The sequence below is a fragment of the Trichoplusia ni genome, chromosome 13 (assembly GCF_003590095.1).
Source record: "Trichoplusia ni isolate ovarian cell line Hi5 chromosome 13, tn1, whole genome shotgun sequence".
NCBI classification, from domain to species: domain Eukaryota; kingdom Metazoa; phylum Arthropoda; class Insecta; order Lepidoptera; family Noctuidae; genus Trichoplusia; species Trichoplusia ni.
This window is the reverse complement of record NC_039490.1, coordinates 4435059-4579237: the sequence shown is the minus strand read 5'-3', so window position 1 is coordinate 4579237 and position 144179 is coordinate 4435059. Positions and strand designations below refer to the sequence as shown.

The following is a 144179-nucleotide window of genomic DNA, read 5'->3' as shown; positions in this document are numbered from 1 at the left end:
AAATCTACGTAGTCACATAAACCCGTTTTTCTCCACCTACATCCTTCCATATTGTTTTATAAGACCAATCCCTTTATCAAATAACTCAGTTTACAAGCGTCGGGTTACGCGTTTTATTTTTGGAGACAATTTATTTAGTGTCCTGGCAATAACTTTTTGGCGGTCAGAAAGACATATATTTTTGTTGAAATATTATATTTCCCACAGTGTTGGGTTTACAAATGTACGACCAAATGTTGGATAAAGGAAAGCACACACGCGGGTAAAGTTACTCATTAAATTTTTAACCTGAATTAGTTTGTTTAATTATATCAGGTATGCCATACCGAACTTGAAAATCGGCATTTAGCACGTTTGATTCTAAATAAATGCTTACACAGCATCAGACTAAGCTAGTTTGAAGGGGCACTCAAATGAGCAGTTGCCCATTCAATCAGTGCCTGACTGAAGAAAAATAAAACAATAGAAAGAAAGGTCTTATTTCAATCAATCACGTTTTTGTAATGATATTTTTCTTGTTTATCGCGAACCCGCTGCATTACCTCATGATTAAGGACTCCGGTTGTGTCCGAAACTAGTCGGACAATCCCGATAAATGCGCGTGAGTAAACCGTCGGATTTAATAATGAATCTGTCTCACGATAGTTACTATAATAATATAATGTATTCGCAGTTCGATACTGAAGACTTTAAACCTCAATCTTTCTGTACAAATGAAATGATTCTAACGAAACGATCGTTGAACTATTTAGCAACAGCTTAGAGGTTGTCAAAGCTAACAAAAAGGAAAACTTTTGTAGTCTTTTCTCTCGTGTACACCCAGAACTATATTTCATCCGAGTCAAGAACAATAGGCGAGTTGTCTCCGGTCCTGAAGGTTGTTGAACTGCCCTATTATTTCGTACCAACAGCCTGATTTAAGGGGCACAGATGAAAACTGAAATTATACCAATATTGCTTTACTTTTTGATATATCGTTAGCGAAAGGTCAACGAACTATGTGGGTAATATAAATGTTATATCGAGTAAAAAGCTGCAATGTAAGGTAGATTAGATTTTTTATTGATTGATTGAAAAAAAGGTGAATAATTTCGTAAATAATTCCCAAATTGAAAACAAAAGCTTTTCTTCAATTTGTTTTATCCAAGTTATGTTATTTTTGCCGTAGTTAATAATTCTCCGAAATCAAATAAAATTAGTATATTTGGCTCTCGGAAACTGGCTGCGCTAGTTAACTGATGCCCTATGAGTTTCTCTTAATAAATAGTCCTTGGCCTATTTTGTCAAGGCAATATACCTATATTTTCGAACGTCGCAAATTCAATTACTTCAAAAATATATTATGGCGATATGAAAAGGGCGTGAAGCAACAAAATGTGCTTCTTAAATGCATTAGACGTGTATTGAAGAGACAGAAATCAATCATTTTATTTGTTATTCCATGATTTGTAACTTTTCATTGTGAAGGCAATTTCTTATTCTTAAAGAAAAGCAGATTGATAAAAGGAATAATGCTAGATTTTAAAGTGACAGTGGGTATAAAGTATGATAATAAAACAACTTAACTGAGACCCACCGTATCTATGAGAACGAGTAATAGAAAATTATTGACTAGACACGGGTGATTCTTAGGAAAAAAATAACTCAAGAACGTGATTAATTATTATAATCCAGCTTAAATATACGTCCTACTGCTGAGTACAGTTCTTTTCCGTATAGAGAAGGTTTTGAGCGTAAATCATCATTCTCACCAAATGGTTAAGGTAACTGTAGTAGTCCTTATATGATTTAACTAAGTTTGAAAATTCCGGTTCTGCTTTTCTAGAAGGGGACATAAGATTGAATAGAAATTCGGCCTTTTTTCAGGTGCGTCAAATGAACAACAACACACAACATATTTTCTAGATTTAAGGTTCAGGCTGGGTTCAGTAAGTCAGTCGATTACCTCATCCTGAAGTTTTGTTATTGGTATTATAATATTTTTGGTTAAAAGTTTTAATTAAAACGGGAACTGGACTCAAAGTATTTTACTTCCACGTATTTTCTTCTCTGATTAAAACTGTTTTAAATAAGGTCAAATCTCAAGGTTTTCAGCCTCCAATTTAGTTTTTAAGGTTTCATTAAGTTCTTGGGTATTTCCTTATAAGTATAACTTTGATTAATTATTTAAAAATGTGGCAGTGTCTTCTATTTAAATAAATCAAAGTCGCATTTTGAATCAATTAAGAAATAATCACAAAACGTATATTTTAAGATTCAACCCCTGTTGCTGTTTGAACTGAGCTAGTATTTGAGTGATTCCTGTGAAGCAAAGGCATATTGGAATTGGCGTTTTGTATAATGTAACCGTAAAAGATAATATATCAAGTCCATTTTGTTACTAAATATTACAACAGCAACTCATTGAATTTTACCGTACATATTTTTGTAACTTAATTACACCTAAATCTTACAGGACATTGTCTTTGTACAAATGTCTCCATGTTACTCAAATCATGACGAGGGTTTCGCTAGTAATATACTCATTTACATACATCCATCGCTCACTTTTGTGACAATCAGCAATTTTATGACGTCAAATGTCAGAATAATGTTCGGAGATCAAATGAATTGTGACGTAATGATATGTCGTTTGTACCTTTGTATGGAGATGTCGTGACTAACAAGAGACTAATGAGAGATAGCTTTTGCTAGATGTTTGGGTTACATTCTCAACTGTGTATACATTGAAATGTTTTAGGGTGTTTCTTGCGGTTGCGCTCTATAAGGCTTTGAGCGTCGTCTGTCTTCCAGATCTTGCTTTAAAAGGTCTTCTATCCTGTAAATGTAAGTATTACTAAATAGTAATTAAATTAAATCAATAGATAGTAGTTAAATTAATAGATTTGCCGATATGCCGCTAGATAGCCGAGTGGTTTAGGACACCACGTCACACTGTACGTGCGCGACGTATCGCGAGTTCGATCCCCGGTTAGAAGCATAAATTGTTTGATCCCTGAATCCTTTGTTCTGAGAATGTCATTCACGTACATTTGAAGTGATCAAATAGTGTTCGTTGTAGCATCGTCTAGGCTCGCAGTACATTTAAATTATTTGCATCCCTCTAGAGTCTGTTCTGTTTTATTTCACCTTGTTAGATTGAGATACATGATGTAAAAAACCCTTTTTATCCCTTTCACTGAGAATATTCATGTTATTTGTCTTCATAAGTAAGTTTTGCTCAGATTGAGGTTAATCTACCAGTTTATATGTCCCAGTAGTCTTTATGTATTCTACTTATCACAGTACTTGTGTACTTATTATGAGTACGCGATCTCCTAAGGCGGGATCTTATGCAAAAAGGAGGTCAGAATGATAGATGAGTAGTGGAAAATGTAAGTTCTAGTTTGTCTCCAATAGGGAACAGAGAAGCAATCATGTGATTACCTAAGGGCGAAGGAAGATCATAAACGTTTCCTGCAAAGTTGTTAATTAAATAAAAAATAAATAGGTATGCTTAAGGTGGATCAAGGGAAATATTATTTTTGGGTCTAAGGAACTGGATACTGGACTTTAGACTTTAAGACAAATATCTGACAATTTTCAATATTAAATCCTTTAGTCAGTCTTCAGTCAAACACGACCCTCTTTCTACAACAATCGGGTAAAAACAACAAAATAACCCCAGTTACATTGATACCGAGTTGCATCGATCGCTGCGAACTGGTTTCAACGTTTCAATGTTATCGTCGAATAATATCGAAACTGCCTGTAAAAACCAATGGCTCGTGGAACGAAATTCAATACTTTGTGTACACAAGAATACATCTGTTGGTGCTTTGGAAACTGCGCCGAATATACCGATGCGCGTTTTAATGTTAATTGTAGGCCAATGGTGTATAGACAAACGGTATTTCAATTAAAAGTTGTATTGATTATTTTAACTGTAGATCTGTCATATAAGTCCGTAGTAGCTCGCGGTATTGAGGGTTCAGTGCAAATAAGCTAAAGAAAACAAATAATTTTATTGGAAAAAAATTTGAAGGCACTGTACTCACATATTAATTTGTCACGCAAGAAATTTATGAACGTAACATTACCAGCGGCAATAAGGGCAGAAGAAAAAATAATCTGTGAAAAATTCCGTCTGCCTGCCCTGCCTGTTAGTTATCACGGTTCAGCCTGGAAACGATCGGTTGGATAGACAGCGGTGCCTTAGTAATAGGACTGCCTTTGGGTTTGGATCTCTAAAAACTTATACATTCGCGTCTTTATAAAAGTGAAAGAATCTTCCAGCAAAAATGAACGTAATTTTTTTATTGCAAAAATGTATGTCAAGAAACAAACAAACTATGTATTAAAATAAACAAAAAAATACAGTGTTTGTGTTGTTTAGTGTAGCTTTATGATACTAATTTGCGTGAAAACTACATAACTTTTGTTTTCCAATCCAAAATGAAACTGAATCGCAACTGAAAAAAACTAGTTTAATAACAGCTGAATTGTTAAAACATCTTGTTAAATGATTCTTTTATATAAAGATAATAACAGTTGGGAGTTTTTCTTTTCTTTTCTGGGGCGCGCCAACTGAATGAGAGAAAATGGACAGATGGTCGGTGAGGTGCGAACAAACACTGAAAGGCATGGAGACTCCGTTATGTAAAGTTAAATTGAGTGGAAATATTATTAGGTATTCAGGTATTTCGATTGGATACGGTCGCAAAGTGAAGGAGTGATCTATTACATTTATTATAGTCAGTTTTTAAGCTGTTCAGATACATCGGATCTAGAGCAGAGGCTTAAACTCAGACACCAGGTTGTAGGTATATTAACCGAAAAATCAGAAGAAGTTACATTTTGAAATACAATTAGAAAGGGTAAGTAGTAATATTTATTTGAAACTGTCCGTAAGTGATTTAAGACAACGAAGATACTATATTATTGAGGGATAACAGTTTCTGTCAAGACTTAAACTAAAATAAAATGTAATTTAATTAATAAAGATATTTAGATTGAAATTGGTATGAAGCGGAAACCGGCCTAGGACAAAATTCCAGTAAAGGCGTTTTAAACAGGTCGAAATGTTAAGTCATTTCAGACGGGTACATTTCCTTAAAAACATATCTATACAAAAAAATATTAGCCTGCCGCCTCCACTGCCTTCCTGTCCATTGTCAATTGCTATTGGAAACATTAAAACGAGAGTAGTCTTCCTTCCAGGTGACAACACAATGGCTGTCACCAAGTCACCGGAGTTGCGATATGATTTAAAAGACTGGCAACACTCACTCCCCTTCCTCTTTGGGAAGCCTTGTTTAATATTAAATTATGAAATATGACCTTTAAACTGTGCATGTGTTGGCATTTCATATTTCTGTATGAAGTTTTATCAACAGACTAGATGTTGCCCGCGACTTCGTCCGCGTGGTTAGAAGATACTAGTTAGGAATTTTTGAACGGAAGCCCTCGAAGATGAATAATTTTCCCTGTTTTTTCCACATTTTCCATTGTATCTTCGCTACTATTAGTCGCAGTGTGATGGTATATAGCCTAAAACCTTCCTCGGTGAATGGTCTATACAGCACAATAAGGATTTTCCAATTTGAACCAGTAGTTCCTGAGATTAGCGCGTTCAAACAAACAAACAAACTCTTCACCTTTATATATTAGTATAGAAGTATAGATTCTGTGTCAATCAATTTGTGTGATGAGTAGGTACGATCATTTGTACTGTGTCTGGGTGTAATTTATCTATAATGTGTATGTATATGTAAGTATGTCTATCAGTTACTATCCAGAAATGAAATGTAAGGTATGCTTAGTTTGTGACTAGATGGCGTTGATTATATGTTGTGGAATATTAAGTTAAAGAATAGGATTATATGACATTAATCAATCAATTTAATCAGTCGTAGTCTTCTGCCAGACATAATCTGACCCAAGTTGCACCACTACACACGATTCTCCGCCATCCGACAATCTAGTATTTACTAAATACCTCAAAACAATACTAAAACTATACTATCATTAATTATAGGTAGTAACATACATATACAAGTATGGCTCAGATAAAAAGGGAGGTAAAGTTTCCTACATGATATTGCAGTTTTCAGGTTTTAATTCTTTCAGAGCTTTTATATAAAGGATAAAGTTAAGTTGAAAAGCTCCAAAAAATGGAAAATGGAAAATGCAAATAAGTGGCGTTATTCGTACTTGACTTAAATACCATTTTATACTTTAATTGTGAAAACGTAAAAATATTTGTTTCACAACAGATTATGCAATAAATTACAATTATTTTCTCGTGAGCATCGAATCGATTTAAGACTCATTTCGAATTCATGTTTGTATGGGAAAGTAATTTTCACTTTCTAAAAACGGTGCATCAAAACATCGTGACGAAACCGGCACACCTGAGAATTTTTCATGGATGTATGTAAACTCATGTCAGAGGCCTACGGGCGCAGGCGGTTTAAAACTCTGATACCCTGTTGTACATCAACCATAAGATAAGAGACAGAAACACATTTAGGTATTTTTAACACGTTGACTGACATTAATTTAAAAATGGATTTTCATTTTCTTTCCATTAAGGAACTTAATCCTTGTAACGCGAGGGTGTTCATAAACATTTAAATCACACTCACAAAGACACCCAGATTTAGAACAAGCGTTTGTGAATCACACAAATGCTTGCACGCCCCGACAACCCCCGATACATCGGCATGGTGACCATTACCACGCGATTATCCGTGCTATCAAATTGGTTCCCATAATTTATTATTTGATTGCTACATAGGGAACCTTAGTACGAAGTTTCTACAAAATTAAACTATATACTTACGTTGCAATTATTCTCGTATTAACGCAAACACGTGTGTATTTTCACAGAGATAATTTATCGTTGGCTATCATTTTCTAACATGTATCATTTACACACATCATTAAACAGCTGTTCATTTATGTTCAATAAAAGCTTTTCATTTTAAGAAAATATAGCACCTTTATTTGGAAATTTAAAAGCAGACAATTTTCTGTTTTGATATCGTATAATGATCTAATTAGGAATATTATAATGTTCTTTTTATATTTATTATTTTATAAACAAAATATCAGTACAGTCAACAGCCAAAGATGATCAAGAATCAATAATATTTATTTGTTAAACATAGGTACATTAAATGCTGGTGTTGAAAATACATAAGGAGCGCTATGTTTTGCCATGAAGGCGTACAAATATAACAATTAAGTAAAGATTTATACATTTTTAGGTACTATTTAAACCATACAAATGAATTTGAAACATACAATAAAAATAAAATTAAGAGAAAATAAAAGAATACAATAATAATTAAAATGAATCGTTTAGGATCAAAATCAGAAATGCAATACTAATTAACGGAGTTCGAATCATATTTTTTATCTGTTGTACAAGGCTCGCGTCTAAGTACCTAAATGTAGTGTAGGACGTTCTCAGGCACGGTGGAGTGATGACCAACGCAAGATGGCTGACAGGAGCTGGAAGCGAGCAGCTGAAGATAGATCTCGATGCGTGCATTTGGGAAGCGTTATGTCCACCATTGGACGAATATAGGCTGATGATGATGATGATAATGGTGCTGTAAATGTAGCTGCCACTTCGGTTCCCATACTTTTGAATCAGTTCAATACATCTCACTGCCGTTTGGAGATTTCAGAATTCCAATATTTAATCTTTGACAATAGGTTGTACATGGTTACCTTTCAACAACCAGCTTTTTTAATAATTCTTCTAGCTGCGTGATCTATAAAAAAAAGTATCGTATAAAAAGTATTTTTTTACGATACTTATTACTTATACGATAAGAAAAGAAGATGAATAATGAAGAAAGTTCACATAAACTATGTACATTAAAACAACAAAAATAAGACTATATTTAGAAAGATCTTAACTAACCTCATAATGTATTTATCTATAATTTAGTAAGTCATTACTATCCGCTCTATATTAACCTTCTATTCGCTTATAACGTCAATATAATATCCTTGTAATCCGGGTGTTGGGGTATAAAACCGGTGTCAAGGACCGGAACCCGGGCAATGGCGGTTTATTTTACCATCTTATCTTTGTTCGTACAATATATAGAACAATTATTCCCTAAAGGCTTCGACGGCACAGTCTAATAAGGACGCTGAACTTGTATCACTTAGGTAAAACTAAAGGATCTTTAGAAAGGTATCTTATGGTAGTCTTTCTTAGCGAAACTATTATCGCTAGGTTAAAGAAAACCTGGTAAAATCTATACCTAGATTGTTTTCTGTCGTGTTTTGCTGGGACCGACACTACCTTTTAAAGTGATATTCTGACAGGTGTAGAAGAAAGACCCCTGTGTAGTACGCTCTCTTGCCTCCACTCAACACTCTACTTGTGCAATAATGTTTAACAGTATGAAGCTTTGTATTAAAAAATAGATTTAAAACATCTAAATGTCAATCCATTTAAATTTAATCAAAATCCGCCCAGCCGTTGTTATAATTGTAAATTGCACTGTCATCGGTTTGACGGTAGGCTTCAAGCATTTGAATGATCCTCGATTGCTTGTCCTGAGTCTGGGTGTCTCTATGCATGTGACTTGAACGTTTGTGAACACCCCGCAAAGCAATTATTAAATTCCTTAAACGGAGCGTATTAAAAAAAAAAAAATTATGGCTTTCGTTACTTTGCTGCTTCAAACATAAATATATATATAATATAAATATATATTATAATAATAACTATACATTATCGTCCACAATCGGTCACTTATAATACCATAACCGCTCTGACCCGTAATGTACGTTAAATGGATGATATTACACACCGTCTATTGTTTCTCGAGATAAATGCATCACATTCATACCTTAACTAGTGTAAAGAATATCACGAATATTTCTGCATAAATATGACGTCCATTTTAGTTTGTCTAAAGTTGTTAGATAAAGCTAATGTTTTGAGCATAGCTTGAATGTATCCGTATGAATGTTTTAAGTATTTTGTTACGGAGCTTTCGAAATTTCGGGGTTTTCTGTAATGCTTTACACTTGTACACGTGTGTTGTACGTTTGTTTTATACAAGTAAGTATTATTAGAAAACGAATTTTATCATAAGGTTCCCTTGAAATAAACATTAACGTTTGTGAGTCTCAAGAACATGCACATTTTAAACATATTCTGTAATTAAAGAAAATTTAATTAAGGATTTTCTTAGTTCCTTCACTGTTTGTCAGAGATGTCTTTAGCACCATGAAACTGAGAAACTTAAACTTCGTAATGAAACCTAGATTCTAAATATTGGACTCTAATCGCTAATTTGCAGTTAGCTAGCGCAGTGATCTTCTCTACCACTGAAAAGAAACGAGCATTAGAAGAGTCTAAATATAATATTATTTTGATTGTGAAAGCGTCCAGGACAATACATGGCATATCACCAGGCCAGTCACCTTCTCTTCCACACACCCATCAATATTAAATGAAGACGTGGCAGTAGGCCTCTGTACCCAGAGGGACATTAATAGACCGGTTTATACGAATTGCAGTCAATATTTGCATATCACTTCCACTGAGTACCAGTTTTGTCTGGCCTGTAAAAACATATTAGCAGAATGACCACTTGACCTCAAGATATAATAAAATCGAAGCGTGTAATAAAAGTAATGTTATTATGAGAGCCAAGTTCTAGTTATTGGTTAATAATGAAGTTATTCCAGCTAAGCCGAGGATTATTCACCGCTGAAGGTCGACCAATGGCGTCTATATTAAACCTTATTGATCTGAAGAGCCTATAAAGGTGCATTTTAACGAAGCAAGTTATGTAGGGCGGTGAGGTTCTAGGAGAGTAAATAGGAGATCAGATTTATTTATTTATTAATGACAAGGATTTGGGATATCGTTATTCATTTACATGAAAAAAAAATAAACAATGGAACAATGATAAAGTTACTAGCTGAGGTAGCAAACGTTGTTTTGCTGCATTAAATGTTTCTAGGGAATAGTTAAAAAAGGCTGGAGCATTCCTCAACATTTGGGGGAAACAAAAGTTTTTATTTCAAGTGGGCCGTATTCAAGGCAGTTTTATTTAGAGTATCTTATAGGTACACGGTTCCAAAATGTCTTTCGTATGGAGAAGAACCAGCAAGAAACTCCAAATATAGATCCAACTCCACTCTTATAAATAAAAAGTGTGTACACGGTACATCTTAAACATTATTACTTACGTATCAAGAACAGCTTAAAACGGAAAAATAGTGAAAATTAAATAAAAAAAAACATGGAAAGGAAAGTAAATATTTCTGTGGTTTACACTCTTGATAAGTCATTTACATACAGTAAAAGTTGTACACATGCAGTCATATTCAAATCCCTAACAGGAATGTCAAGTCACTGAGGGACTGAAAATCTTACTACAAATAGAAATTATATTTGCCTTATCCTTGAAACCAATCTTTATATGAAAACTCATTTGACAGTTTGATAAATGAGGCGGTATATCTAGAGATATTATTTTTAAAATTGATTTATTTTCCTGAGATCCTTTTCCAAAAGGCTTACATTCAGATTAAGAGCCAGGCACGGCTAATTGTAAATAACTTACTGCCGAACCTTTATCAACCTTTCTTTTGAGTTTCTTAACCCCATTCGTAGTTCGTACCATTCATATTTGTTTATTAGATTTCGAAGAAATACGGACGCTGTGATAATGTTAGAAAAGCAATCAAGGGCTGAAAACGATAATGATAAAAATAAATTTATTTACTTTGAACACGAGCAAAAACCTTACGATGATTAGGCGATTGTATTCAAAACTTTTGAGAATGTAAATCTACAGATAGCCACAGAAATATCAGAAATAAATCTTCTATTAAAGATATAATTGTTTAAGACTAGCTCTTGCTACATTAGCGTTCATTTAAAATCATAACCTTCCTTTAACGCAGTCGTATTACGGTATGTGCTAGTCAAGCATTTGAAGCATGAAAAGATGACAAACATTCATCGTCTCATTTTTTTCCTTCATCTATACTCTATACTAATATATAAAGATGAAGAGTTTTTTTGTTTGAACGCGCTAATCTCAGGAACTATTGGTTCAAATTGAAAAAATTTTTTTTGTGTTGAATAGACCATTCATCGAGGAAGTTTTCAGGCTATATACCATCACGCTGCGACTAATGGTAGCGAAGATACAATGGAAAACGTGGAAAAAACAGGGCAGATAAAATCATAACTTATATCTTCTACCCAAGCGGACGAAGTCGCGGGCAACAGCTAGTAATTAATATGATGACAGAGCGATGCGAAAAAATAATTTCTTCAGAAATTTTTAGATATATAAGGAAAATTATCTATCAATCAATCTACGTCTGAATTCAACATAATCAAATACTTCTTAATAGTTCTCTCAAGTTGATTTATCAGTGGTCAAGTGCAGTCGCGTGAAATAAATAGTCTGTCGAAGTTAATGGGAGAATTTAAGTGTCATCCGATCAGTTGAACAACCTCGAATAAATCTCAATACACTTCATTAAAGATAATTGTAAATGACGAGATTAAATAAGTTAGTTCGGTATTGTCGATTTAATTTGTTCTCAGTTTTAACATAGCCCCTGACGCAAAAATGATGGAGTATTAAGTATAAGTTTGTCTTGTCTGTGTGTCTGGAATCGAACCTCTCGAACGGATGACCAGGTGTTGATATTATTTTTGTTTGAAAGCAGATTTAATCGCAGGAATTGCTTAGATAATGTTGGTTCGGTCTAAAATGGCCATCGCAACAAAATGGCGGTTTACTTATTTTTTTATTTTAAAGGGCTCATGCTAATGGTAGCACAGTTAGATTTAAAAGCTAGGGTGGGTAGAAATGAGAATTTAGCTTATAAATATAGTTTCGAGATTTAGATTGTCAAGAAAAGGAATTAGAGACCTCTAAAGTTATATACAACATAACCTGACTATAAAGCCCACTGCACGGCTCAAGCTTATATTACACACTTAGGTATATTACATACACCTTTATTAAATAATAAACTGATACCAAAAATTACATTTGTTTAACTTAAAAACTAGATATAACTGCAACATTTTGTGATAGTGATTCAACAAACAAAATAAATATTCTCCCCATGTCGAAACCATTAATTCTTGAGCAACAAACGTGACTCCAATTAGCCGAACACCTTTAGTTAAATAAATAGACAGAAAAACGATTTAAAACTTGGTGAGTTTCATCACTTGATGCTCAATACCAAAACGACAATTTATAAATTGATTTTTTAACACAGTAAATGAGCGTGTTCATTTAATTGAGATTAAAATTTAATATTGATAACAAGAACTAAAATATATACTACGTACAAACAAACGTTGTAGTACATGTAGGGTGTAGGAGTCAATGTCAAAATTTATATTCGCTTTTCAATAATGCATAAATTCAGAATATGATTTTCCTGAGAACATTGCTTTTAATGTTGCATTTTCCGTAAGCTAAAATTAGACTTATAACTTTTAATAAATTTTACGAGTTTTTTGTATCTATATCCTTTTCATCCTTGGTTAAAAAATACCAATATATTTACCTATATTTATCTCCTCCTTCCTGAAGGCAGCTAAAAAGCTACAAAATAATACCACGGCTTTAAAAGTGTCACTGAAAATAAGCTTACTTAACTTTTTAATTCAAATTTCAATATTGTCTGTTTAATTTGACCCCTGTCAGGCAAGTTTGTCTGTTTTGAGATTAATTCTTATCCTTTACCTTTATAAACGGGGTAACGAAACCGGTCAAGTGCGAGACGGGCTCGCGTAACCGAGCATTCCGTAAAAGTAGGCAAAAATAAATTAAAAAAAAAAGTATTTAACTGGTCATTCCTCATTTAACGCCGCACCAAGCATTGGAAGAGCTCATCGCTAATTTAACTACATAAGTGGATCGATCACAGGTTAAGATTGACGCACGATTGACGCGGTTAGTCCCTAGGTGGGTGACCATCTTTGGCACGTCGAAGACACCTTAAATTCGTCAGATACATTTGCTTGTATCCGATTTTATATTTTGCAGCTATAACCGAATGCCATTACCTATGTTTATATTCAAAATGTTATGTATACGTTTTATACGAGTGAAAAGTGGCAAGAATTCAAAGTGAACGCATGTTAAGTTAAATTAATAAAATATGAAATGTCTTGAATGTGAACTTTTACGATTTCGTCTTGAAATTGCTATTTTTATTGCCTTTACGATTAAATTACTTGGTATTTTGTATAAAATTTTAAATGAAAATAAATTACCGTTTATTGCCACGTAAATAAATAAATTTAGGTTTTATTTGTAACCTGCAAGTGTCAAAAAAATTAGTGTGGGCAGATTTCATTATTTAATTTATCACCGAATACTTATTATTCATATAACATTAAAAAATGTAATTTAGGTACTCTAAGAAAAATCACCTTTCGAAGTTATTGACTTCTTATCTTACAACAGTTTATAAGCTTGGTGAAAATCCAATACATATACAGGTCTAAAAAGGTTCCGTTCTTAACTTTTGAGTACCCGAAGCGTAGTGATTTTTTTATTTATCTAAAACAGATCTCTTCCTCTCTCCTACCATAAAGCTGTGCCTTACAGGGTCCATATTGATCATTGTACCTAAAATTAACACCTAGTAACACCTTTTTTTTTTTTTCCGTTGTGAAACGCTAATATCTTTAACCCACGTCGAGGGCACGGCGTGGGGATATGTCGGACTTCCACCGACTAAAAACACCCCGGGCCCCTTCTACTGCTTTAGCCAGAGTCACGGGATCGCTCGCGCATACTCTGCGCGACTCTGGCTGGCTCCAGTCCTTTGGACTCCTTCTCAAGGTATGGATGTAAAAAGCCCACCCCTCACTCCTCATAAAAACGGGTGCGCAGGACGACGCGCCCGTCTCCTTCTTGGCCTGCTGGCTGATCGAGTGTCGGGGTGCCCTCCCTGCCACCCGCAGGCCCGACACCTAGTAACACCTGTAACTACATTATGGAAGCAATACAGTATTGAGTATTTTATCAATCACAATTAGAATGCTAAGGAACAGCTTCAAAGACGAGAGGTCTATAGTTAAATACGACTACGTTTATAAATGCAAACGATTCCTAATACCTTGCCAAACATATTTAGCCTTAACCTTTTATTTCGGAATCAAATCAAACATATTTTATCTGAGTTTTGGAAATGTCAAATACAAGGACCCCATTGACATTTGTCATTACAAGTGAATATAACGTTTCATTATATTACATTACAATTTCGTTTCTAAATGTTATAAGTCGTATGTCTGTTATGTTAGGGTTGCCACCCACTTCAGTGTAACGTGTGGGGCGCTTCGCTTTAAGGATTATGCAAAAATAATCCTGTATTGGAATATCGTGTATAACTTTGAAATCCTTTATATACTCCAATACGGACGATCAAGTAACGTCAAATATTGACACGATTTAAATGTTTCGTTATTTTATTTATGGTGCTTTGTTTGTAATCAATTGAATTGTTGTGTGTTGATCAACGATTTGGCAATAGGATATTAGATTTCATTACTTTTGGCAAGGTAGAAAATGTCTCCCTATAAACGTAAAATTAAAGCTTTGTGTTTAAAATCATCTATTATTCACCTTCGTCTATTTCACGACGTCTGTCTCTTTTGCGTACAAGGTCAATGTTGACGCATAAATCATCTTTAAACAACTGCCAAATAAAACTTTTTAATTAACCAGGGGAAACTCCCAAAAGTGTCGAGCAAAGGTTTTTGTTTCCTTTTTTTTTTGTGTCAACTTAACTTTAAACTCAAGTTAATTTAAATTGAGCTCCATTGATATTCATCAAAAGGCGGGCGTCACTTCAGTTCGCGCGCACCTTTTGTTTCAAGGGCGGGAGTCGCTGCTAATTAAAATTGAATTATTTCAACACAAATGTTGATTTTTAGTGTGGTTTCAACAAACTGCTTTCTGCACACCGAAAGGGTAAATTTTATTTAATTAGTCTACAAATAGTTGTACCTGTGTATGAGCATGTAGTAATAGGATGGACGCCAAGGGTAAGAGACAGAAGAAAATGGCTTAAACAAAGAAAGGACTTTGTCCAGCTGGAGGTTGTTGAAGGCTGATGATGATAAGTATGTGTTTATGTAATGTTCAAGGAATTCAGGTCAAATGTCACGATTTTTGCAGGTTAACAGTATTAAAAATATTTTAAAATGCCAAAACAAACGTATCCAATCACGCTTTTAGATAACATTTTCTATCGTAGTAGACCAGGAGAGGGTATGAAAATTCATCAACAGGGACCTAAATAAAAATAGGAAATATTTAAAACAATACAATATCGTCATAAAACCATTTTTTACATAAAAATTGTACACAAAATATCGTACTAATTTAACGAGTTGGTGCCAATTTCTCTACCGCATCAGTTTGCTCTGTATAATTGTTTGGGCCACGTGTGACTTAATTAAATTGTTGTTTGGCCACAAATATCGGGTGACAACGCCAACTATGCGCCACAAATTGCTTATAAACAAATCAAATTCCGATAACAGTTTTTAAGGTACGTTTCTGTGCGTTGCGACCGATCGCGAACTTTCCTTATCTGTCACCTGCGGTTTTATACGAACGACGCGGTGATCACTACTAAGTGATTATAATCAGTACATAATATTGCTCATCCGTGTTCGCCAACACAGGCACAGTCTCTGTTCCTGCATTCTTATAGCCCGATGGGACGGCGTCCAATATGATTGGAAGGAGATCAGGAGTAAGAGTCATATTTTGACGTGCTGATGACGAAAGCTGTGATATTTATATCTAAAACTCATACAACATTAAAAAAGTCGGCATGCCTTGGGATCGAACTCGAGACCTTTGACTTGAAAGTGCTGCGGTATCAGCTTCAATCTCCATACAGCAAAAGTATGGGTATGCCGATTATATTAGCTGTCGTGACGCACGGAAAGGTACCTTTAATGAGAATTTTCGTCGATACTAATTAAAATTTTCAATTAAGTATTCGTTTAAGTGATATTACCGTGAAACGTGAAACTTCAGTAATGAATAAAACAAACGGCCGAAAGATACTCTGTTTGTTTGGCTACCGGCAAAGTGTAGACTTAATTATTACCTTTTCCATAATTAAGATTATAGAGAGATGGGCATTGACCGTTTGGCTATGCCGACTTGGACTACCAAGTCGGCATAACTTGTTCTGAAGACAGAGCAGGGGTAGGTGAATTAGCTGTTATATTAGACAAGCTGCGATGATTGCTCTGAAACAACTGATCTAATTATGAAGACTCATCGACCAATAGAAATCCGCATCACAAGATATCTCTCATGAAGCTTCTTTTTACCTTACCCAATAAAGGTATTATTGGGTGATTTGCAAAGTTAGTTCCACGCTCTTCATTGTTACTCAACCGATTGTTTATTGTTAAATTTATTTGTACGGAACACTCAGGGACGCTTGTCTGAATCATTTTTAACCGGTTATTCCCATATATAGGTATATTCGAATGTAAAAACAGGAGACTTTTACTCAGCCGAAGTATTTTCAGATGGAAAAAAATTAAGAACAAATTCATCAATGTCTTTTTGTAATTAATAAGAAAATTCAGTTTTTACTTTCTACCTACCTAAATAACGAAAGGTCACTTGTCTACACTGGTCTAAAACGGTAATCTGTGGTGACAACATTCACCTTAAGACATATTCTCTGAAATACAAGTACCTTTAATTAACGTGACTACCTATTACCATAAGACTACCACTATTAAATGCATGGACGCTCAAAGAGACTGCCGAGATCAAACCTATGTTTACTTAGGTATACCATGTAGAGTCAGCAACAAAATGCACTTACATGAAACTGCAAGAAAGGTAAAATTATATATTCTTTGTTGTTATTACCAATGAATACTTGATAGTTATTTTTGACAAAGAAACAGTGATGATTTAAATTTTTAAATTCCATTCACGTGCCTCTTATAATCAACATCGTCTTAGCCTTTTACAAACTATGTTGGGCTCGGATTTCAGACCAACCGGTTGAAGGAAGTTTTACGAGGAGCATCTGACCTCATCATCTCAGTTGTAACATGATACTCCTTAGATTGATTGTTAAAAGTTCTCGCTTATATTTACCCGTAACGTCTGTCAAAGATGTATGAATAACAGCCGGCCATTTTGACGTGCCTTCCAAAGCACGATCGAGGAACTCGTTATGACATAGATGGCCGCTTATACTCTGACCGATCGTATCATCATCTGTCTTTGATCAACTTGTTTATTTGTAGCTTCGTTCCTTAAAATGCATTTTTCTGAAGTTTCTTAAATAACTTTTATAAGACAGCAACCCCCATTGACTAAAAACTGAATAAGATACACAAACAAAATGCCATTTTATAGTAAAATTTATTTCCATCTTTTTAAAAATCTGGATTTTCACAAGATTTTGTTGCTGTCTTTACTTATGTGGTGGGTTTATCAGAAACATAGGCGACCTTATCTTTACCTGTACCTCAGTGCATATCAAGTTTAATTAAGGCGTAATGTATCTCAGAATAATATTTTGAGTGCACTTTGAAAGTAAGTTATTAAAGGTCGGAGTACATTGTGGGTATACAAAGGTAATGTAAATTAGAATAGTGGGTTTATTATCTAGAATTTTGTATTCGACCGTGTGTAACCAGGCTGTATCTCATGAACTATTGTAGCGAGACAGATGCAATAAAAGCAAAGATTCTTCACCAACGGTCGTCACGGTCCAAATTGTAGGTGGGTAAAAAAAATATTGAAAGAGGACGATTAAAAGTTTATATGTCTCCATACTGATATACCTTAATCATATTTATACGCAAAACTTTCACTTGACAATTTTTTTACTTTACAATTTTCTACAATTCGTCACTGTCATACAAATAAGTCTATATATATCCTGACCGATTTCGGCCACAGCGACTTGGATCTACGCCTAATTTTGAGAGCTTCGCTGGTGTGCTCTCCAGTGAATGACAAAGCCAATTTTAGCAGTAAATGTCCGTCCACATTTGCTGCAAGTCAGCACTCCTCCGATGTAGGTATATTGGATGGCCGGGGGTGGTCGGGCCTTCAGCTCTTCTCTTCGCCGGTTTTCAAAATCCCATACCTTGTCCCTAATAGCCATGGCGTTCTTAATGCCAGAGGCATTCTGTACCAGTCTCTTTTTTGCGCAGCCTTTGGCCATGAATCCCGTAGGTGAAGGTTTATAGTATTTCTTCATTTTTCTGGTGTGTACCATGGCCTGTTGGTCTTGTGGTTAGTGGCCCTGACTGCTATACCGGAGGTCGTGGGTTCGATTCCCGCCCAGGAAAAATGTTGTGTGATGAGCACGATCATTTGTTCTGGTGTCTGTGTGTAATTTACCTATAATATGTATGTATTTAGAAATATATAAGTAAGTTTATCAGTTGTCTGGTTACCATAACACAAGCTCTGCTTAGCTTGGGATCAGATAACCGTGTGTGAGTTGTCCCAGGATATATTATTATTATTATATTATTGAAAGTGAAACAGGGATTCACATCACAGAGACACTAGAAAAGTCATAAACGACTCGTCGTAAACACATAAAACCCTTACATAAAACTCCACTAGGCGGTACTATTAGTGGCGTCCGCCGGTCTCGACTAAGCCCAACCCTAGCGCACTTCCGCGCTACTTAAGCTCAAGCACAATGTTATAAAACTTAAGTGACTGGTTGACTTAGTTCACTAACTTGAGTGGATTACTTAGCATGATTTACATTTTAATAATGTTTCTATCGGAAGTTTACTTTGTTTACATCCTAAACAAAGGTTCTACTGTACTTTGATTTTTTTTCTCACGCTTTTATTCTTGTTTCCAGACAAAAATCTCGATTTTCTATTAGAATTATTGTTTAGATCTGGTTAGGTTTTTTTATATGTCTTTGATATGTTAGATAGATAGCTAGCTGGTATATATTGATATAATAACGAGGTTTTGCAAAACAATGGGCTTGACAATGGGCAGGACCGTAGACCGCTACAAATTGCAAAAAAAGCATTCATTACAAATACTACTTAAGCACCTAATTATTTGCAAATAATATGTTTCACTTTATCAATATAAAAAACAACAAAATGTTTTCATAAATAAAATTCGTTGCATTAGCGTTGCCCACGCTACGTAGACCGTAGCGCTACGGCGTAGCTGCGTAGTTCGTAGCTTTGAGATGCTTTCTGTCTGAAATAGTTTTTAAAGTAGACTGGTTCATGTTGACTCGTGTAATTGATTCTATTGCACCATTATTTACATTTGTCTGTAAACAAACCGAGTAATTTTAAGGCTTTTTTTACTTTAGCCTCGGTCTTTGATCAAAGGAAAAATTAAGAAAAAACTGTAGCTTTCATATTTCGAGTATTTTTATGTATACAAAAGAAGAGTTTCTATTAAATGCTATTTTAATCGTTTTCAGAAATGTTGGACTGCAAAACGATTTAAAGTTTTGTTTTGGTTTTTAGTAATAAAACATAGAACCAAGATACGAGAATGCGACCAAAACAAAAGTACAGGCTGTAAAATTAATTTATAAGTTCAACCAAACTGAAATAAATTTTCACGTACACAAATTAATTAAATAATACTGTTATATGATTAGAAACACAAGTCAAGTTAATTAATTATTTTTCAGCTATTTTGTGTACATTCGTTTCTTCTATAAGAGCCACTCAAATTAAAGAACGTCCATTATATTGTATTAAGATGTAAGCCTTTGACTAATGTGTCATATAAAGCTAAATTTATTCATATTAAATTACACTTATCTTTTGCCTTAAATTAATTTCCAGTATCTTATAACATAGTTATGTTTCTATTATAACTACTACTTATATATAACTCACCCATCATAGTTAGAAAAACTCACAGATCATAATAAAATCACACAATTATCTTTTACACAAACACACATATAAATTAAAATAAATAGATAATACTAAGTTCAACAAAAATATTTCGTATTTAAATTGTTTATATAAAAATAGGAGCAATAATTTATTACATGTACATAAGTGTTAGTGTAGAGACCATGAGAAATAAATTATTTACATTATTGAGTGTATCAACAAACAAAATCACAAGGACCTTCTAATACTAGGCAAACTCACACAGTTGCTTTTAAGAACTAATCTGTTAAGATCAAGGTTGTCAACGTGTCAAAAAATTATATTATACTTCTGGCCAATCACCATTCGTATTTAACTACCAATATCTACTTTGCCCACATACGAAAGTAGTAAAAAATACTGTTTTCTATACAAAAACCTTTTAATAAAAGCCTATTGATATTACACATCACATACGATTGTGACATTCTGTGATCTTTCCAGGAACAATATCCTGTGTAGAGCCTTTGCGTTTGTAACTTCCTCCCTTTTCCCGTTTTCCTTAACCAATGATCATAAGAACCACATTTACTATACACGGTGATTTTTTAGTCGTCTTACAAAAGTAGCCCAGTTCATGTATCCAATGACTAGAACACGTTCATGATAAAAAAAAAGGTATTTATGAGATTTGAATAAATTCAAAATGCAATTTTTATTCAATATTATGATGCAATTCGTAGTTTTTTACAAACACAGCTCTATTGCGAGCGCGGTCCGAGCTTTGTAACAAAGGTGAAGGGCGCGGGCGGCGGGGTTTTTACCAGTTTTGAGAGTATATTTCAGATTTCTCTTGTTTAATTTTTTTTTTAATATTCGCGGCCAGGGGTATTTTACGTCGGATACATGAACTGGGCTACTTTTGTAAGACGACTAAAAAATCACCGTTATTGCCATCCTCGAGTGGTTTTGAAACTTGAATTTGCAAGCAGTTCACAATCTTTAAGTATAAGTTGGAAATTAAGTAATTTTTTACTAAAATGATCCCATGAAAGACGCTTGGTATTATGTGAATTGGGCATGCAAGAAACTTTTCCAATACTCATACAGAAAGCTGAGTTTGTTTTTTACTAAAATGACTCACACTTAAAAAGGCGCCGTATTAAGTGAATTGGACGTGCAATAAACTCTTCTAATACTCTCAAAAATAGATGGAAGTTAGAATAGTCAAATGAAATATGGCTTTCGTTATCTTTTTATTTCTGTATCAAATTATAATGCTCAATCAATTTTATACATAATATCGTTTTCATCAAATCGTTAAGCAGTCACATTAGGATCTAAGTTTCGCATTTTCACGTTAGACGATCTGATAATGATCTTCTATGCATAAAACGACTAGCTACTTTTATGTTTATAAAACCGTGTATTTTGATACCCAAGAATATAATCTCTTTGCACAATAAGTCCATTATAATGCAAGCCAATGAAAGTTCAAGCTACTTTAGACAATATCCTCTGCACGTGTGTGTCACACATATACACAAACACACATACATACGACTTTTCATGTGTTTGATATTGCCTGAAGGTCTTAACAAGTATTACAAACGTATTTTAATTAGTTTGAAATAGCTACCTTATTTCAACAGAATAAGGTTGCGTTTTTATTAACAGTTTTGATGAATAATGTCTCAAATGCTTCCTGTAGGTTTAAGCCTTAAGATGCAACCAGAAACAATCCCTTTCACATTAATAAGGCAATAACCAGCTTAAAATTTGTCTTCAACAATTTTAATTGAATTTTCATTTTCATTAAATTAATTGATAAATCAATTTAATTGAATAAGGTTTTTTTCAGTTTATTTTAAAGTGTCGTGTTCAAATACAGGACAAATTGTAAATTAAACTTTTGGGTCCCCGATAATTGCTTTAAATTAGTTGTTAATTGGGATGTGAAAAACGGACAGTAATTAACATATATGAGGATTTAAAGTTTAGGTGATTAACAATTCAATTGAGAGTGAAAAAAGTCAGGATAAAAAGGGTTTTAATCGGTGCTCCCAGAGCAGAGGGGTTGAGATGACTACGCCAAACGTACTTAGCACGACGTGTCGTGGATTCGATCCATGTAGGACAAGCGTTTGTGTGATACATGCATTCTTGTCTTGACCATGGGTATCTTTGTGCATGTGACTTGAATGTCTGTGAACAGCGACACAAGGATTCAATTCCTTAATCCCGCATTTCTATAAAATAAGGAAAGGCTTATTGTTGTTGATCAAAGATGATGGTCGAGGATGATAAAGGTCCTTTCTAAAATGATGATGATATGCGTTAGAAGCTAATTTCAGGATGAGTTTTTCTATCGCCAAGCCTTTGGCAAATCTAGTTTCGAATGTCAGTCGAGACAAACAGCTTAAGATAACCTTATACATTTGCAATTATCATTTCATTCTTCGATTTAAAAATACATTTTGGTGAACTTAATAGCCATTAACAGAAAAACAAATTAAACTGGCTTTTATGCCTTAAATACATAGACTATCGGGACAAACTATAGCATAATAACCGTTTACTCCATAGCCATTGTATCGACGTGTTGCAAAACGTAACTTTTTATTGGATGACACCATTAGCCAGGGGTCACTCCTGGTCAACGTTTTCCAATATCATGAGACTAAAAGTCACCAGTATAACTTGAACTCTGAAAATCTGATGTCGCAATTTGAAAAACCTTTTAATGTTTTTGTTTCTTACAACATTTTATTAAATCAGTGGCTTTTCGAAAAATATTTATTGAATGCAAGTAAGCTTCTTCAATTTGTCATTTCTTTTCATCAATTATATACATCATCTACTTCAGTTGTTAAGATTTTGCTGTACCCGATAGGGTCCATAATGGTTATGTATTATTATATTTTTAAGACCATCATGGACATTATGGAACACAATGAATCATTGAGTATTGAGACTAGTTATGTCAAATTAATTGGCCAGTCATTTTGACGGCAAAATAGTGTGTAAGCTTCTCCATAGTACCGTTACAAGAAAGAAAAAACAAATAAAATTATCCACGTGCCACTAAGATCGTTCGTCTCGACATCAGATCAAAATCGTGTCACTGAACAATTACCTATTACTGAGGTTATTAACTGGGATAAACGGAGTATACGATAAACTGAAAATCCACCTAAGTAAGCTTGAGACCCCATTTTTTTTTCAGCCGTTACATTCCCACTGCAGGGCAAAGGCCACCCTTAGATTCTTCCACTCTGTCCGGTCTATTGCTTTTGCCGTCCACTCTTTGTGGTACATAAGATTTGTAACCCCATTTTAATGATAAAATATTGTAAGTATTTACTTATTCTTTTTATCACTGTATACTCATAATTCCAAAGTAACAGTTAAATTTTTACACATGATTTTATTCTAAAAATGCAAGAAAGAGCAAAGGAAAAACAAATAGATCGAGTTAACTTGACGATACATTATCGATACATTATACATTTTTCGTCTAAAATTTAAAGCAGGCCAACATTGACAATTTGATTTTGACATGATTCAGATAATAAAATGAGAAATGAGATGAAACTGACTAAAAAGTTTATTTCTATAAGACTAAATAATATATCGAAATATCATCAAACACGTATTTATTCCCCACTAACCTACTCAGCACAAAAAGTATCGATTAATTGTAACAAAACACTACAAGTACTACAAACAATTTAATTCAAGACACCTTCAAATGACAAAGCTTTTCAAATTCTTTCTGAATCATTCGTATTTGCTCTGATGTTACCGCCCACAACACAATTCCTATCACTTAAAGACTAATAAAGGAAAACACTCAACTACCAGCTCCACTCCAGCAAGACAAAGGTCAAACAGACCCTCAAAAGGTTTGTATTTCTAATAAATTGAAGGAGCCAATTGCCTGACAAATGGCGTTTTGTTCTTAATCACATTTTCTATTAGAATCGTCTTTTGTTACCGTGGATTGATGTTTGTCTGGCAGTGAAATTGATGTGAACGTTGCATTTATTTAACTATGTTTTTGTTGATTAAAGAATAATTGTTATTTTTATGTCGAATCACCAATTGGTTGTAAAAATGTGGTGATTTTCGCTTAATCCTTTTCTACATCAGGACAACCCTTTGCCTTTAGGGGGACATATTATGTATTAGTGCAGTACCATACTAATTTTTCAAGAAGTTTGGGACATGATAGTGTAGTACTACAGCAGAAAGTCAGTTTATTTTTATTCTAAGAAAGAAACGATTTTTTTAATGTATCCTGGCGCTGCGAAAATTATAACATAACACATTCATTCCAAGTTATAATCTATCTCCGTGCCAAATTTCACCAAAATCAGTTCGCTAATTTTTGCGTCAAAACGTAACAAACATCTATACATATTTATAATCTTTTGTGTTTATAATTTGAATATTAATAAAGCACAATCAAGAAGTATCATAAAATATTAAAGTTAACTTAAATATTAACAACGTTAACATTTAAAACTTGAAAGAGGTTATAAGTATCATTTCAGTGCATTGCCCTAAACCCTCAACCTACGTTTTGCTCAAATAAGACGTAATTATTAATACCTTATTAACTTGAACTCGTAGAGTAATGGTTGGCTTGTCTCAATAACGAACACAGATTTATGCTAATTTAGATCACAAAGTTTAAAACTTTAAAGTTCATGACTATTTTCTGACTGCCTTAATTTAATTAATCTAAGATTCAAATTGCAAGTTAAAGTTTAACTTTGCATTTTTATTTTTAAGTTAAGAATAAAATGTTTAAATACTATTGTTAGGAAAATTGCCATAAAGTTAAATGACATTTCTGTAAGCTTGATTGGTTAACTAGCTCAAAAGTACAAAAATTGTATTTATTTCCATGTGGCTAAGACATCTCTCTTCTGCACATTTAAGGTAATCAATAAGACTTCGGATAGTGAAGCAAGCTGGAGATTAATGTGCTCTCCTTTCGAAAAACCTGTTATTTTACAAGTTATTTCTCTCTCTAAGACAGTCTTTGTCCTATCTAAAAAACATTTTTGCCGATAAATTAATGAAATTTATACAAATTAAATACCTCTCAGATGTATTGGATCAGCTTGCGATTACAAGAGGACTTACAATATTGTTCAACAAGACATAAATTACAAAACAAAAGTGGAAACAAATTAAAAATAAGACCAAAGGTATTAAATTCAAATTACTCACATCTGTAATTAAATAACCAATCAGAAATCACTTAATTTGTAAGCCTATTGCCAATATTTACATAAACATTTTCACTTGAACAGCAGAAAATAAATTTAGATAAAAACAATTGCTTCAGCAATTATTCATTTTGTTAGGGCACTGTAAATATTAAAGCGTACGAAATTAATTTTTTGGCCATCAGATATCCAATAAAACATGGAAAATTAATAACGTGAAAACAGCCCACGGTTTGAATTGAGTTTGGCTGCCTGTTACATGTCTGTATGCATTGGAATAACTATGAATTTAGAATGTTGAAAGTCTCGACTGGTTTTTTGTTAACATTTGGTTTAAAAGAGCTGAATCGTCATCATAAGCATTTTAGATTATGAATAATAATTCGATGAACAGTCGCACGTTGAACTCTACTTATGAATCATGATTAATCACTCCGGTGGAGTTCGAAACTAGTCTGGCACACTCGATAAATACGCTGAAGTAAACCGACGTGGTTCGACTTGCGATCCCGCCGCGTCTGCTCATGATTAAGGACTCCGGTTGGGTCCGAAACTAGTCGGGCTAACCCGATAAATACGCGTGAGTAAACCGTTACATCATTTAATATCGAATGATGTGTAAATAAAGATTTATCTATACTAATATATAAAGCTGAAGAGTTTGTTTGTTTGTTTGAACGCACTAATCTCAGGAACTACTGGTCCAAATAGAAAAATTATGTTTGTGTTGAATAGACCATTCATCGAGGAAGGCTTTAGGCTATAAACCATCACGCTGCGACTAATATGAGCGAAGATACAATGGAAAATGTGAAAAAAGCAGGGCAGGTATAAATCATAACTTATATCTACTACCCACGGGAACGAAGTCGCGGGCAGCAGCTAGTTTTAGATAAAATGATATCATAATTTCCAATTGTATTTAATTCATCATATTTGGAAACGACTTCAGTCACAGAAATTCATGAGGAAATAACTAAGCTCACATTAACAAAATTTACGGGTAGTCGCGTAAAAAAGTCATGACTACACAAGCGCTACCTACCATTTTACATCACAAACATTTAGTTGCGAGACCAAAGTAAGACAAATGGGAACAACGGGACAGGCTGACTTAAGTCCGTCGGGAAGAAGATGGCCGAGAGATCAGGGTCGCGTCTAGCAACTACATCTTACTTGTAACAACTGTACAACGTGTATTGAGCTATCAAACGTGTGTATGTGTCTGGGTAAAGTGTACCTTGGTAATGTTGAAATAGGGTTTTTTGTTGGGAAATTATTTATCTAGTAATATGGTCGACAGTGTTTAACAATTTATGGCAGTCTTGAGTAATTATTTTTAATAAAATTAAAATGATAACCGGTTAAGACGAGTGAGGCTTAAAAGCGCGACTCGTTAAGGTGTCGTGAATATATAAAAAAAAAACTCATTTTAAAAAGGAAACGTCATAAAAACCCATGACTATTGCCTGATCTTGATTTTGATTAAAACAGCAACAGAAATACAAAATCTATGCAAATTTCAACGATCAACAATACAATAACAATAGCTACGTTGGTTTATGAGATATATCTTGGTGATAGACGGATGAACGGCCTGACGAACGGACAGCGGACGCTTGGCAATACAATTCCGTTTTTACCCTTTATCTACAGAACCCTTAATAAAAACAATTGGAAAGGATTCAAGCTTTATTATTAGAAATAGTTGTAATGCTAATACAAACGGATATTATTATACAATACATTTGGACAGGATATTTGCAAATATGTATTTGACAGACTAATAATATTAAATAAATACCCAATTAATAAAGTCTATCTTGTGAATAATTATTATGGGCATAAAAAGACAAAATCTCATTAGTCCCTCAGTTAGATAATTGAAAAGTTCTCATACTTTTCACGTATTTTTTACTTTTTCAGAAAAACTAGAATTGACAAAGATAGACTGCTTTAAAGTTTAGGAGAGGGGGCTTGTGACGTTACGATATGGTAAAATTTATACTCAATCGTGACGTCACGCGTAAGTTTCATTCACTGTAATTTGATCAATTTAAATGACAAATTGAAAAAAAACAGTATCCATTATTATTCAAAAAACTAAAAGACGGACATTGCAAAAAAAAAATTCACTATCCCTATTCATAATCCAATTTATACATCGGTTTACTTGTAATAAATGTGAACTAAAACCTCAAATATGATAGTTTCTATGAAAACTAATTAGCAATTAATTATGAAAAATGATTTAAGTATCACAAATGTTTTCGCTTTATAGAATTTAAGTTTGTCTTGTATTAAGACATTTTTAATTGCTTCGTGATTGAAAATGACGACGTCTGTTATCAAACACAAAGAAAGTAAAATTATTACAGCGGTTTATTTGTGATAGTACAAGATCGTGCAAATATATAGAGCGAGGTTAGCAGTTATTTATGTGTAAACATGGAACATATTCCCGAAAATTATTTATTTTGGCGTATTCATTTTGTTCGCAACGTCTGTCGTAGCCGTCACTCAGCGTCTGTTGAGACACAACGGAAATTAAATCGTTAACATTTGATAGGTGATAACAATCCCTTACATTTTCAACGTAAACGAAAATTTTCATTACTCAAACACAATCATCAAGTGCTACGAATGTTGCTACGCATTCGTAGCAAATTGCGTAGCGCGCACTTTCTATTGCTACGAACACACGTATAAAGCTACGTATTCAATAATTGTGCTAAGTCAAACAAAAGCATTTCTGTTGACGTGTGCCTTAATTCGTAGTTTTCGTAGTAACGATGATAAAACGTGAAAGTATATAGTAATCATTATTACTATGTATACAATGCCAGTCCAATTCCTGGCATTTACCAATAAAATTAGTTTCGACAATACCGAATAACAACGACATTATATCGAAAACAATAGTCGAATAAGCCACGTGTAAATAAAACTGACATTGCCCTTGAAACAGCGTAACGTCGTAATAAGTATCGACACAGTCAAGTACAATCGAATCGAAGTTGCGGAGCGCAACTCTAGCTGGCTGGCGGCGAGCGGCGGCTGCACGCAGGTGTTGCTTGTGCCTTGTTTCCGAGCACATTCGCGCCCAGACCGCCGGACGCGATGGGCGTTCCCCACGTCGGTACGACCGTGTCTCCCGCCGAGCGAGCGCTCGAGCGACCGCGACGACCCCACCTGTTGATCGTCGACGATTCCAGGGAAGCACGGGCTGTCGAAGGTTAGTGCGTATTTTTTTTAATACTTTTTTTTGGTGATTTTTTTCGGTATTTTTGGGAAGTATTTCGTAATTAACAAAAGTGTTTTTAAAGCTTTTTTCGGCAATAATAATGATTGTTTTTACGAGCGTTTATTTATTTTTTAATACGATAAAAACGAAAGTGAACGCGTGTGTTTTTTAAATATAAAAAAAGCGATGAAAATATTTTTTGCACCCATAATTAAGTAAATCTACAAAATTTTAGTTAAAACATAATAAAAATAAATCATAAAAACATTCACACCTATTACAGTAGTAGTAACAAAATACAAATTAAAACTAATGACACACTTGAAAAAACTCGACATATTATCATACTTAATAAATGATTGCACAAACAGTTATCACCGGATTCTGCTATCTATAACGTGTTGTGTAGGTTTATCCGCACGATCCCAGCCACATTACTCGGTTATTTGATAAAAACTCAGTGAACTTACTGTGGCTTATTACATTACTTTATGAGGTAGTAAACATAACGTGTTATAAATTATTTTTTGTGATACATTTTTCTCGTTGGATTTGAAGGTCAGTTTTTTCTTCTTTTTATTTATTTTAAGTGTCCTCTGTCACTTAGGATTTTTTTATTGATTCTGTCTGGTTTCAGAGTCGTTTACAGTGTATTTTACGAATAATAATATCAACTTTATTAATTTGGTCTAGTGAATTTATTTCGAAAAGATTTACAATAGAAATAAGTATATTCTGTGTTTATTTTATGAGAAATCTCAATCATCTTTCCGGGATTTATAGAAGTGCTTGATATTGATAGTCAGTTAATTTGCTGAAGAAAATCACATTTGAATTACTTTTGTAAATTATTTGATTATCGTGTTTGTAAAGTTAATCTTGATACTAAATATTTAAGACCCTGTAATAAAGTAGGTACATATATTATATCTATTCTACTAGAATATTTACGGTAAAAACCAAGTAGCAACATACTTTAATATTACAATTTATGAAGATGTAATTCTTCAGTTTAAAATACAAAAGCCTTTTAAAGTCCAAAGTCCATCGCCATCTTTTATTCTCGTAACAAAAGTAAAAGTAATTAGAATGGCGACTTTCATATCCATTCTCTAGAGACGTCCAACCGAACGCGGCCATATTAAAACTCTATTGTCCATGATTCGGAATTTAATTTTCGAATTCGTCATTTGTTTTCGAGCAAAGAGATTGCAGTTTTATTGTCTCTGATAGGATTTAATTATGGTTTAAATGTTTGAATTGGTTTTGTGTCTTTAAAAAAAATCATTTTGCTATGGAATTCCTAATAGAGTAAATTGGTAACAGAAGTTTGTCAGGTCAATATATTATGATTCTTGTCACTTTTTGTTTTCAGGTTTGGTACATAATTAATATTTTTATTTAAATACGAGAAAGAGGTGTAACTTTGTTTTTTTTGCTAGTTTAAGAAATTATTTTGTGTAATGTGATAAAGTGGTGAAAATATTAATTTGATTTATTTCGTTCGAGTTATTCATGTATATTTTCATAAAGCGATAAAATGTGAACCATTTTGAAAAAAAACTTAATATTTCTCTTGGCAAGGCTGACGTATGCCAAAATAAAAATATAATAGAAATAATTCGTCTCTAATAAAAGTGCTAGAGAATATAATATCGAATGAACTTATGAAACGGTATCGAATCTCTGTTTTCAATTAGATTTAAAACGTCGTTACGATATAGCGGTATTAAAACAATGCCAGCTACTTTATTTAAAATGAAAATGACTTTTATTCTTTCATTAAAAATATTTTATTAGTTGGTTTCAATGTATTAAGATTTTTGTTTTTACTTAAACATGATTTACCTATTGTCAATACTTCAATCAAAGGCTTGAAATATTATGAACTTTTGTACTGACTAGCGGATCGGAGACTTAGACTTGCTTTTGAAGAAATTAAATTTTTTTAAGTGCTGCGAAGGATCAAAATTAAATACTATAATTTCAAGTGCCGTGTTAAGGTTACCTATCATCGGACAAGACGTGGCACGTGTAGCTTGTTTTTTAAACTAAGTTTGACTAAGTTTTTCTGTTACTGCAATACTTTTGCAATGCTTTTTATATTGATGTCAACAGAAACTTCTACCAATTAGTGTTCAGTTTTATAAACTGAGAAAACATTGAAGCATCCTTTTTAATGGAACTCCTTTGAGCTAGAATTGAAGTCAGTACAGTCAGCAACAAAAAAATACCGTATCAGATTTAATAGTGCTAGTACTTTTCTTTCTTTTTTTTTTACTTTCAACTATGGAAGGTGTTCAGATGTATAACAGACGCTTATGAGTTGTGTACGCGTAACATACGATGACGTGACGTGACGTGACTTTGACTTGTCAGTTCAATACACTGTAGTGAGTCGTCAGCAAAATCTTAAGGAATCTCAATTGAATTAAGAAATGCATTTTTCTCAATAATTGTCTTTATTTTAAGAGACTGCGACCCCTGAGTTTGTTTAGACATTTCTTCTCAGGGTAGTCAGATAGGATATGTCGACTCCAGCGTTCTCAAAAAAGACATGTAAAAATGATGACATATTCTTCTTGCAGAAAAAAATAAAATTTTATTATATTTTTATTTTAAACTTACACCACCGTGTACTTTAATTAAATTTTATAAACAAAAGAAAATGTTGAACTCAAATACCATTTAGCTTAGAATACGCATATCAGATTGTAACTCTTTTACATATTGCTAGACATTCAGATTTAAACATATTAACCGAAATAATGATTACGGCATAATAATTTCAAATTAACCGCAAGTATTTTTCTTTACTGACAGTATACTAGTATAATTATAAAAAAATAATTTTTTTTTTCACATAATTTAGTCTAACTGTACCTAACCAAATTATATAAAGTCGAAAAAAGACTCTTCTTTTTTGTTGTTAGTTAAAACTCTTGAAGATAAAATTTTATTCATTACTAATTATAATAATGCGGTGTATATTCGTATTTCATATAAAGCATTTCATCACCGTATTCCCGTTTTACTACGTATATGTATTAAAAGTAAGTTCAATAGAGTTTTCTTGATATAAATAGAGAATAGAGAATTCATTAGTTGAATTGTGTGAAGCACTTAAAGTGATGAGGTTAGATTCCTCTTAATGTTTCTAAAACCTTCGTTAATGTTTTTTTGAATCATGCATTTGTCTTTCATTACTCTGTAGCTATATAAGTTTTATAGTCATGTGTATTAAGAAAATATCAAAGGAGCTTATGGCTAAGCTACAACTACATAAGTTGATCTATTACAGGTTAAGCTACGCTTGTTACGGTCGGTCCGAAAATGGGTACTTTATGTGATAATTTCTCCGTGTATAAGGAAAATTCACAATTATATTTTAGAAACTAATTGTACTGAATAGCTTGAAAGTGCTGACTACCAGTCTAACTAAGGTGTAGTGTTGCCCAGGTAACTGGGTTTAGGAGGTAAAACACTGGATCTTAGCTGAATCCGGTTAGACGTCGACCCAAATATAGTTGGTTATAGGCTAGGATGATGATAATGGTTGTGAAAACGTGACAGCACATTACAAGACTAAGAGCGACGTCTCTTTCCCACAATTTCAACAATATTAGGAGGTCATTTTAAAGTATCATTATCACAGGTGTGGAAGAGAGATGCTGCTCTACACCGTGTATTACGCTGTTCTCTTCCACAACCATAACTATACTTCGACACGTGTTGGTAGATCCCCAGGTCATAACAAAACGAAACGAAACAATTTCAAACGTATTGATTTACAGCAGTTCTTTGTAAATACATCTTTGAAGTGCTTTAGTAAGCTCTACTTTCTCGGAATATAAAACGTTTTTACTTAAGTTTAGTGCATTTATATTGTGTTTTCTATTGTATTCTGGATTCTTAGAATTTTGTCCTTGTAAGTGCGTTTAAAAGGAGTTTTAACATTTAAAATGCTATTACCTTATTTCATAAAATTTGAAGTTAATGTCTGAAGTGGACGATAAAACTATCTTCAAATAAATAAAAAATATTTTTCGGGTTACCTGCTTCAATTGTGAAAAATACCTATGTGTGTGTCTCTCTCACCTGCCACCTATCATTTTATTATTAAAATTTAAGTCTGTCACAAATTAAATGTTCCTTTTGCTACAATAACAACAAATACAAAAAATAGAGATTAAACATCGGGCTATGAGTTATGAAACAGAGAAAAAACCTATGTTGGCGCTCACGCTTGTTCACTATAATATGCCTACTAGCCGCTGTGTCTGAAAATCGGTTAGGAAATACTTGAAGACCAAAATTTCGTATTAAAGGCTTTTCGGACATGTTGCTCGAAGTTTATTCGGTAATTTATTCTTACAATCGCATTCAGTTTTATTTGCAGTGTATTGTGTAAAAGCAACTGGTTGCTCGTTTGATAACACTGTTTCTAAACTCAGGGCTGTAAAACGGCTGTAAACTGGTTTCGTACTTGAATCGAATCAACAGTTTGGTGAGGCATTGTATTGAACTGAATGTTTAATTTTAAGTTATTTCTTTTAGTTGGTCGATGACCTTATGCATTGAGTTTTAGTTGGTGCGGGTAAAATAATTTTATTTGCACTAAGCTTGGAAGTTTGAAAAACAGCAAACAATTTAGATTTGAAGGTTGAGAGAGAATTTATTCAAGTATCGTTATGCTGACTAGGTATAGGAGAAATGACGACAAATCTATGTTAATATAATGAGCTGCAACAAGCTGAAGAGTTTCTTTGTTTGAGCGCGCTTATCTCAGGAACCAAGAGTCCGATCTGAAAAAATCTTTCAGCGTTCGATAGCCCATTTATTGAGGAGGGTTGAAAATATATAACATCAAGCTATGATCAATAGGAAAAGAGCAGTAAATGAATAAAATCTAGATTTTATAAATCGTGAAATCACAAAGAACTCACATTCAATTCTTGACCTTTCGGACAAGAATCCTTCGCTCCACAGTGAGTCAGTAAACTAATATTATTATTTGTAACATTATCTAGCTTTTTAATACTAAACCGTCTGAAACATGTAATAACAACGTCCTGTCGGGCATTGAATGTGAAATGTCAATGTTTTTAATCAAAATTAATATCTTTTCACTGGAAAGATAAGGCTGTATCGTTTAATAATATTGTACAGAAAAATATTTTCGTTTGAAAACAACTTTTTTAAATGATAATAGATGGTTTTTATATCTAGATATGCTATAAGGTTATATTTCGATGAATACGTATAGAAAAAATTAACAAATGAAAGTAATTGAATATACACGGTGATTTTTTAGTCGTCTTACAAAAGTAGCCCAGTTCATGTATCCGACGTAAAATACCCCTAGGCGCGATTATTACTTTTTTATCATCAACTAAGATAATAAGTACGAAGAAACATTAAACAAGAGAAATCTAAAATATACTCTTAAAAATGATAAAAACGCCGCCGCTCGCGCCCCTCACCATTGTTACAAGGCTGGGACTGCGCTCGCAACAGAGCTGTGTTTCTAAAAAACTACGAATTGCATCATAATATTGAATAAAAATTGGATTTTAAATTTATTCAAATCTCATAAATACCTATTTTATTATCATGAACGTGTTCTAGTCATTGGATACATGCACTGGGCTTCTTTTGTAAGACGACTAAAAAATCACGGTGTATTTTAGTTAGTAATGTGATAAGGTATGAAGAAAATTTGTTTCTTGGACTTTTTCCACCCCTTATTCGTATCGTTGACGAGCCTTAGCGCGGCACTTTGACCGCGTGGTTTTGAAGATCTATACCAGACCAAATAAAACTATGTTAGTTTGAATTTTGTGTTTTAAGTAAATATAACCAACTATACTCATTGTGGCTTTAAGTATGAAAAGGCCTATAGCTACGTTAAGAAGTATTATAACTACAATTGTTTAAGCGTAACAGTGCAGTAAATACATTTTTGACATCTGTAATAATATTGCTTTAATCGGTGTTGGTTTAATCGTGCAGATTTCGTTTAAAACAACCCATTTGGTTCTAATGCACCCAGCCTATAATTATCCCACAGCTGCGCAAAATCCTCTTCTTCTGTAGAGGAGAAAGAAGATTTGATCACCAAACTTGCTCATCTGTACAACTTAGTAATTCTGCGCCATAAAAGTACTGCCTTACGCCAATCAAGTCACTCAATTAAGGTTACGTAATAATTTACGTTACGAACCTTATTCTAACGTTATTTACCATATTCATTACGTTCTGTGATGTTTTAAAAGCCTTGTATAATTTTAATATCAAAATGTAAACTTCGTGGAAAATGAATATCTAATGTATGTATGTGTGTTGTTGTTTTGGTTACAGAAAAAAAACTCTTCAAAATTAAGGATTGTTTCGTAGTTTCAAAATTGTTATTTAATATTAAAATATAGTTAGAAGTTTTCACAAAGGTTTTCATTTTCATCTATTTGTAATTTGTAACATCGTTACAGAAACCCTAATCGATGAAACGAAAACAGTGATAGAAATAAAGATAAAAAATTATATCCAGAAAAAAAGATTTCTACATAATAAAAGTGACAGCTATTTCACGTTAGATTAAAAAAACAATCAGCAAAATTAGTTCATCTAGCCCAAGGTTCTAAATTAACAAAAGTTAAAAGATACCGATGAATTGAAAAAAAATATTTTTGAAGTCAGTTGATAACTTACAAGAAGGAATCACCTCCCTGCTTCCAAGCAATCAAAGTAAAAAAAATCTGAAGATGTGGAAGAGGGAGAGAGAGAAAGAGAGACGCCGTATTACACTGTGTAATACGTTGCCTCGGTTTCACAATTTAGCCTTCCTTTAGGAGACAGTCGCAGGGCCCCAGAGTGGCGTCCTTGAAAACGCGGGTATTTCGTATCCGGGTAACATTGGCCGGGTTATGTCTCAAGGACAGGTAACAGCGGTACAGTCAGCAACAGAAACGGAAACAAAAACAGAACGTGCAACAACTAGATTTAAAAGTACCAGTTTTTAGGGACATGTAAACATGGATTTTCAGTAGTTTTAAACGGGACTTAAATTGTAAAGCCTAATTTGTTACTTAATAACACTTTATTGAATTTGATTGTTTTAATTAATTTCTGCTGCTAACCGTACAGACTGGTGTAAACCGGATCATGATAGATGAGCCCTTTGCTTGAATAATTTATTGGTTTCAGTCGCTTACGAGTTCCTGATGACATCATAATTGATTTCGGATAATTTATATTTCATTTTGTTTATTTATTTGCGTTAATAAGTGACTTAGCGTTCTGTTAATGTTTTATCTGATGTTTTTGTTTAGAAGAGTAAGTATAATTTTAATTTTCGTTTAATTTTATCCTTTGGTATGGAGACTAATCGTTCAAAAGAAGTCAGTTATCAATTAAATTTATGACCGTTAAATGGAAAGTTTAACCTTGATTTTAGCGCTTTGTTTTCTAAAAGGCAACATTAATATCTCAGCTGTGTTTTTTTGTTACTGTAGGACTATCATGATGAATGTGATATACGTATATAGCCGCGTGAAAGACAGACGAACAGATTGACGTTCGAATAGATGATAGAGCCTTAGTATTATAGTTCCATTTTAACACTTGGTATACGGAACCTAAAAGATATCCCATAAATATCTAATCGTTCATAAAAAAGAAGGTTGTATAACCAAAGAGGAACCAAGAAGAATAAATAGCGCTCTTGATAATAATTTCCCTTTCTAATACAACTACCAGAGTTTTACAATCGTACTGGGATCTGAGGATATTGACAATATAAGCATAACGTTTTTCCGTAAAACATTCTCTAGGAAAAATATCGGAAATTATTATATGACAGAAATATGTATTGGTTTTCATGTACCACGAAATACTTTAGCTACATAAAAACATGCTCCCGTATTGTATATATAATAATGTTTTATTTGTTTAAGTGGGATAAAATTGTTAGTTTTAAATTTTTAATTATTATTTATTATTGTGTAGCATCTATCCTCTGTGACGCGAGTCTGACTCTCACGTGTCTAATTAAAGAAAATCAGAAGACAAAGACGCGATTTAAAAATAAAGTAAGGATCTGTTAAAACGAGGTTTATAGTCTAGTCTCTAATAAATTTGGGGCACAACATTAGAGACAACCTATAAAACTAACGACCTTCCAATGTCATAGTTAAACACAATCTTGTACTAAATCAAATAATAAACAAAGTCACGAGTTACTCATAAAAAACTATCTCGCTACCAACCTCGATATTTACAACTTCTTTACTACGTTACGCACACTCACACACACAAACACACGGCCATCTCATCTTATCTAATAGACACATGTTACGCACACAGACAAACGCAGACAGTTATCAATATTTCACACATGTAAACAAGCGCTCCCCGAAAGGTGGGTGTGGCTGGTACAGTCGCCAACGCAATGTTTGACTTCGCCTACTCATACTTGATTCTAAAAATAGTACGAAGCTTTTGAAGTTAATAGTACTTACTGTGTCTTTGTGCTAAGGATTTTAAAGAGAATTTTTCTTTTTCCTTTTGTGTGTTCCTTTGTTCTCAACCATCGTTGTTGCTCACTGTACTTAAGTGAGCTTGGAGCGTGTAACGTACATTATTTTCTTTCGTAATTAAATTTATTGAATACTAGCTGTTGCCCGCGACTTCGTCCGCGTGGTTATAAGATATGTTATAATTTATACCTGCCTTCTATCTATCTATCTGCCTTCTATCTATCTTGTAGGATTCAGTCAGCGTTTGCAATGTAAGCGCAAAAAATGTGTTTTTTTACGACCTCACATTAGAAACCTCAAAAATTGTAGCCTATGTGCTATTCTGATGTATAAGCTATATTGTGGTAAACTTTCATTCAAATCCATTCAGTAGTTTTTAAGTGAAAGAGTAAGAAACATCCATACATCCATACTTACAAACTTTCGCCTTTACATAGAACCAATAGAACACTTAATCCTACTACTATTAGTAGGATTAAGCGTTCTATTGGTTTTAGGAGAATTTCTAGTCTACTGTTTTATACACGCTTAATAATGAAATGTTTTTTTTTTGTGAATTACGTTAAAATCTCTATGCCAAGAATATAGATACTTGTTAAAGAAGCTTTAGTAGTATAAATAATAATACCTGTCTAATAGTACCTGATTTAACTATTTAGAAAGAGACAAAAAATAGATGATATGCTTTTAGGTGTTTGTTTGGAAACAATTATATTTATTTCTATAAATCAAAAATAAAGCTTAATTACGTATTAAAACACTTCTCAGATGTATTCTGCACATATATTTCTAGATAAAATAAAATCGTAATGTAATGTAAAACAGTAATATGCAGAAATAAAAGCAAACCCTTTTACAGTATTAAATGAAACAAAGCTATTATGAAAAGCTTTGCATGATTTTCTTTTTTCCATTTAATTAGATGAAAGTATCTCGGTGAACCTCTAAGGACTAGATTCCTTTTTGAAATAATTTTATAATACGAAAAAGTTACTTACGACAGCAATGGACGAATATTCAGTAATACCGTATTTTGTAATTGGTACGTGAAGTAGATTTCCAAAAAATATTGATCGCGTATTTTTGATTTTATCAAAAATATCCTACATATACTTTGAACTATATTATAATCGGACTGGTACTTCCCTGAACCCGGATAGACTGGAAGCCGAGCCCAACATAGTTGGGAAAAAGGCTAGGCCGATGATGATATGATCCTGAAGTTTGTATGTATGGATGTTCGTTCCTCTTTCACGCGAAAACCACTGAACGGATTTAGTAAAAACTTAGTACACAGATAGTTTATAACTAGTATTAACACATAGGGTAGTTTTATCCAGATTTTCTGATCCCTGAGATCTTCTGTAGTGGGTGGGCCCGCGGGCAACAGCTAGTATTAAAATATGAATATAATAAAACTGATCAACCGTATATCAATGACAAATAGTTAAGTAATTGAAATTGTACAATTAACTACACCGATATTCCTATTAAAATAAAGTTGTCAGGGGTTGTAAACGATTAGAAACCTATTAGCAATGACAGAACATGAATGATACGTTTCGTTCAACAATTGAAGTCACATTGATAGTTTGAAAATGATAGATTACCTTGACATTATTTGAATGACAAATAAATTATGTTTGTCATGAAATTGAACAGAACTGGAGTATGGGCCGTTGTAACTTGGTACCTCGGGAAAGAGATGCATAATATCACCGTCTCTGTCTCATACAACGTGCCTGTATACTTCTGTCCCACTTATATACACACTTATACTGTTTCATGTGCAGCATCTGTGGATGAAAATTAACTATCATATTGCTTTGAATGAAAAGGGTATCGACAGGTTTATTTTCTAGCAGAACTCTCAAAATTGTATTTTTTGCTAAGCAGTCTAATAAGTCTTCAGATACATTTCCAAAAACATTAAAATATATAAAATAGAAAAACTATTTCAAATACCAAAACAAAACGAGACTCTATAAATAAGAAATACCTTCATTCGAAAATACTTTCAAGGTCCACATGGTATTGGCGATGCGTCAGGAAGCAGCAAGGTCGGAGGCTGCGCGAGACCCGGTCGTGACCTACACCCGGGTCAAGTACACCCGGGTTGGTGGGTGACGTAGGAGCGCGCGCAACGTGCGCACAATACGCGGCAACTGAATGAATTGTTAAGTGATACGTTTGTATCCGGATGGGGTACTTTATATCCGGGTGAAATTCTGCCGGTACTTCTGTTCTGGAATGACGTTTTAAAATGATTGAAAAAAGGCGCACAATCAATAAAACTTTATTTTATCCGGGTGGGGTAAGTTTAAAACAATACTTTAAATCAATTACTTCGATTTTTTATCCTATTTGTGCAGTAAATAGAATTTTATAAATATTTTAGTTTATAGAGCAATATAATTTTAAAATCACCAAGAACCCCTATAAAAATGGCCATGAAAATAAAAACTTCACATCATTATATCTCAGGTACATTGTTAACAAACTCTCAGTTTACAGTCAGATTTAAGTTTTAAAACGACTTTAACTACCGTTAAACACTCTATAAGTTGAAAAACTCATATAAAAGCAACTTTAAATCATGATATAAAATTACGTGGAACTATGGAAGCACCTTGAGAGCGCAGAGCAGTAAAAAATTAAAAAGTTTAAGATTAATTTTATTCTGCAGTACTTCCCTCATTTCCATGCCCGGGTATAATCCGGATCCCGGGTATGATCTAAACTTTTGTATGTTACATTGCAGGTAGTGTTTATGCTGTGAACTAGGTATGCTCCGCGGTTTTTCTCGTCTCATTTCCTAGGGTCTAAACAATTTTACATTGAAATTAATTCGATGGTCGAATATAAATCGTCAAATGTATAAATCACATTTCCTTTCGACAAGTGACGTGACATTGAATTGACAGATTGATTTACTAAATTTAGCTTGTCATAATTTACCAATCTACTTGTAACTTTCAATCTACCTATTCATGAGGTACAGTCTGGTGATAGACAGACGGATAGAGCTCCAATTAATCCCTTTAGATAGCCACCTTGCAAATCAATTTTAAATACGAAATTTAGTTTCTATACTCATATAAGCACTTCAGCTATTCACATTGTGTTTCTTAAACAAATTTGGAAAGAATAGCATAGACAACATTAAAAGTCAATGCCGGTGTATTTTCCCAAAGAAAGTTTGGCGTCTCGAAGAAATATTGTAATGCGAATTTCTTGTGAAGTAACAAAATTAAGTTGCTAATGGAAGCTTCGTTTTAACGACGCCATAAAATACTTGGATTTTTTTGTTTATTCTCTTGATTTTTCTAATTAGGTAAGCAATTTGAAGTGATGAAGAGATACTTTTTTTAAGAGAATGATTTGGTCTTTTATAATCAAATTAGTGTTTAGTGATCGTAATACTAGGTCTTTGTTTAAAAACTACATAACAAGATTTTTAATAAGATTATTTTCTCAATCTGAGATTTAAGCAAAAAAAAAACATGAAAAGTGTAATTATTTCTAATTTTTGTATATTTTTCGTATTTCAAATAGCTCTTTTACTCACGGGACCAAAAAAAAACTACATTGCTAAAAAGAGTTTTTTTACGCAAGTGTAATTTAAATTACATTGATAGTATTCTGTTTTCAATTTGTTTTCATTCTCCGAGCGCTGATGCTATTGAATCGATGCAATGTTCTGGGCCTGTAGACAATTTACATTACTAACGCTGATGAATATCAGAGTTTCACTTCAATACAAAGTCACGTCACTTGTCAAAAAAAAAATTGTCTCTCATACATTTTACTGAAGGTTTTTTAATTATGCAGTTTAACTGTGTCTGAGACAGCTGAAGTGTCAAATCTACATCTCGTTAAGTCAAAATAGAATGTCTTGTTATTATCTATTCTACCATAAGAAAGACTGGCCAGGCAATCTGAACCTGGATTTTATCACTTTTGAGCCAGACAATTATGAGCTTAATAAACATTCTTACAAACTTCCATTTTATTGATTATTATTTAAAACATTTACTGCGACATAATATTAATTCCCACAGTTACATGTAATTGCACTTAATTCAGACATGTTTTGTCCATCTGTACCTATTTGATACATTACAGTATAATAACAAGAATTAAGGCTGAGCACAGACTTGCCGACGTGGATTAATGATGTGTACCTGGTTTACCTCAAAAGTTTTATTAATGAACACTCAGCTTTATTCGCAAGTATTGCAAGCGATGATTATGAATAATTAATGTTTGAGTTACTTGTAAAATGGATTTTGAAAACTCGTTTATCACCTTCTAGACGCGTTACAGGGATTTAGACATCATTTTGAAATTTTAAATTATAATATGTAAGAAACAAAAAATGAACTTTATATTCAAGATATAAGATTAAGACTGATAGATGATAATGATAAAGATAAAGATAAAGATAAAGATAATTTTATTTGTCAAACATGTGTTTACATACAAATTAAGCATGCAAGATGTTGATACAAAAATTAAGCACGTACATGTTTTGCCTATTAAGGCATACAAATTTTTGAAAAGTTTAACACAAGATTATGAAATTAAGATTATTAAGATAGATACAATTTTTATTTTTTATAATAAATCAAATAATAATAATAATAACAATATTTAAATAAGTCAATGAAATAATAAAGTCTAAGTAGTACAAATGTCATATAATGTCAGTCAAGAAGTCGTTTATATCATAGTAACACTTGTCTGTTAATAAATTTCGCATCTTTTTTTTTAACAAATTTGTATTTAAATCTCTGTAAGCCTGTGGTATTTTATTATAAATAATGGGGGCCATACAGAAGATGCTTTAAGCCTCTAGTTTCCGTAGTAAATCGCTATGGTTGACGTAATCGAACGCCTGCGTCATATCACAGAAAATAGCGCTCACCGGAATTCTCTTGTCCATGTTCATCATTACCCTATGTAAGAACTCATAAATGGCCATGTTAATTGTCCTATTCTCTCTAAATCCCTTTTGTTCATCACATAATATATGTTTTTTTTCAATGTATCGATATAGTTCTATATAAATATATTTTTCAAAAATTTTAGATATAATAGGTATGAGAGAGATTGGTCTATAGTTAGCCATGTGTTCTTTACTATTTTTTTTGAATAATGGTTTGATTACGGATACTTTTAAAGCATCCGGATATACACCTGAAGAGATACATAAATTTATAATGTAGCTTAAGTGACCAGAAATCAGCTCTGAAACATACTTGATTATCTTTGTAGAAATTCCATCATACCCTACACTATTTGTACTTTTCAATGATTTAATTATTTTTTGAATGTCCATTGGTATACTAGGTGCAACAAATATTGAGTCTTTACGATTTAAAATACGTGGTTTCGTATTACTATCTGAACTTAGAATGGGTTGAACTTTATCGACAAAAAAATTGTTAAATGAATTGGCTATGTCTACGGGGTTATTAATTATTTTATTATCTACATTGATACTGTTAATAAATTCTTTAGGTAAATTAGGTTTTGAATCATTTATTATCCTCCACGTTGTTTTTGATGTATTTGACGAGGTTTTAATAGAATAATTGTTCTGTGCTCGTCGTGTTAACTTCATAATTTTTTTAAGTCTTTTTGTGTAGTTTATAAAGGTAGTCTTATTCGCCAAATTTGGTTCCAATCTGTAACGCCACAGTAACTTGCGTTTCTTTTTACTGCATAATTTAACGCCTTTGGAAATCCATTTAGGTTTTTTAATTACATTTATCGTTGTCAATTTAAAAGGAAAACAAAGATTATAGAAAAGTTTAAAAATGTCAATAAAAATATTATATGCATTATTTGGATCATCTGTCTCATATATATCTGAAAATGTCAATTTTTTTAAGCATTCCTTAAATTTAATCATGTTGTCAGTACTGTAATCTCGTCGTTTTATGCTCCAATATTTTAAAATACATGTTTTTTTCACAGGGCATTTCAATATTTGAGCTGTATGATCAGATAGTGCAAACTCAAAAATTTCAGTTTTACATTTAGCGTTAAAATTATGTGCAAAATTATCTATACAACTTTCGCTCCGCAGCCTAGTGGGCTGTTTTATAGCTAATTTAAGATTGAAATTTAATAACAGACATTGAAATTCTACAGTGACATTATTTTTCTTTAGTATGTCAATATTAAAATCACCTGCTACCACAATATGCTTATACTTTTTCCTACATAAATTATGCAGTATTTTTTCTAATGTTTCATAAAATACATTTAGATTATTCAGTTTTGGTACCCTGTATACACATAAAACAATTATATTATATTGGGTAAGTTCTACACCACAACATTCTACAACACCAGTTTCAGATAATGCTGCTATTTGAGGTACCTCTTGCCACTGATGTCCATTTCTAATTAAAATACAAGCTCCACCTCGTTTACTAGCTATTCTACAAAAAAATGACGCTAAACAGTAATTAGGGATTATAAGGTGATTTTCATAACCAGACATCATGAAATGTTCAGTGATACATAAAACGTCAACATTAATTGACTTATCTGACAATTCGGTTAAGCAGACATTTAAAGCATCGGTCTTATTTAAAAGTCCCGCAATGTTCTGATGCATCACGTATAAATAATTATTAACGAAAAAACTGCTTTTCGGGTTCTAGTACATGCGTGGGTTCATGAGTCGTCAATGTTATCAAGTTCTTATTTATATTCCCAGTATTGAAATACTCTATGTCCTTAATAAAAGAAAGCAGACTCATAAAGATGGTACGCAAACCAAAATTATTTAACTGCCCGGAGTGCCTATAGAATGTATTGTAGTCATAAGATAAATTTGCGTTAGAATCTAAAACAAACACATGTTTGATTTTTATATTTGGGATTGTTGCTAATGAATGAAAGCAGAACCCTTTTTTAGATAAAATCTTTTTTTTTATCGTATCTTATGTCGGGAGAGACAGAAACCGCCTCAAAAATTGTTAGCTTTTCCCGTTTGTTTTACTCGACCGCTTTTCGCAAGTTTTAATTTATAATCTGTATTACATTTTACATTGGTCTTATTCATTTATTTATTCATAGCACAATGAAAAAAGGTATCAAAATAACATGGAGGATATTGATTTAATTTTTGCCACATTTTTAGAATGTCATGTTATGTGAGGACCATTTCAGGCAAAGGAAATTAACCATAAAATATCTATTTTTCTTTCCAATGAACATACATTTTAAACAGAAGACTGTAAGGTTGAATTTTGCTTGCACTCATTTTATTTTCAATGGAATAATAAATGCTTTAAACTTTATTACATGGTAAAAAATACGACTCTCTTTTAAGTGATGGTGTGTTTTCCTTGAGATTTTATTTCACAAATATTTTCGCCTTATTTGTCTATAAATGTTAAAAATCAGTATCGTATTGACGTTATTATTCTGAAAGTACTAAGTTCTACTGAAAGTAAGATTATGCAGGTGTGCAAGAGAGATGCCGCTCTATTCGTTGTAGTGCGCTGTCACCCTTCCGCAATGGTACGTATTTTTGGACGTGTGACCCCAGAAATGTACATCATTTGTTTTCTTTGCTCGATTGTTTAGCGAAATAGATTCTTTAAGAAAATTACGGAGTCCCGTTGCCGAGCATTATTATGTTTATTGAATCATCTAAACTAGTACCTACTGAATTTAATTTAAATATATCATGAATTCATTACGTCACCAGTCATTAATTACGAAAATCATTACCAAGACTTGAGTACTTCGTAAGCATTAATTAACCTAATAAAACCATCCAAACAAGTGATATAATTTACTCAAGACGCTTGGAGCTCGATGGATATTTTACTCTTTGGTAAATATGGCTTTTTATCCTTGAAAAAAGGAACAATGGCATTGACAAGTATCCGAGTATCAGGTCAAGATCGCGCCCGGGCCGACCCGCTTTCGGTCATGATCAAATACCGCGGACACACCCCTTTATGACAGCTCTCAGCAATTACAGGGGTTACGAACCTTTTTTAAATGGCGTCGACTAATTGTGGGTGTGGCTTTTAATTTGTGTTTAGGTTGTCTTGTCAAATGTTATTGGAATTGGAATGTTCGTGACGTTTATGTAATTTTGATTGTATTGTTCAACAGGTTGTAAAAATATATATTTCTTAACTCGAACGAATATATTCTTTGTCAATGATTAACTAATATTCACCTAGCATTTTTCAAGCCATAAATTTAAACTATAAAGTAAAAAAAATGGAAGTTTGTACCGAGTACATGAAAACTGACTTATAAGAGGCGTAATAGTTAGCATATAACAGATATACAGTATAAAAGATATCTATTGCCATTGACAATATCCGCAGTAGGTCACGATCACGCTTCAGCCAAGTGACCCGGTTACCGGTCATGATCAACTTTACTCTAGGGACTGTTGAAGCCAATGTTAACATGCATGGCAAAACCTCTATTCATTATTTGTCTGACAACGTAAACGTTAAAATGTTTACCATCCCTGTTTACATTGGTAAGTGAGGAATTTAAAAAAGAAATTAAGTTGTTATATGTCAAAGTTCTAAATATTGCCTACTTTGTTTCCTTTATGAGAAATCGAAACAAAAAAAGGTTTTATTTCTCTAACCCACTGTGTTCCACTGCTAGGCAAAGGTCTCCCCCAAATCCTTCTACGAGTCTTTATTCTGGGCCGCATGGAGCCAGCCCACCTGTAATTATTTTCATGTTTTTATAAATGCCTCCCTCATGCTTCTTGTTTTGACTCTCCACTAGTGGTTATATATTTATTAACTTACGCTGTACGAACACAGGCCTAAAAATGGTCTGATATTAAATTAAGTTGAATGAGCTACTCAAAAACACACATTTTCAACGAAATTGGTGTTGTCGGTGACATGGTCCTTTTAGGTCAAGATCAGGCCCGGGAAGAGCTGACCCAGTTTTCGGTCATGATCAACATTCGCCCGGCTGCAGAGTGGGGTGATGAGTGTTACCCGGGTGGGGTGACCGGCGGGTGATGATCGCTACCTGAGCCGGGTGGGGGGAAAGATAAAGCTTTTGTATTATGTATCCGGTATGAAGGTTACGGTAATCGAGGATATTAATCATCCTGTGTTTTTGTAAAAGACGTTTTCCGGTTTGTTGTACTTAGGTAATTTACGTGAAAGAAAACGTTGGTTCTTTTAGTACATTATAGTAGATTGCACAGTATTTTTTTTCCATTATATCAGGTGGATATACCACAAAAAAAATGGTATATGAAAAGCCTTCACAGGCTTTTCATTATTTACTTTTCATCTTAAATATCATTAACTTACTCGTTATCAAAAAACTTGAAATATTCGTTCACATAAAAGCTCTCGCGTATTATTTAATACATAAAGGAATGAAGAAAAATTTCAGGTATCTTGGAAACATATAACGTCCCGCCTAAATACTCTTTTTCAAACATAATTTTGTCACGCTTACCTCGAACATCGCATACGTGAACTTCATACCCACCCTGTAATATAACCTCAAACAAAACATGGTTGTTGTTGTCAGAGTGAGACAGCGCTCTACAATTTGTATAGCTGTCCTTCTCTCATAGCTGCATAGAGCTGTGACAGCTTTACTTCAAGACCTCATAGTATGCAGGCAGGTAATGGTAAATATTTTGCCAAAGTCTCGCACGTGATACAATTACTAAACGAAGTTATAATCTGTATGTTGCTAATCCGACCACGTCTTTTCTATTAAGACTCGTTTTTGTTTTTGTTTTAGCTACACTAAGCCCTGAATACGCAGACTTAACTTTGAGACGGTCTTGTAAACGTTCATATACATAGAAGTGAGAGAGAGCAAGAGACTTAGGGGTTTCTTGGTATTTAGGTACTTTTGAACTCAGATATAGAATCTAGTCTTTAAAAAAATAACACACAATCATTCAAGTCACATGCACAAGGACACCCAGCATTCGTTTATCACGAACTGGTGACCTTTAACACAAGTATATGTGTGTTTGTACACAACACAGATACACACAATGCGTGTAGTTGGAACACTGGTAGTATGCACAAACCCCATAGCTTTACCCATGTGATTTTTTGAGAATAATAATATACAAGTAGGTTATGATAAAATCACTACTCTTGAATCATCGGGAAGAACAAATAAACAAAAACAAATGAACAAACATGAGTAATTTAAGATCGAAACTCCGTCAATTGCCAATAAAATCCCTCCATCGGTTGCGGTCACTGACCAAAAGGTCTAACATAAAAAGCTACGTTGTATCTAACCTTTTAAACACAACCCCGGTAGGATATCTCTTTCATTTTACGCGAAGCCTAAAATGCTCACAAAACACCTCATTAAGTAAGTAAACAAAAAAGCATCCCACGCGGCGTCGGCCCGCAACCCTCCGACGTTCGTTTCAACAGGTTGAGTTTGAAACGCGTCGCGTGACTGTTATATGAAAGATTTATAAAGTTCGTTTTACGAGCCAACGCCTTCACAAGGTCATGTCAGATGGAACCCCAGTCACGGTTGTGTGGAGACTATTTTTAGTTTGCGTTTATGGGGTAGTTAAAATGTAGTTTATAATAAATGTCTACTTGTTTTTATTTCATTTCTTTGCTGCGTTTTTTTGACTGAAGGATAAGGACTGATACAGCCTCATTTACTTTTGCATTTCATGTTCATTGTTATTCCCTAACGTCTCCTGATAAGGATAACAAACCTTAATAAAAACCTACAATGCATACGCTAAAGAACTGCTTAAAAAACTCTTAGTAACACAAAATATATGTACATACATTGATATATCAAACTCAACAAACACGGTAATATGAGCGCCAAAATATAATAAAAAAACACTTACATAATTTCGACGTTCTAACAAGGTCACTCCCCTCGTCACCCCTGTGACGTCACAGTGCGTGCATTCAAGAGGAAAATGGAATTGGTAATAAAGTCGTATATCTTCAGAATGTTGGCTTTTAGTTATTGTGTAGGAATGTGCTGATACGTAGATTTAATTTTATCTATTCGTTTTGAAGCTGGTATGTTACTACGACTAGTTCAGTATTTGTAGCTGACTTAAATTTCGTTCGAAAAAACATTTGAAGTAATCATAATAATATTCCACAATGTCAGTCAACGCCATCTAGTCATGGCAGGAGAGCAGGCAGTCAGGGCCACTAACCACTACACTAAGAGTCAGTCATAATCACTATTCGTTTTCTTTTCTAATTCCTGTTCTATAAAATAATCTAAAAGATAAATATTCAGCCAGTAGGTCAACTACCTCTTGAAGTACGTCGGTTGCATTGCTGCTAGCCACACTGTCTTGGTTTCGGAACTGGAGTACCGCAACTTTATGGGGTGGTACCAGGTCCCCAAAAACTGAAAAGTAAAACCGTTAGTCTAACTTTTTTTGAGGAACAAGCAACTCTGGCTTGACATACATAAACCCATCTCTGTTTTACGAGATAATATGTAATTTATGTGCTAATGCAGAATAATATTCTAGTATACGCGTTTGTGTCTCCAAATGAAAGTTATTCATGCGTATAAGCCCAGCTTTGACGAGTTCTTACACGAGTAAGGATTTGTTTTTTCGTGTAGATAATACGAAAAATTCAAATTTGATAATCCTGTAATTTCACAAAAGATAAAGAAGTCTGTACGATGGATTTTGAAAAGGCAGGTTTTAAATATTCAATTCATTTCATATTTTCATATTCTTCTTCAAGAGTTCGTAGAAAATGTTAATCGTTTTGTAAAATACGTAATATACTTGCTTGTGTTTTCGAAAGCTATGTCTGAGTCAGTATTGAGTTAGTTCTCATAAAGTTTCTGTTTGAATCCGAGCAACTGCATTCATCTATACTAATATATAAAGCTGAAGAGTTTCTTTGTTTGTTTGAACGCGCTAATCTCAAGAACTACTGGTCCAAATTGAAAATTTATTTTTGTGTTGAATAGACCATTAATCGCGGAAGGCTTTAGGTTATAAATTATCACGCTGCGACTAATAGGAGCTAAGATACAATGGAAAATGTGAAAAAAAACCGGACAGGTGTACCGTAATCATAACTTATATCTTCAACCCACGGGGACGAAGTCGCGGGCAACAGCTAGTGTTAAAATACGATCAGTTTACTTATGAATCTAAAGCATGCAATGCGTACTGAAAAAAAAAACATTCATATCGGTCCAGCCGTTTAGGAGTTCAGTGACATATACACAAACTGTAGTAGCATATACTCGTTTATCTGAAGATTAGTAAGTGAGACCTGTTGTAAACATAAATCTGAATTAAAAAATAAATCTTGTTTTACAATAACCCCACGACAGTAATTTTGGACCCTCTTCAACAACAGGTTGTTTTCTATTACGCCCTATGATATACAACCTTTGTACAGTCAAGAACACAATACCATCAATAACTACTTCAACATCGCCTCTAAGTCGACGGAATAAGGTTTATTTTTAAGTTATTACTTTTCCTGTTGTGTGGTGGCCTGTACCGCTCTTATCCTTTGTATTATCAGACAGTGATGAATGATAATGAGTTTTCTGTTTGATCAGAGGTCGCGATACAATTGCTGATGGTATTGATTAAGATGCTGTTTATTCATATATATTTATTATAAGATTTTGGCCAATGAAGAAAAGATTAGTAATGAAAACCTAGGACCCCTTTTTTACCACGTTTAATTTAGTAACTTTACTCCAAATATTAAGCTAAAGTAGTGTGCCACTTTCTCGTCTCGTTTTGAAAATCCATTTCCAAACATGCGAATACCTGGCAACAACAAAACGCTTTATCGCATAGAATATCTTTTAAAAATACACACACCTATTGCGTATGAAAATAAAAACAAAACAAAATTATTTTAAGAAAAACAAAAGTATCTTTTGTTTCCAAAACGTCAAACACAAAAACGTTGTTCCCAGCAAAGTTGAGAATATGAGCAATTAGGTCAAATGTGTATCTTTTAGAGACATGCTTTATTTATTTTTTCCCAATATTTTTTTTTCAGATCATTAACTTTGACTAATCTCCCGTAAGCTCCCAGTGGCGGGTTGTACCGAAAATAACTTTTTAAAAGATAAAGCTTAATATGTAGCACATTTATCTTTTTGGTAAAGGATAGGGAAGGATGAAATGAGAAATTATATGGACAATCTTTTGTAAAATATAATCTGAATTGGAGATACAAATACAGACAGTTTGAAGATGTATGTTTTAATTGGTTTTTATGGTTTCATTAATAACACCAGTCTATAAACGCCTCTTCCCGTATAGGAGAGGTTTGAGCATAAAATCATTACGGCAACCCTGTGGATGAGCGATTTCAGATTAGAATATTTGCAATCCAGGTTTCCTCAAGGTGATTTCCGTCATCATTTGTCAGTGGTAAGTTAGGATAATTAAGAAGTTTTATATAATATAAGTACTTTGCCTACGTTCGGATTGAACCTGCACCTCGTATATAAATCCATGCATAGAAGCGCTAGGTCACCGCGCCTTAGTCTTCTCAGCGGTTTTTATCAACGGTTTCACTGTTTTCCTTCATGTTTCACATTTACCTTCGATTGACGACCCTAATCTATATTGCAGTCATAGAAATATATAACTCTTTAGAACCCTTATTTTCCTCTCCTTCCTAAATAAAATATACCAAACCTTCAGTTCGGTTCTGTGCAAGTTCCTTTTGTTCATCACTTTACCAAAAGAGGTTCTTTGACAAATCAATATTCTGCCAACACAACCGGTTTTAAATTTTCAACGAGTTTTCACTATCGCTGGTAAAATCCTTTTGGAGAAGGACGTATAAAGAATATATATTACTTTCTTATGTAATTGGAAGTTACTCGATTACATAAGAAAGTTTCATTTCGTCATTAAAAAAATATGATGTTTATTGTCGTACGCAATTTTAATGTTTGAAAAATTTTTTGTTAACAATTAAATACGAAAAAAATAATCAAAATAAAAAATGCTAAGAAACACAAAATGGCTGTCAACGAAATTGAATGTAAAAATATCCTAAACAAAACTTAAGACCATCAGTTTCCACATGATGGAAGCGGAATCCTTTACAAAATATATGGAAACGAAACGCAACAACATTCCAAGAAGATATTACCTTTCATGAAGATTAGTGTCGTATGGAAATCGTTGAGTTTTTTATTACAAATGTACTAAAAGCCTCTTACCTTAAAAATACCTTAATTCGGCTTTTAATCATAGAATGAAAAGTAAAAGTATTTGCTTGTAAAGTTTGCGGAAAACGGCACTTAATTATAACAATTTATAATTTTTATTCATCCTTTCGACAATCCAGTTTTAGAGTTCCTAAAGGATAAGATGGAACCCTTTTACTTAGTTTCCGATGTCCATTCGTTGGTCATCAGGCTGTATCTCATGAACTGTGATAGCTAAACAGATAAAATATTGAAAGATTATTGTGTTGCTGCTGTATAAAAATAATTGAGCTTAACCAACAGTTGAGACAGTAATTTTTTGAGAAAAAGAGACACCATTCTACATATGCAATGCGTCATCATGCTTCCACAACTTAACAGTATTTCTTCAAAACGCCGTGGAAGCCCAAAGACAAACTTTCAAGGGAACATGAAACACGTCGAAGTTACGAAACCCGGATATCAATTTGAATACCCATTAAAATTGTTACCCATTAGTTTTGGGACGAAGTGAATTATTTAATAAATGGTAGACCCGAGGCTTTTTACGACAAGTTGGGACCAATTATACAGACCCTACTGGATTGCTTGTTGATAGCTTTTAGTTAAATCATTAGTGTTTTTAATTGCGGTGCCTAATCGTTCTTAATACTCATACGTACCTAATCGCTGATCTAATGATATGTGGGTCTATTCTAAAAGACATTTAATTAATCGGTAATTTCAATGAATTTATTCATAACTGATTTCATTTTCTGGAATTGTTTCTGAATTAACTAAATTTTTTATTAAATGATGTAACGGTTTACTCACGCGTATTTATCGGGGTAGCCTGACTAGTACTAGCCGGCAGCGAGATGCGCGGCCGCTGACGTCAGTTCGACTCGCGATCCCGCCGCGTAGGCTCATGATTAAGGTCTCCGGTTGGGTCCGAAACTAGTCGGGCTACCCCGATAAATACGCGTGAGTAAACCGTTACATCATTTAATAATGAATCATTCTCACGACAGTTACTATCAAAATATAACTTAATTTTGTTCAGGTGTATATCATCGTTTTGAATAATGTAGTTTTTTTTAATTGTTATTTATTGATACAGTTTAGTACTCTGGCCCTTTTCTGTTAAGCTAAATGATCATATTTTATCAGACCTAAATTAATAACAGAAATACCATATTATAAATGTAACCAACAACTCAACGTTTTTTTTTGCAAATTGTAATCTGGCATGATAGGACCTGGAATCGTAATATATTACAGGACAAACTATGTAAATGAATGAGGTAAGCCTAAAAGCAAAAGACAACTGTCTTTTCAAGTCACTGAGCAACAAATTGGGTAAAGGTAACTGACCTTTATTCTAGAAAAGGTTTTGTCCCAGAAAAGACTAAGTCTTCAAAAGGGGCCTACCAACCATCTCTTAAAGTAAAAGTGTTTTCTTTGAAAGACAGCGCAATACACTGCGTAGTTTAGTCACTCGCTCACACAACTGAAAATTTGACTGCACGGATAGCCGTGTAGTTGAGGTCACCACACTAAACGCACTATGCGCGACGTGTCGCTTCGATCCTCGCGTATGGCAAAAATTTTCGTGATCCTCGAATACTTGTACTGAGTCTCAGCGTCTTAGTGCAAGTGACTTGAATGTTTGTGAAACCCCCCGCGACATGAGGATTACTAACATTCCTTGAGTCTTATAAAAAGACAAAAAAAAATTGCCAGTGGTGGTAGGCATTCGGATCAAATTGCCGTCCAGATACTCGTAGAAATGTCGTAAGCATCGTAATTTGTCAAACGCTTACGCTTATTCAACTGCCGTCCCTCTATATTGATGAAGGGATAAATAAACTAATGATCAGCTATTTGTCTCGCGGTACCGAGGATTTAACATAGGACCTTTTTGCGCAGTTGCTTTATTGTCCGCAGTCTTTGTGGCAAGGATTGTGTGTGGATTTTATTTTATTTGACATCTGTTATATTATATCTCTGATCTCATTTTTGCTTGGGTTGTTAGAACAGAACATATGCTTGAAAATTTCTAGACCTAAAAAAATGAAATCTGTGATCTCCGTAAATGAATACTTTACACTGTATACCTATACATGGCCGTACACTATCTGTGTACCAAGTTTCATCTAAATCCATTATTTTCGAGCAAAGCTAAATAAAAGCTCATAAAAAGAACAATAATGACAAAATTTAAAACAAACCTCTTTACAAGTATTACGCAACACCAACTAATAAATAATTACTTAATGTAAACCAGTACTGCCCTTGACATTACAGTGTGTATGCACGAAAATGACAAAAACATTACAATAACGTTCTAGAAAGAGCGTTGTTTTATAATCCCGCTCAAATTAAAATGTTTTTACCTTTGTATGTCAAGGATTTAGTATTAAGACTTGTTGAATATGTTTTAAAGCTATGGAAATTCGCGACATTTTTACAATTATTGTAGAGATATTTTTGCTATCTCATCATTGGCCTAGCCTTTTCCCAACTACATATGTTGGGGTCGGCTACCAGTCTAACCGGTTTCAGCTAAGTACCAGTGTTTTACAAGGAGCGACTGCCTATCTGACCTCCTCAACCCAGTTACCTGGGCGACACGAAATCCCTTGGTTAGACTGGTTATCAGACTTTTCAAGCTTCTGACTACCTGTAACGACTGTCAAAGATGTAAGAATAACAGCCGGGACCCAGAATTTAACGTGCCTTCCGAAACACGGAGGAACTCCTTATAACTTGTGATCGTTTCACTTCTGCGGTTATAGCTTAGCCACGAGCTTTTGCTATCTATTTGCTAAATATTGTAAGTTCATTCTTTCTGTATGTTAAGATATACATTTATAGTTTGTATTAGCTCCTCCTTGAGGCTTCACCTGAATATCGATTGTAACTGCTAAAACATTACTGTTTTTTTCATGGACGGATAGGATAGGACGGATAAAGTAGGTTATGTGTTAGTATAAGGTGCAAGGTACCTTCATACAAAATTTCAACGAAATCGTGTCACGTACTTCAACTTGAAGAGGGGACAAACACACATACATACATTCAAAACTTTTGCATTTATGATATTAGTGTGACTTTAAATACTTACTAATTTATATTGTTGTCTTATAGTTTTAATCCCGTTTTTATGTTCCCGTGAGATAATTTTAGATTTGCAGCAGGCGGGCCAACGTTCAACAGCTAGTAACTGTATAAATTTGCGCAACTTTCCTGTTTTCGTTTGAAGCGAATTTTTGTGAGCATGTTACGTATGATGACGAATAGAAGAGTATGGATCTGGAAGGCAGAAATTGGATCTCTGTAACAAAAGAACAAAACCCGATCGAATTTGGTCTCGTTTCGACATTGAGGATTCGTGCTCACAGCTTACTTTGATCTTAAAGCAAAATTACAAGTTAAATAGCTTTTTCAAACGTCTTTAAGAAGGGCTTTCTCAAGTCGTCTGTATTTTGTTTCTTTTTGTTTGTTACCTCAGAACTTCAGACTAGATAAACTGATTTTACTGATTCATTTTTCAAACGTTAAATAACTGTAACTTTGACGTATAAGATTTTGTCATGATCGGCTCAGTAGATTGATGTACGTTTTTTCCTGTGTATAAGAAACCACCGAAGACCGCTGAGTGACGTTCCAAAGTGACTATTAGTTTTAATTTTCGTCATAAATAAATATCTCGAATAGTTACATTCGACTATATTCTAACTGCATGTTCCTCCTTCCATGGCCAAGACGCCAAAGGACGCAATATAGCTGTAATATGGGAGCATCGAAAACGTTTGTGTGAAGCCGCTCCGGCGTCGCATGCATATGAGGAATTTCATATGCGCCTGCAAATTCCTATAACATATTCCTCCACCTTTTTAAGTCGACACGTTGATATTTGAATATAGTTGTATTTTTTTTTGTACTAAAGTGCAAATTGAGTTAATATGGGATTTTAATTTTTTTAGATGGTAATTTGATAGGCCTGCTTCTTTCTATGTCTGGGTATACTTTATCTGTGATATATGTGTGTGAAGGGGTGTATGTTTATCAGTTACACAGTACTCGTAGTGCAAGTTTTATTTATATTAAGGTTAGATAGCGTAGTAAACAATAACCCGAACTACTGCTGCTGAAATGCTTTAGTGTATCAAAAATTTAAAGATAAGAAAAAGTCGTCAAGCGTTGCCCAAATGGGTGATACTTTCGGCGATTATATATTTCATTAAAAGCAAAGAAATGTTACAAGTTACATAAAAGCCCACTCGTTCCGAACGTTCTGCTGAGTATTCTCAGGAACATACTCGAGAAAATAGTTTAGTGTATCAAAATAGACTCATCTCTAGCCATTTCGTTATCCCGTGAGTAATTGCTATTGTTTAACTATTGTGTCTTTTGGCGAAATAGCAAAAAGGTTGAAATATTACTACGATCATTTAAAACAGATCTTGCCTTTAACCCCTTCATTTATAACAACGGTTAATAGTAGTTATTAAGTGTCTATTGTTTGAAATTTAAATTGATTCGACAGTTTAATGTAGACCGAGTACTTAACAATTGTTTTTAGCTTATAACTGTCTATTCTCTTTATACAATGGCTGTAAATAAGGAATTTATCATAGTTACAGGGAATAATATTTGTGGTCTTAGTAATAAATTGCCTGAATCATAGCCTTATTGGAAGATTATAAATCAAGATTTATTAATTGTAAGTGAGTAAGTGATAATAACTTCCATTCAAACATTAACTAATAAATTACTAAATAATTCACAAATTACTGGTATCAAATGAAAACATTCAAATATTTCAAATTTGAATTAGACAATTTGTAGATGGTATCGACAAAATGGATAAAGTTTTATCTAAATCTGAAGTAAGAAACCATTTGCATAATGCCCTGAATTAAACTGTAATCTCGTTAAACGAAATGGATGGCATGATCGAAATCCCGTACAAATAAAAGCTACCTTTTTCAATCCAACATAAGGATAAGAATGTATGGAGACGTTCGAGAATTACTTGAATTTTATCCTTATTTTATTTGAACAACCTGTACTATATCTTATACCACGAATATGAAAGTAGGATTGTTGATATTGAAGCGAGACACCACTACGCGTGGAGTATCGTTGTCTCGCTTCCACAATGGCGATGATTCTGGTTTACGATTTCATAGTAAGGGGTTGATGCGTGTTAGATGAGGGTATTATGTGTTGAGAGGAATATCGTTCTTCTTGACGTATTAAGTAAAAGTGTTTGACGATTGTAACGTATCCTTTAAAAGTATTGTTTTTGAAAAGATTTTGGTGTTGATACGATTTAAAATTATACTCATAGATACATACATACATTGACAGACCGACACATGTAATTTGGTTGTTAGTAAGAGTCTGGCACTACCCACTTCTTCCCTTAAAGAGGTGGATATCCATGAGGAATCTTCCGTTAGGAAGCTTTTCTCGCTTGCTTTCTTTTTCGGGCCAAAGTTTTCGTCGATAGAAATCAAATGAATTAAACCGAGGGCCTGTATCGTTTTATAACGAAGCGTCTACAGTCCTTCATACTCCAGCATCAAAGTCATTCCAAAAGAAATCTTAATTAAAACACCCAAAAATCTTGTTGATTTTTTTTTTCTCTATCAAATATAACACAATATATATGCACGTAGTTTAATACAATCTCCTTGGTAGATATTACATAGTAGGTGCAAGTATTGATGGATTACCGTTGTAATTACTTTAATGGAACAAACAATGCATCGATAGAGGCGTACCGGCTGACATTAGGGACCACTCTACTCATCCTTGGCTGGTATATTTGCTTCAAGTCGCCAAATTGATTGATAGTAGTAATTGGTGTACAAAGCTTTCTATGAGATTGGAATTTGACTGGTTATGATGATTCAAAGATGATGTTCGCTTGTAAGACTAGATAGGAATGTGAGAGGCTTTCCATGACCTCTAAAAGTGTTATTTTTTCATATGTTAAAGGGAGACGCCGCTCTTAGCTTTGTCGTGCTCGGTCCTGCTTTCACATCTGCTGTAATACTACTTGTAGACATGATAAAAGGTTTTTTTCTTACAAGTTAACGTTAATTTTAGAAATTAATATTTTGAATTGTGTGATGAAATTAAATATATACCCATGAAACAATGCACGCTTTGCTGTATACACAATGAAGTTTCTTTAATTTCATTGAGAAGATTGCGATGTCACTTTAATACTAATTACACGCAAAACAGAGTCATAAACATTTAAAAATAAAAACTAAATAAAATAAAATTTAAAATACTACGATTAGTTTTGCTTATAGTTTGTAATTAAGCATTAGAAACTAACTTTTCACTTAAAAGCAACATTTTAGCATATAAAATAAGGGCTGACCCGAAGCAGAATCCATTTTTCATCATATGCTTCGTGTAAAGTAATTTATTTAAAAGCCAGCGAACAACAGATAAACTAAAACCATTTAACTTCCATATAACCTCTGTTTAACTAAAACACCGGACACTGTTTACATTAGTTTGTTTTGTAACGATGAGTTAGTTAAATTTTACTCGACTTTAACTAAGTTTTTTAGTCAGATGTTGTAGATATATGAAAAATATGCGTTTTGATTAACAAATGAGCCACAATCATCGGTCTGCCTTTCCAAAACTATGTTGGGGTTGCTTTCCAGTCTAATCGGATACAGATAAGTACCAATGTTTTATTTTACAAGGAGCGACTGCCTATCTGACCTCCTCAGCCCAGTTACCTGGACAACATGATACCCCTTAGTTAGACTCGTTGTCAAGCTTTCTAGCTTCTGACTACCCGTATCGACTATCAAAGATATATGAATATATTGAATATCAACCACAATGTGCCTTTCGAAACATGGAGGAACTCGTTATGACAAAGATAGTCACCCATCTATGGACCGACTGTGTCAGGCGTAGCTTGACCTGTGATCGATCAACTTGTGCAATAGCTTAGCCACGGGGTAATAGACTAATATTTTGGATTTTCTCTGTGACAATCAAACAGTTTTCATTTAATTACTTTTTAATTGAGCATTATCATTATCATATGATGGCATTATCACTTATGTTTAAAGATCTCGAGACATAAATTCGGTAAAAATAAATACAACAAATAAAAAACAAAAGAAAGTTCCACTACTCCGGCCTTATGGTATAAGAACCTATTTTGTATCGCCTTCCCAATATTAGACCATGAAAATATTCAATACAAAAATGTTCGAGTTGTATATTTTACGTTGTGTACATACATGTTTAGCGTATAGCGTTGAGAGGTGGGATAGTAAGTGTCCCTGTTTTATGAGTAGACCTTGAAAGTTACGATGTTGGGCCAACATTTGATAGTAGATTGGAACGTTGGCGCCAATCTTGTAGCTACGCTGCCGCGCTGTTAGATGCTATAACGTAATGAGTTTTGTTGTCAAACAAATGTGGGAGGAGTTAGAAAAAACGTTTTTGTGTAATGTTAGATGGTTAGACGCACATCTTTCATATTCTTATTCCTATGAGGACTAATATCCCTATTTACTTTAAAAAAAAATAACGAGCAGCTTGCTAAAATGCTGTTATATGTGTCCGCACCGAATATTTCGCAGAAGTTTTGTATGATGGTTAAGTTGCGTTCGATGTTAAAAATAATACTAAATGTTTTGTGTAGCGTAAAAGTAAACATAAGAATTTTTGCCTTAGTTCTAAATAGTATCACTAAAAAATAACCTGAAAACTAATAAATCACGACAACTAGGTGAAAACTAAAAGTGAGTTTTGTCAGTTTTAGAAAATTTCCCAAATTCAGAATTAAGAAATATACTTTCAAATTATATAGGTATAGACTTAGATTTTTATCAATATTTGTTTGTCCGTCACGCAAGTTACTGATATGTCCTTCAAAGATCGGACAAAGTTTTTCATACATACTGTATTTCAATAGAAAACAAAAAAAATATATCAATAAGTGATACTTCGAGACACATGAATTAATAAGTAAAACGAACCGCGTATTGAATGTAAAAGTAATGTTTTATTCACACATACATTAACATGATTCATGCCGCCTTTAATGTTCAGACATCTATATCAATACTAAATTTAAATTGCAATTTGTTCAGCAATTTCATATCATTTAATATTGATGGATATGAATACGATAAACTCGTGTGTATTTTATATGGATTTTGTGGCGTATCGATGAAATGCAAAATTTCTCAATATTTACACGTTGGCACATTTTTTAGCTTTGATTTCTGAAATATTGAATAGGAACTTCTTCGGTGAATAAGATTTTATTTAAAACAATGATAGGCATATAAGAAAACTGAAAGAAGAAACTGGATAGCAAAATTCAGTAATCAAATTGCTTTAACTAAAATATTTTACACCATACTTGATATGAAATAAACTTAAAAACTTATATATTGTTAGAAGAAGAAAGGGCTCTAACCCGGGTTATCAATAATTATTTATCAATAATGCTACTGTATAACTAGCCAATGCCATATTATTTGTTGTAGTGTAAAGATTGATACAAGTCTATGAGTCATACTTTTTTTAATACGAATATTTTGGAAGTCATAGAAAACTATTTACTTCACCGCCATTTTGTAGAGGCCACCTTTTACTAAATGCACTAAGCACACTTACGAAAAACTGTCCTGTCAAACAGAAAAATAACACAAAACGAATCAGTTCATCCGTTCTAGTGATACGATGCTATAGACAAACACACGTAGACACAAAGCCAGTTTACTTATAACAGTTTTTGCGATGCGGGTCAAAACAGCGAATAAAAAATATCTGAGAGTTCTGCCATCCTTTTGCTACTTAGTAAATGTATCGCTCGCTGCAGGATACTAATAAATAAAACAAGCATACTAATGGGTGCAAGAACAAAACGAACCTTACTAGCGCAATGTGGAAATACATCCTTTATTTCTTACTAGACTAGCCTTCAACTCTTTTAGAACTAGAAAAATGTCTAACGGTGTTTCTTCCATAAAACTAAGTGCAAAGTTTGGTTGACATTCCACTCGGCATGCTTAGCAGTGTTTTTTAAACCCAAGATTCTTGATAACCGAATCTTCTTGATTTTGTAAAACCTGGTGTCAGGGTTAAAGCTAACTATAGGCATCTGAGCTGGCTTTATATACCCTTGAAGCATTTTGTGTATTGGGATACGAACCTTGAACCTTTGACTTTTCAATCCAACAGTCATTCCACTAGGCTATCACAGCTATCTATGGTATATTATGATAATAACCGAATCGCGTAAAAACTAAAAAAGACAATCGATAAAAATCAATATTGGATCCAAATCCAAGGAATAAAATGTTACATTATTTACTAACTATTTCTTTCAAGCAATATTCAAATATGAAATTGATGGCAGGAAGTATGGACATACGTGACATGAAATAGTAATATATAGACCCAAAGGGTAAGAATGGAATGTGTCCTTTCTCAGACAAAATCATAAAGACGGCTAAACAGAATAAAATGGCCAAATGCGAGTCAGCCTTGTGATCAAAGGGATATTTCTAAAAATGACAAATAAGTTATGTTCGGTGTTTGGGTAATAAGTATTTCATTAGTTTTTAGTATTTTTATAATGGGATCGAGAATACATAATTTCTTTCAAAGACTAAATTAATATTTCTTTTAACTTCTCAATTCTTAAGGGTCATGAGGAACAGCCTGCTGATACATGGCCGGATAGACAGCGTCATCTCAAAGATAGTTCCGTTTACCGCTTTCGTTACGGAACCTTGAGAATCCGATGTGTGGAGGAAACCTTCAATATTTTTTATCGACATCCCACAATTCAGCTCAGCTGATCCGAAAGCAATAGTTCTTATCCGCTCAATAAATTATAACAGCAATGAGATATGACGGTGTTTTCCTGAATTTCTCTTGTTTTTGTATTTACTTTTATCGTGGATGCCATTTAATACGTCGTTTAAAATAACATTTATTACATTTACTATATTAAATTATTAATACTAAATTAAATGAACACACAGATTTCAAGAAATATAAGTCTACATGGCATAGACATGTAACAGTAAAACAATAAGAATAAACATTGAACAATCTTCTTTTCCCATTATTTTTCTTATTATACCAAGCTATTTAAATATTCAACTTTTATTCTAGTTTTACAGCTCTCGTAGATAGAGTTTTTAATGGTCTTCGAACAGTCTAGCCAACTCAAATATCTCGTGGTAACTAGACCATACGTGAGTTCAAATGCAGTGGAAAATGAACTTTATGACTCCCATTTTAGACGTACGTATTTGCATACAACATTTGTTTGAATAAAAGTCTGATTTAAGAGCTATATTCGTATGCTAGAACGTAGAGTTTAAAACGTTTTGTCAGAAGCATATTTAAAAAATGTTTCTGCAAAAATTTTACTCTAGATATTTGTATTCAGTCTTTTTTTGTAGGATGTAATCTGAAAAAAGGTTTAATTCGTGCAATTTTTTTAAATACTTTGTCATTTGAACGGAAAATATATGTGGTACATTTATCTCCAAAGAATTTACGGTAGAAAAATGTCATTTTTAACTGTAACATCATTCAAAATAAATGTAACTGACATCGATCAACCTAAAAATAAGACAGTGACAAATGAAACAAATCAAAAATTTACCACAAATTTTACATTCAACCTTTTTATTTAACAAATTGTCCAACGCATCTATTACGTAAGCTCAAATAAAAATCACGGGAAAAATAACAAAGCTTATATAATTTTTCTTTTAATTTAAAGGTTTTATGAAATGGGGAATGTTAATGTTTGTGACGCGAACAGTAATGGCCGCCGGCAGTCTTACTTTACCAAAAGCTACCTAAAATGTTTATTTAGACCTAGACAGACCTTTTGAAGTCGTAAAATGTGTCTATGAGCGTGTAAATTGTGGTTTATGAGCGGTATATTGCTGTATCAGTCACATAACTATTTAAGGTTTTCTATCTAGCATCTAGCTCTCAAATTACAAGTATATGTGTTAGGAGATATTTGTATATATATTGAATGATGAATACCTCAATAGCGTGTATTATGTTTGTGACTATTAAAGATTACTATTGAAATACGATTATAATAACCCTCGTGATGCCGCTTTGTAAAAGAACGGTTTTACCGTTAGTCGGGCGATCCCGATAAATAGTAGCCGTTTTACTCACGGCTGGGTAAAACTTTCTAAACTAAAAAAAAATTGTGGAAATACAGTTTTTACTTTGGACTTTGTGAGCATCAGCAGCTAGAGCATTGGAGAGAGGTGAATCGGGGAGGATTGGGGTGCTGTCTATTGTAACTGACGTTCGATCATATAAAAATGATGGCTTATTATAAATGAAATCCGAAAAGCTTGTTGTTGAACTGAGTCGAATCAATAACAAGGAATTGAAAAACTAAGCCGATTTTAATGTAGTTTCAAAACCACTGCAATCTTTTGACAAAAAAATGTATTTCTAGGTGAATAATGTGACAGACAGAAAACCAAACACTACACTTTAACTATTTCGTGCAAAGAAATACTTGAAACAGTTCCTAAGATAAATAGTACCTAGTCCTAGAAAAACCAGTTTATTAATTTAGGTTCGCCAGTCTAGACTAACTGAAGTCTAGACTCCGATATGTTTAAAATTGAAAAAAAGTTGCCGATAAATTGGTTTCGAACATTTGGGTAACAAACTTTCACATTAATTGGATTTAGGTTGTTCAATTTCCTACCTAGCCACTAGGTTTAGACTTTTCTAATTTACTGTTCAAAATATTAAGATCTGTTATTTGTCTAAATTAAGATTTTTTTTTGTGTTGCTTTAAAATTATGAATTTATAATCTCGTACTCGTGGAAGCATATTATGAGCAGCAGAGAAAGATAGCAAAAACTGTTAGAAATATGTTAATGAATGCATAAAAAAGCAGTTAATTATAGACTGTAAGAAGTCGTGAACGACTTGTCGGTTTGATCTCCGCCTAGGACAACTATGGCTTTTTACCTGAAAACCACTTATTCCAAGGAAACGCCTCATATTATTAGGGTGTGAACTCATGTTTTGACCGGTTTATTACTCACTGTTGCTAAAGTAGAGCAGATTGAGTATACTGCTTTTATTCACGTGTATAAAATGTGTTATTTATTGACGTTTGAAAGTAAAAAAGTTTAGATATTATGTTTGTAACGGTTTTATAAATGTTATTCTACGCGTTTGTTTCTACATGTCACTTTAGAGTAATAACAAGTGGCGACTTTAACAAATGAATCAATATATAATGTACATATGTCATCGTCTAATGTTATGATAACACATTACAAGATTATAATGATAATAGAAAATCCATCGGCCCTAAAAAGCTCTGTAATTCAAAGTAGTTTTTCCAAAAAGTATTTACAAAGTAATAATTTAGAGAGTATTTGAAATGCCCACCAAAATCTTTAGATTTCGTGAGCACGCTGAATTTAATTTTCGGGCGATACATTAAAATCAACGAGACTGATAGCAAAATAAATTCACAGGCACAAAGTAAGGTACGACACGAGTCAGATGTTACATGGCAAAATATATGTATACTTGTTACGTAAGCAGACCTACCCACTCAACCAATGCACCCAACAAATTTATGATCGTAATAAGCGTTTTCTAACCTATATCTATGATTTAGGTATTTGTGAAAATTCTAACCGTCAACTTACCTCTTCATGGCTACATGACTACATGAGATTGAGCCTAGTGGCAAACTGACGCACAGATGGACAGCCAGTAGTGCCTTAATTAAAGAATTCAATTTAAGTTAAATTTTAAATCAATGATAGCTGTTTCGGAACCGAGTCATCACCTGTCATGGTATAGTAGGGGTATGAAGATCTGTTCCCCTTAAACAACATAAACAGTTTTATAATAAATTTTACTGACCAACTAATAAAAAAAAACAAAAGCAAAACGAATTTCTACCTTAAATGTAACCTCTGACTTTTAGCATTCTATAATCTTGTGAATATTTAACACAATGCTTACTCTACATGTTTTGCGGCGAAAATTCAACCCTATTTTGGGGTGAAAGTACGATTAACGAGGCTGAGTGTGTCTTGAATACAACCTGAACTTTTGGGGATGAATAACATTATATACTCTAAGTTACGAAACTGTTAGTACTAGGCGTACGAGTGATGAAGTACCTTTATTTAATTTGTTGCTTGTTTCGCCTTTTAATTAATGGTTTTACTTTACAGTGAAGCTAGGGAATACTGTTGGTTTTTAACTTTTCGTACCTAAAGGGTAAAATCGGAGACTTACTAAGGCTCTGCCGTCTGTCCGTCCGTATATCGCCAGGTTATATGTCATGAACCGTGATTTCTAAATAGTTAAAAAAAAATTACAGATGATTTATTGCTGGCGCTTTTACAAAAATCTGAAAATATGTATGTTTATGAATGCATTAAAGTTGTGGTTTTTCGACAAGAGCGATTTGTTTATTATAATGTAGGGAACACTCAGCGTCGCGAGTTCGGCTCGTGCTTGATCGGTGTTTCAATCTTTACAATGGATAATGATCTCTAAGTTTATATAAGGTGTTAAAATGCCTCTGGAATTCAAGTTTGCATACCCCGTACATCTGAAATTTTTGGTAATAGGGCTTAATGAGTCTAAAATAGTAAATCATGTATTAACACGTGTTTGATAATAGGCGTCTAATTTAATCTCGTTTCACAAATGGTACGGACAACAACGTAAGTCAATTAGCGTAATTCGATTTAATTTACAAAGTAATCATTATAATGTTCTGATATACTCGGTGTCAACTCTGCGTAATGATATAATGGCTTGAAATAGAGATAATGACTTGGTATTGAAGTAAAAATAACTATATCATGAATCCCTGGGATAGTTAAAAAAATATTGAACTCGTATTTTTGCGTTTTCGTAAACAGTACAGAGATAAATAGTTTTAAATTAGTTTTATTATTAGGAAATATTAGAATAGGAATAGAGGAACTTGTGACGTGACGATTTCGTAACATTTATATAAAATAATGACGTCAGGAGTGAGTTCCATTCACTTTTTACAATTTGAGGAACAAAAGAAGACATACGTCTCCATTATTATGTATAGAACTTTGACTTGACTGCACGGATAGCCGAGTGGTTGAGGTCGCCACGCCAAACCCACTGTGGACGACGTGTCGCGAGTTCGATCCCCGCATAGGACAAGCGTTTTTGTGATCCACGAATGCTTGTCCTGAGTCTGGGTGTCTTTGTGAATGTGTATTGTATATCTTTGAAACGCCTCAAGACACACGGATTAAATTCTTGTATGTGGGCAAAGCTAAAAAAAACTACAAGACGGATTCTAAAAAAAATGTGTCATCATCCACATTGTTTCAAAAACCAGACCGTTTCTAATTCCAAGAAAGTATTTTGAAAAACATCCATAATTGAACTGGGAACCGATATTTAGACAAACACTAGAAAACCAAAACAAATATCTATTGACCAGTCAAATATTAGCCTGCAATTCTCTGCACGGGTCGTTTGTATTGTGCATAGCACGGCTAAGCCCGAAGCACATCCAAGCGCGAATTGGGTCAACAAACAAACAAACTGCAACTGAATAGGAAGCTAATTGTATGCACAGTATGGGTAACTTTACCACAATGTTGTTTGTTTGTAAACTTGGTGTATCTGTTCCATCTTACCTTACTTTAGTATTACTACTAGGTTTTGGACACGGTTTCTTTCCAGTAAAGGTTTTTCCATTAGGTTCGATCAAAATATAACTTAGAAAAAATTGCTAATTTGGGCCAATTTTGTAAAATAAAGTTCCTCGTTTGCTTACAAAAAAAGAACTGTGCTTGATTAGACTGATAGATAGACCATTAGATACGATAAACCAATGGGAATTTTACCAAAGCTTTATTACTAAGCAATATTTTTTTTTGGCTCACTGTTCCCACAGCTGGGCAAAGGTCTCCCACAAATCCTTTCACGGTTTTCTGTTCCGGGACCCTTGGGACCAGCACAAATCTAAATCATAAGTATTGAAATATATTCAAATGTTTCATAGCTTTTCCTTATTGCAATAAATTTTCCCATCACTAAGATTACAGACGTAAATTTTCCAATTAGCAGCGGACATCAACCGCATTTCGGTAGTTGGTTTCAGTGGCCTGCCTCGGCTTAATCAGGCTGTCTGTGCCTGTACTATGAACTCGTGAAATAAGAGTTTTACCGTTGTAGAAGAGAGATAGCACACTACACTGTGTATACGTGTCTCGCTTCCACAGTGACAAACCGATGACAGTGCGAACCGGTCACCGGTCGAGGAAATGAGAGCCAAGTTTCATGTGTGATTCTGGAAGATTTTGTTCACAAATAAACGAAGGTCGAATCTGTTTTAAATACTGTAATTGCAAAAAATATGGAAGGCAGAAGGAAATGTAGGAAAGTGAAAATGTAAGAAGGCAAAATGATTTATATTTTTCATTTATAAAGACTATTAAATATGATTTTTTAAGGAAATAGAAACTTAAAAGCAATTTATGGAAAGTGGTCAAGAGGTCGATAGGTAAGTACGCTCAGATACCTACTAAGGCATCGGCACTTAAGTTGAATCTCTAAACATTATCATAGCTTAAAAACTTTTCGATTAAATATAAGCTCAATGACCTCTAACCTTTATTCAGCGTCTACATAAACAGTTATTCATAATTCACGCTTTTTAAGTAGATTGTAAAATATTTGAACAAGAGTTTTAAAACAATAAATAACTTTTGAATTTTCATAATATGATTTTTGAGTGACAAAAGTCATGAATTTTTCGTAAGTCTTTAATATTTCTCAAATATTGTTTCAAATTAAAATCAATTCAGGTACTGATATAAAGTCCTATTCTATGAAACAAGAACCGGTATCGTACATTTGGAGTAAATCAAAAGAAAATTGTCACTGTTGCATGTTGGTTTCTATTTCGAATTCCTCATTTAGGAATTATTGAAAGAATACATCATCTCTGAACATTTCATCGGTTTAGCTTTTACAGTTCACGAGATAGTCTCATAACAGACGGATAGACAGACAGAGTAGTCTTAGCAATAGGATTCCGTTTTATATTTTAGATACAGAACTCCCAAAATGTTCTTTTTATCGTTCCATAAGATATTTGAGTCTTATCACTGACAGGAACTTCTCTATGAATAACTCGGTTGTAACAATTCAATCCAATACAAACAAAAGAAAACTAAAATATATCATACCAGATCATACTACGCGAATACAATGCATTTGACATTGACATTCATATAATAGTCTATCAATACTACGTTACGTAAGGCTTTCGAATGACGGACTGAAGGCCTGACAACACCTTTTATAGCAGTACTGTTTCAGTTGTTGAAGCGAGATGGGTATATACATTGTGTAGAGCGACGTCTCTATTACTCAAATGACTGCTTTGTGAGATATTATGTTAAGCGTGTCAGTTTTTGGAGGTTACCATTATCATTTAAGCCTTTTCTCTACTATGTTGGGGTCGGCTTTCAGTCTAAGTGGAAGCCGCGAGGTCCCAGTGTTTTACAAAGAGCGACTGCCTATCAGACCTCCTCAACTCAGTTACCTGTGCAACTTTACTTCTTAGTCAGACAGGCTGTCAGATTTTCTAGATTCTTACTAACTGTAGCGACTCAAAGATGTATTGTTAACAGCCGGGATCCACAATTTAACCTGCCTTCTGAAACACGGAGGAACTCTTTATGACATAGATGGTCACTCATCCACGGACCGACCGTTTCATGCGTAGTTCAACCAACATGTGCAGTTTTTTGGCTAGACAGAGAGACCTAGCTTATCGCTTCTTCTTAAATACTATTGCTTATGTGCAAGCGGGACAGAACCATACAAAATGTAGAGCGAGCTCTCTCTTTTAAAACTACAAGAGTATTATGTACGGGACAATGGTAGGTTGTTATTTGACCAGTAGCGAATATTAACAGTATTTACGTAACTAATTAGCGTTAACAAAAGGGATTTATTGCGTGGACAGGATTAGCCTCGGTCCCGTGTTTACGCAATGTGATACAGGGGTTGTATAAATGTATGCTTTGTTCCAATTGGTGTTCAATACAGATACTTGGTAATTTGTGTGACAAGAAGTTGAAGTCTGTTTTTTGTTTCTCAGATTTTGTTGATTCATTTTTCATTTAATGTGAAAAAGAGTAGAAGAGTGAGAGTTGAGTAAAAATGAAAATGTCGTTTTTTAATTCGGTGGTTAAAATTTATTACTTTATTTTGAATGTTTCTTACACGATCCAGGGGTCTACCACAACCTATTCAAATAGTATTTATGGAGTTGTTCGATGCGCACTTAGAGCAAAATTACTACATGACATTACATTTCATTGAAAACAGTCGTCATTGTTGATTGAATATTTATCTATAGAAGTTCAGGCATTTAAAATATGATCTAGATATTGCCCCTTCCCTTCACCCACTCTGAGTTAGAAACACTCAACGTACTTTAAAATTGTAATTTACTCAATTAAAAATAAGTTTATCATCTAAAATTCCCAAGCTCCCAACTCGAAATTAACAAAAAAACACCCAAAAACTTTTAATACACAAATGCGATCGTTCACCTCGCGTTAGGAATAAATATAAGTCTTACTCACAAATATAATTTAATAATAAGTTTAGCTGCGTAGGAGAAATTCATACTCTTGCTTGTACCACGAACTTTAACTTAAAGCTATTGTCGTTGTGAAAGCAAGACGCCGATATATGGAATGTAGAGCACTCTCTCGCTCCCACAAAAGCAAGTCTTGCTTTTAAAAGTTAAAGTACAAGTCTTGATCACACAACGTAGGTGTCAATAACACTGTGGGATGGCTTATTAAAAAAGAAATTAGCTTTTGATAACCATTATTTAAGAAGGCGATTTATAAAAGTTAAAGTATCAAAATTAATATTTCGTTTTCATACAGCTGTTTCATTAGTCTGTACCTTACTGATTTAATGTTTTAAAATATTGGATACAATAAATTATATCACATTTTCATTAATGACAGAAAAACTAATACGCAAAAATAATAGTCATTGGACATCTAACTACACATTGTTCTATTCATTATTTCTCCAACAATGTTAAAATATGAGATGTAGATCTGTAGTTAAATGAAAACAGTGTCAAACTTATTTAACTCCGTCTAATTGACCAATCTGGTGTTAAATAAAACAATTTAATCTTCCGATGTCTGAAGAGCATTAAAAGAATAATCAACTATATAAAGTAATAGATGTTAGAGGACACATTGGAAATGGAAATAAGAATATATTTATAAAGGATTTTAACGGTAGGTATTGCGTAGTTCAAAATTTGTTTTTACTACCAGATTTTTTTAATATTATTCCCCACATTTTTTCAATCTATGCAAACTTGTATAATGAGTACTGAACAACTGTTGACTGATAAACATAATAAAATTATTCTAAATATCCTATAAATTACGCGCATACTCAGAACAAAATATGCTCGTGCCCATCACACAAACAATTAACCGGGTTTGGAACCGAACCCTCAACCATCAGTATAACAGTCAGGGCCGTTAACTACTAGACCAAAATACCAATCGAATGTGTAGTAAATGTTATGTATATTACAAGTTTAAAACAATTTGAACTCCTTAATTCTTCGAGAACTGTTATTGATAGTTTACACTACCCGCGTGTTAAAGTTCTGAATATAATTGCTACTTGAAGTATACAATTTACGAGGTAATACTCAAGTGGTTATTTGCTTGGGATGGTTTCAGAGTATTCAATTAAAATATATAAGTCTTTGTTTTGTTAAAACTTATAGAAATTAATTAAAAAGTATTTAGAAGGTGTTTAGAATGGCAGATTTGTAAAAATAAGAAAAACCAGTTTTTAATAAATAAGACGTATCAAAAAACTTATTTCAGGTAATACATTGCTGTAAAAAACAAATTTTCTTGTTTATAATATATATGTAGGGTTTGGTACCAATTTTACTATATAAAACTGACGAGCTTAAACCTGTCAATCTTGAAAATTGATGCTTCGAATTAGAAAAAAATACAAAAAAAGGTTTTTATCTATATAGGCTCAAAAAACCGGGATTAAACCTTGATGCTAAATTATTAGCGTAATAATTACGTAACTAACCTAACAATACAAGTTCAAAATCATATAACAGTATCTAAATATATACTAAAGATAATAGCAACAACTAAATAGTGAGACAGCAAATTCATAATTCTAAGACAAAGAAATAGACAGCTGTTGTTAATTCATTTTGAACATAGACTTAAAATGAATTTCATGAATATATACATCACAATTAGGGTTTCTTAGAAAGACAGACTATAGTAAGAATGTTGCTGCTGAAAACAATGAAAATCGATTAGATTGAATGTGTTTTCATCGATAAATAGTAATCTTTTTTTAATTAGACTTTTTTCCCACGATTTTTGCAACCCAATTTTGAGGCACTTCCCGATAAGCTAGCAGGCTGAAATTTTCGGGGTAGCTTCAATCCTGATGACAATGCAATTTACAACTATTAAAATGGCTGGGCAAATTTTGATAAAATTTGAATGGAGTGACATTTAAAAACGTGGGTTTTAGATTTTTAAATTTATTAATTATTCTTCTTTAGGCTTCCATACCCAAACATACACATACATACAATAATCCTGTAAAAACGCAAACGCAGCCTGTCTGTCCGCCTGTCATGAAACTGTATTTCATGTACCGAGATAGCTGGATGGTTGAAAATTTCATGACGGTTTTCAGTTACCGCTACAATAAAAATATGCTACATTTTCATATAGCATATAAGTTCATGGTAAATTCTTGGTTTGATCGGTCGTAAATTAGTAGTTATCTACTAAATTTAATTATATCCGATTCCAATTTAATTTGTACGGAACCACCAGATGTGTGCCTTATGTCTGACTCGTACTTGAAAGGTTTAATTAGGGTTTCGTTGGTATGATAAAGGCTTGACTTTACTAACACTTTGCCGTCTGTCGGGGTCTGAATTTTTTACTATTCAAAAATACAGGGTGTTTATCTCTTATAAAACAATTACATTCAGTGAATGTCAAGCCAAAACAATACATTACACCTACCCCTCTAGAATTACAAAGCCCGCAATCAGTAATCGACATGAAATACCTAACTATATTACAGACCCACACGTCACGCTACACCGCTCTTATTTCTTATTCATAAGGTTCAAATTCAAATAACTTGTTACCAAAATACACATCATTCTACATGGCTCTTATATCGTTAGCAACAGGGTTCAAATTCAAATAACTTGTTGAATACAAATCGAATACAGACGTAATATTATTATTATTGAGAACATGACAATTATATTCCTTGTATAGATATTATCTTGACTCTACCATCGCAAAGGAATTGGTATTATTCGGATACACTTAATCTATAATAATATGATGTTTTAGGTATACTGTTATGTGGAGATTAGTTTATAACTTTGATGAAAATGTTTGTAAATTTGTGACTAACAGTGTTTTTATCTCGGGCCAAAAGTATACCATATTTTTTTCGCTTTGTTTGGGACCCAGAGTCAGTATTTATAAGAATGCGCTATCAAATGATGGCACAAGAGATTTCAAATCAATTTATCATCATATTACGGAACAAAATAGTAAAACCGGTCAATTCATTTTTTAAACGTATCCCTAAACAATACGAATCCTTTTTTTTTGTTGAAAATCGAATTAACAATAAAATAAATTGTGATTTTTTTGTCAAAAAAACATTTTTATAGAAATATAATATGGGCTGATCTATAATGACTCACGACATTTCGTTATCAAGTTGCATGAAGGCAACGGCATATGATGAGTATGGATAATTGTCCAATTACGTATGTCCATGAACATACATAAAACGTATACATAATACATAGAACGTACATAAAAAACTTCTTTAATCAAAACAGCACACTGTGCATTACAATTTATGCAACAGTGTATTGTTTTCACTACGGTTATTATATCCTGTAAGAGATAAAATTAAAATCTATTTACTCAAGTTAGGCTACATAGTAGCATATTTTGATCAATGAACATATAGAAAGCTCCCCATATCACCTTTTCACCTAACCTTCTCAAATATATCTAAAGATAGTTAATGTGAGTTAAGTCAAATATTAGTAACAAATACAAAACACTCACATTATCATAGAACAAGCTTTTCTTTTCACAGATACAAGTGGTATAAAAACCTACGAAACAAGGTCGTTGTGCACTTCGCACAAGGGTGTTACACTTGAAGATATGGGTGACGGTTGTTGGCCTTATCAATATTCAGGAAATTATTTTCAAATAATATAATGATTTCCTTATGTACGAATACCAACAAAAGTATGTTTAACGAGGAAAATTCCCTTACTGTTATTTTTTTCTAACCGACTGTGGTTAATATTATTTCAAGTCAAATATTTTAACTGGACATGGTTTAAAACTGTTAGGAATTATAAAAAAAAGTGATAACGCTACCATTGACATTAATGGGGTAAAATAAGACAAGATTTCCCTATTTAATATTTTACGAATATTTAAATTTATCGTACTTTAACTATCACAGCTTACATTCAGATCGCCTAGGTGGTGTGTAAAAGATTTTTAATATTTTAATCCAAGTATTACAGTACAATGTTTTATTTTAACGTTATTAAAAGCCAATTATCCGGGAGATATTTAAAAAGATGAGACTGCAAGTTATTCAAAAGTGGCAGTAAATGTAAAACCGAAAGACAGTAATAGACATCCAAAATAAAACGCTTCAAACAAATCTTAAAAAGCATTTCACTCCACACACCGTAACTGAATCCATCTTTCATTTTAAATCTATCATTTTCAAACTAGAATACGAGATGAAACTAAATTGATTCAATATCCTTTGTATTTCGTCCATACATTTAAACTTAGCGAACAAATAAGTTGAAAGATTTCAGCAGCTCCATCGAATCCGATACGGATATACCGGGATATCGACGGGACCACTATTTACATAATGTATGTAAATTTTTTGTTCCGCTTGCCAGTGAGGTAGATACATTTGCAAGCTATGAAAGGAAGGTTTAGACGTAACAATGAAATGTTGAAATAATAACTGTTGGAAAATGGGGCAAGTTTTTTGCAGTGATTATTGATGTTCTCATGCGATTTTTTTGGCTTGTGTCAAATAAAAATGGGGCTATTCTATATGGGCTTTATTATCTTCAGATTTTTAAGTATCTAGAAATGATTGACTAAATACTATGGAAACAATACGATATTTTTCAAGGTTAACTGAAATGAATTTTAAGTTTATACTTTAATTTTCTTAAAAAAAACCTTCAAAGCAAATAGACGTTAAAAGTCGAAGTCACAATCTGAAATCCGAAAATCGGTGGAATAATAATCAAGTTTCAAGAAAATTTGGGCCCATATTTCTCCATTGCAATGTCATTAGGCAGTTATAAAAACGTCGTAAGTAACAAATGGTTCCCACAAAGATAAAATAATCCTTAAGGGAGTTCAAATATATTTGTACAAGCCCCAGTTTTAAGTTTGACTCAATGTTTGATGCACTTCGTAGTCATATTTAAAAGTTTTTGAAACATGCACATGTCTGAAACTTGTCTGTTTCAAATACTCACTTCCTTATGTTTTGCTCTGGACTGACAATTGAGTTTGAGGGACCTTCAAAAGAGATTCCAAGGATTGAGACAATCAATCGATCCTTCAAAGCTTTTGTTATTACACGGTTAAGGAGCACAATATAATTATGTACCCTTTCTCAATCTGAGCCCAATAACCGCGTGACAATATGTTTATCCCGTAATCCAATTAGACCAAATAAGGTCCAGTCAAATTGGGGAATGGTTGTAATACAAACCGCCAGCTCGTCCAGGGTTAGGAAATTGCTTTAGTGGAACAATTTTCGGTTGTTTGTAATATTAGATACTAGGTCTGCATGCTAACGTTGTTCAGAAGCCGTATTTTCTTGTTAACTAACCCAAATGTTACGTTCTTTGGATTACTGACACACTGGAAAAATTTCCCAGGCGACATTTCGCTCGCATATTTTTTCTTTAGAAAAAGCATTCAGATCATAGTTTCCCAGCGTAATTGATCAGCACTTTCAAGACGCTTTTGATAACCGCTGTTTTATTTTTAGCGCTTAGTGAAACTTTGAAAACTAAAAAAAAATGGCGCTTCTTAAAAAGTTGTTAAAAGGCGTTAGTCCAGCCATTTTATTTGAAACTGCCAAAAAAGTGCTATCGCTTGAAAGCTGATTTTTATAATGTATTTAAATAATTTTAAAACACATGAATATATTCAGCGGTCCATCTTTATTGACCCCAGGGTTGTATTTATGAGGTTATTATGAGGTATTGTCGCGAGTCAGAGGGCGTGACTTATGACCTTAAATATTTTTCTTATAAGTGATCGATGTGTATTCTTCGTCGTATTAAGCTATGTGAAGAAAATCGCCAGTAAAGAAAGTCTTTACAATAGTAGGATAATAGGCTTTATGTACGTATGATATTAAATTACATTATTAATTGAAGTTTCGGAAAAAAAAATTGTTGACTTTAACATAACACTGATAATAAAGCAGTATTCTACTACAAGTTTTCTAACTATTTATTCATATAAATATTTTGAAATGAATGTGAACAACATTCCATTTTATTTTTAACTTAAAATGGACAAGTGGAGTTCAGTTAATCTTCTTTTTAATATCTATAACATAAGTTAATTATATATGGTTTCCTCCTTAAAAAAACAATATTGCTCAACATAGTTATATTGTAACCAAAGAATAATTTTTGACTTTACTAAACAAGACTATTTTTAGATCACCGTCAAAGTTCTTGTAATTTTAAGTGTTACTTAGTTTAGCTTAAAGGTGACAATTCATTTAATCGAAAAACACCCCGTGTAAACAATATTTATTTCGAAGAAGCCGGTCAATAAACCGATTGCAAGTTTCACCTTCAAACTAAATAATTAAGACGAAATATCCATTATCGAATATCGATTGTCGATATCTTGGTAAAAATAAACGGCCATGGCGAGCCCTCGACTTGAAACCACCTGTGATGAATATTACAATGAGTGTGACAATTTAATGAAAGAGTTACTATTGAAACAAAGGCTTGATTCAAGTAAAACTGCTTGAAGAAGAAAGGTTAATTTCTTCGTAATTGTTTAAGTTGAGGAGCTCGTGGCTAAGCTATAACCGCATAAGTGAATCGATCACAGGTTAAGCTATGCTTGACGCGGTTAGTCCGTAGATGGGTGACCATCTTTGTCATAACAAGTTCCTCCATGTTTCGGAATTGTGGGATCCGTCTGTTATTCCTACATCTTTGACAGTCGTTACAGGTAGTCAGAAGCTTGAAAAACTCTGACAACCAGTGTAAGCAAGGGGTATCGTGTTGCCCAGGTAACTGGGTTGAGGAGGTCAGATAGGCAGTCGCTCCTTGTAAAACACTGGTACTTAGCTAAAAACGGATAGACTGGTAGCCGACCCCAACATAGTTGGGAAAAGGCTAGGCCAATGATGATAGTATTCACAATTTATTAGGATCGCTCGATTAGTTTCTGACCCAACCATAGTGATGTGGCGTGGTATGAATCCACCTCAAAAGTTGTCACGCTAATCTTTTCAAATTGCAATGAAGTCGCATTTACAGAGCATACCAGTGAATTGTTGAACTTAAAAACGTGACATGAAGAAAGATGCATTATGAAATCTACGAGTAGAAAAAGGGAAAAAGAAGAAGAGGAGAGGGAAAAAGATCCAAGAAAAAATCATGAAAGGAAAACAAGTTTTTTGCGACCTTATTTTCTTTAGGATAGAACGAACCAAAATTCGAGGGGGTTTCCAGCATCGGATCCGACAGATGCGATCATGATGTTGCTTTTATGCAAACTTTAGCTTCATTCTGAATTTGAACTTGGATCAAATTTTTATTTGCAAAATTTGATCAAGTGACAAAGAGACAGGCCGATCTAAAAATTAAAACCTTTTTAAAATAAATATTTTTATTCAAGTTTGTTTGAATGCCCAATTTAGTTCAGTGACTTATCAAGAGCACATTTGCTTATTGATTTTGTAAGTAAAAGTTTTGACCTTATAAAAAATAATTTTGATAAGTAATCAATACCACTGTATCTCTTGCCAAACTAAATTATTGAGCATCAGGTGCTTTTCCTCCCACGCAAAGATCAAAGTTGTTTTCATGATCAGCAATTAGGATAAGTTAGAAGGTCTTTTGGGGAAGGTCAGTGTTAGAAGGTCCAGTGACCTCCTACTGTCTACTTTTAAGTTTAATTAATTTTAGTCTAAAAATAATTTACAAAAATCCTTGATGAAAAATTTGTGCGAGAGACAAGATAAAGCTTTTGTTTTAAAAATTTTATAGAAAAAAACTGTTTGTTTTATGATGCAGAAGATAGTTGCAAACCATAGCTTCATAGATCTTTGGATATATTCAGAACAAGTTATAACATTATATTTTATCTTTAAATCCACTTTAAAAGGTTATAGGAGGCTAAAAAATAAAATAGCCATGGCCTCCTCCAATTTTCAATTCGATTTTAAGTTTACCAACCAGATATTGTAACTTGAATGGATTTCCTAAATCACCCAGTCTCATTGCCTATAATATCTCAAATCAAGCAATTATCATAGTTAAGTGCATTGCAGTCGCTCGCCGTAAAGGTGTTCATATTATTATGTAACGCCTCAGCGAATTTTAGAGCCCAATGCAAAATGAAACTCGTTTCACATCCTACCATGATGTTAATCGGCCAATAATGGTTCCTCAAATCAACCAGTCTCAATTCCCCGTTTTGTTCCAGGAGTGTGGCCAGCCGAGAGTTTGGAAGGTCCGTCAGCGGTGCGTGGTAGCTCGGTGGACTACGCGGCTGCGTTGCTCCTAGCAGCAATGGCTGCCGTACTACTCGCTGCCGTGGGCTACCAGTGCGCGGCTACATGGAGGTGGATTATGGGCAGGTGAGTGTTGAGAATGGAAAAAAGTTTTTATTTCAAGTATACTTGTGAACCGTTACGAGAATGGTTTTAGTTGCTCAGTTACAGAAGGTTACCACTATGGACAAAAATCTGACTGTTAATATTAGGGTAGGTTAATATGGAAAGGTGTGACTGCTATTTATTTTAGTTGCACCACATACGGGTACTGTAGGGACTGATGATGTCATCATCATCATCAGCCCATATCCGTCCACTGCCGAACATAAGCGTCCCCAATTGCAAGCCATCGAGATCTATCTTCGGCTGCTCGCCTCCAGCTCATTCAGAAATGCAAAGAAAACATTTCGCGATACGGAATTTAATCTTTGATCGTTGGAGTTTTTGCAAACATTCAAGTCACATGCACAAAGACAACCATACTCAGAACAAGCATTCGTAGATCACACAAATTCTTGTCCTACACAGGGATCGACTTCCCGAAAGGTCGCGCGCACCGTGGTGACCTTTACCTTATAATATTTTGATTCGTCGTCTCCAAACTTAATTAATGTTGTGAAGACTTGGTATAACTTCAGCTACTAATTTGTTACGAGTTTTAATAACCGAAATCAAGTCTATATTAAAGATAGTTTAGTGACCTTTATAAACAGAAGTTGAATAACTTTCCAAATAGTTATAAACCAGAGAAAAGGGGTTACGAAACTTTGAAGAGAATCGTCGTATTACTCGTACTATAACAAAGTGATCTACAATGCTTGTTTGAGTCTGGCTAGTCTTTTTGCAAGTCACTAAAATGTAATTCAATTTCTTAAATATTCCGTTTCACATAGGATTAGAAAGTTTTGTCACGGTGGTAGGTAATGCCACAGGATTTGCCTAACTCCATCAATTTTTAGATGCCATTGCCTATGACCAGTGCTATAATTTTATTTTTTATCCTTCCATAATTTTATCCATAAGTTCAAAATAATAATTAAAAAGACCCGTTTTCTTCAATGAAAAAACGGGCCTTTTTTATTATCATTTATTACATTAATCATTTTGCCATTCACGGTAAAGCGAGAGGGCCAAAGCTTTTCGAAATTATAAATAATGTTATCTATAGTATCCCACACAGTACATGGCGCAGCACAACATCCATCCCATTATTGGCCTAAAAATCGTTTCCTCATATCCCTGGCATGTCATTTAGCTCACCCAAATTCTCTTTGCTTGCATGAGGACATGAATATTTAAATTCTATTTTACCGTCGGAAGTAAAACGTTTACCTCCAAATGCACGTTTAGCAAACAAATTATATACGAAATGACATTTGAAGTGCGCTGCGAACTTGACTCTAAGTATGTACTAACGGTAATGTTATACATGTTCCGATGCAGATGTTGGATGTATTTCTTTATGGTCTTGTAGTTTTTAAAATATTTGTAGATGTATTAAAGTTTCGGGTTTAACTTCTTTTCAGGGAAAAACAAAAAAAAGTATTGTTTGAATAAATTGCTCTCTATTTCTTGTTAAATGTAGTTCAAGAGTGATAATTTGTTTTAATATTATTAATAGATCAGGGATCTCAATTAAACATAATGATGGCGGTGATGGCACAATAAAATGAATATTCATCATATTTTTTTATTAAACTTTCTCTTCTCTTCGTTTATGTATTTACTCTTTATTAACCTTCTTTCTTGTATACTCAGAGTTACTTGTAACTTAAACCTAGATTTTTATAAAATTTTAGACTTTCCAATTTTTTTTGACTTCTCCCCATCTTGTCATCTCTTTTTCACTACCTTATTATTACCTATTCTTCTTAATCTTCAATCACGTACCATCCAAACAGGTTTTATCTAATCTTCCTCTTCATTATCACTGACCACAAAGGTTTCTTACCAGATCCGTTTGGTGCAGGACTCGGCGGGACTCCGAGGATAGTAACTGCGACTCCCTCTCGCGACAAGCCGCCATCCGCATCAGCCACTCCCTCCCTGATCTGCAGACCGAACCCCTGAAGCAGGAGTACGTGCAGGAGCATAAGGATCCTGCTAAAAAGGTAAGGGACTTCAATGTGTGCTTCCCCACTAAAAAATAAGAGCAGATGTAGTGACAGCGTATAATTTACGCAACACAAAATGGTTTTTTACGAAGTACTAATTTATAGTGAGTTAATCATTAGTCCTAATTGCAGACCTTTGTATAACAAAAAATCAATTCAGAATGAATAAAAAAGGCATTTAAAACAAAAGGGTTTTAATGAAACATTACGAGAATCTTAAAATAAAAATTCACACTAAAATCAGACCTCCAAAAATAACATCGACGCTTGCTCAGTCAACATAAAAGCTTCTAAAACCAAACATTTACATGTTTATCTAAAAGATTAAGTTTGTAAAACTTGTCCACGCAGTTTCCACTTAAGAAATTAGGTCAGTTTAGTTCTGCGTACCTAACATCTTAAGGTATTATTGTAGCGGTTGCGCGAGCGTGACAGCGCACTACGAGACGTAGAATATTGTCTCTCTCCCACACCCTCTGGGCACTTCTGGGTTAATTTCTGCTACAGTTGCGGCCATAATTAAGTTTTGAAGGAGTGGGCTTGTAACCTGCAGGTAGAGATAATACTTTTATATCTCTTGAATTAAATTACGCCGGTCTGTGCGATGATAATTTAAGACAATTTTTCTTAGATTAAAAAAGTTTTACAATGCGTGCGCTGTATTGAATTAATGTTTGTAAACAATGTTATGTTATAATACCGGTTTGAGAGCGTAGATAACGTTACAGCGCATTAGAATTTAAATCCAATGTATATAAATGACATAGATTGTTGACCAGTCACATGAATTTGACTTGATAGTTCAATACATTTGAGCAGTTCATTATTGTTAGCGCTCGGAGTAATGTCACTTGTTGACAGGCCCTATATTTACCACACTCTTAATAAATTTAAACCATTTGCCATACTGTGAACGAAATAATATTGATTACTGTTACTGACACGTATACCTCTCTTATGTAACTATTTGATTAAAATTATTTGTTTCTGTAAATAAATACGTAAAATATTGTCGCTCTTATGTACCTATTTTGAATTATAATTAGTTGTTTTTGTGAAATAAATAGTCAGTGTGCGCGCGAGCGGGAGTAGCGGTCGTCTTACAGGAGAAGTGCGGTGCGCGGGGGGGCGTCGTACGCGCCGCGCTCGGTGCCCGGTCGGCCGGGCAGTCAGTTTTTTGTTAAGCTCGCGACACGACGGCTACTCTCGCTCCGCTCACGCTGCCAAAAATTACTTGCTGGCTTCTTACTAACCATCCAACGCTAACATTGCTGGTCCTTCGAGCCGGATTGGAAGTAACAAACGCAAACGCAGTAATAACTAACGAATTCGCTTCGAACAACCGCGTGCTTCACACCGTCCGCGCAAACGCAAAACAAAATGGTGGGCACACGAAGCACGTTGCGACGGGAACGCGAACAACAAATGGCGATGGCGAGCACCGGCGAGAAACCAATTGAATACCCTCCGCCTACTTCAAGTATAAAAACTGAAGGCAGCAGAAACCGTGACCTAAAACCCCCTTCTGTATCGTCATCGGTGAAGGCTAGGAGGGCGCAACTGCTTTTGGATGCCGCTCAACAAAAAGCGCAGCTACAAATGGATATAATTGACAAGAAACTGGCCGTTGATCTCGCTGAGCTGGAGAGCCACAGCTCACTATCACAGTTACGAACTGAAAAAAATGGAAGCGAATTAAATCTTCGCGTAGAAGAATGGCTCGAAACGAGTCACGTGGGAAAAACTCAGTGCGTAACCCAAGGTAATAACGACGACGCACTTTGTCCGGCACAGCAGCAGCAAGAGGCGTTGCAACATATGGGGGCCGCCGGCCCACTACCACCTACTCACATCGACCTCGCACTCGCCCAGCAACGCATACCGCTGCCCGCGGCGGAACCCCGCGGCGGCACTGATGGAGACACTATGCACATGCTAGCGAGTGCGCTCAAGGATTTAGCCGCTTCTACCAGTATGATACAACATGGATCTGACGTGAAGTTATTAAACCGATTGTGCACGCCAAAGGATTTACCAAAATACGATGGTGACCCTCTAGAGTGGTTGCAGTTTAAACGAGCCTACGAGGAATCTTCTCAAGTATGCAACTTCACCGAGCGTGAGAATTTATGGCGGCTTAGAAAAAGTCTCCACGGAGCAGCTAAAGAAGCCGTCATCGCGCTGCTCATCGGCAACACATCACCTGACGACGTGATGGCCACCTTGGAGCTGCAGTTTGGGAACCCGGACGTAATAGTATCCAGAATACTACGTGACGTCAGTAAATTACGACCGATGTCACTAGAATATCACAAAGACATCGTGCCCTTCGCAATAAAAGTAAAAAACTGTGTAGCAGCGGTCACAGCAATCAGCTGTGAAGACTACCTAAAGGACGCGAACATTATAGCAGAGATACTGTCTAAACTGCCGACGGTACTGATAGCTAGGTGGATGGACTATAGTTACCTACTTCTCGACCAGAGAAGCAAGCCGAAGTTAGTCATCTTATCAGATTTTTTAAGTGCGGAAGCAGAAAAAGCAACAAAGTGTTCCGTAAACCTCAAGCACTACAGTGATAGAAATAAAAGTCGTTTTCAAGCTCAAACACTGTTAGTAAACAACAATGACCACAGTACAAGTGAGAGAAGTAGTGACAAGTGCCGGTTCTGCAGCATATCTTCACACACGCTGCCAGACTGTAAAAGGTTCGGTAAAGCGTTACGTAAAGTACGGTGGGCCTACGTTAAGCGTCACGGAATCTGTTTCAAGTGCCTGATATCACGACATAAGAAAGAATCGTGTTCTGCAAACGCGTGTGATATCGACAATTGCGGACAATCTCATCACCGGCTCTTACACTTTAAATTAAAGAAAGACAATAAAAGCGCATCGTTGTCGCAAAGTGAAAACACAAAAACCGATTCGGAACATAGTGCCTCTATAGAAACAATAACTCATATAAAAATGAACAGCTGCAAAGTGTTGTTAAAAACCGTACCTATTTCAATAAGCGGACCTAATGGTACAGTGCGTTGTGTTGCACTACTGGACGACGGGTCCACGGTGTCATTGATAAGCAACGAGCTTGCATCGCGCGCCGGTTTGCGGGGCAATAAACAATCAATGCGTGTGTGTGGTGCGTGGGACAATATGGAACTTGTGTGCGACAGTGAAATTCTAAACATTAACGTTTCAAACAGTCAAGGACAAAAGTTTACGGTTAGGGCGCGTAGTGTTAAAAATATGAACTTACCCGAACAAAACTTATCAGCTGTTAACTTGAGTGATTATGAACTGAAACCTGAAATAAAAAGTGTTATAAGTGATGGACAATGTAAACCGGAAATATTGATAGGCCAAGACAATTACGACTTGCTTTTACCATTGGAAATAATAAAAGGCAAACCTAACGAACCTTATTTCACACGTACACCGTTAGGGTGGTGCATGCATGGCCGTGTGCGCACGTCGTTCGATACTAGGGCGACGCACCAATCAACATTATGTTTAAATGAAAGTGATTATCTTGGAAGCCTGGAATCTGAGTATTTGTTACGAGAAATGCACGATACAGTACGCCAGTCCTTTGCAATCGAGTCTGTAAGCGTTTCATGTAAGCCTAGGCAGAACATAGAAGATACTCGAGCTTGGGACCATCTACAACGTACCTCTATACTAAAGAATGACCGGTGGTACGTTAGCTTGCCATGGAAAAATACAAACTGTGTGCTGCCAGACACATTATCGCATGCTATGATGAGACTGAAGGGTGTTGAGAAAAAAATGAAGGCGAATGAAGGCTACGCTATGCGATACAAGGAAAGAATCGATCATCTATTAAGAAACGATTACGCTTCACCAATTGAAAACACGGCGAGTTCATCAAAAACATGGTATCTTCCTCATTTCGGCGTTGACAACCCTAATAAACAAAAGTTGCGATTAGTATTCGATGCCGCCGCTAAAACCAAAGGCGTGTGTCTTAACGATTGGATATTAAAGGGACCCGATCTACTCATTTCACTGTATGGAATAATGCTAAGATTCAGAGAGAACAGCATCGCCGTGACCGCCGATATCAGAGACATGTTTCTCCGCATTAAAATATTGGAGGAAGATAGGAACGCACTTCGTTTCTTATGGAGGCAATCACCGGATGAACCAGTAAAGACGTACGCCATGAGCTCATTGATATTTGGTGCTAACTGTTCCCCCTTCATAGCCCAATTTATCAAAAATAAGAACGCCGAGCGGTATGAGTCATCCATGCCGGCCGCTGTGCACGCCATTCGTAAACAACACTATATGGACGATTATATCGACAGTTTAGAAGATGAACAGACAGCAATAAATCTCGCAAATGAAATTACTTACATACATAAACAAGGAGGATTCGAAATCAGGAACTGGACCTGCAACAGTCAAACAGTATTAAATAGTTTACCAGAAGAATGTCGAAGATCCACGCCAATAACATTCAAAGATGGTCAACAATACGAAGGTGAACGCACGCTCGGCTTAATCTGGTTACCTACAAATGATACGTTGGGGTTTGATGTCTCATTTAAGCGAATACCTACGCCGATAATCGCCGGACAAAAGAAACCTACGAAACGAGAAATGTTACAAGTGATTATGTCGATATTTGATATCTATGGTTTCTTATCACCTATAACTATTAAAGGTAAAATTATGTTACAAGATACATGGAAATCCAAGATCAGCTGGGATGAATATATACCAGACGACATATTCATTAAGTGGACGGAGTGGTTAAAAATCTTAGAAAACATTAAAGACATACGATTACCTAGACATTATGTAAACGCTACAAAAACGCCTGCAACGAAGGAGCCCGCTACGAGTGCAAGTAAATCCGCTATGAACTTATCTACTAAGAAGAGTATATCCCGCGCGGACACGGCGACCGCGAGAGTGAGCGAGACGCACGACATATCCAGTGCAAGCGCACCGAATAGTGCTAGCGGCAGACGCTATGCGAACCTAGAGTTACACGTTTTTTGCGACGCGTCAACAAAAGCTATGTGCGCGACTGCTTATTGGCGTTGGTTTGATTGTAAACAAATACAAGTTGCATTCATCTCTAGTAAATGTCGGGTCGCGCCGGTGAAGTATGTGTCTATGCCTCGCCTAGAATTACAAGCTGCTTTGTTGGGTGCACGATTGGCTGATACTATTCTCAAAGAACACAAAATAAAATCAGAGAAGAAATACATATGGTCTGATTCCAGTACGGTACTACATTGGATTCGCAACGACAGGCGTACTTACAAAGCTTATATAGCTCATCGACTCGGCGAGATTGATGAATATACGCAAATGGAAGAGTGGAGATACATACCTACTAAGTTGAACATCGCTGATATTGCCACTCGCGAATCCTGCGATTTAAGAACGTTACAAAATGAGTGGTTATACGGTCCGTCATTTTTATATGGAGACGAAAGTTTATGGCCTATGGAATCGGAGATACAGCTGCCTGATGTTAGTGACGCGGACCTAGAATACGTTAATACTCTTCGCGCCACACCGGTGTGCTTACCAGCTGTACCAGAACCAGAAAGGTTCTCTTCTTGGCTCCGACTTCTGAGATCAACGTGTGTATTACTATCCTTCATAGAAAAATGTAGAAAACGTACCTGGGACATTGACGGCGCGATGATGGAACGGGCCGAGAGACTGTTGTTGAAGTACGCGCAGATTCAATCCTTCCCTGAGGACCTGGAAAACCTGAAACATAAACAAGGATTAAACAAGAAAAGTAGACTACTCACCTTATCACCTTTTATTGATAACGATGGTATTCTTCGAGTGGGCGGCCGCATCGACGCTGCTCCTGGAATATCTCAAGACGTAAAACAACCCGTTATACTTGACGGCCGCCATCATGTCACGCACCTCATCGTGGGGCACTACCACAAAAAGGCATATCATGGATACCAAGAGATGGTCGTGAACGAGCTGAAACAAAAATATTGGATTATTCGAATTCGACCTACTGTAAAATATATAGCTTCAAAATGTATGTTGTGTAGACTCAAAAAAGCACAACCTCATCCACCTAGAATGGGTGACTTACCTGAGGCGCGGATGGCTATTCGACAGCGCCCTTTCACATTCACTGGAGTTGATCTGTTTGGACCCATGGAGGTGACCGTTGGCCGAAGACGAGAGAAGCGGTACGGCGTTATTTTTACCTGCCTTACAGTAAGAGCTGTGCATATTGAGATAGTCAGCAATCTCACTACTGATGCCCTGATTATGGCTCTCCGACGAATGGCAGGCAGGCGAGGCTGGCCACGCTATATATTTTCGGACAACGGTACGAATTTAAGAGGCGCTGATAAAGAACTGAAAAGATGTATCCTGGAACTTGATGAGAACCAACTGTCGAAGGAAGCTATGACTTACGGCATGGCGACGTCGTGGACCTTCATCCCTCCCGCCAGTCCACACTGGGGAGGGACATGGGAGAGACTAATACGAAACATTAAGAAATCTCTAAACGTTGTCCTTAAAGAACAGGCGCCTCGAGAAGAGACGTTACAGACGCTGATGATAGAGGTGGAACAAACTTTAAACAGCCGTCCACTGACCCACGTGACGGTTGAGCACAACACTCAAGAGTCACTTACCCCAAACCATTTCCTTTTGGGAACATCATCGACTTCACCAGTTCTTGGTACGTTCGATGGCACTGACACGTACCTGAGAAAGCAGTGGCGCATCTCACAGAAGCTGGCTGACATGTTCTGGAAGCGTTGGGTCCGCGAAGTCCTGCCAGACATGCGACCCAGAAAGAAATGGCCCGGAGAGCAGAGATCATTAAAAGTAGGGGATCTAGTACTCATAGTCGATCCGAATTCGCCCAGGAACATATGGCCGAGAGGCATCGTTCAAGAAGTGATGCCAGGCAAGGACGGTCGAGTCAGAGTTGTTGATGTGAAAACCAAGACCGGTGTGCTGCGGCGGACCGCGGCACGCATCGCGCACGTACCACTAGGGGATGAGTGCTGTGCCAGCACTGGGGAGGGGAATGTTACTGACACGTATACCTCTCTTATGTAACTATTTGATTAAAATTATTTGTTTCTGTAAATAAATACGTAAAATATTGTCGCTCTTATGTACCTATTTTGAATTATAATTAGTTGTTTTTGTGAAATAAATAGTCAGTGTGCGCGCGAGCGGGAGTAGCGGTCGTCTTACAGGAGAAGTGCGGTGCGCGGGGGGGCGTCGTACGCGCCGCGCTCGGTGCCCGGTCGGCCGGGCAGTCAGTTTTTTGTTAAGCTCGCGACACGACGGCTACTCTCGCTCCGCTCACGCTGCCAAAAATTACTTGCTGGCTTCTTACTAACCATCCAACGCTAACAATTACCTTACTTACTAACGGGTTTGACATCTTTCTTATGTTTCGTAATTTCAGTGTTTTTTCTGTCAGCAATTATGAGTCAAGTCCTAAAATGAATGAAGTTCAATATATAACTTTAATTTTATGTAATTGTGATACATAAATTAATAAACATCATGTTGCCAGCGTTGCTTTGAAGCAATCTTTTTCCAGTCTTAATTCTTTCCATATATTCAAGATTTTCAGAATATTCGTTCATTTATAATATAAAAGCTTGGAGTCATATATCATCATAAAGCAAACCATTCGTTGAACCTTTAGCGTTGGAACAAACAATCAATAGTGGAAGTGAGATATATCTCCACGTAAAGCTTTCAATACGTAGCCAGCAAATATTGACCGCCTTACTACGTTACTAGCAAACGCCAAGCAACAGCAATATTTGTGCAATGATTGCTGCACAATTGCTTATTTATATTTCAATGTTTAAAAATATAAATGAGCTTTGAAAATAATTTCTCAATAATCGTGCAATTTTATTGTTTGCTAAAATAATGCACTTGATTGTAAGACACGTATAGCGATATCGAATTTGGATTACGGGTTCGAAATTTCATAAAAAATGCTAACCTACTGCTTTTGTAAATATGTAATGCTACCCTGGATTCACGCTGTGTAAATAATATGCCAATTTCCTTCACATTATTGGGTGACGATTATCCTGGATTTCAGTAAAAAATGTTGCTACTGTAAATAGTTTTGAAACGAGTTTACTGTCTGCTTTCATCATGATGAGTGATGAGCAAATGTGGTAGGATTAACCAATGGAATCGCTTTATTTACTTAACCATAAAATGGGCACATGATGCATAATACATTTTGTTTAAGGGTTGATTTAGGCATCACACGTGACTTAAATCACACTCGCCAGTTCCATTCAGTTTTTAGCATATTATCACCACGCTATCTCTTACGCTAATTTTTTGGCAGTTATCGCTAAAACTCATAGTAAACACTGGTTATTACAAAGTAGTGTTACAACACGAAGGAGGCCAACTTTTAAATTTAATTAATAATCAATTGTAATCAGGCCCAGACACGTCGAGTTGATAACTGAGTTAAGCTGTGATCTGTTTGTTATAATCAAATAAAGGCTGTTATGAAACCGATATTGTGTTATGGAGACCAGAAGGGCTAGGCAATATAATTTATCCAAGCGCTAACGCTGAGAAAACGCTTAAATATATTGAACTGATAAGTCAAAGAGATTTTGTGGAAAGTGTAGAGGATGTCATATTCATGCCATTTCAGAAATAAGAATGTCATTCCTAAATATACAATTGAAGTTTTCTGCTTCCATTCTAATGCCTTGTAATATTGTATTTTTGTCTACAGACAATGTAATTTAATATCTTTAATTTTTTTCTTGTTATCAATCACCAAATTGAATGGCACTCTTCTAATTTGAAGTTGTCAGCTTATTTGTTAATTTACTGGTATTCTGGGATTAATAAGTAGCTGGAGAAAATAGCATGGAATACATTACATGTTAATTGTCCATTTTCCGCTTAAAATTTGACCTTTGATTTCACCTCCTTTGTTTGAAACGATGAGAAGAATAGAGGAGTTGCAATATACTCTGAAGTGGGGAATGTCATGCATTCTGACAAATATGGGTCTGTCCATAAAAAAAATATTCATATTTTCTGAACCATATAAAATTCACACCTTCACGTCCGGTACCACGATTCTACGTATCCTGAATTTAAATGTCGAATGTTGTATTCATTGGGTGTTCTTCACACATTTCATTCTGAAAGGCAATGCCCTCATTTTCTTGGAGTAAGGAGTTTCATGCATGTAGGTTGAAATGAGTTTAGCGACCTCTAGGCATGCCTCTTTGTCTGCGGGTGTAGTGCGCTATCATGCTGTTACCCTCAATCGTGTTATTACCTACAACTGGTTACAAGTAGGATCCTCTTTCTTGCTTTTAAGTTTGACATTCTTGATTTTGGTAACTGGATTGGACTTGGTCAATAACAAACGATTTTCATTATCTACGAAAAGTTGTCAATGCCAGAAGATTTTAATATAATCCTATGTGAATAAAAATATAAATAAGATTGTCTAGTAGAATAAAACCATGTCCAGAATACCTAAGCCATCGCATCTAAGATAACACGTTTTTATATACGTCTTATGAGAATGAAGGAATGAATTCTACTTGTTGCTTTGGTGACGTAATATTTTTGTCACTAAGAATGTTTTGCTAAAGAAATACCGACCCGCTGTTCAGCTATCTAAATGACGCAACAAGTGACTTTTGCTTTATTTTGTCCGAATTCCTTGATCTCTTAAACCTTGGAAAAAAAATCTCTTATTTATTTACTTCGTATTTTTCACTGTACAAATGTTATAGTTTTGTATTTTTACTAAAGAAAATCAAATGGCCCAATTAAACAAACCGCATAACTTGTCGAATGTCGAATGTCATTTCATGTCATGCCATTGAGAACCCAGATGATCAGCTGTAGAAGAAATAATGATCTTACTTATAAATTGAGTGCTGGTAAACTGCAGGTATTTTAAACTGAGAAATTTACTTTTAAACAAACAAAAAAAAAAACTGTTTGTGAAATTCTCAAATACCATTTACGAGACTAAAGTACCTACTCGAGTTTCTCTTCATACGGAATGTAACAAAGATATAAGTACCTATTAAAAGTTTTGCTTGTGAAAAGTTGTTGTACTGATAAAGGCAATTGGAGTTGAGTCGAGACGGTCTGCAGACGGGTCGATTATTCTTTAAGTATTGGAAAAAGAGGTGTGATATGTTCACAGATTTAGGTACAATGTACGTATAGTCATTTGTTCTGTTTCTGGGTGACATTTGTGTATGTATTTAGCAATATGTAAGCATGTTCATCAATTGTCTAGTACTCATAATAGGGATGATGACTGGGTATAAAAAGAAAAAATCTCATTATTCCCTTAGTTAGATAATTGAAAAGTATGAGACACGTATTTTTTCCTTTTTCAGAAAAACTAGAATTGACAAAGATTAACAGCTTTAAAGTTTAGGAGAGGGGGCTTGTGACGTAACGATAGAGTAAAATTTATACTCAATCGTGACGTCACGCGTAAGTTTCATTCACTGTAATTTGGTCAATTTATGTTTGCGGGACAAATTAAAAAATACGTATCCATTATTATACAAAAAACTACAAGACCGACACAGCAAAAAAAAAATGACATCATCCCTATTCAAGCTTCTCTGAGTTTGGGACTAGATGTCGTTGTGTGAAAGTTGCGGAATATTATTATTACTTAAAGGGTACCAAGGGGTATCTTATGGTTATTGGTTTTAGAAATGTTTATAAACGATTTTTTAGAAGATACCGTACCGTGTTTAATCGTAATTGCTTCGTTGATGATATTGGGTAGTGTCAGGTCCATTTTTTTCGATATTAACCATTTTATTGCTGGATCTTCATATCTTCATAGTAGTTACATCTCACATTTATATTCAACTCATCTTGAGGTCAATGTTATTTAGCAGCCAGCCTGTTTTGTAAGATAATTTCTTAGAAGGTCGAATCACGATTTACAAATAAGAGGCTTCGATATTGGCTGTAAGTAGCCACTACAATGCTTTGATTGTTTGATAAGAGGCCTTTGGAAAATAGGACAGTTTGAAGGTCCTATTCAAATGTTTTATTGTCAAAAGCGAGTATTATTTTCTAGTAATTCCACGATGTTGTAAGGACCAAACAGGTTTTAATCTTAGATTGCTTGCATTTTTGTGTACGTATTGAGTGATATGACATTTCTCTTTTCTGGGACTTAGTGAGGTTATAGACGGAACTTTATTACTAAGACGTCCGGTGTCCGTTTCATTTTTTCTTACCAGGCTACACTGGCGTATTAGCTAGACAGCTTAGTTTAAATTTTCACAGATAGTGAATATCAGTTGTTGCCTGAGCAAAAATAATAGATCGACATTACCGACGACTGGCAAATTAAGTTTATTTTACCCTAGCTTGTTGATACGGAACCCTCAATATCGCTAAACATTTGCGTTACATTATCATTGTCTAATGAGATTACATTATATATTAATTAAATTAAAATAGACTATGTTAATTGAAGCAGCCAACGCTGTATAAGATTAGCCAACATAAGGGTTATGTATAATGTACAGTTTTCTTGACTTAATCTAGACAGCTTGTCGGTTTTCAATCTATCCTGACAGATTTGACGAGGGTACATCTTTCGGTTTAGTGTTTTAGGCATTTAGGTTATATTCAAATTTGTTTGGCATTAAGTAGAATAACCCAAAGCATTAAGAACATGAAGTCGATTTTATTAGTACCGTTGTTGGTTACCTTTAATTCATTAAGTACCTATTTCGGTGAACCTATATGACCTATGACCGTTTAATTGTTTTTCCTGATAAATAAATTAAAACTAGAGTTTCATGGATAACTAATCCAGAAAATTCTTGCAGATTGTGTTATAAGTTATCATCAAAAAAATATATACACGCCATAAACTCACCAAACCTTTTTTATCCGTGTAACGCATCTAGTAGGAACCTATGAAACGAGATACAAGCTACCAAAAAATCTAACTTGGAGGGCCTACCACAGTAGTTTTTAAATAATGAAACTATAGGTATAAAGACAAGAGCCGTTTTACGACACTAGTGCGCTGTCACGTTTCCACAAATGCAATTATTACTTTAAGATTTGGTGGGTTCCTTCAACACATTGTTTGCCCGAAGCAACCTTCCCAAATAAATAAAAGAAAACCTTTACCCTTTTACAAGCTGTAGTAATCCGAAATACATTAACCCTCAAAAACCAGAACTAAAGAATTCAATTTACGGGTAAATAAACGCGTGGGAGTATCAAAGTATTTACCACACTCCAACACTTTTTACCAAAGATTTTACCATTGGAAATTTGCAGCGACCTGAGAAAACATGGCGGTCAGTTCATTGCCCCTTGGCCCATGGGTTGAGGTCAATACGACCCCTGTTGTACAAGGGATCTGCGGTGACAATGAACATATTTATGAATGGGAGAAAAATGATTGTATGATATCTTGCGTAAATTGATTTTGTACAGAAAACCTGATATTTAGTTTTCGATTAGCTATATAATGTTATTGCATTTTGGTTACCATTATGTTTAATACTATAGTTAACTCTAGTTTGTGTTTTGGGCTCCTGCTTTATAGCTTTGATGTTCGACTCCGAGTTTTAGAGATTACAATTTGGTTCTGAGTTTTGAATGAAACGTACTTATCTGACCTCCACAAACAATTTCACGAATACTAAACTCTGCTAAAGTAAAATCAATTTTAAAACCATTTTGGGATGGAAATTTTCGTGACCCTGATCTAACAAAAGTCAACTCAGAATTAAGGAAGGTATTTAGCCCAAATGTTACGTATGCCGTAGCAAGTGGAACAGACACACAGTTCCTAGCGCTGATGATGACGAACTGCTCAAAACTTTTCAACTGACAAGCCAAAGTCACGATACTTGTTATTTTTGTTTTTCGTATAAAGAATTCTTCTCAAATACGATGTGCCCTGCAGCCAAAACATCTGAAAAAAGGTTTTAATTTTTATCTGAACTTTTAAAACATCTTGCAATGTTCACCCAACTGAAAATCCCTTTGATCAAGTGTCCTTAAAGTAATTTAATTAATAATACATAAAGTCCAGTCTTGATGGTGCCACTTCACTTGGCAAGGATAATCAGAAGAAGTGGACAATGAACTTAACGACTCTTTTTCTGCTGTATTGTGTTATTTAAGGTGTTAGCTATAATATGAGTTGAACTGCCCAAAAGAGTCCTTTTATGTTTACGTGAATGAATGATTTTTATTGCTGTTTTAAGGGTTAACTTCGAGTAATGGATATCCAGAAATATATACTAGATTTAGTTTACGAAATAGCTCGCTAAAGATATCTCATATAAAAACTTAGTTATCCAGTGACTACTTCTTTAGCCAGAATATTTGAATTTTAATATGTCCAAAAACCAAAATCCACTTTTTCCAATTTGTGGAAGCAGCATGAAAATGGATTCTGTAATTCTTGAGATAATCAACGACAGACGGACAATCACGGCGGAGGAATTTGTTTTGTCATTAAGCGTATTGAATGCGCATTAAAATATGCAATACGCCTTCTTGCTTTCACACCAACGACCCGCTTACACAGTTCATAACAAGCGTTCCAACTGACAACAAAATCAGGCCTATAATGTCACTGTGTAATTATAAACACGCGTTGACGTCACGAGGAAAATGACGTCACACACAGCCTTGGGCACAGGCAGAACTCAATACAGCCTATATTTATATTCAAACCCTTGAACATGCTTCGCCCCCTCATTTCACAAAATGCTTCGGGCCTACAAGATACTATAAGATAAATTTTAGCATAACAATCTTATACTTATATTTTTATTATTTCGAGAAATATGTATATTCAATTTATGCCGAATCAAACCTGTTTTACTTGCCTCGGATTTTACTTTGATATTTGAGCAAGCAAGTTGCCGAAGGCTGCCTGGTTAAATTTAACAGAAATTCCCATTTAATTTTCAACGTCGAGTTATGAGTCACCTAGATTCGGATTTTCGTGTTCATTTGTGAATTTTGTCATCTGATGGTTTCAGATGTAGGTACGTTGATAATTAGAATTATTTATTAATTTGCGCCTCGACTAATACGTGATATATGTATTTTCAACTTGTTTTAATATCAGACATGTGTACAAAGAAATTCAAGTGTATTGAGTACCTTTTTGTCAATCTTTTGAGTTTTATATGTTTTTTCTTAATATATCTGAGGTCGATTAATTAATATAGATAATGATGATGAACAAATAAGCAATTTTTTACGAGTTTTTCGTACCCAAAAGGAAACAAACGGAACCGAACTGAGGAAACGTAATCTATCCGTTTGTCTGTCTGACATCAGCCTGTCTGAACCAAAATAGATAGACAGCTGAAACATCAAATTTAAAATTAATTTGTCACCTACCCATTAGTTTTTCTCTGCCTATAGGTACGGCACCCTCATTGTCGCGAGTCTGACTCGCACTTTTTATTGTTTAGGAGAAGGGAAAAATGCTTGAATAATAATATATTTATTTGCATAAACAGGTATATAAAGATGTAACAATAGATTGAGATCATACATGATTTTTGCTAAAAACACATTACACGAACTCATCTTTATTATATGTATTTTATCTTTGTCACGTCTATCAATGCAATCTATTCTTTACACGAATACTAATAATATTTAGAGATAAATCTCAAAATGCATAAAAATGACTCTCCAAAAATTACCGTTATTTCATTTTCGGTGAAGTTCTTCAACTTTTTTATATTTACTATGCGCTGCACGATCTACTTATAATAATATAATAATAAAAGTCTAGACTTTAACTTTAATGTAGACTTAAAATGAAGTTATTAAGGAAAACGAGATGAGCCGGTCCGGGTAAAACAGGGAACGGATAATGAGCACTAGAGATATAGGTAGTATTTTTTATGCAACGTAATAAGAAAAACATTATACAATGAGTACTCCGAAAGACAACCAACCTACAGCCTATAGTATCTATTCATCTTGCTACACAAGCTATATCGGTCAATCCGATTCAGCTCCGCATAATCTGATCTCTTATTTTTTCCTTCAAACAAACTCCGAGCTAAGCTTGCTCCATAGCTCACGGTGTGAATTTAAGTTTGTGGACATGCCCCATTACTAGTGACCGCATCTGTCATGACAGACAGGATGCATCGGATGAAATCTTTCGTTTATATTACGGTTACAACGGGAAAAATAAAATACGTAGCCAAAATTTTCTTATCCTATTTAATTTAATTTACAAACTTACTAAACAGATATTCCTTCTTGTATCCGTTCAATTACTTCCCAAGATTGTTCATATATACCCACAAAACACAATTCAAATCAATTGTAAAATAAAATATCATCCCATAAAATCTCCGTTACACGATTTGACCTAATTTTCTATTGAATCTTAATCAGAATTCAGGACCACTGAGCATAATTGTTCAGGCGTTAGAATTTAATTTACTGGCCATTAAATGGTGTTTTGTGATTGGCTGCCGCTACACAATTGGCTTAAAACAATAGTGTTATCGTAAAACAGTGGTTAACTTGATTACATTACTGAAAAGGGTTGTTAAGCTTATTGAGAATTGTGTAAGGAAAGTGGAGATTGAAAGGAGTATTTAATTGTTCGAGTTGTTTTTGTAGGTAGTGATTTTGTTAATTTATTGGTAGGATTTTCTTTACAATCCATATTTCAAATCTATAAAAGCGTTGTAACTGGTCTGTGAAGATAATAAAGAACTTAAATGGTTACTACCAGAAATTTTGTTACGTGATTTTTTTAACTATTTGTATCTACTGTTGCTGCACACAATTGATTTCATTATTTTCTCTGGCAAATGAAATTGTACTTGATACAAAGAATATCTTTAATAGTAACATACACTTTTCAAATTATGAAGTGTCATGTAACTTCAACATTCACAGGTTACGCTCAACATTAAGACATCATGTGTGTACACTACCTTATACATAAGCCAACATATACCAAGAAATAGAGAATCCTTAATCTCAGCACACCATTTGTTCGCAGGTTCTTCGCCAGACGACCCTGCCGATCGTCCCGACTCGCCACCAAACCTTCCAGCGCCAGCTATCGCACAGGCTCGACCTGCCATCCATCCAGTTCAGCATCTGCAGTCTGGAGAGAGCTGACTCCTCCATTGGACTCATCAAGGTAAGATGCTGATAGCACTAAGAGTCCAACACCATGTATAAAGTATAAGCCGTAGAGGAAACTGGGGTAGTCAATTCGGTATCTAATATCTTTTTTCTGCACATAATTTCGGTGTTGGTTCCAAGATGGTCAATCGTGACCTGGGATAAACATGGTTGCAATGATGAGTATGAGTGGATAGCGGACTTGTCGTATACAAGAAAGGCAATAAAATTAACAGAAAATATGTATGACCGTTAGAGATATTATTAAATGATGTAACGGTTTACTCACGCGTATTCCGTAGACCGCGATCACGCCGCGTCTGCTCATGATTAAGGACTCCGGTTGGGTCCGAAACCAGTCGGTCTACCCCGATAAATACGCGTGAGTAAACCGTTACATCATTTAATAATGAATCATTCTCACGACAGTTACTATCACGTTAGAGATATTCAGATCACTCTGAATGTGTTGGAGAGATTTCGTTTCAATCGTTTTTTTGGCTAAATTAAAACTCTTTAGTGAAATATGTCCAGCGTGAGCTAGATTTGTAATCTATCGACTTAGCTAATTGATAAAATATACTTTGAAGTTTCTTCAGTAAATTCTTATCGTACACTTTGTACATATTACTTTCTAATTTTCTTTTCAACAACGATTTATCAAGAAAACATGTTATGTTCCTACAATTTTCTTTCAATCCACAACTACACACAATTTCTAATTTATCAAAGTCAAACACTATACAGCAATCGCAAAACTTCATAATGAGGTTTTAATTGAAATTTAACTTTGAGAAAATAAAATAATTTTAAACTGTACACTTAAGCACAAAACTCTTTTGTGGATTATAATTTACTTTCTACTTAGAAACGTATAAATCTTATTCACATCGCGACAGTCGCCATTTATAAAGTAAAATGAATAATGAGTCTAAGGTCTGAAAAGGTCTGTCGGCAACTGTACCTACTTTAGTTGTTGATGTCAACATAAAATTCTTCTCACGACTTTGTTAGATCTTGTTCTGAATATTTTAGGGTTAATATGGGTCTGTGTATATTTCAGAGTTAATTTCCTTGTGCTGTGTTGGATTTTTCTATTTTGCTTTCGTCTTTTTACTAGATTATAGGGTTTTGGCTTTAAATACCGTCATTATTTTCACTATAAATAAATAAATAAATAAATAAATGCGGACAACATCACATACATTGTTCTGAACCCAAAGTAAGTTGCTAAAGCACTTAAATCTTAATGTAAATTAAATCGGTCGATATATGCGGCCTTGGTGTTGTTTTTTTTATAAAATTAACTGCTGAAATATTTAAGTCTTGTATTGAAAGTCGGCGGCATTTTGAATTTTAATGTCTTTTAGAGCCGGTAAACAAGTTGTGACAAAAACGACTGAATTAATATTAATCAGAATAAATTATACATCGTAATAACACATATAGTATATACAATAAGATATATTTTTGTGATTTGTCCAAAATTTGATACCTAAATGTCAAGTTAGTTCTTTTCTACGCCATGTTATGTAGATATAGGCTACTCGAAATAATCACCATACGCAGACGAAGTCGCGGGCATCAGCTAGTACCTACCAATCATAAAAGTAGGTTCAAAGATTATATAACTTTTTACTTTTCCTATCATACTCTACTCCATGATATTATTTTCATTAAAGAATTTCATCTCCGCTCTCAAATGAGACTTCTATGTTCCCCATTTTTAAAATTTCTTTTGTAATATAAGACTGTCATTACATTGGCTTTGTCAAAAAGGAACTATCTTTGTTAAAGGCATCACATGGCACCGGTTCCTTAATTATCAGGCCTTTGTCTTTGCATGCCTCGCGCACTTTTTGTTCCTAATTATTGCAGCATTCGCCAGTTTTTATAAAACAAAATTCAACCTTTGCGAACACAGAAATTGCAGACGGAGACATTTTTCACAGTTTTAATGAAAGTTTGGGTTTTTGCTTTTGAATTCCCGTGATGCGAATATGTTTTCAGATTTTCGGGTTAGCCTCTTTTAGTTTTATGATAGAGGTTTTTGAGCAATAGTGTTTTGAATTAAATTGAATAGTGACTTATTTAGTTTGTCCTTTTTAATTATTGTTTTTTAGGCATTGTGTTCGTATTGTACTTTGAGTATGCGTGTTCTTTGCCTCCTGTACCAAGCTCCCAGTCTCTCTCGTCTACCCACCGGTCCTCATTTTCTGGTGATCCTAGTTTGGTCTGGCGCTGTCCATCTGGCTGCTCCAAATCAATTGAATATGTATTCCGAAATGAAAAATCTGTTCTCACTGTGATAACATGTTTTTGTCAGTCCAAAGTCCATGGAAGTAGTCACGATATAGAACAAAAGTGATAATAAAGTATTAAATACAAGTAGAAAATATAACAATTACCACGTATTTTTCACGTTAACGTAATAAAATAACGGAGAGCGTATTTTAACACGGTATGAAACAATATTTTTGTAACGAACCCTTTGATGTGGAAAAACTGAACATAATTTAATTATTATAACGTAATTTAATGTTTTCTTCATATATTTTGTTTCATTTAAGATTTGTGATATATTTGGTTATTTAAAAATAGTACCAATGAGACAACCGAGTTGTTTCTATCCCTATGCTGAACCGACTGAGCATAACGTGATCTACAAATGCTCGTTCATAGTTTATGCCTTATGCATGTTACTTGAATGACTCCCCGCGACAAGGATTAAAAATCTTACAGTGTGAGTCGTATAGAAAAAAATACTTCTGAACCATGGTAATTGAGATGCTTCTGCGTCTTTATCAGTACACGATCAAGGACTCCTTTTGAGTCAGAAACTCTCAATCTCGAAAAATATGCGTCACGAAAGTTATGTCAAATCTATACTAATCTATACTTCTATACTAATCTATAATCTATACTCTATACTTACTTACTTACTAATATATAAAGCTGAAGAGTTTGTTTGATTGTTTGTTTGTTTGTTTGAACGCGCTAATCTCAGGAACTACTGGTCCAAATTGAAAAATGTTTTTTGTATTGAATAGAGCATTCATCGAGGAAGGCTTTAGGCTATAAACCATCACGCTGCGACTAATAGGAGCGAAGATAAAATGGAAAATGTGAAAAAACAGGGCAGGTATAAATCATAACTTATATCTTCTACCCACGGGGACGAAGTCGCGGGCAACAGCTAGTTGTAAATAAAGCTTTATTCCAAATTGAACAATGTTTTTTTGCTTTCGGAATAATTCATTGCTTTTTTTGAAGCTCTTATGCACAAAGCGACATTTGAAACTGGACGCGACTTGTTTGATCACGTTGCATATACATGTTTAATGAATAACAGACAGACACATGTACAGACATAAGCAGGTACTAAATTAACGCCATTGTTCTCTTGATTGTCAGCTGTGTCTAGCCGCTGGTAGACGTGTCATTTCCACATGATTTCCGAAACTACGCGACGTGTCATTAACAGACGTAACTTGTAGGGTTGTCAGAGACAGTTTGCTGATGAATGTTGTTCTATTTCTATAAAGGTTGATTTGTGTTGTCTTTGTTTAGAAATTATCAACCGGCTTCAAAAATGAGAAGGTTCTCAATTCTTTAGTAATACTTCTTTTTGATACGTCAGAATTTTGGACTTTGTTTATTTTTCTTTCATCTAGCGTAAAATAGCTGTCATTTGGTTTTATAAAAACTTCGGTCCTATACCAGTTGGACTCAGTAGTTTTTTATTTAAAACAGTACAACCGACTTTATTTTTTGTTGTTAAAAATATGATTTAAAAAGTGTAGGTATAATATATAATGTTTACGTTTGAACACTTTTCAAATATGACTTTAAATTGCCTTGGCGAGTACTCTGACCCCAAAGAGAGGAAGCAAGCAAAAAGGCCTGTGTCAGTCTGTATGCCTATATCTAAGGAGATCAATTCAGTGCTTGTTCATCAGGTTTCTTTTGGAGATTAGATTCGATTAGAATTAGGAGTTCTTTTTTTACAAACATTCAAGTCAAAAAGTTAAACATAAGTATTAGATCATAAATAGCCTATTAATAACTAAATTTTTACGCGAACTAAATGTAAAAATGAAAATGTTTGACTTCCCATTTTTTTCTAGACTGAAACATTATAAGCAATTATTTTAAATAAGGTATTTTCAATGCTCGTGTAAGCAAACGAAGCAACAGCTTTTTTGTTTATTTTCCAAAGAAAATCTACAATTTTCCTTCCTCATACTTTAATCGCCAGTCAAGAGATTTTTATAATGAGACTTTTCAAAAACAATTTTCTTGAATAATCTAAATGACTTGTTTAGTTTTTAATACGAAATATGTTGTTACAATGAGCGGAGGTAATATAAAAGGCATTTTGTCTACGTTTACGTAAATTGCTAAGCTTTAGTACCTAACAGTTTTCCGTGTCCTTTTTTGTCTAATAACAAGCAAGTACAGAATATTATTTCACAGACAGTTCAGTTATATCATTCACCACTTCAATGGAACTTTGTTTAATAAACTTCAATATAAATTAATTGGCTTTCGATGGGATATTGATACTCTCCATACAGCGATCTTCTTGGATAACGAATATTCTATTCTGATCTTAAAGTTTATATTAGTTTGAATAAAATTGCTGGTGGCGGGGTTGAAAAACAAAATAAAATAAAATAAATGCGGACAGCATCACATACATTCTTCTGAACCCAAAGTAAGTTGCTAAAGCACTTGTGTTATGGAATTCAGATACAACGAAGGTACCATAAACACCCAGATCCGAGACAATGTAGAAATGTGAATTTTTACATACCGACTGGGGATCGAACCCGGGACCTCAGAGCTGGCGACACCCTGAAACCGGTGCGTACGCCACTCGACCACGGAGGTCGTCAACGGTCGACACCAGTCAAGTGCGAGTCCGATTCGCGAAAATTAGTGTTCTGTGCAACATAGCTAAAGAAAAACAAAAGAAACTACTGTTGCTTAAACTAGTTTTTTATTTATTTATATTGGTTGTTATAGTGGCAATAGAAATACACCATCTGTGAAAATGTCGACTATTTTAGCTTTGATCTCCACGCTTGCTAAGTTGCGATTCATATTTGAATATTTGGAATCCACAGTTTATCCCACGCTTGCTAAGTTGCGATTCATATTTGAATATTTGGAATCCAGTTTACCCCACGATGTTTTCTATACCGTTTGTCAAGATACAGGGTGTTATTTTTTTATTGCAAAAGAAAAAAAGCAATCTCGTTTTCGTGTTAAGGTAAAGCACCAAAAAGGCCAATGTTTATTATTTTGCCTACTATAATAGTTAATAGCTGCCTATAAAATGATTTTCGCTGTAAACATCGCGGCTAATAAAGCATTTTTATTGGTTCTCGTTTATTGTAAATTGCCGAGATTGAAAGTAAATTACTTTTTATTTGAGGATATAATGTTTCATGGTTTTGTTTTACAGGTTTTCAAATGCCTATATTTTTTTTTTACTTATACAGGTGGTTTAAATTTTTACAAGTGAAGTTTTGAATGTGGATTAATTTATGGACGTGGTTGTTAGATTTTCATGTGAATAATGAATAAAAATGAATATATCGTTGGTAATTAATAAAAATGGGTTTAAAAATCATCGGTTACTAAGTATTCGGGTATTAAAATTCAGACCCTTTTTTCCACGTGTTTTATATTTTCTACTTTATTTTATATCTGGTATGCATCAGTAGGCACTTTGTTCTTACACTACAGAGGTCACGCACTGCAATTGAAACACAACCCCCCTGCTCTTCTTATCCAAATGATGAAATTAAAAAATATCGGTCGTGGGTCAGATTTATATCCAACATATCGCGAAAAATACCTTTGATAAAAAACAAACTTAATTAAAATCACTCAATCCATTCGATAGCTATGATGCCATTACAGGCAAACACGTGAAACTTGTAACATCTCTCTTACGTCAGAGGCTAAACATTGTTTATAATGAAAGTAACATAAAACCTTGTTTTCAGCCGGAACTGTACAAGAACGAGTTGGTTCGCCAGTCGTCCACGGACAGCGCCGAGTTGGAGTTCTGCGGGAAACTGCACTTTGCTCTCAAATATGATCAGGAAGTCGAGGCTTTGGTGGTCAAGGTATGTTGAACTTGTTCTTAATATTTGATAAACTGTAATTCATAGAAGAATAATGAATATTTTCCCACGCTTTTTTTTTCTTTTTATGAACTCACTTTCTTGTTTGTTTGTTTGTATGTTTTTTGTTCGTCATTTCGGTTGGATTTTTGGAACCTAATATTGAAGCCCTTCCCGATAAGCTATCAGGCTGCAGTTTTTAGGGTAACTTCAAACCCGATGACAATGCAATTTACAACTAAAAACTGTAAAAAAAATAATTAAAAACATGATTATTTAGATTTTTTAAATCTATATCGCGACCCCGCGATATATACGCGTGAGTAAACTGTTGCATCATTTAATAATTGATGTGACGAAAGTAACAGTGATATACTCCCGTTAGTCGCCAAAAGCATGGCCTCTAGAAGCTAGCAGAATTCTTATTCTGCAGTGCTTAAATACCTACTTTTAAAACTTATAATAATGCATAGACCTAATACCGAATATTGAATCAAAAAAATATTTTATGTTTCATTTATTTAATAAAAAAGACTATTTCAAAATATTAGATCAAAAGTTTCAAAATAAATCAAAAGAAAGCGTCGTGCTTTGTACGGTTAAACATTTTGATGGAGGATAAAACGTCTTTATTCCTTGTCTGCAAAAACTTTAAAGAGCAAAAGAAAAAAAGGTAGCACTCAATCGTAAAACTTGAGACTTGACAAGAGCCGAAGGCGACTTGAACAAATGTACTTTAAGGCTCGTTTAGACCAGGCGAGTAATATTGCGCGAGTTGCAATACATTGTAAAGCTGAGCTGCAATGAAGAAATATATACTAAGAAATGTGATGTATATGTACTAATGCATCGTCACACACTGGACGCCGGAGGGAGGACATCGGCAACGAGGCCGTCCGCGACGAAGGTGGTGTGACGATCTAGTCAAATACGCGGGGCGCACGTGGCCGGAACTTGCACAAAATAGAGAAGTGTGGAAGAGAAAGGGGGAGGCCTTTGCCCAGCAGTGGGATCTAAAGCAGGCTACATAAAAAAAATAAAAAATAATATTATATAAAAAATATTAATGCATATTAATCACTCGCTCATCACACCAACATTTTTTTGGGTGGGAAGCAAACTTACCTGCGAGTACTAATCACTAGACAAGCAGGCCAGTTGAGTAATAATAATAGAGTTATGGAAGAAAGCACCGTCCTACTCGGGTAGAACACGGTCTCGCCCTTTTAAGAAGTGGCAGTAGGCCCTGTTTTATCATTAAGTATCAGATATATCATTCAGCTAATCCATAGAAATGTATAACAACTTCCATAATATTTCTTATGCTCCTTGACAGTAGTGTTTATTCTGCCGAGTCTTGTTTCAATTATATTATTTTGCAATATACACGGTGATTTTTTAGTCGTCTTACAAAAGGAGCCCAGTTCATGTATCCGACGTAAAATACCCCTAGGCGCGATTATTATTTTTTTATCATTGCCTAAGATAATAAGTATGAAGAAAAATTAAACAAGAGAAATCAGAAAATACTCTTAAAAATGATCAAAACGCCGCCGCCCGCGCCCCTCACCATTGTTAAAAGGCTCGGACCGCGCTCGCAACAGAGATGTATTTCTAAAAAACAACGAATTGCATCATAATATTGACTAAAAATTGCATTTTAAATTTATTCAAATCTCATAAATATCTATTTTTTATCATGAACGTGTTCTAGTCATTGGATACACGAACTGGGCTGCTTTTGTAAGACGACAAAAAATCACGGTGTATAATGCCACAAACGGACACGTCAAACTCACAACAACAATATTTTTACATCAGGGTCTGCTAATCGCCTTAAGACGATAAGGTACTTCATATCTGTATACTCATCATACTACCTAATATAAAGTATCATATTTAAGGCTTTTATGACGTCAATAGAACCTGTAATACGATAAATAGCACATTAATTTAAGCCCCAAATTAGGCTTATTACAAAAGCGCGAACGACGCTACAAAAGCCTTAATTGCCCAATTAAAACTAATTAACAAGTACAGGTACTTCATACAGATATTATCGTGAGAAATATTACCCTCTTTATCGCGTAATTACATACTAAGGATAATATGAACTTGTAGGGAACAAGAAACTATGTTTAATAAAAGTATTTTTTTCTTAACTCGATAAGTAAGCCACTTATATTACGTGGTACCTTTGCCTATTAACAAGTTCTTGTATGTTTATCATTCTATATGGATTTTTGTAACTCAATATCGAGGCACTTCCCGATAATAGCCGGCTGCAATTTTCAGGGTAGCTTATAGCCCGATGTCGAAGCAATTTAAATTTTGAAAAATTTTGTTTTTTTAAACTATATTTATAGTAAATATCGTGAGAATGATTTATCAATAAATGATGCAACGATCTATAAACATACACGCGTATTTATCGGAATTGCTCGACTAGTTTCTGAACCAAGCGAAGTTGTTAGTCATGAATAGGTGCGGCAGGGTAGCGACCCCGCCATAAGTAACCTTTTTTGGACACTAACGCTCGGAATGGATGAGGAAGGCGCAGGATATTGTGTCGTTTCGCAACTTGGGAGAGGCCTATGTCCAGCACTGGACCACGATAGGCTGAATGCTTGTCGCTGTTGATTGAACGCTGTCCAATTGTCGTGTCTTCATTTTGCCGATAATTATAATCACTAGCTTATTAGAAATAGTCCAGTACTGGGCAGAGACTTCTTCCCATATAAAGGAAATCTTAGGTTGAAGCTACCCCTACCACGTGGATAGAAAACTCAGTCAATGAACTGCCTTGATATACCAAATTCAAATTACAAGCCTTAACAAATTAAATGATATAAAGGACTAATTCAATATTGTTGAGGCCAATTTTGATAGATAACGAGGCTACTCACCCTTAGGCCGAAGACTGAAAACCACAGGCCACAGAAATGTTGTAAATTAATATTATTTATCGCTTTGTCCCTCAGAATTTATCTTAGACTAAATAAGTAAATTTTTGGGGTAAAAATTAATGAAATTAATATCTTTAAAATGATACTTTGTTAGAAATATGGTGGTTTTATTTACATGTATTTTACAATATTAATTTTGATACTATATAAGGACAATATTACAATAATAATTGGTTTATGATATTTATCAAAGAAATACATTTAAACGAAAAAGATAAATTATTCTTCACAAAAAAATACAAAATGAGTCCTTCGATTAAAACTTACGATGAAAACATTAGACATTTAAAAGCAAGCAGCAATAGGTTTTTATCAAAACACTAGCTGTTGCCCGCGACTTCGTCCCCGTGAGTAGAAGATATAAGTTATGATTTATACCTGCCGTGTTTTTTGTACATTTTCCATTGTATCTTCGCTCCTATTAGTCGCAGCGTGATGGTTTATAGCCTAAAGCCTTCCTCAATTAATGGTCTATTCAACACAAAAATACTTTTTCAATTTGGACCAGTAGTTCCTGAGATTAGCGCGTTCAAACAAACAGACAAACTTCAGCTTTATATATTAGTATGAATTTTCAACTTAGCTTAACTCAGTAAGAGTTACGTTATTCCTTAGAAGGTACGATACCCAAGAAAAGGCTTTACAATCAATCAAGGACTGTAAAAAAAAATATAACAATTGATGAGATGATCCAAAACCGATTACACAAAAATTGACTTTTAAATCGAGGCCAAAGAAAGAACTTATACAGCTTACTCTAGATTAAATGTTAAATATTTTTCTTGGAGGAAATCCGAAGTTTGAGAACTTAATTGAATTTTGCAAGGGGTCGTGACCTTTGCGTCGAGACATTGAACCCTATCAAATACACCTGACAATATACACAGGCTTATATCATCGCGTATATTTCGTGGAAGTCTGGTAAAGTTTATAGTTGTAAGTGGATGGTAAAATTTTGAGAGGTGCTTTGGAAAAATAGGCGTACTTTATGTCTCGTTTTCTTTTTGAATATAAGAGTTAGAATAACATAGAGGTTTCGAGAAGCCATCTTTACTCTATTTACTTAACAAAAGCTTATGTAATAATGAATCACCCTCTCGAAAGTTAGGTACTTTAAAAATAAACACAAGGAGTACGTTAACTTTTTGCATGGTTTATGGATATGGTATATCTTAAAAAGTGTATATAAATTTAATTTTAATTTAATTTGTATTTTTGAAGAGGCTAATATTCTTTTTGGTTACCTCTGCCGCGAAGAATGTATCTAAAGCTAAATTTATAACTACACCACATAAATTTTCAGTAGACGAAGACAGAAGCAACTGTATTACAATTTTCTGTGCCATATTTTTCCCACTGCAGGGCAAAGGCCTCCCTTAGGGTTTTCCACTCTGTTCGATCTATTGCTTTTTCCATACATTTTTGTGGTATGCATCCAGTTCTCCGCGCCATCTCATTCGGAGCCGTCCTCGTCACCGCTTTATGTCGGATCGAACCCATGCCATATGCTTTCCCCCTAATCGTCTGGATATTGATACAAAAAATGAGTAAAAACCTCCTTTCCTCTAGCAAACAGCTGATCCCAAAACAGACCGCACTAATTTGATTCCACTTCAAAATAATTGGTGTATGTCTGAGTACCTTTTATATATCAACCGGGTTAGGTAATTAATTAATTTATAGATAATAACTGCGTAGGAAACTGAAATACAGATAAAATGGTCTTTTGAAACACAAATTAATTCAATTAGTACTGGTAATTGGTACCACATAATATTTGTTGCTGAAGTCTTTCTGTATGTGACATAAAACGCCCTTTAGCCTTCAAAACTCTATTTTTTTACAATGTATCCTTATATCAGACTGGTTTTCTAGATTAGGAACTCCGGTTGAGTCTGAAACTAGTCGGGAAATTCCGATGAATCCGATGCATAATTTAAAAGTCTTTATGACTGACAAAAATGGATGTGTATATAGTCGTCACTAATTACTTAACGTCCAATCTGACAGTGACCCTCCCTCACAGTCACAGTGTAAGATGCTACCGCCACATCTTAAACTAGGAGTCTTGTCGCTGTGACAGCAAGACGGTAGCTAGCCGTGGCATCTCGCTTCCACAACGCAACAGTATCAGTAGGTTATTCGTCTTAACTTAATTAATAATTCGATTGGCGTGTTTTCAAGGTCACATAAAGTTGGGCGGAGGTTGTTTGCTATAAAAACTGATTACTTAATCTCACTGTTTTATTTCAAACAGTCAATAACTTTGTTTTGCTTGTATCGATAAATAAATTAAGGAATGTTTGGTTTCGGTCGCCGAAAGTTTGAACGCCGAAATATTCAGGCTTACGACTGTAATTCTTAAGTATTCTTTTGATTAAAAAAGCTATACAAAACATTTTACTTACTGAAATAGTAAAGCACTACGCTGGCTTAACGCAAAAGAAATCGTTACAGTCAAAAGTTCTAAGTTGTGTCTTAATTTTCGAATTCACGTTCTAGATAACATTTTACCACCTACTTTTACAAGCGTCAAAACCTCAAGAAAATTTCTTAAAACTATCGCTGTTTTGTAGACTTCAATGAGAAATATACAACGGTTATCTAGGCCAAGAATTAATTATGATCTGTACAGTTCACGAAAACGTCGCCAGCTCTTTCAGGTTCAGACAATACATAATAATTCTACGTCACTGTATTGATCTACATAGTATATTTTGTACATATTATCGTTAAATCATTGCGATAAAGGTTTTTTATTTTCTCTTAGAAACAACCACGTATTAGATTACATCGTATCTTGGAAATCAGACTCTCTTCAAAAGTTTCGTTACTAACTCTACCAAACTATAACTAGGGAAACTCGTGTCGAAGTACATATTTATCATGATCCTTGAAAACCACAAAATTTAAGAGAATCCTGAATTTCTGATACACGGCCGACCTACGTAACTATTTACTAAATATTATATCGGCCAGTTTGGGGAAATATATTATGTAACCACTTAATGTACCCAGAAAAGGATTACAAAGGTTCAGTTCGTTGTATTCAAACACTTTGGGTGTTATTAAGCTATGCTTTGAATCGCCTTTTACCACGTTATGTTGGGTCGGCTTCCGCTTACCGAATTTAGTTCTAAATCTTAGGCGACTTAATTTTACTGTTAGAATGGTCATGGATCGCATTTTATTAACCCTATAACTAGTTAATGATTGTGAGGCCGATCACCATATCTTGTGTCAAGCATCAGTAGTTTCAAATAGTTTTTCTTTTGGTGTACGATATTAAGTTAAAGCAGTTTGAAGGCAAAAAAATAACAGCCGATGGACTTTGTAGACGCATAGTAAATATTGTCCTTAAGCTTATGCTGTCTTAATCATTGTCAAGAAAAATGTAGAGACAAGCCTATATTCTAGAATTACACTTACCCAAGTGTTGTAAGCATACAGCTGTTAATATATATATATATTTTGTCCAGATCTTTGAAGCTCGTGATCTGCCGATTAAGGACGTGACTGGCAGCAGTGACCCTTACATCAAGGTGTTCCTCCTTCCTGATCGCAAGAAGAAGTTCCAGACTAAAGTTCATCGCAAGAACCTGAACCCTGTCTTCAATGAGACCTTCTTGTTCAGGTAAGGAAATGGCAACGGGAAATATGTGATTGAATTGGTTCAAACATCGCGATGGATGCACATGAAGGGTCGAAAAGGCAAATTAAGTAAAATGTTTTTAAACTCTCTCTTTGGAAAGCTCTTCTTCTTAAATCTGAAATCTTTGGAGGATAAGAGACCACTATTTTTACTGTTTAAGGAACTTATTCTGTGGTCTGTGAATTGTTGGAGAGCAGAGCTGAATTAACATGAGAACATGTTAGACCATATAGCGCCGTTGGCTAAAGAACACCTTCTTGCGCTACTTTGAACCTAGTGGTATCACTTTAGAGTTTTCAATATCGAAAATTTATGAAAAAGCTCTTCTATACGCAGTCCAATATTTCGTCAAGGTTGGTCGTCATTTTACCAAAATATTAGTTTTGTCAAGTGTCCAATTTCTCTAGTCAGAAGTCAGGTGCTCTTCAGCTGCGAGTAAATTGAGTTTGTAACCATACTTTACAACCATTTTGAGGTTAATAATATTTAACGTAAGAAGTTTAATTAATTTTTTGTGATATTAACATTTTCATCTTTTTTTTTATAAAAATGTTGAACGCCAAGAAAATTAATTATGAATTTAAAATTAATTCTTTTATACATATATCGTTGTTGTAAAACTTGGCAATTTTGTCTATTCCAAAAATAATGAGATATGAGATACCCAAAAAGTGCTAAAACGTTTAGGTACAGATAGTAGTTTACAAAGAGACATCGATTAATAAAAAAACCCGGTAGATTTTTAAAAGCATTTTCTAAGTTACGCCGTATTACTATTTAAAAAAAACTTTTATTAGTCCTTAGAAACTAGGTTTTCCCTGAAATCAAATTCTGAAGACTGAAGAACTTCGTCTCATTTCCATAATTACATCCGACCTTTAGAGGTGAATGAGCTTTAAGCATGTCCTAGATGACGAAAACCCTAATTTGAATGCAAAACAAATAAACTGCCTTAACTTTCGCCCATTTTTATTAAAAGTTGAGCGAAAGCCGGCCTGAAAAATGAAAAATTTCAAAGGTGATCCATAAATTTTGTTTCGGAAAACGAAAAAGAATTCCGACCAACATTTTGTGTATCGCTGTTTTTTGTATTTCGTAATTGTAAAAGGGTTTCCTCAATCTTCTTTTAGGTTGTTTTTCATTTATATTTCTTTACTCATCTTCGTGAGCCATTTCAATGTTTTCCTGCCAAAAGGATCAATCTTTTACGACAACTCATCTTGGTATTCCTATTTGCTTATACAATAATTTGACATCGAAAAGACATTGTCACTTAGGATATTAATATTAAATAAGCACTATTTGCTTACGACCGTGAGTTTCAAACACTCTTTCAAACATTTTTTTTATAAAGTTGGAAAATTTCATCTGATTTAAGATTTTTATCACTAGGTCATCTAAGCCTCTATTTTGAGTATGTTCTTAGGCCTATTAAAATACCCCTTATCAATATAAAATTACCTTTATAAACTTTCATGCAAAGGTTACTAACTCACTCATTACTCAAAACGCTATGTGTACCTACGCCTCTATCGTTTTTTCAACCACGTCTCTTCTCCCCAGCGTGCCCTACGAGGAACTCCGTCAGCGTTACATCCAGTTCTCCGTATACGACTTCGATCGGTTCAGCCGTCACGACCTGATTGGGCACGTCGTGCTCAAGGGACTCCTGGAGTCAGCTGATCTTCAACAAGAGATCGAATACACGATGAATATTCTGGCTGCGCCTCAGGTAAGACTCATTTAAAAGATATGGATTTTTATTGCCTTTTCACAGGGGAAAAAAACCTTTGCCAGGCAATAGGAAATTTACAGGGTATTACTATTGTTACTTATATATACCTATATAAGAATCCAGTTTTCCTAAATTTTTGCCCGGAAAAATCGATAAAACATCCTAATTTCGACATTTCAGTACCTTACAATTAATCATTGCAGTAATTGAATTTAGGTCGTCTTATAGACTGGTTGAACATAAAACAATCTGATTTGGCCTTAAGCGAAGCCCAAAATCCATTAATCATCCGATCTCCGAATAACGTTACTTTTATGTGATCCTTCTGGTCCTTCGAGTCCGATCTCAAGGACAAGGGATCGTTTATCATGCAGCCTTGAGGTGTTGCCATGAATATGAAACGGGTGACCTGATTTCAAGGGGATATTTGATGGGCCTTTATGGAATTTTGGCTTCCATTTTTTATTGTTTGAATCGTTTAAAACAAATGATTAAGTCTACTGTTGTAGATGGTAGTACTAGTATTAACGAAATTGAACCTAAACTGTGTGTCTCTGTGTTCAAAAGTAGATGTATTGAATTTAAATCAGTCATTACTTATTGATGAATATGTCTGCTGTTTCTTAATCTGTAATAAAATCTCCCATCGTTCAGTTAGGCTCACAACGAATTAAAGGTTATTTTGTATCACCATGTCTTCAGTATCATAATATCATCGCGATGTTTGTTATTCCTGACAATGACTGCAGTGAGATTTCCCTTCAATAGATTTTCATGATGACCTTTAAAGTTATCTATTATTAAACTAATCACGTTTTATTCCGCCTGTCAGATACGAGTCGTATTCTAAAACGCGTGACTCAGACACAGTCACGTGGGAAACTAGTTTATTTTATTATTATTTTTGGAATATTTTTTATAAGAAAATTGAATCGATATGGGCTTGAAATTGAAGAACTATTATCGTAAGATTTTATTATTTTGAATAGTTTTTTTACTACACATTGATTAAAGAAAAATATGGGCCCTGGGAATAGAAAAATTTCAAGATCATTTAAAAAATAATTCCCGGTTACTATTCAGTAATGTAGAGAAGTAGCGCTAATTATTTTTTGATGAGTTATTACTTATTTTCCAATTAATTTATAATGTTCGTTCAAGTTAAGATTTTGTTAAAAAGTAATGATTTCGAATTCAGTCTTTGGGTAAGCGATATTTAATTTGAAGTTTTATTGTTATTTGAGAAAGAGAATTGTACCAACAATTATTTGGCCACTGACCTCAGTCGTAGTATCTCTAAAAATCTTTAAATCTGAGACTTTAACTTGTTTCTTTTTATTATCTTTCCTTTGTATATTTTCAAGTTCTTTATTACCATATTGTTTGGATTAGAATCCCTCCTAATATCTTTCTTTGACTTCATAAGGCTCTCAAGTTAAGTGCTTAAATAAATAACGTCTAAGTATTTTTAGGAGTCTTTTCTATATCCAAGTTGAAGTTCCGTATTTTTGTCTGTCTTCCTCCGAGTTTGAAAATCTTTTTGGATGTTTTCATTGCTTGGCATCAATCGAAGCTTGACCGTGCATCGTTACTGCAGTATTCATGTGAACTTCGTCAATAACCTTGGTATCTATGTTTCGACTTTTTTCCTTTCTCTCGTAACACATTTCGGGTTTTAATCATAGTAATGGATGCAACTCACCGCAAGTTCGAAGTAACAGGTTTTAGATGCAAACATATGTATATGTTCGGATGCAAACATATATGTATGTTCGGATGCAAACATATATGTTCGGATACTTTTATGGAACCTGTGTCACTTAATAATCTAAAACGAATTAGTTTTATAAACAGTCTCCTTTAATATCTGAACTTTAAATAAGAAATTCTTTCTTTTAAATTTTCATGATAAAATATCTAGTGTGTTTCTACATAGACTAAGATCAATTTAATAACAACTTACCTAAATAACAAACTAAAGAGGCACAAAAATTACGTAGAAAATATAGACTATCAAAAACCTTCTTAATATAAACATCGCAAAGGCACAGGTGGTAAAAGTCCTTTTACATAATCACAAGTGGGCCATGTATCATTCAGTGACAGGTTAATTATTACGAAGCCGTACCCCAGTATCGTTACTCCCACACGAAAGAGAATCCAACAAAAAACTACACACAACTTGGATATTTTGAGTTGTTCCCTGTATAGAAGAGTAGATTCTTTGTGCTGACAGATGCTTTGGCTTTTTGTTTTGACTATTCTGTGTGAAAGATGGGTTACATTAGTGAAATGATTTGCGGGAGGTCAGATAGACAGTCTTCAGTGTAATACAATATATAGCTGTATTTGGTCGAACAGGAAACTGTCAGGGCTTGAAATAAAGCTGGAGCCGAAGAAAGAGTAGTATACTGTTTATGCACCTAAGCGACTAAAAGTGATTTTAAGCGAAATCACATAGAATAATATAATATTTTATTTTGTCAACAGGAGAAGAAGGATCTTGGGGAGTTGATGCTATCGCTGTGTTACCTGCCCACTGCTGGCCGGCTTACGGTCACTGTCATAAAAGCTCGAAACCTGAAAGCAATGGATATCAATGGATCTTCAGGTAAGCCAAAATGCTTGAATTATAACTGACTAAATACGAAAGATTCGTAGTTTACATTTTGTTGTGTGACTATGAACAAGAACAAAATTTTCTCTTTTATATGCGAATACACTTTTAAATTCGGTCTAGATTTGAAAACCAAATCCTGGTTATCTCATAGAGTAGGTTGAAAAAAAAACTCCGACGCCTGGGTTTTACCAACGCACATAGTAGTGAGAAACCATCTCGTTAATTGGAGTAGGCTAGCGAAGTAGACTTTTCCAATAGTGAAAGAATGTTTCAATTTTGACTCAGTTGAGTTGTTTTTTTGGGATTTTACACATTTTATAAACGGCTCTATTGCCAGAATTCCACAGAGCATTAAAATTGTCGCCATATTCTGCGAAACTAACTTTTTAATTGTAGACTGTGTTATGACATATGATGATGACTATGCATGATAGTGGTTTCTTAGGTGTACGCGAATGTTAAACATAAACCTATGAAACCACTATGTAACCCAGTACGGACTGGACATAGCAAAATGACTATGAATGAGTTTAATCTTGTCAAAAATATTTATAATTTGAAGGTATCTAATCGTGAATGCTACGTCAGAGGTCTTTAGTGGTTTTTTAGATTCTGGCACCAGGTTGTACATCAACCAAAAGATAAGAAAATCGATAACTACGTAATTGAAGGCGTCTGATACACTAATGCACTAACCATTACCGCTATAAGCTGATTTCCAATCTTTTTCTGTCAAAATATATAGCCTTCATAATCCACATATAAGACAATACAATACAATAAAAGCATATAACGATTCAAGTTACGTGAACGACGGAAATTTAAAAAGTTGTATCGCGAAGACATCGGCAGAATACTAATGCTCCTCCAGGGAACGGTATTTGGGCCAAACGATCCTCTGATGAACTTAGCAATAAACTGAAGTATTTTCTCAAGGACTTGTTTATTAAAGGTATTGGAAATTTTGTTTGCTGTTGATTGGATTTTATACAGAAATTGGAGAAATGGTTTTTAAGTAGCCGTTGCTCAATATCTCTTGAAAGTGCTTTGTTGTAAATCATTCAGATGAGGATAATTTTGATTGAAAACCTGAAACATGTTTCTATCCGAAAACTATGTTACCTTTCGTAAGATATTGTGTTATTACTGCATATTTTCTGTAAAAGGTAACAACGGAATATAACTTCTGACCAAATAGTATCTTGAAAAAAGTCTCCAAGCCGTCTCGGGTTTTCTAAGATAGTAATTTAAATCAATTATCTAGTTTTCACTAATCGCTTTATATTTTACGTCACTTTATTGGAACCCCAGTCGTTTATCAAGCTGCGATCGTCCGGGAATTAATTTTAAGATTGATTAATATCATTATATTTATTGAGAGATTAATGATCAGAGTTGTGATGACAAGGACCAATTTGTCATGAGTTTGTTATCGGCCGCACGCAGTTTAGTAACGATTTGTCAAATTTTCAATAGATATCATTAATTTTATAGAAAAGTATCTGCAAATATGATGCATTTTTTTTTGAAGATAGTTTGAAAATATAATTTACATAAAATAAATCAAGCTTTATCCATTTTTTTATTTAGCCATTACTGTCCCACTGCAGGGCAAAGGCCTCCCATAGGTTTTTCCACATACACATGGTCAAAAAAACATCTTATTGATGCTCTTTTGTTACGTAGGTACTTAAGTTGTTGCATACATTAAAGGAATTCCAACTGCCCTACTTCTTGCGTAATTTTCCACATGCATCTGCTGTCATGGCGTATAAATCTTATGTAGGAAAAATATAGCGCGGAAAGCCCGCGACCCATGTTGACAAAATATTAGTATCGGATAACTAATGAGGCACATACATTACTGTGAGTGCAGGGGATGAGTTTTATCACAGCATTATGTGGAAACCTTGGTTGTGCAAGTAGCGGAATATTTTATTTGCTTCCCTTGGCCTTGAGTTAGAGATCTGGGAGAAATTCTTCTTACCGGTATGCTACGACGCAATACGGGGAAGTGCAAATATTAATTTATACGTTTCAATGGCACATGCTATTGCGTGAAGTTAAGGAAAAATTTGTTTATAGTAGTAGTATATAAAGCAAAATATCAAAATACTTAATAATTAAATTAAAAAACAACAACTCTTGCAAAAGTACGAACGCTAACAGCTTCACAAATGTATCTCACCATAACGATGCAAAAGGAACACCTGAACATTACAATACAAATAAAATTATTGCTAATACATACATACAAAGAGCTTTTTACAATACAACCAGCGTTCACCGGTCTCGTGACGTCATAAAATCAACGATTCCCAATATCATTCCAAAAGTTGTTAAGGCCCAACGTGACTGTGTTACGAAATTTGCCGAAGTCTTCCGAATTTAACCGAAAGCAGCAAAAGGGAATGTAGAATGTAGGACAAACTACTGAACTTTTTATTAAGGGAGCTCTTAACGACCTTGGCTATAAAATCTGGACTAACGTAAAAAGTTTAACTGTAAGGAGGTTATAAATTACCTCGTATTTCTGACTGATCTTTAGGGAATTGTTTGAGTAATTTAAGGTTGTGTAAACAATTCGTTTTTTTCACGTTTTATCAAGAATTTTGTTGAGGAAATCTGATGATAAATTCTTACACGAAAGATTAATCAATTTTTGTTTATAAATGACAAGTTGAATCCCGCGGCTTTACTTGCTGTCAAGAAGAGTGAGGCATATCTGATTAATTGCGTATATAAAAAGGCGCTACAATTTTTTGTTTGTCTGAGGGTATACCACTTTCTCTTAGCGTAAGCCTGGCGCAGTTGGTATCTATGTAAAGCTGTATGCATAAGCTCATAATCAACACCATTGAGCGTCGACTCTCTTTTGCAACTGCTAGTAGTTTTAGGATGCCTTAATGGCTACGCACTCTTCTGAAAATCATATTATTACATTTGTTGAAAAAAGATGCCACTCTTATAGTGCACTGTGAAGTTTCTATAGCTGCAAGACTGTAAGACGTGGTGAACGGCCAGACCTGGTCTGTTAAGTTATTTCCTATAATTTTCTATTATATTGATACCTGAATTTCTATATATTGCATAGGTTTCTTTTTATGTAGCCACTGCAGCGCAGAACCCCTTCATTTTTTTTCGTTTTAGCCGGTCCGTGGCTTCATTACGTTTGTTTTCGTTTTATTCTTTATATTTTAATACCAGAATGCCTGTTTAGCACCACAAGTTTACAAATTAACAACAAACATTCTACAAGTGGCTCGAAAACAAACACCTGTTTAAATTTATTCCGACTAATTACTTAATTAGTGATTTCCCGGCATTCACACAAATGATGTTAATTAGAACGGACGGGTGGACGTGACGTTAGGCAATTCATTATAACGTTAATTTTGTTAAAGGCTTTTTTGTTTAATATTATTTTACTTTGAATGTTTAAGGGTTGAGTAATTGCTGTAGGTCTATTAATTTATTGTAGGAAATGAAGGGGAAATAGTTCATATTTCTTTCCTGGAAAAATTACTAGATAAAAAACTTTATGATAAAGCTCTATTCGTTATATTAAAATCTAAAAAAAAAATGAACACACGGTGATTTTTTAGTCGTCTTACAAAAGCAGCCCAGTACATGTATCCGACGTAAAATACCCATAGGCGCGATTATTATTTTTTTATCATCAACTTGAATAATAAGTACGAAGAAAAATTAAACAAGATAAATCTGAAATATACTCTTAAAAATGATAAAAACGCCGCCGCCTGCGCCCCTCACCATTGTTACAAGGCTCAATTTCATTTTAAATTTATTCAAGTCTCATAAATACCTATTTTTTATCATGAACGTGTTCTAGTTATTGGATACATGAACTGGGCTGCTTTTGTAAGACGACTAAAAATCACGGTGTATATATCCTTTCTGATATATTTTTTCTCTTAAAAATGTTACTCCATCTACCATTATCAAGTTTGGGTAATTGTCCATTTTGAAATCATAAATTAACTATAAGTTGGTATTTACGTCATAAAATCCCACGGAGTAACATAAAGGCACTCTTAGATATCAATGAAAAAAAACACTTTCAAAAATATCCAAAATAGGCCTTTCATAATCCGAATAAAATTTATTGAAAGCCTTAGATGTTAAAGACTTGTATTGAAATCATTTGTCAAAGTAACAAGGGTTGTGAATGCGACAGTTATGTGACTATCGATATCGATAAAGGATCAGTTCTTTAGAAAACTTCCATTTTATATAACGTCAATACATTTTATGTAAGATTAGTAAGGCTTGATTTTTAACGAGTTTTTGCTACGCTATATTTTAAAAAAGAACCGTGGTTAATACGTTTAACCACGGTACGGCCGGAATTTCCAATTCGATACTATTTTTGGTTTTCCACCAGTGGTACCTCTATGGTAAAAAAAAATGAAACGAAATTAGTTTAGAGCCATACGTTACTAATTACTAAAATCTTTAAAAACAGGGAACATTTTCTAAAGAACTGTAGTCAAGTCCATGTATAGAGAAAATCAACAACAGTCTACACCTTTGTACTATTAAGTTTTACATGTTCTAGAAGTTTGTTTTTATTTCTATCTTAATTTTATGTTTACTCCTAAGCTCCAATTTAATTTATAATTATTTTTTGTACTCAATTTCTAACAAGGTTATAAAATACAGTTTTGTATTTGTTTAAAAGTTAAATGATTGAAGAGAATAATTATATTTTTTTGGGCCCTTTCAATTGCAATAATACATGGCACAGATAAATAGAATATTCTTTATTGCATACTATATAAAAACAAGATTGGATACAAATAAATAGTTACATTGTGCCACAATGGGCAGTCTTATCGCTGAAAGCGATCTAATACAGACAACTTTTAGATGGACTAGATTCTGAAAGAGCAACAATTTACATACTATGTATAAAACGATACAGAGAAAAACCGACATATTAAGTAAGAGGAATTCTTACAAAGCAAATGCAAAACTAATCTTTGGTTCACTTTATCTCATTATCATAACAATAATAAATCTACTAACGTGTTATATTCCGCTTGAATAAGACTGGATGTTGGGGTTGGCACTGACATGAATAGGACCACCCTTTGCATTTGCATACGAATTTGTTACTGGCAAACTAGGATTTGTGCTGAGAATTCTTCTATAACTAGGATTTATGTAAAGAATTCTTCTATAATTTTGAGTCATTGTGTGAAAGGAAACGGTTGTAGAATAACTATGAATTTTCAAAAAAAATAAAGCGGGAATTGGACAAAGAAAAAAAATTAGATAAAATTGGAAACCCCCGATCATAAGTTTTAGTATTTATTAATTTAGCAGCAACATTGATTGTGAACAGTTTAGCCTTGTAGCTATCACTTTTCATAATTTACAGCCAAGTGACGAAAAGATAGACAGACAGTCCAGCCTTCGTAACAGGCCTCCGTTAACAACCAACTTACTTTACTTTAAAAACAATTGTACTGATATTTGGTTACCATGGAAACACACTTGGGACAAACCTTTGATGCCTTAACCTTTTAGTATTCTGTAAGAAATCGTAAGCGTTAAACCTTTTCTATTCAAGACCACCTATACAAAAAGTAAAAACGAATCAAGAATAGATGGGACGGTCATAGAATTACTTCAATTTAGAATAAAACGTCTTAGGCTTACAAAATATTATTAAACAGAGTGTTTTTGTGACGTCTGGTTTTATTTATAAATATCGTGCTTTATATTTATAAAGAAATTCTAAGAAAAAATAAAGTGAATTCTGAGAAAAACAAGGTTTCAGATATAAAATTATAGAAAGCCCAAACCAATTGGTCTCAAATAAAAATGTGCAATATAAATATAAAACATTTATACCGCAAATATTTTTTTTAGATTAAGATTTTTGCAGGGCACAAGCCACAAGAGTCTCTTTACATTATATGTAATCTTCCTCATCAACCCAGCCCATATTACCTTAAAAATGTTACATCTTTTCATCAAATTAGATTGGACAACGCATAGAAAAAAAACAAACAGTTGGAATTGTAACTTGTCTAACTTGTCTCGTCTGCTACCAGGTCTGAAAGTAAAATTACAATTATAATGATCCTCCACGCCCGCAATAATATTACTTTAAGAAGTTTCAGTAGACCTCCATTCCCGGATTAATTTTCTCCTCCATTACTAACCGTAGAAAATTATACTAAAAACAAACAATTTTCTCCCAAACAGACCCCTACGTAAAGATCTGCCTGATCTGCCAGGGCAAGCGCATCAAGAAGAAGAAGACGACTGTCAAGAAGAATACTCTGTCGCCCGTGTACAACGAGGCTCTTGTCTTCGACCTGCCCGCTGATAACGTCTATGACATCACTCTGCTTGTCAAAGTTATTGACTACGATAGGTAAGCATAAAACTTTTATTTCTGCTTGTACAAACACGCTATGCACGACGTCTTGCATGTTCGACTCCCGCGCTGGACAATCATTGGTGTGATCCAGGAATGCTTGTCTTGAGTCTGGGTGTCTTTTGCACGTGACTTGAATGTTTGTGAAATATCCTACCATACAAGGATTGAATAGCATAGCGCTTTTTTAAAACTCTCACCATTTAAAAAAAAATTGTACACAAGTTAAGAATTTTCTGCTGGCGACAGAAGTTAATAAAATCAAAACAAATGCTTTGGAAGCGGTTCAGGGTACCATAACCTAACCAATGCCAACTTCCACAATAAAAAAGTGCTTCTTAGTCTAATTTAAATAAATGATTATCAACCTCAGAATTATTTAACGTCCTGTCATTTAAATACGTCGCAATACGTTGTGTAAGATTACACATGTATAATATGCAAGCAACAGTATTGATCAAGGGGTCTACCACCACACTTTAAAGTAAGATTGTTGCAGTTGTGCAAGCAAGATGCCGCTCTACAACGCATCTCTCGCTGTCTCGCTTCAACGACTGCGATATTTTTACGTTAAGGTATATTGGTAGGAGGCAAGGCTTCATATTGAGTTTGCGGCTAGCTGGCAACCCAACAGATCATTTCATCTATCTTCGACAAACTAATATCATCGGAAGTTTGGTTAAGATTAAATGTATGCATATGCAGGCTAAATACAAACAAATTGTGTTTAGACAGTCCGATATTACATAGATAGTGTTATTGAAACTAAACGTTACCTTTGATTAAAAACAACTTTACTTTCGATTTTACAAAGACATTAATTTTCTAAATAATAAAATAACTAATGTAAACATATTATATTAATTTAAATGGTAGAGCTCTTCTATTGTAAATCGAACCGTAAGTTGAAACTGATTAACAGTCAACAAGTTAAAGGTTTGCGGACAATTTTTCTGCTCATCATAATACCAACATACAATTTTGCCACCAGGATTGGTCCCAACGAGCTGATTGGCTGCACAGCCATTGGCTCTACCTTGATTGGTATTGGCCGCGACCACTGGCTACAAATGTTGGACAACCCGCGCAAACCCGTCGCCCAGTGGTACCCACTCAACAAGAGTCCTCCTGCGAACATCACTCTACCCAGCAATGATGCTCAGAACTCAGGACTCAGCTGCTTAAATGGAAGGTAAGACTGTTTGATTGTAAGATATTGCTGTGCCGCACCGGGTTCATAATGGCTCTGTATTATTATATTTTTAAGACCATGTACATTATAATATCGATCGCAATAAATTATTGAGTATTGAGTCTTAACCAATCATTTTACAAAAAAAGGAGGTGCTCAATTCGTCTGTATTTTTTTCTTTCTCTTATTTTTAACACCTCAGAACTTCACGTGAAATATCTGTCATTTAGGTCCATCAAAATTTTTAACAAGTGACCAGTAGTTTGGTTGTTATTTTACGTTGTTCAAAGATTATACAACAGATTCTCGATGATACAACAGTTTTCTCAAGCTCATTTATCAGAATCGCCCGACTAGTTGGGAGCCAAACAGAGTTCTTAATCATAAGCTGAAGCGACGGCGGGGTCACAGGCCGAACTTTCTCGCAACCCCAATTGTAACTATTGTATCGAAATCCTTGTGAAGATATGTAAATGCTAAATAGGTCGTTATTCAACGCGAACCCAAACCTTTTGTAATATTTGTATTACATAATAGCATCAAAGTAGTAAATAGTACCTTTTTTAAATAAACTTTTACCATAAAAATATTGAAAACTGAGTCAGTTTGAAAGTGAATAAGCTGAGAGTTAAATTCGTTTAACTAAAGATCTAAATTTAGGTTTATCAGAAAATTATAAAAAACGGAAAAGAAAACTCTGATAATTAAAATGGAAACTTTTCAAGAGCAGGAAAAATAAGTCTATCAGGCAAAAATAGAACCACTTTCATACAATTAGTGCTCTTTCCTTAATAAAATTAACTGAGAGTCAATACTGTTTTATAGAAAATTTAATTATAAACCCATATTCAGGCTTCTTTCGCAAAGGAAGATGATGTAACCAACCTTAAGTGTAGTTAAAAGCATTTAGAAATTATTTCTGGTATGGCGTACCCTCGAAAGCAAAATGAACGCTCTTAATTTTGTTGATATTCTTTTTTCTTGTCAAAAATATTATCCATTTCATTCATTGGCATAAGAGCCTTCTTGACAATACAGGGTATGTTAATGAGGATCTTAAACATAATATAGTAACAGAGCTTATTTGTATCCGTTTTATCGTTTGTCATAGTAGCTGCTATGTTTCGAATTTTTAGAAATTTTAAGTCTCAATTTATTGTAAATGAAAATAAAAATGTTTTAAAATAAGATAAGAAGAAGGCACCAGTATAACAAATTTTATATCACATTTTTCAGTTTTGGGTTTAAAGTTTAACTTTTCCTTAACAATGTTTTTGACACTTCCGCTCATTTTTTTAACCTTCTCTAGCTGCGTATATTATATGTACAATCATTTAACATCATTGTTTGCATTTGTACATCTCATTAACATTAATTCAACTTCAATCCTCTCAAGACTTACCGTAATTTTAATCGTCTCAAGAAAGTTCTTTCGGAAAATCTTAAAAAAATGATATTCCCATTTAACAAAATGTTCTCTTACAGATGAAGAGATGGCGTAAAAATGACTGAAGAAACTACCATCAATTTATTGAAGGCTTGGACGTGAACAGGTATTCTCCTGATGCCAAATGCTTATAGTAATGTGATTATCATACGGTTGTAGGTCCCATTTACTGTAGCGAAGAGAATCAATGTTAACTGATATTGTGTAGAGAAAGAATAGAATAGATGTGTTGAAGTAGACGAAGAATTTATTCAATAGAAATTCTAATTGTTTATACATAGATGGTGTATTATTTGTAGGCGTAGTTTGGATATAACGTAATCATATCATTCATACATTTCTATACTATTTGTCTATACTTTATTAACCCTGTATTTTATCACGTTTATACAATATTTCTATTTACACCTCGGAACGCACACTTTGTATTCAAGACTTACTCACGTCATGAACATAATTATATAATTAAATATAAATGTTGTATAGTTGTTGTCTTTAACTTTAAGCGTGTTAACTGTCACATCTAACTCTTACTACTGCGTTTACGATTTGTTGAAAATGTATGAATGTTCCAAACATTCCTTTGTCGGACAATAATTTAGATTTCATTATTATATTGGTATTACGCGAAATATTAAAAGAGATACATAAAACGTTATTTTTCCACAGATAAAATCACACACGAAAATATAATTTGTTATCGTATATAAAGTATGTATTTTACATAAAAAAATTAAGATGAAAATGAAGCTTTAAATCGTGTTAAAATTAAAATATATCTAAAATAATATCAGTGTATTTAAAATATATATTATATTAATAAGTTTAAAATATATAAATGTGTTTTAATATAAATATTGGAGATTGATTTACAAGCTGTCCCTTGCAGCTTACGCTTGGTGTAGCCGATCGTATATTCATTGGCTTGTTTTAAATTGACATATTTATTACCAAAATTGGTGTATCGTACTACGAAAAAGAGAATATAAAAATTGTTTTATTCCGGACAATCCTTTGTCTCTTTCAATCGAATATAGCTTAACATAACTTCGATATTATCCAATTAAATTGCTATTTTTGCATAAAAGAGTTATATTGAAATTGAAAACCCATTTATGGATGTATACTTATATGGTACTTAAATATAAGATTAATGTTAAGATTAGATACTCTGTCGCCTGCTGTTTTCTACTGAGATTATATTTCGACACTCAATATCCGAGTGCTGGTACTATGAGCTGTTAAAGAGGGATAGAAGCTAGATGCTACGCGCAATATATAGCGCTGTTTCGCTTCCACAATGGCTTGTTTTAAGAGCTCAAAGTATAACCAAAGATTTCTTAAAAATGATATTTTTTAGACAAGTTCCAAAGATTAATCATTTACGTAGTCAGTTTGTATAAGATTCAGATATAAATTATTTGGTAAGAACGTGATATTTATGGAGTTACGGGTTTAATGATTTCGTAGATACAATATGTATATTAAAAATTAAATAAAAAAAGTTGTAGACATATCTGTGCGAATAGTCGTATTTTGCGGTTTTCAGTGTAGTTGGACCTGATATACAGAGGTCGTTGACTTTACTTCCCTTTTATGATAATACAGTCCTTAATACCTTGAGATAAAGTCCATATATTTCAAGCACTTAGAAGATGCATTTCTTTGACCGCACATGAGAAAGTTTTCAGTTTTGTCTGGGAATCCGTATTTACGAGCGTCTTCTTTGAGTCAATGAACTCTTTTATAAAATACTCTTCGGTGACAAAACATAATGATATTAAACTTTGAATTTACTTCATATTGTATTACGGAGTTTATAGAAAAGACAGTACAAGTACGGTTGAATGAGAGCTAATATTTTTGTATGAGACTAGGATACTTGTCGTAAACGTTACTAAGTCTTTATACTGTAAACTGTATAGATGTAAGTCAATGTAAGTACTTATACTGATTTATGAATAAAATGTTGACATTTTAATCAGCGTTTGATTTTACTAATGCTATTCAACCTATTTGAAAAACAGAACTCCATCACCTTGGATAAGATGTAAGAAAACCAGGCTCTTACCAGGAAAAACAAAATCAGTGTTTTCAGAGTCACCATGTCGAAAAAAAGAGAAAATTATATTTCTTCGTCCTTGAAGCCTACCGCCACGTCTTAAAGTAATATTATCGCAAGTGTGGAAGAGAGATGCTGCTCTACGCTTTTTATAGCGCTGTCAAGCTTTCACAACCATAATAATATATGTCACAACAATGCTGAATGTGGCATAGTTATATTTATTTATATTTTATATTATGTAACTGTTTTAGAAGTTTCATGTTGTGTTTGCCTGAAATAAGTGAATATTATTATAATATTACTTGAAGACATAGTGGTCTGGTGGCTCTGATCCTGAAAAAGATGTAGAGATGCGCTTATCTCTTACAAAACAAAACCAATCAGCGCATCTCTCCTTTTTAAATGAGACTAAACAAATGATTAAGAAAATAAAATTGAACATTGATTTGAAAAAGATACACTTTATTGGTGTTGTTGATAAAAAATTATTAGGTTTAAGTATTACATTTGCTTGAAAAGGAAAAAATGAGGTTTTTGCCCAGTAGTGGAATACGATGAGTTTAATGAAACAATTGATTACAGTCTGATGGCTATTTGGTATACAAAACGCAGTCTGTAAAAAACAATTGCGAGTGAAAATGCAAAACACGCTCGAATTGATTTTGAGAAAATGCGATTTTAAACATTTAGTGTTTATAAATCTGTTTAGCCTTGGATTCAATCTCAGGTTGCCCACCCATTTGATATTATTTAAGTCAAAACTTAAATCAGTATTTATCCATCCATAAAGAAAACAAGCATTGGTGAAGAAAACAATTCACAAAACTCAGATGAAATTACGTCATTTTAGATACAGTCGGGGAGGCCTATGTGCAGCAGTGGACTTATATGGACTGATGATGATGATGATGATGATGTAGAGTTCTCTTTCCATATTCCGTTTCCTCTAAAATATTTTAATAAAATTCTACCAAAAAAAAATACCTAAATAAACAAGAACTCTATCAGATCATCAAAATACTTCAAACATTTTCGCAATAACAGACCAAGGACAAACTTCAACTATAACTATCGAATCCTGTAACAAATTTCTACATTACGTGCAGGTAATACTCAGATTTCATGGACGCACTCGGACCATAACAACTGATAAATCTCCACGAGGTAACAGGTACGGCAATACGAGTCACATTGACAAACGACGGCGACGACCGAGCGAGCCAACTTATTGAATTTAAATTGGATGCTGCAACGAAGATGTAATGCAATGGACGAGAGATCTTGTTATTTGTGTATGGAGTATTATGTGAGTATGGTATTGGTAAGGTATTGTAAATAACAGAAAAAATGGGGTTTGTAAAATGAGAGAAAGATTGGAGGATTGAGAGATAGTTATCTATTGTAATGAAATTTGGAGCCAGAAAACTGAGTAAGTGGTCAAGGTTGGAAAAAAATTACTATTATGTAAGAATGGTATTTGTAAGACATTGTAAATAATTGAAATAATATTGCGGTGAACGATGAGCGATTAGAGCTTTTGCCTTTTCGTTTTCTTTCAAGTAGCCTAATTTAAAATGATGAATGGTGTCTCTATTTTTGCTCTGGTTTGTCTCATGCGCCGACTGACCAGCCTAGTCAGAAACTAACTCGTATTATACTCACATTTCTCATGTTTCTAGTTGCAGATAAGGAAAAGTAAAAAAACACAGACACGCTTCTATAATTATTTTTTCTTCGGTCTCATAAACGTAAATTAATCAAGTTATATTGAATGGAATTTTGCTTGGTAGTTACGTAATTAGCCCATTCTCCATTTTATCTTTGTAAAGTTTTATTGTTCAGATGAAGTCAAACATACGCGTATAAAGTTTATTAATTATCTACCAAATGGATTAAAAAGGTACTTCTAATACTCATTCGTCATCCGTATTTTGAGAGAGGCCTATAAATGTCCTCTAGTGGGCTACGAGTTGATTAAATGACTGGATTTCCAGTCACTCTCGAAATAGCTTTAAATTTACCTCTACGTTCTAAAACACATATACCGTAATATTTACATGTTAGCATTAAACCATAATGCTGAGCCGCTTGGCAACCAGCTTATGCGTTTGAGATGCACACGTTAATTAAACCTGGATTATTCCAGGAAACTATTACAGGTAATATCCAATATGAAACTAATATCTGGTACATTATACATGTATATATTGATAAAGTGTTTATAAGAAATAGTAAGGTGTTTTTTTAATATGCAAGATTGAAGAGAAATTACAAAATCGCTGTCGTGTCTAATCTATACTAATATACATATAAGGTGAAGAGTTTGTTACGCGCTAATCTCAGGAACTACTGGTCCAAATTGAAAAAAATATTTTCGTGTTGAATAGACCATTCATCGATGAAGGTTTTAGGCTATATAAAATCACGCTGCGACTGATAGGAGCGAAGAAACAATGGAAAATGTGGAAAAAAACAGGGTTGGTATAAATCATAATTTATTTATTATCTTCTAACCACGAAGACGACGTCGCGGGCAACAGCTAGTTATTAGATAAGTAAAGTAGGTGGTGGAGTCTACATTATTTTATCAGACATTTTTAAACTAAATTCCAAGAAAAGAAAAACTTAATTATTTTAAATATTTATGTTAAAGAAAATATCATACAGATGAAATAATTTCCCGGTCCCTTTAAATAACAAACTTGGTAATTAATCAGCCAAATATTAATGGACCTTATAAACAAAAGAGGTTTCTCAGAAATACATAAGATCTCGTTTGAAAGGCGAGCTACTCATTAAGGTAGTTTTTCCTTTAATGCAGCCTGCGAAGTTTGAGAACTTTGCTTTGTCTCCACGGAACACTAAACGCCGAGAGGTATAATTTGGTTTGTTTAATTATGTTGTGAAAAGACTTCTATAAGGGCATTCAACTGCAACTAATTATTTTAGATAAAGAAAAAAAAATATTTTTCAGTGAAGTTGGCAAGGAAATTAACATACCATATAGTCTTTTTTGGATATTAATAAAAGTAGTTATAGACGAAAGTAGAAATATTTAATTTCTGTAATATGATTCTCTACATTAAAATAACATACATTTAAGCAACAAAACTATGAAGGTTATTAAGCTAAGCTACAAGTTATGACTTACTATCTCATTTGAAACATATTAAATTGTTCACAAGTCGCTGATCACAATAACTCAAACCCGATATCCGGAGCTACGTAACTCGAAGCATCGTGACGAATTACTCGCTACGCTTATCTACGGCGTAGGCGTTACGTAGGTCGTAGCCACTTTACTAACTGCCACCTCCTTCACAAATTGAACCTTACTTTAATCAAGTTTCTTTCTAACAAAGTGCTCGGAACCTAGTGACAAAAAAAGTTTTAAATTAAAGACAGATTTTCAGTTTTACCTTTGCTTTGAAAAATAAAGATTGCTTTGCGTATTTTCCACGACCTACATTTAAACAACAATATCGGATTAAAAACTAAGGAGGTTGAAAGTTTTTTGCTGTGTAAGGCCAAGTTCAAATTGTAGGGTAACAAAGTAACCTGACGTTGAACGAGGTTTTTTCAGAACTTTTCCCATTCGAAGTAACGAGAGACGAGATCTATTCTTATAATAATGGAGCCTTTGACATCGAATATGGGATTTAACAAGCAGATTCAAGGTGAAATAATAACGGTGTTGGTAGATATTATTTATGTTTGTACATCATTTTTGTTATATCGGTTTCTGAGGTAGTCGGTAGCTTAAAAGAAAATGTGTCAGTAGTTTTTTTTTATATCGACAATTATATTGCCTCTTTCAAGCTTAAGGTTAGCGTGGAAGTGTTTACGGCTCACGGTACTGGACAAAATTTTTGACTAACGAATAAAGAGTCAACTATAAAAGATTCTAGTCTAGGGATTGTGTATCGTATTATAGTGTAGAATCCCGGAAATATATAATTAAAATTTTATCTTACCTAACACTGCCGAATATTATCATAATATATGTCATGCCATCCAGCGAACTTCGTTCTGTTGCGTTGATTTGATCGGACGGGGTGCCATCCAAACTAATAAAAAAAATCATTTAAATCAGTCCAGCCGTTTAGAAGGAGTTCAGTGACATACACGCTAACATTAGAATTAGGTATATAAAGATATTTAAGAATCATTCGTCTAACTAACGTTAGGGGTTGTAGAAATGTTAGTTACTAAGAGGGACTGGATTTTCATAATTCTAAACTACCAAATTCTTGTATGATTGACCGGAATACCAATACCAATACCGATACACGAGTTTCGATCACTCATGGTGCACTCCACGAGCCCCTAATTGAAGTGATTGGCTTTCAGCTAAAGGTCACAGGTTCAAGCTCGTGTGGGACAAACGTTTGGTTTAAACTGAGTTATAATTTGAATTATTTTAAACTAACGTTTCGAATGTACTGATGTTGTATATTTTGATTTGATAAATGATAGCAAGGATTAACCCGCAGGATGTCGCGTTATAGTTATTATTTCAAAAATGTTTATTTGATTTTTTTGTTTTATTTATTTATTGAAAACCTTAAACTATCATTACGGGTTTACCCTAATGCAACAGCTAACAATCAGAACTAAACAGAAATTATAAAACTTAATATTTTCCTACCCCGATATCCTTAATTTTCCTTTCATTTATTATTTCTTAGCTACACAATGATTTCCATGGCCCATTTCCTTAAGGTATCACCTTGGAAAGGTGTCCTTGAAGTAGAATTACTTCTGTCCCTTGAAGACGTCCTTTTGAGATTGTAATAAACAATCTGGGTCTAAAAATAAGATGTTTGTTGACAAGATGGAGGATAAAAGATTAAAGGTATAAGTTTTAATGAAAATCAGTGATAAGCCTTTTTCTAATTCTTGTTTTGATTGTATATTAAACCGTTTAGGTTGTAAGGAAGTCGACTCTGGTGGTCATTCTAAAAAATTGTGTTGCTTTTTGTTAAGCACTATGATTGATTTATACTTCTCTCAGTCAAAACATGACTGTAATATAACCGAAGCTATTTCGCTTCAAATAGACACCAATTTTATCAAAATCGGTCCAGCCGTTTTCATAGTTGTAAATTGCATCGTCATCAGGTTTGAAGCTACTTTGAAATTTTCAGCCTTCTAACTTGCAAAAATCCAACCGGAACGACACACAAACAAACAAAAAATGAGTGTAAAACGTGGGAAAATGAGGTCACATTTGTTTTTTTTATGCCCGCTGTGTCGAAATTCCGGCTCGCTTTGACTAGATTGTTAGTTATCTTCACCCTTGATTGAATAGCCAAAATATAACAAAAAAGGCAATTAACAATACGATGAGCAAATGTTATAACAGAAAAGAAAATAAATAGGTATCAGTAAATCACAGTCACAGTTGTTTAAGAAGTTCATCTTGATAGCGTTGCGAAAATTTTCTAATTTCTTGGACAAAATGCTATTAAACTAATGTACTAACTTCTTTGCTTCCTATCTTCAACAGTTTTCACAAACCCATTTAGTCTTATAAAACAGTGGCGATATAAAAAAAATGTGATGTCAGATCTGTTTTTAACTACGGGTTCCGTATCATCTTACGAAATGTATCAACATGATTTTGAAATGTTACTTGGGTTGTATGCTACATTTTCATATTAACGAATATGGCTGCAAACATTAGTGCAGTTGTATTAGCGAGACTTTTTTTTTTACTTCAATGTCATTTTTTAATAAGTTTCTCAGTATATTCCACTTTCGGGTCAAGGTTTTTAGGTCTTTCCTCGTGGCAGTTGCATCTTTTTTTTGGTAACGCGAAGGAATCTTCATATTAGGCCTCCTTTTCGGAGGAGGAGGTGGTCTCTTACTGACTAAACCTGAACCACTCTGCAACGTCTCTCGCATTATTACATCGTGGCAGTTGCATGCTACTTCTAACATAATTTTAAAATCGTGACATGTCTTTTTATTCTTGGACTACTTCATTCAGGCTATATCACCATCCCTCTTTTGCTTTCGGTTACCACCAAGCTACGCTAAGCCCAACAGATAAATTTAAGCTTAAGCTCTGAGAAAAGGTTATACATTAACTATACATTTTAAAACATCTCAATTTCTCTGCACGTTTTGTCTTTCGTATACGGAACTCTAAAAAGAGTAATTTTTCAAGACCTTAGCAGAAAATATAACAAGCGGGGTCCGGGGAGCAGAGCCTTATTTTTATCGCGCTAAGTAATCTAATAAATTGTTCTGGAAAACCATGTCGCGACTCTTATTTTGTAAGGTTTATTTAAAGGTTATTGTAAAAATAGCTTCGATATTGGTTTAAGGGTGAAAATAGTCTTTATGGGGCACCGGTTGTGTATACATTTAATTTATCTATACATATAATAAAATTGTAGAAAAGTGAAAACTGTACATTGAATATTTTTAAAAAAGAATAATTGGAGGGTGGTCTACGAACGATTCCGATGCCGAAAATATGATTTTTAGAATTTTTGTCTGTTTGTCTGTTTGTCTGTTTGTCTGTATGTATGTCCGGAAAGATCTCGGAAAGTACTGGATAGATTTGATTCATATTTTCAGAGAATATCAACAAGAAGTCCGGTCAACATACTTTTTACTTATTATCTCGCTTTTCGTTACAGGGGGTGAGCAGGAGCCTTTTATATCTATACACAAATATCAAATTATCTCATAAACTACTGAATATATTTCGTTCAAATTTTGCATGAACCTTATCGTACACATGATACAACAAATATACAAAAACCATAACGCTACTATGCAGGGGGCATGAGCAGTAAAGTTTTGAATTTTTGGACTCACCCGTAACATCGTGTAATACAATTATGAGGTGTATTTTCACCCCATTGAGTAGTAAGCAGCACGGTCATCAATTTACTCAAAAAACATCACGCTATTTATCTTAAGACTTTTGGCAGAGCAATAATATATTTTTTCGAAAGTAAATCATTTTCACAAAATCAGTCACTTTATTCTCTTTCAAGTCTAATGTAGACCTAGCGCGACAATAATTAAAATAAAAGAAAAATAAACTATTAATACTTTTATTATTATTATTTTGATGCAAATGTTACTTCGTAATCGGTACATTCTTGAAACAAAGGAACTTAAATTATTTTTATACTAGCTTTTGCCCGCGACTTCGTTCGCGTGGAACAGTGACTTCCGGCAGATTTTTGGTTTTACTCACATAGTTCCCGATCTCGCGGGATTTTTCAACATCGACACCATTGCGCGTAGTACTAATAGAATTATCTATACTCCGTTAGAGCATTTTCTTTGTAGTAAAACTTTTATTATATTAATATTATTTTTTTTACACCTTTTTACTGTTTATTTACATTTTTCTGATGGATTTTCCGATGAATTAAAACAATAACATGAACCGAACACGTGTAATGACACCATTGCGCGATTAACGCCATCTATCTACGGAGCATAGGAACAGCTCGACATTTGACCAATAGATGGCACTATTATATAGTATGTCCGTAATAAATTTTATTTTTTATTTTTATTTTTTGTAATAAAAACTATCCTATGTCCTTTCTCAAGTTTCAAACTATGTCTGTACCAAATTTCACACAAATCGGTTCAGTAGTTTAGGCGTGAAGAAAAGACAGACAGAAAGACAGACAGACAGACAGACAGAGTTACTTTCGCATTTATAATATTAGTTTGGATTTACTCAAGTTCAAATGTGGAATGCCGTAATATGATTTTGTGTTTATTTACGATAGGTGTATATACCTATGTTTTTAGCTCGGTAATGTTGGCGATGCTACTTCAAGATAAAAGAATTCGTAGTGACACTCAACCCAAAGTTGCATGTAGTTCACATTGATCTCATCTATAATTATGCATAGCAATAAATTACTGAACGACACAGTTAATTATATTACCTTGGTTCATCTGTAACAACTAGCAACAAAAATATAAACTTTCAAACAAAAAAAAGCCTTTCAAACAATGAAATAATGTTTTCTTAAAATTGCGTTTTACATAGCATAGGCCAAAAGTATTTCGGATAGAAAAGCCCAGAAAACTTGCATAAAAACTTCATAATAGGTATGCAATGTGACAGATCTATAAGACCAAAGCTATCAATGAATAGACATTATGTATCTATTGATAGAATAATGTCTACTGATACCTGGGATTTTTCAATATTTTAACGATTTTATCGGTCTTCATCCGCCATTATAGAGACCGCACACGTGGTCCTTCCAAAAATTCATTTAACAATTTATTGTAATCTCTACTTATTTAAAATTTTCTTCTTTCGTAGCCTGGTAAAAACAGGGGAAGGAACGAGACTGAATGAGTTTCTGAGATCCCAAAGCTAAGCCGACGAGGATTAGAAACATATTTTTGGAAATTTCTCCAATAAGGCTGATAATAGCGTGTAGCTATCAGCACTTACATCCGTCATACAATGTCTGGAAGATTCATTTTGGCTGTAGGTATCGACAGCGTAACCTCATAACCAACCTCATGTAGTCTTTATTTAAGTTCCATTTATGCAGTAGGGATGACGGTATTTTACTTCAATGATCGTCAGGTAGTTTAACGAATAAAATAGGTATTTTTTCTTTTTAAATTGGTACAGTAAATAGAACTCATGCGCATGTAGTCACTTTTATGTTCATATTTTGCTTTGTCGTAGCATCACAAATTAGACATATCCTATACTTTAGATTTTTGTCATTGTCAATTTAAAAAAAGGGGTGTCTGATATTTTTTTTCACGCTATTTATTTATAAGCAATTTAAAGGCAAATCATGATCAAAACACCAGGGGGCCAAGGTAACACGTTTACCAACTTTTTTATTTTGGAAATATTCCAAATGTTTGTGAGGAAGATCAGTTTTAATGTTAAGAGGACAATCAAACATAACGTGCTTCAGGAAACTGTTTATCTGGGCGCAATTTTGCAAAATCTTATATCTTATGACACTATGTAACATCCACAGTTACCGAGCCCGAATCTCACTTCACCAGCTCCGTCCACAAAAATAATTTGACATCTTATTTATATCGTCAGAAAACATCGTGTGTGAAAATAACAACTGTCTGGCTATCACTGTTCCTGAGAAACAGCCAGGTGACAGACAGACGAACGGACACCGGGGCCTCAGTAATATGGTTCTGGTTTACCTCTTTGGTTACAGTACAATAATAATTTTATGATACCTCATAATCCGTCGAACAATTTCAGGTGTAGGCCGGCCAAAGAACAGACGTGCTCGAAAATCATAACCTACCTAATTAGAAAATGGAAACCCTCGAAAGTAAAACATTTTTAGCAGAAGTGCTAAGACTGAGTTATACCTTCTGTTATTTTTTCATACTTGCACCCCCCCCCCCCATTTTTAAACAGCTCGATTTGTCAAACATGTCTTAACGAACACTCGCACATAATTCACGTTTAAATTAAAATTGTACAATTCGTTCGGAAGCTATGATGTCACAGACAGACGGGCAGGCAGGCAGATATGTCAAAGTTATAAGCCCCTCTTTTTGGGATTTAAATAAGAAAAAGTCATTAAAACAGCTTAAAATGTAAAAAAAAGTGTTTCATTTTCAATATTGCATTACATTTTTGCGATGATCGTTAATCGTTATTATTAAACTTCATAGTTTTTCACATCTTGAAAATCACGCAGACGAAGTCGCGGGCAACAGCTAGTATAAAATAAATTAAATTGTTGGGAAATTAATCATCACAATGATAATACTCTTAAGTGAAGATTTTTTTACACTTGTCGGTTTTTTAAGTATAGTTATCTCAGAGCTAGGAAGTAGAGAAACAGATATTAATAAATCTTTGTTCATTTAACGTAGCATAGCTGACCTTTGGTCTCATAAAAAAGTTTATCAATTTTGGTTAATTGATTTTTATTTGATGACGCTGGTATGCTTTTTTGTATTATTTTTTATTGAATGTGTATCGACAAACCAGTACGCATTCAGTGAGTACGTAAGACTTCCTGAAGGTATATAAATAGGAGAGCAGGGAGGCGCGTCCTTCACGACGTTTGTTTTACAGTAACTAGGTCAAACTGCTGCCTGCCTTGTACCAGACGTAAGGAACAAGGATATGTTTGCTGTAATAATAATAAACTGGTATGTTACAATTAAAAAAAGATTATGAGTAAAATTTTCCGCGCAAAAGTTACTTGGAAGTCTTAGCTTTTAATTGATTGCAGCCAAACCTTGACCCAAAGGTTGATGTTCAATACATTTGTATGCAAACATATATTTTACAGGAGATGACTACTCAAACTATCTCGACAATTCATTTAAGACATGATTGCACGCTAAAGTGTTACATGACCTTGTCGGCAAAAGTATTTTACAGAAGTTCGATACTGTATTACTCAAGCGCCCCAAAAAGGAGGAAGCTCTCAATTTGTTTAAAGGCTTTTTTTTTCTGACTGGATGGACCGATTTTTTTGATTCTTTTTCCATGTAACTTAGGAAATAACCACAATTATTGTTAATAAAAAAAAACAAGTTAATCTTAGTAGTTTTTATTCGAAGTCGTTTGTATATTTTTGTTGTTACCAAACATTATTACAATTCAATTCATAGAACTGTAGCACCAAATTCAACAGAATGATCTAACACATCTTCTGAGTACACATATAAGGCGAAAACGTACGATTACTTGTCGAGAACTAAATTGCCACAAAATTGAGTTGTCATAGTCATGTGATTAATTTCATTTGAGCGGGCTTCGCCGGGTTAGGTACACAGTTTGTCGAGTACGGATGTTAATTTGCATAAATTTACTTGAACGGTTTCATTCTCATGTATGGTTTAGTAATAAGATTTTTTTAATAATCGGTATGCAGGAATCTTTGGGATTGGCTTTTGTTCAGCCAGCTAGGCTGCCTTTTTTTTATTAGTACGTTTGATGATTCTTTACGAACAAACATTTCTAAATACTTTGACTTGAGTTGGATACTACAGATAAATAGAGGGTTGCTAAGCTTTAGTAATATAAGGCCCTAACTGAAATGTATTATTTTAAATTCTGTAAGAAAAATATAATTATCATCACCTCTACATTTCTTTTTTTTTGTGCACGTTCAAGTTGACATTTCCTATTTTACTACATTGCGAAGAAATGATTAAATACAATGAAATTGAAACACAAGTACCTATAACTACCAATTCTCCCTTAATTAAATAAATTTCTACCCAATATAACAGTAAACAAAAACAATTGCTTGACCTTTTAAAAACAAGTAATAATGCGACCGAACCACAGGAGGTACTCTCGAACATAGTAAATACATTTACTGGCTATGTACCTACTCCCGATACACAGAGGAAATCAAGACTTGTACAGGCGGCTTCAAAAGTTCATTAAAAGAGCGCTTAACATTATCACACACAGGATAGAAAACGAATAGAGAAGTTTAAAGTACGCATATCAAAATGACAATCCTTTGCAATGAGTAACGTGATTTTGACTTATCACTTGAGGGCCCATAGACTTTGTTGTTGCATTTTTCTGAGTGCTAACGCTGACGCGGAATGAATGTTATACATATATTTTGTTTCATTTATCTTTTGTACATTTGAGCTTCGTGTCAGCATAAGCGCTCAATGAACCGTGACTTCTCAGGCCCTGATTTAAAGATAATAAAAACTAAAAAAAATATATCGATGCGGTTATGTAATGCAGTGACAATGTTATCTTATAACAAAAAAACTCATTTACAAAAATCTGATTTTATTAGTTTACTTTTGTCGCTGCCTGTACGTAAAAATAATAATCCTTACCGAACTCATAGAGTGAACAATGTGTTGATATTGAGGAAAATATTTGAAGTTGTGTTTGTTAAGTAATCGAGTTTGTAAACTTAGGAAAGGATCACGGAACAAAGATATTTATTGAGACATGATTCTATAACAAAAACGCTTGTGTTTTTATATGTCACGATCGAAATGATTTATTAAAATGTGAGCTGTAGTTATTTAAAAACATTCATTTTAATATAATATTAATTTAATCGTGAATCAATTATCAATAAAGAAAATGGTATTTTTAATATTTCCAGTTGCTCCTAGAGTCATTTTTTGAAAAGTTTTGTAAAATCAAGCTCTATTCTAAATTACGTCTCCTATGTTTCTTAAAACAACTGTTGCTAACGTGTTGACGAAATGGCACCCCAGAATATGTGTAGCGCTGTCTCTTTTGCACAACCGCGCTTCTATTACTCTAAAATTTTTTAGTAGGTATGTGCTGTAATCAGACCTTAATTAAACCGCCTGTTAAAGCTGACGTGACCAAACACACATTTGAAAACTTTTCAATTTACTGGTTTCATCATGACGTTTTGCTTCACCGATTTCAACAATCAATTAATACAAGCAACTGAATTCGAAAATATATTAGCGCTTGCACGAATCCGAAGCTTTGACTTGGCAGTGCAACAGACATACCACAAGACCATCACAGCTACAGCTGCGTCATGGTTGAACGGTTCTGTACTGAATAAGAGAAAATGCATAAAAATGGATGTTGTGTTGTGTTATGAGAGTCACAGAACCTTTACTATGATTTACGACGGCTTCTATATTTTCTTGTTGAATCTATGTTTGCATTGACATTACTTCCAACTCTTGTTGTGAGTGCACATGTATAAGTAAGTGAGTGTATAAGTAAGAAAAAATAAGCAACATTTATCGCTGTTCACCAGCAAAGGGACAATAACATAATCACTAAAGTTAAGTTATAATCTTTTAGTACTCATTTATTTTGAGTTATAATTATCAGACTCAGCATGACTGACATGATATTCCTTCCACTAAATTGGAGCTTTCTCTAAATCTTGCTTTTTGAGATGTTCGCTTGCCATATTAAAGACTAATAAGACCTTAAAAAAGTCAATTTAGTTGGCCTGATTGTTCTTTACTCATTTTTTTTTACAAATAATGAATTCTGATTCTAAAGGGTTACGATTTCTTATATAAAAAAGTTGAATTTTAAATAATTCAAACAAAACTCTTGTTGTTTCGGAATTCGCAAAACAATTATTGGAGCTAAATGACTTTTACAAACGCCAACTTTTTGTATCCAGCGATGGGTTTAGTTGTTTTTAGTGCATAAATATACTCACGTTCGTTCTTGATATTAAAGAATTATTCCCTTTTATTCCAAACCGTTTGCGCATTTCTTTACTAAGATTATTGAACATTAATATTTTCTCCATACATTATAATTCGAATCACGTCACAAGGCCATTATATCACAAACTTCATCTAAAAACGTTTTCTATGAACTGCCTGACCTTTAAGGTACATAAAAGGGATGTAACAAAAGGTATATTTTACTTTCCCTATGACCTGAGGGCAAAAGCTTAATATAATCAAACAAAGGAATATGCATAAGAGAGACCGTGCTGGCCAAAGCTGGGGAACTAAAATCGTGCTTTTGGAGAGTTTTAATATGATTCATAAAAATACTGCTTCAACTTCAATTTTAGTGTTTCCTATCGTTAATTGTAAAGTTCTTACGTAACGTATTTAAATAATTTGTGGAATTCCGTGCTTTAAAAGTAAGGCTCTACATTATATACAGCGATTTTTTAAGAGCATTCTATACCGTCTTAAAGTATAATTAAAGTACAGAACAATAGATTAATTCATAATATGATTCTGATAAAATATCATTTTAGCCGCTTCTGTTAGGTCCAGAGGTATGTAAAAATAAATAAATTAAAACAAATTATATATAAGGTGTTTTACTTTTATATGGACTCTAGAAAATAAACATAGTTTTTTTAAATACTTAAAAAAAAAACATTTTTATCCTGTACGACGACAGACGGTAATATTTAAATTATGCAATGAGTTCAGCCATTGATTCTATCAATCCTAATTGGATCCGCAATCGATTCAGCGATTGAGAACAGCTGAGAATTCAAAACAAAAATAGTAGATCACTTAGTTGTTTGTGTTTAGAACTTTTTTATATTTTCTCACACACAATGTGTGAAAGAGTAAAGTTAGGTAATGATACTTCTCGCGGTGCGCAGTTGAGCAACTTTCAAGGGTGTTCGTAACAGTATAGCCTGTTATTGTTGGAGCTTAGGTTTTCAAGTATTATTGTTTTTATTAGCACAATTTTCTAACTCTGTAAAAATGCTGTGTATGTGTTTATTCAAAAAACTATACTCGCACTACGGAATTCAGACGTTGTTCTGCAATGGATTTTATTAACATTTAAGTCTATGCCAAAATCCACCCAGACTCAGACAAGTTTTCCTGGATCAAACAAATACTTGTACTACGAATGGATCTAACCTGCGACACCTGGTGACCTCAACCAATCGGCAGTCAAGTAAAACAAAGCTACATTTTGTTAGACGTCAACGACATAGGTGGGAAAAGGCTAGAATGATGATAGCGGACCTCAATTTGTCCATTACCATAATCATTTCTAAATTTCACTGTAACTGTGTTAAAATAACTCGCTATAAAGTTCTTACGATTTCCCGTTATTCTTTTCATTCGTAAATTGGTTCTTTCGAATGAAAACAACCAACATTTTTGGAAAGTGTTCAACTTTTCCGGGATATTTACATAATAAAGTACCAAGGAGATTTCGTTAAGGTCAGCCTTGTGTCGTGACCTCTCTAGCCTGCGCCGAACTTTTAAGGTGCATTCCTTGCATACTAAATATTTTGGCGTTTCTTTTTTGGGATGAGCTTGCAAATAAACATGAAAAGACTTTGGAAGATGAATTGATGTGTTTAATGGGAATTTAATTTTTTGTTTGCAATGGGTGTTTTCATGCTATTAGAAAATATGGACTTAAGTTGGCCATCGTTAACATAACAGTGATAGCAGCCATCTGTGTTAACAGACATAACGTCGTAAGAGTCAGTCAGCGACTTTGACATTTTTTCATTAGTCACAATTCTGAATATCCTTACAGAATAGTATAAGTTATGCGTACATGGATTTGAATGAACGAGGGAAAGGTTCGATCCCAAAGCATACAAAGTTCAAATGTGACCTTTTAAAGTTTTATGTTATTTCTTAATTAATATTATGAGGGAACCTGAATGCCACATGATTTAACTCTCCTTATACGTAACGAAGCCTAGACTAGTATTAAATTAACATACTTTGTTCAAAATGTATAAAATCCATTTACTTCCATAAATGTCTTTACGTCGTTTTAATTAAACCTTTGACCTCTATGCGGTTCCGTTTGACAACACAGCTTCCTTTACAAATTTGATCTCCATTAACGAGACAGAGAGCAAGTATTCTAGACTTGCAATTGTCTTTGACGTTCTACTCCTTGTGGCTGCTGTACGCTTGCTAAATTATTTTGATTATATTGTCGAATACCGCAGAGAGAGAATGCTAGAGTGGCATACGAAATTATCGTGTATTCTGTCAAAGATGGTATATGTATAAATATTATGTAAATTGTAGTTCATGGTTTTATTTTTATAGCAGTGCTGGTCATTTTACAAGGGAGGTTAATAAAAAAAGGAATTGCAAAAATATGCTTAGACATAAACTATACTAATATATAAAGCTGAAGAGTTTGATTGTTTGTTTGAACGCGCTAATCTCAGGAACTACTGGTTCAAATTGAAAAAATATTTTTGTATTGAATACACCATTCATCGAGGAAGGTTTTAGGCTATATACCATCACGCTGCGACTAATAGGAGCGAAGATACAATGGAAAATGTGGAAAAAACAGGGCAGGTATAAATCATAACTTATATCGTCTAACCACGCGGACGAAGTCGCGGGCAACAGCTAGTATGCATATAAAATGGAATAAAAAATGTCTCCAAAATAAATCGTTGATCGTACGTATTCAATTCAATATTGATTATTTTCCATTTGAAAGAACTACTAAGATTTAATGCGCATATTGAAACTTGAAAACTACACTCTCACACTAAAACCGTGTTAGACATAATTGATGATAATAACCACCACCTCTTCTCGAATTCAATCGTTCATCAAGCATTCAAGGATCGCTACGAACTGCAAGAAGTGATATTTTAACAAAAACACGTTACATTTCAAGAAATGTTTCTAATAATAATATAACACCACCACTAAACTCTCAATTCAAACCTTCTGAAATCAACCCCAAAGAGGTTATAAAAACAATGTCGTTGTTCAGAAAACTTGGCACTCGACTCCATTCTAAAGGAATAATTGAGTACAATTAAGTATTTAATTAGACGTTCCACAACGTTAATTAATTTCTGTATCGGCTGTTGCTAAGGGGCTCATAATTTTGTAATTAAGCCAATGAAAAGATTTGTGCTTTCTTAGTTTCTTTTTGTATTTGAAGACTGGGACTGGTGGTTTTTTTTCATTATGTGTTTTTTTTTTATGTTGCTCTTGAGGCAGACGTTTTCGAGATGTGACGGGAAAAGAACGTTTGGAGTGTGGGCAAATAAAAGAAGATAATGGTTTGTGTTGCGACACTGTGGATTAGGTACAAGTAGGCTATAAACTAAATCCGTTGCTTCAATCAATTTATATTATAATATAAATCTGTTCATCAATAATTTGTTGTTATAGCCACAAAAAAAATGCTTCATCTGTAAAAACTTCAGCAGAGTAGCTATAAACGTTCTTGAGATACACTCTGGTGACAAACTGTTCAACTCGCACATGGCTGCTTTTTCCTAACAAACTCATTTTCATTTAACAATATTAATAAAAGTTTTCAAGGTTTGGAATATCATTAAATGTTTCTGAACATCTTCAACAATTATGGTTCACAAGAATTTTCATAGAAATCGTAGCTTCAACCACAACATCAGACCATTATCAGAGTTAAAGAAAGATTTGTTATCCTATTGTTAAATTTTCCATACAGAAGTAACAAAAGCCGAGTTCAAAATTGTTCTGAAAATTTTTCCTTTAAAATATTTTTTGGGTGAAATGTACTTAGATAATTTGAATATTTTAAAATAAAAATCTGATGGATTAACCTCGTCTGCTACCTGCTTGCATAATCGTTTAAGGAAGGTAAAAAACAAGAATTTTTAAATAAATACGGAAGGTATTTTCACAATAGAACAAATTTATAAACAAAACATGACGAAAGATATAGCAGGAATATGCTGAAAGCAAAGAGCAAGATTGAAAACTTATGCCCAACAGTAAAATTAATACCCAAAAGAAAGCATGAAAAACCGTATATCATCTTTTTTCTAGGAAGTGTGGAAACTTAATGATCATAAGGTACACGTGTACTGCACAGCTGGTTGTATTCTCAAGGTCCCTATTGTTACGAAGATCGTGATAAAGTGCGTTTGTTAGTTACAAGAGAACAGGGGGTCTATCATCCCTCTTACAACAGAACTTTTGCAGTTGGGGAAGCAAGAAGCAAGCACGCTGTGATATCGTCACGTTTCAAAGGCTGGTATATTAAAAAAATGGTGATAGATTCTGTTTGTGGACATTTTTGCATGTAAGATGATGTTCAGCAAATCCCGAAAGGGGTAACTTTATGTTAAAGTTTTAAAAGTTGTGATATCGACACGGCGTAGAAACAAAGGGTTCGTCTTCAACTCTAATAATTTAACGTTAAGAGGTGCTGGTAAATTACAAAGACACGTGATATAGGTACTACATAAGACGTTCCAATTTACGCTCAGAAGTTCTTGCTTACCATATCCGCAGACCAGGAACGGCAGTTGAGATGTATTTTTTGTGAAAAACACAACCTTTTGGAGACACCTAGTCCAGCGAAGTACCACAATAATATGAGTTGATTAATTAAATGATTAACAAAAATTGTCATTGCGTGGCTCATAATTGTAGTATCATCGCGGTTTGTTCGTATAATAACTCAGTCTATGAAAAATACTAAACTCCTTTCAAAGCTTAGTTAGTAACAAAGTCAAGACTTTAATTACTTCAAGTAAAGTTAAATGTCAAATCGAGACGAGAACCGATTAGAAAGAGTAGAATTAATTAGTCATGAATATTAATACCGGCCAGTCGATATTGACTGAGTGACGTAATATCGCTAGACGTTATCTGACCTCCTTCGTTAAAAGGTTAGTTTTTACTTGAATAAATAGTTGCTGCCTGGATATTGTTGTCATGCAGAGAGCAAATGGGAATATTCGAGGAATTCTTGCTTTTCTGGTGATGAGTTTCTTGTTTCACTTGTGAGTTCCATGGTGTGTCATCGACCATCGTTTAAAAAAGCCATGGTTTTGTAAGATGTGTTTGTGTGTTTGCATTATTAAAGCTCCTAAATGGATAAACTGATTTTGAGGGTTTTTTTTGTTGAAATGTGATATAGTCGAGCGTGCTCTTAGCTACGTATGTCTGACAATTCTTTCCAAATGGCTGCCGCTATAAAATTGCGGATCTATACCTTTTTTTGAATTTACAAATGTGGGTATTTAATTAAAGGTTTCAGAATTACTTTTTAACATACATCCTACGACAATTTAAAATCAACGTGTGTCAGGGGTTTTGTTTATTTTTATACTTGTTTGATGGCACTCCTCGGTAAGCCGTCTCATAGCATTGACTTTGTAAAACGTAGCTTTGTTTGGTTATGTTTATTATGAAGTCACAGTAATTGTAATTTATTCTACGTTGGCAAGATGTGGTTTTATGTATAACTAGCTGTTGCCCGCGACTTTGTCCTCGTGGGTAGAAGATATAAGTTATGATTTATACCTGCCCTATTTTTTCACATTTTTAGTCGCAGCGTGATGGTTTATACCCTAAAGCCTTCCTCGATGAATGGTCTATTCAACACATAAAGAATTTTTCAATTTGGACCAGTAGTTTCTGAGATTAGCGCATTCAAACAAACAAACTCTTCAGCTTTATATATTAGTATAGATTACATGTATAATGGTTGTTTGTCTTTCGTATCTTTACTAACCTACTGTCTGATCGCGATGACGCTTTTTCAGAAACTTCTCATTTAGAGATTCTTATCGAAACACCAACATATTAATTTATTACACATGTGTGTATCAGAAAATATGCAATAATTATGACAAGTTATGAATCAAAATTTACGTGCAATAATTTAAAGTAAAAAAATCAAATCATATTCAAGATTGTAGTTAGATAGTTTAACACTAAACAACGGTTATATTACGAGAACTAAATAACTAATAAATAAATGTATATTTCAATAAATGCATACAAACATATTCACCTACACATAGAGTACACTCAGATAAAGAACAAATTATCGTATACATCAAAATACCATTTGTCCTGGTGCCAATCGAAAGCGCGACCTCCATCAGCAAGGGCCAACGAAATTGCACTATCTATATATATAAAAGAAATACATTTCCTTTTCACTCGCACAAATCACAGAATTCCTATTACTGACGCAACAGTATTTAAACCTTGTAAACTACAAACATAATGTTTTCAGTAATTCTCTGTTTGAAGAAGGCTTTACATTCGATGTATTTCACTCAGATGTGATTCGTTGAAACTGCAACTACACATCATTTCCAACTATTAATTTATACAGTAAGCTTGAATAAAGTGAATGCTTGGAATACGTATTTATTTCAAAGTCGCAATTAATGCTTAAAGAGATTTCTGCTTATTGTCACTACTAAGAAGGCTTGAAGTTATAGAAGAGATATGCCGTTCTACGCTGTGTTGTGTTCTGTCACGTTTTCACAATTGTAATAATAATACTTTAAGAGTTGGTGCTAGACCCTGAACATCACCCTAAGATCAGTCACCAGAACTACTTTTGATGGGCTTGATGGGATGTTTCATATTTTTTTTTCGAACCAAAATGGAAAACGGGAAACTATAAGACTCGGACTATCCGACCGTCACCATGCCTCATGAAGATAGACGGTCAAAATTTGTGTATTTTTTGTTTCCCATATACAAAAGGAGGAAAACAGAATAATCTTTTTTTGAACTACTCTTGTAGCAAGGAATTAAATCCTTGTGTGGCGGGGGTTTCACAAACATACAAATCACGTGCACTAAAAAAGACACCCAGAGGCAGAACAAGCATTAGTGGATCACACAAACGCATGTCCTAGGCTGGGATCGAACTCGCGACATGTACATGACACGTAGCGCTTAGTGAGTTTGGCTTGGCGACCTCAACCGCTCGGCTATCCGTGCACACATACTTAATATAATGGGTGTTTTTTTAGCAAAAGGTACAGAACACTGCGATTTCGACTCGCACTGACCCGGTTCTTTATCCAACGTTTAAGTTTTTCCTCATAAAATATTAATAAACTTTTATTGTTATGAAAAGTACAACGAATCCTAACTCGACAAATATCGTGGGCAGATAATATAATACTGTTTCAATACCATCTATAAATAGAGTGCCTAAATTAGTTTGTGAATTAGGTTAGCAGAGTATTGTGCGTAAGACGCCTCCGCAAAAAGTTGTAATATCATGTTGTATCACGTTTCAATATAAAG

At 34.1% G+C, this 144179-nt stretch overlaps 1 protein-coding gene across 1 annotated transcript; it reads left to right on the top strand.

The window, feature by feature from the left end:
* The first annotated feature begins 28022 nt into the window (after positions 1-28022).
* LOC113499947 (synaptotagmin-10-like) lies at positions 28023-122272 on the top strand. The gene is made up of 11 exons (XM_026880556.1): positions 28023-28378; positions 77074-77227; positions 79098-79254; positions 95333-95476; positions 101478-101600; positions 108043-108197; positions 109779-109947; positions 112441-112561; positions 118808-118979; positions 119974-120174; positions 121660-122272. Exons 1-11 carry the CDS (start codon positions 28264-28266, stop codon positions 121661-121663), a joined length of 1515 nt encoding a protein of 504 aa, XP_026736357.1. The 5' UTR covers positions 28023-28263; the 3' UTR covers positions 121664-122272.
* The last annotated feature ends 21907 nt before the right edge of the window (positions 122273-144179 follow it).

Excerpts from the sequence above, each read along its gene's own strand:
- LOC113499947 (XM_026880556.1), top strand. The coding sequence starts at position 28,264 with ATGGGCGTTCCCCACGTCGGTACGACCGTGTCTCCCGCCGAGCGAGCG. Across the intron at positions 77,228-79,097 it reads TGGAGGTGGATTATGGGCAG|ATCCGTTTGGTGCAGGACTC; the intron begins GTGAGTGTTGAG and ends GTTTCTTACCAG. Across the intron at positions 79,255-95,332 it reads ATAAGGATCCTGCTAAAAAG|GTTCTTCGCCAGACGACCCT; the intron begins GTAAGGGACTTC and ends ATTTGTTCGCAG.